Source organism: Pantherophis guttatus, chromosome 1 (genome assembly GCF_059756535.1).
Source record: "Pantherophis guttatus breed Tessera chromosome 1, ASM5975653v1, whole genome shotgun sequence".
In the NCBI taxonomy this organism is placed as follows: Eukaryota; Metazoa; Chordata; class Lepidosauria; order Squamata; family Colubridae; genus Pantherophis; species Pantherophis guttatus.
In genome coordinates this window covers 45,037,741-45,148,821 of record NC_142063.1, presented here as the reverse complement: position 1 = coordinate 45,148,821, position 111,081 = coordinate 45,037,741, and the positions used below count along the sequence as shown (strand labels likewise).

Below are 111,081 nucleotides of genomic sequence, written 5' to 3'. Positions count from 1 at the left end.
ACCGGACCGAAACGGGAGCAATCCACCACTGTTCCTTGGGTAGAAAAAGAAGGCTTTCTTTGACATCTGAATAAAGGAGTAGCTTTAGACAGATAATTGTGGGAAGCATATTTTTTGTTGCCGAATTTATTGTCATTTGACTGCTTGGGATGGGACAAATTGCTCATCGGACCAGGTGAATTTGAGGAGAAGGTACCTTGGAGCAGTGAACTCTTTGCTACTTTACTTTGGCAGCAGATTAGCCTGGATTTGCTCTCAGCTGGCTCAGCCAGAAAATAGTTCACTCAGCTGCCAAGTCCTAAAGAGTGAGGTCCTAATAAGAATTACACGTTTCAGATGGCAGAAGGAGGAGCTTTCTGGATCAAAAGAAGTAAAAACCCATGTAAAGTTACTGGGCACAACAAAACAAGAACAGCTGTATATAGATACTGGGCACACCCTAGATTGGCAGTTTCTGAAACTTTGGATATGATCTGTGGGGTACTTGCCAAAGTTTTTTTTTCTTGTTCTCTTTTTTTAGTATTCTGAAAAGATACTTTGTGATCTTCATCTCTGTTGCATTTCTGTAATAATGAAAACACTGGGAGCCTTTAACAGAGCTTCCAAGAAAGCAAATAGAAATCTTCTGTTCTTCAAGTATTACCACAGTCATACTCATTAGGAACATAGAAGCAAAGAAGTTGGAGAAAATGAAAACAAACTGAATTTTTAGCCAGCAGAGTAATGAGCAAAGACAATTGCCTTGTGAGAATGGGAACTAAGATTATGTAAATCACATTTATTTCATAGTATATATACTAACAAATAATGACTCACAGTTTTATGTTATTTGTTCTGCATATATTAAGCATACGGACTCGAAAATAAATCCCAATATATTAATGGGATTTGATCTTTACAATCTGTGTAAGAATGCAGCATCAGTCAAATAATCTCAAATTTAAAACTGATATCAGATTGCTTTGGCTTCCCAGAACTATCTGGCAGGCTAAATCCAGAAGGAATTTATAAGGTTGATAATTTAAATCAGCTTTCTTTAACATGGCGCCTTCTATCTGAATTGAAATTACATTACAATCCCAGTAGATCTGGATTGCAGTAAATTATGAAATATAAGGTGTTTGCAAATTCTATTAGATTTTGTTAGGGCCTATTTTGGGAAAATAGAATATATGATTATGGAATTTATTCCATCAGATACTTATTTCACTAATTTAACAAAAATTGGATTCCTCAATATTCTGGTCAAAGAATTAGAATAATTGTTTATTTCTTCTTTGTTCCAGGGCCACAATAGATAATACATAGAAAAATGCTCTCCAGATCAGATCCATAGTACCTGATGTTTACACTGACTTTTAGGTTTTCCACTCCAACTATAGTGCAATCTGTACTGGTGTAAATTCATTTACTAGTATCAGGTTTGATTTTGGCATGTGGGTGGTGGTGATGAAATTATGTATTATATTATGAATGAATGTGATAATGAGAAAAGAGTGTCTCTGATAGGCGTTAATGAATGGATGGTGGGAATAAGATGAGAGGGTAAAGAAAAAGTGATATTTGAAGCAAGAATGAATGAGCATTCAAATTCTTTGGGGATCATCTGCTTTTTAAAAAATCTATTTTGAATCCATGGGTTAAGCATACATCTATATATTTGATTTATTTGATTATGTGTAATGAAAGCTTGAGAGATGTAGTGAACGATACAAGGTTGATGAGAGGTGTACAGCTTTTAGTAGTGTAAAAGTGGATTTTGGAAAAAGACATGGAAGAAAAATAGTGAAATAAATGAAAATAAAAGAATAACTGCAAGGAGGGAAATATGAGTTCTATATGAAACAATATTAAACATAATTTCAAATAAAATGAATTGAAAATTAATATATGGAACGATGATATAAAAGATGTTTGTTATAATTAAAAGAACATTACAAAATGCCACAGAAGTTATGGATTTATATTCATGGGAAGTATGAAGGATCCTTGATGTAATGGGATTGATTGTGGATGAGAAAAGATACATGAAGGAATATGATTGGTGCAAAAGTATGAAAGGCTATTGTGTAATGTGTATATAGAGAAGAAGAATATAGTCAAAAAGAGCAAAGACTTGTAAAATTAAAAGTAGAAGAGAAAATCAGTATGACTCTTGATAGGAATAAAATAAGTGTTTTCAAAGTGTTTTCTAAACAAGGAACACCCTATCGAGTAAATTCATTACCATAAAGATAATGAAATAAAATTGGGATGAAACTGAAGTGTGAGAATGCTGGATTAACCTAGTGTCATAGGGGTGTGTGTTTGTGTGTGCATGTGTGTATGTGTGCTTGTGTGCGTATTTCAAAACAGGCAAGATAGCAGTCACAATATCATTAACCCTTTTGTACATACTGTTTGTATTGTTCTACACATGAGCAAAGGGACGAGGCTTTGATCACGATGCTGTGACCACCATCTCACCTGTTTTACTCTCTTATGAATTCCCCTGGCTACCATAAATTAGATAATATGCTGACTTCAGAAGAAGTCATTGCCGGCATGGAAATAGTTAATTAATTGCTGAATGCACTGTAAGCCGCCCTGAGTCTCCGGAGAAGGGCGGCATATAAATCAAATTAAAAAAAAAAAAAAAAAAAAATTGAAATTAATATGGAGCTCAAATCAATTTCATTGTATACATGATGTACAATGACAATAAAGGCTATACTAATTTCTAAATAGAGTAAAAGCAATGTATGATGAAAGTAAAGCATGTTTGATAGTAAAAGGAACATTTAATAAGCAGTTCAGCTCTAAAGATACAATGTGATATCCCCTTGATTAACTAATTTATGGATAAATGAATATGAAATTCAAATATGTTTGTGAAATAAGACAAAATAGGCATAGTAGTGACAAACACAATACTACTGAAATAATATCTCTCCTCACTCTATCTCTCCCTCAAATTTATTCTTTAATGCAGAATAGATAATATCTGACTTAGTTATACTTTTTCTGATCCAGAGACAGAAACTGCAAGTTTTCTGGTGATTTTCTAAAGGTATTTCTGTATTTGATCAAGGCATATAATACATTGTATTATCTATGTGCAATATTCTTGGCAGTATAAGAAACACAGCTTTACATAGCACACATCAAAAATTACAGCATTGGTTTTTCTCATTTTTCTCCCATCATTTATAGGACTTTAGAGCACAAATCTCTGAATTCTTCAGAGATGCAAGGTTCATTGAACTGCTAAGTAAGTGGAGGTAAAATAGAAACCTCTGTGTCAAAGAGCTATGAGTCATCCTGCCTGTAGCAGTTATCTAGATCATGTTAGATTTTATTATTAAGCATTTGAGAACAACATCAAGGAACTAAAGAGATAGCACCTATATTCAGAAAATCAGCCAGCACAACTATATTAGAAGGATGAAACTTGAAAAATGGGATCTGCTTTATACTTGTCAAGACTATTAACTATAATTCCTCTACACTTAAAAACGGGGGGAGGGGGGGATATAATCTATATGGTAGGAATCAAATGGCTTAACCCCACCCCCCACCTCCCCATGTTATAACAATTTTGAAAATATCTAAGATGTTGCTGGGGAAAAGTGATTTCCTTCCCATTCAACCATCTCACGGAAAATTGACTTTTACCATTTGAATGTGGTAGCTTTATGACAGAAATTTCTTTTAGCTATGAGCTCAGATCCCAACAAATTTCATGTCAATACATTTTGTGCCTTGAACACAGAGGTACTGGAACTTAAATTTGATTTAATATTGATTTATTTAACAAATTTATATGGTCGCCCAACTCACACATAGGTGACTCTAGGCAGCTTGCATTAAAAATAACAATATAAATATAAACACCCCCACCCATCCCCATGGCAACAGCCAATCAAATTTACCACTTGATCGACTCCATTTTCATTTCTCTAGGCCTGCTGACAAAGCCATGTTTTAGGGCTTTTGGAAAAGCAACAGGGTAGGAGCCAATCACACCTCAGTGGGGAATGATGTTTCATCGACAAGGGGCCACCATCAAGAAGGCCCTTTTTATGGTCCTACCAGATGTACATTCCTAATTGATGGGACCTTTAGTATAGTCAAGATAGCCATCTTTTGTCACGCTTGTTTCAATATACAGCAAGTCATAACCTCTAACCCTAACACATTAATTCAGCAACTGTTTGAAATTATGATAGCCCTGAAAGAAGAGACTTGATAAATACTGAGGTGGGTAGGCATAAACGAGGCCAATTCAATTAACCATAACCATTCCTTTAATTAGAACAAGTTAACAGCAACGGCTGGATCTCTACAACAACAACTAACTGAGGAACTAAGCGATTCTGTCAGGCTTTGACAGCTCTTAAAATACCCAAGCTGTCAGCGTCTTATCCAATGAGCGCTCTGCTCATTCCCGCCAGAAGAGCGCCCTCGCCTGGCGGTGGCTGACATGCATGCTCCAATCTGTCAGTACATAACAAGACTTATCTCTTGTACCTGAATTTAACATCTGTTGCAGAGCCTCCGCAGTCATGTGAACCAATTCAGCCACTTGACAATTCACCTGCCCTTATGAATGACCTAGGGATGCTACAGAAGCCCCCCCCCCCAAACTTATCTTTTCCACCATCCTGTCCTGCTGAGTCCCTTGGATCTACCTTCCACACAACTGGATTATCTGCAGGCCTTGGTCTTGTTCCTCATCCTATTATCCCAGTTTGTCCTCCCCCATTACATCTTGCTTCCTTTTTCTAAAGATTGCCTTTGGGAAGGATAAACGGCTGATCTGCTCTGTGATCTTCCTATGCAGAGGCTGTGTGGTTCTGCCCTGGAAGTGGGCATCATTTTGGAAGTGGTCACAATTCTTGGAAACCAAGAATTGCAGCTACTCAATTCTCCCTGCTTCATCTTCCAAAATAACGCCCATTCCAGGACAGCACTACATAGCTATTGTATAGGAAGGCCACAAGGAAGATTGATTGGTTCTCTTTCCCAAACTTCAAACAAAATAAGTGAAGTGAGGCATGATGTGGGGAGGAGGAGGGTGTGGGATCATCACAATTTATGACCGCAATGAGCAGGGTCCATTACAGTCACAAATCGAAGACTACCTGCAAGTGTCCACAATAAAAATGTGTGTTCTAAATGTTTATATAGATGCTTTCAGAAATGTGTCTCATTAGTCACAATTTATATATTATAGCAAAAGTGCATAATAATATTGCTGTAAAATAGTAAACCATTGCTGTTTTGGTAATATCATGTGTATTTTGTAATACACATCTTCTCAGAAATAATTTTCACTGAATTAAAAAAAAGACTCTCTAGTAAACACAGGATTGCAGCTACAATCAGAATATATCATTGAACATTGTGACAAGTTCACAATAGCAACCTTATTTCACATAGTAAAAGTTGATCAGAATTAGAAGTGATTTTCAGTTTTAGTGCAGATTATTGTTCAAGAAAATACTTTCCATAAAAGATTGCACAATATGCTTTGATTTGTCCAAGACGCTGTGCAATATTTTACGCAGGGTCTTGGAAAACATGGTGTTCTCACTGCACAATGTCTCAAGATATGTGCCAACAGAAAATGTCATAAATTCTCTTGCACCAAATCTTCAAGCATTGGAATATTTTTCATTAACACATCTCTAGAACCAGTGCAAGTCTTATAAAATTTAGTCACACGTTTTATAAGAATATTTCCAAATGGAACTAAAGCAGGGAGAATTCAGGATGAAACCTGTTCCATTTAAAAATAGAACCTGCAGTACCATTTTTATATTGCTGATTGGTGTAATTCTATCTGTTACGCTAACCAGGCTAGGCACTCATTAATATCAAGGAAAGCGTAAGGGAGATCACTTATGTCCACTCTGGGAACGTTACAGAATAGATGCATACTTAGGATATTTAATTAGTTAGTTACATTTTAGTTCTCTTATTTGGTTTAATTGGCTTATAGCATTAATAAACTTGGCATTTTATTTATGTCATTGTAAATTTCTTATCCCACATTTTCAGTAGTAAAAATATTTCCAAACAGAATATTGGAGTAAACATTCTTACTTCAATATAATTACCAAAATATGTCAACCCAATTCACAATCTAGTTAAGACAAATAGATTTAAGTAAATTGGTTTCTTTGCAGATGAAATATGCTACTGACATTGCTTTTTCTAAATAGATTGTAAAAAAGAAAATTTACTGACTTACGGAGAGACTAATAGATTTCTCTTATGAAAATCGATACTTGATTAGGGATTACAATAGTGTGATCTCCCCACATCTGGGTAGGACTTCTGATAAAAATATTAAAATCACCCAAGGCAAATTATCAAAACTTTTCTTTCATTTGATGGACAATTTAGACAGAAAAATGACAATACAAGAGAATACACCTACTTTTCTGAAAGACATAGATCCTTTGAAATTCCTTGGATTTTCAAGAATTTTTTCACTATGGTTTCTAAAGTAGAGACACTACCAATGCTACCAAAATGAATTACTGTACGTAGAACAACTTTTTGAGTTTTCTGGCATCTACATCATGAAAAGAAAAAGAAAAGAAATGCTATTGAAATTATAGCAGGGAGATACTGTATTAATGGACATACAAAAAGCATTTCAGCAATATTATTCCAGCTTGTTTAAAGGAAGTAATATCTCTCTGGAGAAAATAAATGAATATCTAAAGGCACAAAATTTACTGAGGATTACAAAGGGACAGAAATGGATTATGAATGGACCTATAACAAAGCAAAGTTTTGAATAAAAAGTATTATTATAGCTATAAAAAGTATTAATTAAGAAAGGTACCTAGACTAGATGGATTATCAAGTTTTTATTACAAATGGTTTGAGGATGAACTGTTACAGTCTGTAGAAAACACTATGAATTCTATCTTCTAGAGAGGAAATATGCCAGAGACTTGGAAAGAGGCCAATGTAGCACTAACAATAACATCTAAAGAGGGACAAGATTTCACTTTAAACAAGAAACTATAGGCTGATACCATTATTGAATACTGACAACAAGTTGTTTACAATGATTTTAGCCGATAGCCTGAAAATAATTTTGCAATAATTTATTCATGAAGATCAATGTGAGTTTTTATCTAAAAGTCAGTTCAAGGACAACCTTACAAATGTGTTGGACATTTTGGAATATTTGCAGTAATATGAAAATGAAAAACAAGCCACATTTATTTTCTTAGATGTAGAGAAGGTCTTTGACAATTTGAACTGGCCTTTCTTACTCAAAGACTTGAAAGATATGAACTTTGGGTAGAAGTTTATAGATCAATTTAGATTTCACAGAAAAAGCACAAAGATTGTTAATGGAGCTCTAACAAAGCCATGTTGAGAGTACAAACCCAAGTTTTCCCCCAAAACACTTGGGGCTCACAGCACAAGAAGCATTTAATAGATGAGAAATTGACTAGAAGATGCAATATAAAGGCACTTCAAATTTATGCTGTAAATGTAAACAACAAGAAGTTTTCATGCCTGGTAGATGGGTAAAAAGTTAGCACATTTTGGATTCAAATACATGTATTTATTCTGAGGATTTTAAGGATTATTGCACAGTTGAGACCAGAGGTTTTCTCTTTAGGATAAATGGACAAATAGTTGAGGAAAAGTCATGGACATTTTTGAATAAAACAGAAAAATGAAATTATGATTTATAGTTCTTGATGATTAGACAGGATATATTATAGAAGAAGAAAGTAATGTTGCAAAGTTAGAGTAAGAAGTAAATTTATAATTGTCCTGTGAAGTCCTGATGAGCAATGGCATAGAGACTTAGCATTTCACTATAATCATTGTTGCTATTATAGTAAGCCTTTCTGTTTTACTTAGAAAATATATGACTGTTCTATCTGTTGCCCAGAAAGAAGACCCATCTGTTTTCAAATTGTTAATAATGCTTCCAGAAGGTATTATTTATCTAAAATTGCTGGGTGATATATGCTTAAAGATACCAGTTCTGACACAACAACAGTATATTGCAATTTGATTGGCCATGGTCACCATTTCAAGGGTATATTTTCTCAGAGCCTTTGTGCTTGTATTTAAAATTAAGAAAAGAAAATACTAGGAGAGGTAGCCCTTTTATCTAACGTGCACCAAACTGTACACACTCCTTGTCTTGAGTGTATTATTGTGATTATTTATTAGAATTTTGAAGAGCAAGGCTCACATTTCTACTCAGAGATAAGTAACTTTAGACAAACAACTCTTACTGTCTTTGTACAATGAATTTTGGAGGGTCATTGTAAGGATAAATGGGGGTTGAGAATGAGTGGAAAAATCATATGCATTCTGCTGAGCTGTTTTGAAGACAGGTAGGCTATAAACTCAAATAAAAAATAATAATAAAATACATCTGACTCTAAAAACTTCATGTTCCTCACGACAGTTCTGAAATCCCCCAAACCTTTGATGGATTTCATGAATGTTTTAAGTTGACAAGGCATATTTCTCAACCATTCCAGCCACTGTGAAATAGGATGTTTGGCTATATTTCAGAAAGTCAACTCAACATTGATATTGGGCAAGGTCTTCAGCACTTCAGTAGGCATTCTACCCATTAATACCACTTGGAGGGGGGCGAAAGCCCTACTAAGCCGTACTAAGCAGGTATATACAAAAGTATGAAGGCTATTGCTTAACACATTGTAAGCCGCCCTGAGTCTACGGAAAAGGGCGGCATATAAATCGAACCAATAACTAACTAAATAAATAAACAGCAGACCCTCATGCCACTTGTTCATATAATGGTAAAATATGGACTATATAATACTGTTAAACTGGCTCATAGCTGGCTGAATTGCCACTTGATTGCCACGCCCATTAATGGTTCCACTTCAGCTTGGAGGAGTATTTATTGGAATGCTACAAGGCTTGAATGAGGGAGTTGAAATGGGTGTAATAGTTGTGAATTTGGGAAATTTAAAATAGTTGATTGGCTAGTTGTTTTGTTTCAAACAAAAAAGGGAGTAAAGAATTGTAATGGCCAACAATTGAACATTTTACAGAATAAATGGATTGTTCCCCTCAAAAGATCACTTTATTTGACCGTCCAGTATGACAGGGCATCACTGAAACACTAAATTATTTAAAGTATCCCATACAGGTAGTCCTCGACTCACAACTACAATCGAGCTCAAAACTTCTGTTGCTAAGCAAGACAGTTGTTAAGTGAGTTTTGCCCCATTTTACAATTACAATTTCTTACCAAGTTGTTAAGGGAACTGTAGCTGTTAAATTAGTAACATGGTTGTTAAGTGAATCTGACTTTGCTTGTCAGAAGGTCGCAAAAGGTGATCATAGGTGACCCGGGACACTGCAACCATTATAAATATAAACAGATACCAAGCATCCAAATTTTGATCATATGACCATGGGGATGCTACAGTAGTCATAAGTGCTAAAAACAGTACATAAGTCACTTTTTTCAGTGCCATTGTAACTTTGAACAGTAATTAAATGAATGGTTGTAAGTCGAGGACTACCTATATAAAAAAACCCAAATTAGACAAAAGCTTGGGTGAATTGCCAAGTCTACTTAATCATTCCGTTGATGGGGTACCACAGAATAGTTATCTTATCCTCCAATGCTTTGAAATATGAGATAAAAAGCAGCCTCCTCAGCAGATTTCAATATAGAGAAAACTTCTTAGATTACTAGAGTTTCAAATCAATAACAAATAATAAAAATTATCACAAATTCCTTGTGCTTCAGCGAAAAGTGAATTAGTAATCAGAGCATTCAAGACTAGTAAACTATGTTATCTATTGTGTACTTGACCGTTTGCTGTATGTGTGGTTTCTATGTCACTTTCAAGGACAATAGGAAGTTTTTTCTTTTTTTTTTTTAATAGACTTTATTGAGATTTTTTACAGAACAAAAAGGAAAAAAAAAAAGAGAAAAACAAACAGACAAACAAACAATCATTCAAACAATAACATAAAACACATAAATATAATAAACATTTTTCAATTTGTATCGGATATGCAGTGTTTTAACTATTTACATAAATAATACTTGTTGATATTTTGACTCACTTTTAACCAATATTTAACACACCTTTGATCTTTCTTCCATTTTATCATGCAACCACTTGTACCACCTTTCCCACACCATATAGTATACTGACTTTTCATCATTTAATTCATAAGTTAATTTAGTCATCTCTGCGCACTCGAGTATTTTCTTAATTGTAAGCTCTTCTGGTGGTTGAATTTTCTCTTTCCAAAACTGTGCATATGCCAATCTAGCGGCTGTAATTATATGGATCATTAAATGTGTCATTTCCTTTCTATATGGCTTCTTTATTATTCCCAGGAGGAAAATCTCTGGTGTTAGTTCAATATCTTCCCCAATTATTTCGTGTAACCATCTCCTGATCTTACTCCAATATCCTTTCGCTTCCGGGCATGTCCACCACATGTGAAAGAAGGTGCCTTGGCCATGGCCGCATTTCCAACAATTGGGATGTATATTAGGATATATCTTCGCTAGTCTGGCCGGGGCTAGGTACCACCTATGAAGCATTTTGTAATGATTTTCCTTATATGCCACCGCTCTAGTCAATTTAAGATTTCTATTCCATGCCTCCTCCCATTCCCCGAAATTTATATTGCACCCTATATTTTTCTCCCATGCAATTATTTGATTCTTTGTAACCTCTTCAAACTTCTCATCGCTTAGCAGATAATTGTATAATTTTGCCAGAATCTTTTTATTTGTTCCCATCAGAACTTTGTCCAATCCATTTGGTCCCGGTTCTATACCATATTGTTCTTTGTCCCTCTGATATCTGGATTTTACTTGTGAGTAGGTCCACCAATCTAAGGTTATTCCTTGCTCTCGTAAGGTATCATTTGGTTTAAGCCTCCCTCCTTCATCTAGAATATCTTTATATCTGGCCATTTTCTCCCTCTCCCACCTATTTGGGTGAGTCAGGGCCTCCATCGTTGAGAGCCAATTTGGGATTTTCTTGTAATGTTTTTGTCTGATCTGGGTCCATGTTTGTATCAAGGAATCTCTAATTTTATGTCTATGGAAATGTGTCTTCTTTTTCCTCTCCATTTCCCAGATGTGGGCGTGCCAGCCTTTTTGCAAGTCATGGCCTTCTAGAGTAAGAATTCTCGCATTTTCCAGGGTGATCCAATCTCTTATCCAAACTAGCTTGGCTGACCTATAGTATGTTTCCCAATCCGGGAGTCCAAATCCACCTATATCTCTTTTACCTCTTAAAATTTTAATGGAAAATCTCGGTTTTTTCCCCTCCCATATAAATTCTCTAATGATTTTGTCTAATTCTAGAAAGAATTTTTTATCTAAATTTATTGGTATATTTTGGAATAGAAATAATATTCTGGGGAGGATGTTCATCTTAATTGTGGCTATCTTGCCCAAAAGTGATAATCTTATTTTTTTCCAGTTATCTAGGTCTTGTTTTATTTTTCTAATTAGGGGAATATAATTATCATCTTTCAGAGTCGAACATCTTGATGTAATCCAAATTCCTAAGTATTTAATTTTTTTGGCAACCTGTAGTCCTAATACTTCTTCTATCTCGTTTTGCTGACTCTCAGTTGTGTTCTTAATCAATACTTTAGTTTTAGTTTTGTTCAATATGAAGCCTGCCACCTCTCCATAATTACTTAATTCCTCCAGTACTTTAGGTCCCGACTCTATAGGGTCTTCAAGGATTAGGGCAACGTCATCTGCAAATGCTTGTATCTTATAAGTCTCCTTCCTGATCTTCAATCCTTTTATTTCATTGTTAGCTCTAATTTTCCGTAGAAGGACTTCTAGGGCCAGGATGAACAATAGAGGGGATAGGGGACAGCCTTGCCTTACTCCCTTACTAATTTGGAATGTTTTAGTCCTATCCCCATTCACCAGGATACTCGCCTTTTGGTTGTTATAGATGGATTTGATCATCATTTCAAAATTTGTTCCGAATTTCATAATCTCAATTTGTTTTATCATAAATTTCCAATTTAGGTTGTCAAATGCCTTTTGAGCATCGACAAAGATCAGAGCCATCTGTTTTCCGGGGTGTTCCTCATAGTACTCTAGCGTATCTAGCACAATTCTCATGTTATCCCTAATTTGTCTCCCCGGTAAAAATCCATTCTGGTCTTTATATATCCAATTATTTAAAATCTTTTTCATTCTTTCCGCAATTATGCCCATGAATAATTTGTAGTCTGTATTTAGAAGCGAAATTGGTCTGTAGTTTTGAATTTGTTTTGGGTCGGCACCTTCTTTCGGCACGAGTGTGACATGCGCCTCTTTCCATGACTCTGGAATTTTATGGTCCAACAGTGCATCATTAAAAATTTCTACTAATTTCGGTTGGAGTATTTCTTCTAATTTTTTATATATTTCCCCTGGGAATCCGTCAGGTCCTGGGGCTTTATTGTTTTTCAATTTGGAGAGGGCTATTTTTAATTCTTCAATTGTAATCTTTCTATTAAGCATTTCTTTCTCTTCATCAGTTATTTGTGGGAGTTCTGCTTCTATCAAATACTTTTCTATTTTGTCATCTGATGTCTCCCCTTCTTTATATAGAGATTCGTAATATTCTCTCACCCTATCTCGTTTTTCTTCCTCGTTAGTCAATAATTTGCCCTTAGAGTCCTCTAAAGTATGGATTATTCCCCTTTCATTTTCCTTTTTTAATTTATAGGCCAGCCACCTCCCCGATTTGTTAGTGTTCTCGAAAAGATATTGTTTCGTTCTTTTCATTCTTTGTGCTAACTCTTCTTGCTCCATGATATTTACTTTATGCTTCCACATCATCCAATTTTCTTTGGCTGCTTCATCTTCTGGATCATCTTGGAGTTTTCTTTCTGCTTCTCCTATATGATTTAAATAGTCTTCCAGGGTCTTCCTTTCTTGTTTATTTTTATGGGCGGTGTATGAAATCACAACTCCTCTCAGGTAGGCCTTCATTGTATCCCAAACTATTGCACGGGATGTGCCTTTATTTTCATTTTCCTTGAAAAAGAAATTAATTTCTTCTTTGAATTTTTGTATACAGTCCTTGTCGCCCAGTAATTTAGCATTGAGCCTCCACCTCCGTTGATATTTTCTCTGAACAGGCTTCCATCTAATCTCCAATGGATTATGGTCTGCCCAATCATTTGGGTTAATTACAGCTGTTCCAATTTCTAACCCCAAACTCCTACTGACCCATGCCATGTCAATTCTAGACCACGACTTTTGTGGGTTTGAAAAGAAGGTATATTGTCTGTCATTTGGGTGCAAGGTACGCCAGATATCAATTAGATCCAATTCATCAACTAACTCAAAAAAAGCTCTCGGTAAATTTGTCCTTTTATTTTTTTTTACTTTATTGCTCTTGTGGTCCTTCTCCGGATCCACGATGCCATTAAAATCCCCTATCATACAGATTTCATTATATGCCATTTTCACTAATTGTTCGTGAAGTTTCTTAAAAAATTCTCCCTGTTTTTTATTCGGGGCATAAATGCCCACTAATAATACTTTGGAATTCCCTCTCTTAATTTCAACCATAAGGATTCTACCCTTTGTATCTTTGAATTTCAATTCTGCTTCAATTCCTTTTTTAACGTAAATAGCCACCCCCCTCTTCTTTTTCTCTGCCAGCGAATCAAATGTTTGACCAAATTTTTTATATTCTAGACATTTACTTTCTTCTTTTTTTATGTGTACCTCTTGTAAACACATTATATCAACATTTTGTTTACCTAGTTTTGTTAATATTCTTTTCCTCTTTTTATATTCATTTAGTCCATTAACATTTACAGATATTAGCTTCAAGTCATTCATCTCTATACCCCTATCTGATTATTGGTTCTTGTTTGTTTCTTACGGCCCTTACTGGTCTTGCTTTCTTCTCTTTGGCTTCTTCTTCTTCTTCTTCTGTCTTCTCCTCTACAGTTGCTTCGTTTGTATTCTGTTGGTGTAGGGCTTCCTCCCCCACTACTGCTGTTTCTAGTTCTTCCTTGCTCCCCTGCTCTTCTTCCACACCTCTTAACTGGTCAAGGAAGTCTTGTGCTGTACTCAGGCTTTCTATTTTTATTTTTCTTCCTTGCCAGGTTATTAGCATCCCTTCTGGGAGAAGCCACCTAAATAGTATCTTTCTTTTATTCAACTGTATGGCCAAAAATCTATATCCCTTCCTCATCTCCCGGACTCTTCTTGGTATCTGTTTTAAAATTATTATTTCTTTTCCTCGGTATGTAATCTGTTCATCCCTTGCCATGTTGTAAAGAGTATCTCTAACTTTTTTCCGTGCGAAGCGGATATGTACTTCTCTAGGAAGCTTGTTCCTTCTTGCATAGTTAGTCTGGACTCTATATACGTCGTCCAGCTCCCTGATTATCGCCTGTTTGTCTTGGTGAAGTGCCTCAGCTATCAGCTCCGCCATCTTTTCACCTAAGTCTTCCTCTTTATCCTCGACAACATTCTGAAATCGTAAATAGAAGGATGCCCGGTCCATCTCCAATTGAATTATTGTATCTCCAATCTCTTTATTTTGGCTCGTTAATGTTTGGTCCACAATATCTAATTTCTTTTCAGTTTGGTCAATTCTTGTTTCGGCTTTTTGAATTCGCACTTCATTATTAACTATTGATGTTTGGATATCATTCATTTTCTGGTCCAATGCATGTATGTCTGATTTTAATTCAACATGGTTATTTAACAGTTTTTCTTGCATAGCCATCATCGTTTCTTGAATCAAAGTTAATGATGCTTGCAGAGTTTGCATTGCCAGGCTTTCTGTTGATTTTTGTGTCGCCGGAGAGGTTGTCGCTATAGTGGGGTTAGAGGGGGTCTTTTTTCCAGTTTTCCCCACTGTGGATGCCATGCTTGTCATTTCTTTCAAAATTTTCTTTTGCTCTCTAATTATCCTATCAATATTACACCAAATTTTCATTCGCCAGTTAGCGCCTCTATTATCTTTTTTTTTAATTATTATTATTATTTTATATAGATGTATATTTGTATATATATATATATTACTGTATCTACTTTTTCCTTCTAAATTTATAAACAAGTATAACTAGTTTTCCAGTGGGCAATCAATATCAATATCTATACTGTAATTCTAAACTCCTCCTCACAGTGTATTATTTAAGTGTATTAATTATTAAATTGGCTTAATAAATATAGGTTAAATAGTTCAATACTATATAAATCAAAATATCAGTTAATCAACAGTTTACAATCAATATATCGAATGTAACAATATAGCAATTAATTTGGCTAATTGTACTTTTAAATACTTAAATACTTAAAATACTATAAATACTATAAATAGAGACTTTTGAATATTTAATTTTAAATGCAAATATGATTTTAGATACTATAAAAATACTGGTAGATACTATAAATGCTAAGCAGCTAAATAAATTTATAGAAAGATTTAAAATATCAAAGCTTGAGAGTATATAATTTTATCTAGTCCAAGAAAAAATCAATTTATCAAGATATGTTCAATTTTAACAGTCAGGATACTGAAGACAGAATATCTGGAAGTTCAAGTGCTATTATTAATTAATTTTATATATATATATATAATTTTTCCTCCTTCTTGGGATATACTCAATTTATTTATTTTTTTGCTCAGTCTCTGGTCTTCTGTAAGCTCAGGACGTTCCTCCAAGTTCAGCACTCTATGGTATTTCTTGCTGCCAAACTGTCCACCGCTAGGCAGATTATTCCTCCGTCCTGTCACACTAATGGCTGAGCTTCCTGTTCATTGCAAAAAAGAAAGCCAGACTCGATCCACCCAATTTCAACCTCCACTGGGTCTGCTTGTATTCACAGTAAAAAAGGAAAGAGGAAATAAATGCTGGTGTTAGATTTTCTCACCGATCCTCTCTTGGCACGCCCACTGTCAATACAAATTTCCTTTCTTATTTCGATGCCGGCTCGTCGGGCTCTCTCTCTGCCAGGATACTCAGAAAACTTTCAATCGCCGCCTCTCTCGTTTGTGAGACGCTCCTGCCCGACTTCACCGGCCCCTTTCTTGATGTCTTCTCTCCTCGATGCAGGGAAGGTGTGTGTCAATCCTCACTGCAGCATCCGATCTCTCTTGCTTCCATCTGGCTGCTGGTTACCACGGCTTCGCGTCGGCCATTAATTTGGCCGACTCACGCGTGCTGGATTAGACAGAGCCGCCCGGTCTTGCGATCAGCGTTTTGCGCCCGCTTTCACGCTCGCCCGGCTCGCTCTCTCGTCCGTGGGGCTCTCCGGGCTCCACGCCCCTCAGGGGTCCCCAAAACACGGTGACCCGCGGCGATATGGCGTTGAGAGAGTGACCGCTGCTCCTCAATAGGAAGTTTTTTCAATATACTTCTTAATATTTATTAACTAACATTAGCATAAATCAATGCTTTCTTTATGATATTTTTTGGAACACATTTATGTTGTGAGTTGTCTGACTTTATGCAACATTAAAATAAATTCAATGATGAGCACGCCAAAATGCTAGGAGTCAATCTTTTTTTAAAAACAATCTCATCCTCGCCCTCTCAAAATCATACAAACCATTTGATAAAACTAAAAACTTGCCCTATTTTGCGTTTCTTTTTTTAGTATTGAATGATGTTAGCATTACAGCTTGATTTGTAATTTACTGAAAATATTCCATCAATCTGCAAAGATCATTCACCTTTATGGGTATCATGAAGATGTTCCTGGTTAAGACTACCGTATTCCCTAGGACTACAAAATTTGTGGGAACAATAGATTCAACCATTTTCTATCCCTTTGCAGCTCGATAAATCTTGGAATATCTCTGAATGTCTTGTGCTTACAACCATACAATAGTATGCCACTTTTATTCAGCGCAGCCCTTGCACCCTTTAACGTCTGGCCCTTAACTCATCCTATAACAAGATGAAAAGATTTAAAAGGCTTCCCATGTGGTTTATGGTGCAGGAGGATTATAAAAGTCAGCAGTTAATCATATCATTAATTGAAGCATAATCTCAGAAAAAAATTTAAGAAAATAAGAGTTTATTTCACAGAATGTGTTTGTCCTCAAATCACTGAGATAGGTTCACACATTTTAATTAAAATGGCATTTTCCTCAGTACATATCTATTGCAAATGTTTAGCTAGGAGGAAGGACCTAACCAGCCTTGGATGATTTTGAAAAGCTCAACAGATTATATGCATGGAAAATATTTGGATGGAAGGCTCCCAGGAAATTCCATGGTCTTAGGCTAGATTGAGAAATGGGAAAAACTTCCTGCCCTTTTCTGGACTCTTGCTAAAAAAAACCCTACATGGATGATTCTATGAAGTCAATAGCTCAACTCAAAGAAGATTATCATGTCTTCCTAGGCAGGGGTGGATTCTACTTACCTTTACCATCGGTTCGTAACGGGAGCACGCGCATGCACTTCTGCACATGCATAGAAACTTCTGTGCATGCTCAGATTGTTATTTATGACATCCGGGTGGGTGGGCGGAGCCTCCTGCTGCCTTTAGTACAGGTTCTAAAGAACCGGACAGAACCAGGAGCAACCCACCACTGCTTCCTAGGAGGATTGTAAATCTTTTAAAACTGTTGTCTGTGATTTCATTATACCATTTCCTGACATATGGCTTCTGCTACTACAGTCCTAATTCCCAGACAGCATAATACCTGATTTAGTATTATAGGAGTTGTAATCCTAATACATCAGAGGAATTACAGGTCTAGGAAGATTGCATTTAGGGTTCTCTTTTCAGAAATAAATTGCAGAGGTTCCAAAAATAGACTTCATAAAGTTCATTACATATTTTATTTAAAAAGAGCATTTAAAAAAAACATGACTCTGAATGACAATTATTCCTTGATGTCAACACACATTCAGATAGTACCTATCTATCCCCAAATTCATCATTTTTAAGCTGCATGTTTAAAATTGAGTGTGAAATACTTGTAAATTGAAGTTAATAGCAAAAGATCTCTACCTTAGAACTGCAACACTTTATGTCGTGTTGGCATTTGTGTCAGGATTTCCTACACATTTTATAGGTTTCTGAAGATAAGTATTTTGTACTTGGAAAGTACCATTACATGAAAATAATTGCAAACAATGAAGTTTAAAATTTCGGTAGGCGCTTTTTTGGTGTAGCTCTTAATAATAATCATGCAATATTTCTTCTCAGTGTCCTCAATTAAAAATGTAAATCTTTTACCATAACTAACCTTCTTGAGATGACAATTTGTCAAGCTTGCTAATATCAGCCCCTCTGAGGCAACTGGAGAAAATGGAGAAATATTTCTCTGCATTTGTGTATCAAACATTTGCCATTTATAAGCAAAAATGGTTTCAGATATTACCATTAATTTGTGGCAACAGTTGAATGTGTCCAACTGCTTTATTTATATCTATGGCATATTTGTTTGTCCTTCAGTTTTGATGCTCTAGGAGGCAAATATAGAATTCATGCATAGGAATTGCAATGAAAACTTTGCTTACTTGAGACAATAGACTGAGACTGACAGTCTTTTCAGATATCACATAAGATCATGCTAAATTTCTCAGGGGCATAGGAACCTCTACCTTCCCCAATTTTTTTTCAAATTTTTTTTTTTTTTTAATTTGATTTATATGCCGCCCTTCTCCGGAGACTCAGGGCGTCTTACAATGCGCTAAGCAATAGCCTTCATTCTTTTGTATGTTTTATACAAAGTCAGCTTATTGCCCCCACAAACTGGGTCCTCATTTCACCTACCTTAGAAAGGATGGAAGGCTGAGTCAACCTTGAGCCTTGGAGAGATTCGAACCAGCAGAAATTGCAGGCAGCTGTGTTAATTACAGGGTGCACTAAACCCCTGTACTACCTTTCATTTTACACATTTTCATTTCATTTCATTTTATTAGATTTCTATACCGCCCTACTCCCGAAGGACTCAGGGCGGTGCACAGCCAAACAATAAAAACACATACAATACAAAATTTAAAAAATAGAATAAAATCAAATTAAATAATTTTGGCCCCGACAAATTTAAAACCCCAAACTTTTAAAACCAATTTAAAATTGAATATATAAAATACTAAAAGATATTTAAAATTTTAAAAATCTTTTATAAAAGAGGGGGAAAATTAGGCCAGGCCGGCCTGGTGAAATAGTAAGGTCTTTAAGGCGCGGTGGAAGGTGCGCAGATCCGGGATCCTCCGTATCTCTGGGGGGAGCTCATTCCAGATAGTAGGTGCCCCCACAGAGAAGGCTCTCCCCCTGGGGGCTGCCAGTCAGCATTGTTTGGCTGACGGCACCCAGAGGAGCCCCTCTCTATGGGAGCGTACCGGCCGGTGGGAGGCTATTGGTGGTAGTAGGCAAGTACCCGGGTCCTAAGCCATGGAGCACTTTAAAGGTGGTAACCAGAACCTTGAAGCGCACCCGGAAGACCACCGGGAGCCAGTGCAGCTCACGCAGGAGGGGTGTTACATGGGAACGCCATGTCGCTCCCAATACCACCCGCGCGGCCGCACTCTGCGCCAGTTGGAGCCTCCGGGTGCTCCTCAAGGGGAGCCCCATGTAGAGAGCGTTGCAATAGTCCAGGCGGGAGGTGACAAGGGCATGAGTGACAGTGCGTAATGAGTCCTGATCCAGAAAGGGACGCAACTGGCGAATCAGGCGAACCTGATGAAAAATCCTCCCGGTCACGGCCATCAAGTGCTCTTCTAAAGACAGCTGTGAATCCAGGAGGACGCCCAAGTTGCGAGCCCCCTCCGTGGGGGCCAATGATTCGCCCCCAATAGTCAGTGATGGCATCAACTGACTATATCGGGACATTGGAAATCACAGCCACTCAGTCTTGGATGGGTTGAGCCTGAGCCTGTTCCTCCCCGTCCAGATCCGTACGGCCTCCAGGCACCAGGACATCACTTCAATTTACAAAACCTTGGAAGATTTTACAAGTTACAAGAACCATGGTGGCACAGTGGTTAGAGTGCAATATTGCACCCTAATTCTGCCAACTGCCAGCAGTTCAATCCTGACCGGTTCAAGGTTGACTCAGCCTTCCATCCTTCCGAAGTCAATAAAATGAGGACTTAGATTGCTGGGGGCAATCTGCTGACTCTGTAGAGAAGACTTTAAAGCACTATGAAGCGGTATATCAGTCTAAGTGCTATTGCTATTGCAGTGTCTACAAAAATCCAAAGGAAAATGCCAAGATACTTGTAATATGTCGCTATCCTTGTATGAACATATGAAAGTGAACACAAAATTCATGTGATATAGGAATGTTGAGATTTCAGCTGTTAAAAAAAATTACATGAGGGTGTGTGATATTTTACACTTTTGAAATTTGTAAGTTTCATGATAATAAACTTCATGACAAGAATTATTCAGTAATATCTGACTGATTTCTGGATAGAGGTGCCCATAGGTGGAAACCCAAAAAATCAAGATGGTGGCTATGACCATGCAATCAAATCCCTGCCCTTTTACATGTAATACATGAATACTGCTTATTAGAAAGAAGTGGGGCTTTGACTGTGTGATTGCAGTTGCCATATAGACTTTTTTGACCACTCCTGCTGACACTTCCAAAAGCTATAATGTAGAAGGGGTCTTATATATTTGTGAGAGGGCACATCATTTACTTTGTAGTTCTTAGCCCCAGAAAAATATTATATAGCTCTTTCAAGAGGCTGTTTAACTCAAATACTGGGAAAAGAACATTCCCATCTGTATAGGATTACTGAATAGGTGGGTAATTGGTTATCATTCACTGTCAGACTTCCTATGTTGAAAAAAAGTATGCAAATTATTAGACAGTATTAAAGATGAATGGCATCAAACCCGTTATAAAACATCAAACTAGTTTTTAAACTATCAAAGTTACTTTGGTTATACTATATGTGAGAAGCTTAATTCTTTTGAAACTCTGGATTTCCCCTCCTTCTTTGCATCCCTAATGAGGCAAATACTATTGTTAGGTGGGGCTTTACAGTGGCGAACCCTGCTTTTCCCTAGCCAAACTTTCCCACTTTTGAAAATATTCCTATATGCAGAAACAATAATCACGAATAACCATTTCTTAATGCAGAAAAATGCTAGTGGAGAAATTAAGGGGTAGGAAAACAAATGTGCTTTCAGCTAATAGTACTGCTTTATATGACACTTATTTATTTTATTTTATTTATTTTAAATTTATATACCGCCCTTCTCCCTGAGGACTCAGGGCGGTGTACAGCCAGAATTAAAAAACATAAAATACAAATATTAAAAAACAATTAAAATATATATAAATTTGGCCCAAAATTAAAAATACAAACCAATTAAAACATTTAAAATTTCTTCTTAAGCCAGCCCGGCTTGCTGGAAAAAGTGGGTTTTAAGGGCACGGCGGAAGGCACTAAGGTCTTGGATTCTCCTTATCTCTGGGGGAACTGATTCCAGAGGGTAGGTGCCCCCACAGAGAAGGCCCTCCCCCTGGGGGTCACCAGCCTACATTGATTGGCTGATGGCACCCTGAGGAGGCCCTCTCTGTGGGAGCGCACGGGACGATGGGAGGTCGTCGGTAGCAGCAGGCGGTCTCGAAGATAGCTAGGCCCTTGTTTATATTAAAGCTAATTAGGATGTGTCTAGAGTACTCATCTGGCAGTAATAATATAGGAAGCCTTTGAAAGACAAAATACTTAATTGAGAGATACTTCCTCTTGGATAAACTTGAGTTTTCACTGCTCCTTAGGCAGGCAAAAAATTAAGGGAGGGCTATAAAATTAAATCCAGGCTGCAATTTAGATGACCAAAAGTTGGGGGTGGGGAGGAAGGTAACTGAATCTTTGGTGGTATCAAGTAGTCATGAAGATTGTTGCAATCCAGATCTGCTAGTCATAATAAAATATTAGATAAATAAATAAGATAAATACCAATACTGTATTAATAAATATTTCAAAAATGTCACTTCTTCAATATTGCTATATTTATAAGACAGACTTGCTTTCTATCCCTTCTTCTTTTGCATAAAGTTTTGGCTTTACAGGTTTTTGAATTAAATTATTGTGGTTATTTCAGGATCGCAGAACTAAAAACAAAAACCCAGATTTAAATTTAGTCCAATGTTGTTCCTTTATATTGCTGATTATAAAAGCTAAGTTGAAAATTCTGCTTGACAAAAACATTATTGACTTCTTACCCAACAAAAGGAATTTAGTGTTGGTTATTTATAGAAGACTTAAATAATGTAATTCTCCCAAAGGCTGACTTCACAAAGATAAAGCAAGCATAACTCAGATACATTAATCTTATATGGACCTATGACTCATGCGCATCAAAGTAAGTAAGTGGATTCATTGGGGTTTAGTGACCTGTCAGGACCTCTAGCTATCTTTTGTTAAAATTTAAAGCCACTGCTCCATTTTCCTTGTCTCACTCATCTTCCTGAAATGTCTTATTTTTTACTTCAGATGACAAAAGAAGCTTATCGTTCACTACAAATCCCAAAGAAAATGATATTAATAAAATTAAACTATAAAAACACTAATTTATATTCTTCACTTAATCAAACATTGGTGCAGAATTATGCTTCACAAGTCAAATAAGATGCTAAAACACAGTCCTTTGAGCCTTGTCTCTGTTATTGTGAGTTTTGACCAGGCACATGTAATCAGTGAAAAACTTGTTGTAACTTGGATTTGATTTTCAATAGACTTGTACATATACAATTTGTTATTTTTATTTTTATGCATGAATAAAAAGTTCTCAGAGACATCCAATCTCATATGCTCTAATATTATTTCCACCTTTTCCAAGTATAATACCCAATTTTAGTTATCCATTAAACTTGCATTAACACTATAAAATTTTATTGTTAATCAATGCTTTAAATTATTTAATCCAGACATTATTTTTTTAAGTGTAACTCATAAAGATATATTATGATTCCAAAGATTTTGGACACAACATCCTGCTTAACCTGTCACCAGTATGGGTCATCCTACTTTTCTAGAGTGCAGGAACAGACCTCATACCTCTTCCAATCCTAGCTCATCAGAAAACCCAAGCTGTGATTCAAAATTCTGCCCAAGTCCATTTAACCCTTTCCAAATGAATCATTTCAAGTGCTCTGTTCTGATTTAGTTAAGAGCCACAGCTATGATTGACTGCAAGGCTTGCCATGACCCCCTCCCCTTAATCAAGCATGTATTTTGTATTTTACACATATATAATCCATAAGTGCCATTTTAGTGTAGTGTTAAGGCACCAGGTTAGAAACCAAAGACTGAAAGATTTGGTTCCCCCCCTCCCTGCCCCCCGGAAGAAAGTAAGGGTATATCACTTCTGAAATCTTGCCAAGGAAACTGCAGAAACATGACAAGGGAGTCACCAGTGACACACAGAAATACCAATCCTTACTGTCCATAAGAATGTATCAATACAAAGTAGTTGATTGTCCAAGGCCAGTGAGAAAGTATAAATGATTCTCATACCCAGAGTGGTTAATACCTCTATATTTTTCTTTTCACTGTTTCCACAAAGCAATAGCCTATTGACTTGGCATTTGGTGGCAAGTTGAAAGAGAAGTTTAAATTCCTACCCCAAGGAGGTCTGTGGAGATTCTCAGTCATCCAAGTCATGGTTGTCCCAAAGGGGCTTTTTCAGGAGGCAACTGGACATTCTTGTTTTTTCTTTTGAAGACGTTTTGCTTCTCATCCAAGAGGCTTCTTCAGCTCTGATAGGATAGTGAGGAATGGAAGGATTTATATTCCTTGCAGACAGCTGGTAATTTGTATCCTTTTAGAGGGTCACTGAAGCATTTGAGGATTTATCTGTGTCCTCCAGGTCACCTAAGTAGTGCTCCTAGTTTTTGTAGTCTGCAATTTTTCCTTTGGAAAGCCTTTCCTATTCCCACATCATTCAAAGAGTGTACATCCCAAATTGTATAGCTAAATTTCTGTAGAGATTCTCAGTCATCCAGGTCAGGCCAAGGAGGAGAATAATTTGATTTTACCAATCATATAGCTAAAATATAATTAGTTTAGATTGGTTTACTATTGCTACAAGTAAATATGATAATACTGTGAAATGTGATGGATTTATATAGTATAGTAGTCAGTTATTTTCAGCGTAAAAAATATAAAAGCATGGCAAAGGTATCATTTGAAAGTTAGATCTGGAGAATACATCATGCAGGAGCTAAATTGATAAATGATAGATATCATTATTTTGTGAATGTATCAAATCAATCTCTCCAAACATTTTAAGCTTTTTTTTAAAATTTAGCAGCTCAACAGGATCTTCATTTCTGTTACTGTGTCTATTGTTTGGAACAACAGTTCCCCAAGATTAGATTGGTCCTAAAGCTGACACCAACCAGAGCATAGAAAAACTCAAAGAAGTAGTGCAAAATCAGAAAATGGGGAGAGACATGGCCCATAGAATCGCCAAGAGTTGGATATGACTAAATGGATAACTTTGTCATCATAATCATCATATTAGCCCTGACCTTGCTGATCTTTTGGAAGGCCCTTAAAATTTGTCTGTTCTTCCAATCATGGGGACTAGAAAGTTAGCTGAGCCTATTTCTACTTGGGCCTGGGAAAGTCCTCCCTCAGGGCTTAAAAAGTCACAGTTAATGAAGGACATGGTCAGCCACTGGAGAAGATGGTGTGCTGAGCCAATGTAGTTTTCTGATTTTTGCACTAATTTATGGTTAGTTAATTAATAACTAACCGATCAGCATGATAAATAATAAAAAATGTCTAAAGACAATTCCCAAAATGTCAGAGGATGAGTAAAGAATGGCTGGACAGCAACGTACTTCAAGAGAGAACAAGTGGTGAAAGAGGAAAATGCCCCATCAGGTGAAGGCCCCTTGAAAAAAGCTTGACTCAATAGGAAATCTGATGAAGCAATTTAAATATGCATTGGAATGGAATTAGAATCTGCAGAAGTATAGAGATAAAAAGTACATTTTCAAATACAGTGGTGAAAAGCAAAGCTTTCAAATGTCACCAAATACATTAACAATTTTAATAACAATTTTATTCCAATATGGAGAAAAAAAATAAAAAGAAGCAAAAATCTGGAATAAGAAATATTTAAGTATTCTGAATTGAATTGTAGCACTTAAAATGATGGCTGTTTCAAAATTCTAAGTTTTATTTCAAAGACTTTCAATAGAAGTGCCAGATAAAATATTAACATTATGAATGAGAAAAATTGAACGTTAGTTTCAATACTAAAAAAATAGGTATTAATAGAATTACCATATATAGACCTTAGAAACAAGTAGCATGAGGAGTTTCATTTGAGACATATCACATTTCATATTCTAAGAACCAGCAAACAACAGATATAGCTAGAAAATATACAATAGGTAAATAAATCCATAGGCCAGATCCTTCCTTCACATAGACTTTATAAAAATATGTAATATAAATAATATGCTAATGAAAGCTACGTCTCATCTTGGGGGAGAAAAAGGCAGTTTTGATAGAGGGCATCTTCCCTTTTTACTGGTATTCTCAGAATTCTATACTGTACAGTAATTAAGATGGGTCAACACATTTAAAGCCTTGCAGAGATTTACATGCAAAGTGTAAATACATGCAAAGACATTGAGTGGTGGTTTTATTCCAATGGGTTTTTTTTAATAGAAAGGATATAAAGAAGTCAGCATCTTGTTTTGAAAATTAATTACTTTTCCCTACCCAAAGGCATCCCTAGTGCCGCGTAACGGGATGAGCTCCTGTTACTTGTCCCAGCTTCTGCCAATTTAGCAGTTCGAAAGCATGTAAAAAATGCAAGTAGAAAAATAGGGACCACCTCAGAGTTCTGAGGGAAATTCTAGGTGTGCTTGCTGGACCATTAACTGATCTGTTTAACCAGTCTCTTCTAATAGGTGAAGTTCTCCGGGACTGGCAAACAGCTAATATTGTACCCATCCACAGGAAAGGGGCTGGGAAAGAAGCTGGAAACTATAGACCAGTGAGCTTAACTTCTGTAGTAGTGACATTAATGGAATCACTCCTGAAAAAAAATAGAACAACAAACATTTGAAAGTGCACAACTTGATGGACCCATGGCTTTACTGAGGGTAGATCATGTCAAACTAATCTGACTGACTTTCTTAAATATGTCACAAATATTTTGGATGAAGGTGGTGCTGTGGACATAGCCTTTCTGAATTTTAGTAAAGCATTTGATAAAGTTCTTCATAAAAAGTTCATAAAAAGTTGTATAGGCTAGGGTTTAACCACTGGGTGGTTCAGTGGATAGGAAGCTGGTTCAGGGATAGACCTCAGTGCGTTATTATTAATGGGGCACTGAACAGAGATCAGTTACAAACGGTGTACTACAAGATTCAGGCTTCAGTCCTAGATCTGTTCAATGTGCTTGTAGAAGATGACTGCAAAATGAGTAAACAATGTGGCCAAGGTCTCCTTAATGAATTGCAGCATCCAAATAGTTAACTTTTTGTATAATATTCCTGATAGGAATTGCCTCTATTCCGAAGATGTTTTCCATACAGGATGAGTAATAGCAGTTGGGGTAGGAACTGGATTGGAAGAAAGCATAAGAACAATTTTCTACTGTCCCTTGAGACTCATGTAAAAGGCTCATTTAATATTTAACAGCATTCGCACATCTGTACAATTTAAGCATGGATATCCCACCATCTTTATAGTTGAAATAGCTGTATATATTCAGGCTATTGAAGAGAAGATTAAAAGAAGGCATTACTGTGATTATTGTTGTTATATTTTTATCCTGCTTTTTAATTTATTTTTAGGTTGTTGTTTTCTATTCAACTGTAAAAGTTCATTGATTTTAACTTATATTGTGGGGTCCTTGGTGCCTTCTAAGCTTGTTTGTTTTCTTGCAGACATTTCATTACCAAACTAGGTAACATCAGCAGTACCAGTAGGGAGTGACAGCCATTCATTTTACTAATGGCTGTCAGTATTGGTGGGAGTTCTTTAATTGGAGTATTGTTTACTTCTTGACTATTGGTATGGTGTAAATCTTGGTATTAAGCTCTGCTCATCTGAGGGTTTGATTGCTGGTGAAAAGGTGTTTTGGTCTTTTTGTTTCCTTTTTGGCTTTTTTATTCCTTTTGGCTTTTTGATTGTTTTTTTTAATGATATGTAGATGCCATTTATCTCTATGTGCCTGTTGATGGCTGATTTATCAATGTGCCAGGATTCCAGTAATTCTCTAGCATTTTTGGACCTGGCTTGGTCTAGAATGCTCACAGCTTCCCAACTGAAACTATGGTTAAGTCTGTCCATGTGTTCTTAAATTAAGGAGTTTTCATCATGTCTTCTGACTGCTAGTTGCTATTCATGGATGGATGTCCTCTGCTAGTTGTCTGCCTGAGTATTTACTTCCCTCTGTGAGGTCTTCAAGCTTTTTTGTCAGGTTTTTTTTTTTTTTTAGCAATGTTGTAGGTAAGGGTGTCCGGTAACAATACAATTGGATGGGGAGATATGTGTGGTTTGTGTGTTTTGGGTTGTCCACAGGAGCATGGGAGGATATGTCCACTGCTTTTCATCCACTAGAGTTCTTCTGAAGTGATTTGACCTTTCTTGGTAAGGTTGCTGAGAGTTCTCTTGATCTGATTGTCTGTTTTCTGTATTGGATTTGTGTTCACTAGGATGTAAGTTTCTTTGACTTCCAGTAATTTGGCTATCTGTATATATTGTGGCCTGTCTATGATAGCCATGGTTTGGCTTTTGCCTGCTGGTAGGATGATGATAGTTTGGTCCTTCTTTAGGTTTTTGTGGTCTGCTCTGTCCTCTGTTTTGAGCTGGTTCTGTGATATTATTGTTTGTCATGCTTTCTTGGATTTCTATGGGAAGTTCTATGGTGTCAAATGCTCCTTCTAAGGCTGCAAAGAATTCTAGTTGATAAGCATTGTCTATGTTATAGTTGAGGCCTTTCTGTAGAATATTGTGATCTATGGTAGAGCACAGGTGGCTAGACCATCCATCTGGACTCCAGTGCCTCTTTGAATCTGGGATTTCAGTTTGAATAGTTTGGTTTTCCTTTTCCTGACAGATCTCTGGAAAGTAGTCTTGGTGGCCTATAAACCTTTGGACAAGTACATTCTGGAAGCAGCACTTTTGAAACTTCCAATTTTGATTGATAAGCACTTCTCTTGTAATTACAAGAAGTAGCAAGAAAACAAAACAAAATGTCAGTTTGTACATGGAAGCTTGCATGCAAACATTCATCTCTATCCTAAACCATTGCAGTTGTCCAGAGTGGAAAGAGAAAAGAGAAGGTATAGGAAAATGTCTAGCAAACTGCCACAAATTGTGGCCACTACTACTAACCGTTCTTAGTAGGATAGAGTTACTTAAGGAATTGTAATTCCTCAGCTGTTTCTACCCATCTCACCTAGTAAGGCAGGACTGGCATGTTTGGGTTGTTGTTTCTCAGCTGTTAACTTTCGCAATGTTTGGATATTTTTTTAAAATCTTAATTCTGTTCACCTCCCTCCCCCCAAAGTAACTTGTTGAGATGGATGGCCATATTGGTTGGATAAATAAATAAACAAATAAACAAATAATCCCCTTGGGCTACTTTGGAGAACACTAGACTAGATAGAATCTCTTATAATCTTACACCATCCATTATTAAATAATGGGAGACAGAGAGAATCTTTGAGTGGATTTGACTTAGTTCTGAGTAGATATGGTCGAACATGGAGAGTGGTATTCTTCACCTACCATCCATTTGCTATTTTCTCTGCTTATAGGGAATTGCTAACAGGAGATGTCAGAACGTTAACCTGAGTCCATCTGCAAAAGCTATGGTTCTCTCAATACCATGTCTGTAATTATTGGAATAATACTTCTCTTTCTACCTTTATCGGTTTTTATTTTTGGTAATATAATAATAAGTATTTGGGGGGATGTAAGGAAATTTTAAATTTAAACTCAAGAGTCAGATGCTTACAATTATCTAGTTTCAATATGTCATTGCAAAACTTTAAAGAATGTCTAGGACAGTGATGGCTAACTTTTTTGCCGTCACATGCCAAAAGTGGGAGGAGCACGGGGGGGGGGGTCGTGCATGCCCACACCCATAATTCAATGTGTCCCACCTCCCCCCAACGCCACCACCCCCCGTGCTCCTTCTGATTTTGGCATGTGATGGCATGGTGGGCCTGTAGGCCCATTTTTCACCCTCCCCAGGCTCCAGAGGCTTTCTTGGAGCCTGGGGAGGTCGAAAACGGTCTTCCCCACCCCCAGAGGCCCTCTGGAGGCCGGAAACAGCCCGTTTACCGACTTCCAGTGGGTCCAGAGGGCCCAAAAATCAGCTGGTCAGTACGTGCATGCGTGCTGGAACTGAGCTAGGGCAACACTCGCGTGCCCACAGATAGGGCTCCGCGTGCAACCTGTGGCACACATGCCATAGGTTCACCATCATGGGTCTAGGATATTCCTATTTGCACATTAAAGACTTGACAACCCTTAATGGCACAAAGTATTTTTTTTCTCTGAGTCTCTTAAGTTTCCTCATTTGTATTAAATCTGCAAATGTATGTGTTGTCAAAGTCAAAAGTGCCTCACAGCAGCTTACTTTTGCCTGACTCTTACTTACTCAGCACAACTGAATTCAATTAGTCTTTGTGACCATAGCAATGCTACCAGAAATGGATGAACAGCCTTAGAACAATTTATTGTCCAATAAAAAAAACAGGCAACCACTTTTGATATGATGCATGAACTCCCTGCTTTCCCCTGCTCTCCATATAGGCTCTAATTATGAAGCTCAAGGAATCTGCAAAAGCCTTAATTAGAAAATAAGATAGATTCAACATCATGAATAAACTTGCCAATGCATCACGATCTGGATGCTGCAAAATGAGATAGAACAGTAAGTAGGGCGGATAGGCTAGATGAGATTGGTACTGTTGGTGTTACTCAATTGGGTACTGAAATATCTATAAGCAAACAACCAAGCTCAGAGAGCACCAAGGATTCCACAATTCAATCCTAAAATACATATTCTAACCTTACATATTAACTTCTTCTATTGGAGGAGGCTGAATATTTGGAAAGATACTATTTGGAACCAAGGGTAAGATACCATATCTCTGAATGTTTCCTTAAAAAGTCTCTTCAAGTAAAAAGTTAGCAGACTAAGAAGTAAACTCTATATAACCTTCTTGATATACTAGTTTTCACTTAGTAGTTTTTTTTTAAAATGCATCAAAACTTTTGAAAATGCAATGTGAATTTGAATTGTCCATGTTAATTAGGATTCTATCACATTGTTTAACTACAGATTTCAGCCAGTTCTCTGATTGATGACCTAGCCAGGAAGAACTGAGCAAAAATTATAACTTTTTTCAAAAGTTCTCTTTCATGGATAAATAAATGAATGGAAACCAAGGAGGTCATTCTTCCTGGTCTCTACATCGTATGTCGCACGATGACAGCACCAGACAGTCAAAAGTCCAGATTGTGAGGAATGTCTGTACTGTACTTACATTTTGTGGATGCAAGACATGGTATGCAGTATTAGGATGCTGTCAATGCCAGGTCTAGTAAGTATGGCCTTTTCCCCTTTCAGCCCTACGTTTGGAGGCTCATTTCTGAATTCTCCATGTGTTACTTAGATCGAAAATAGTTTGTTCTAAGTTTCGAATAATCACATTATTTTCTATAAAGTGCATTTTTTTCATTTCTAAGTTGCTGCTGAAGTTGCCCATCAACAATTAGCACATGAACAGCAGATTGAGCTGGTACTAATTGGCCATTGTCTCTTCCCTCATTACTTCTATTCAGGCTAGCAAAGGCTCTGCAGATTAAGATCTAACTGAAAAATGGATTTGTTTTTAAGAAATGAAATGTAACTAATACTCCAAGTCTGCTCATTTAATAGAGAAGCTTAACATAATTTATATTAATTAGCCAACCATTAGCAAGATATATTCATTCATGGCCTCTCTTTGCTTCTAGCTTGTTTCTCCCCCTTAGCAAATAGATTTTGTTTGGGCCCATCTTCCATTCAGCTAATTCCATTAATAGCATAAACAAATGAGTGGAGGTTCCTACTTTCACTTCTTATAAATGATTCCACAAACTGTAAAATATTGTAATGCTATATGCTGCTATATGGGGAACAATGAACAGAAGTTGAAAGGGACCTTAGAGAAATGTCCAAGCTGAGATTATATAAACAATAAACAACCTTACTTAGCAGTCACTGCTTGGAGCCCCTAGGCCAGTGATGGCTAACCTTTTTGCAGTCGCATGCCAAAAGCGGGGGGAGCGTGGGGGGTCACGGGTGCCCACATCCATAATTCAATGCGCCCCACCCTCCTGCGCATGCGCACGTGATCCCCCCACACTTCCCCCTGCTTTTGGCACATGATGGCACGGTGAACCCAGTAGGCCCGTTATTCCACCTCCCCAGGCTCCAGAGGCTTTCTAGGAGCCTGGGGAGGGCAAAAACAGCCTTCCCCATCCCCCGGGAGGCCGGAAACAGCCAGTTTCCCGACTTCTGGTGGGACCGGAAGGCCTGAAAGTCAGTTGGCCGGTGAGCACATGCGCGCTGGAGCTGAGCTAGGGCAACACTCGCGTGCCCATCAATATGGCTCCGCGTGCCACCTCTGGCACCCATGCCATAGGTTCGCCATCACGGCCCTAGGCTGTGCTTGTGCTAACTGGGAATTACAAGAACTGCAATATAACACTTATAAAGCCATGGAGGTGGCTGATTCAGCAATCTTTATCTGTAATAACACATAAAGAGGAGGCTTGTAGAAATCTTTAGAGAATCTGCTACAATTACTTATGCAAGGTTTCTTATTAGAAAACAATACTTTTCATCTTATATTCTAGGACAGCACGCCTTCTTCATATAGAACTTGGAAATTAATAGGTCTTTGCAAGGCACATGAAGTACGTGTTTCACATGTGGCGCAAGTGAAGCGCTCTTCTTGAAGCATTAAAACAACAATGTGCTTTTTGGAAGATGTACATTGTTGCTTACTACTTCAAAAACGGTGCTTGGTTGTATGCATGCGCATGTGCATACACAACACTTTCATGTTTAACAGTATTTTAATGCTTAACTCATGCTAACAGGCCTTGCAGTTTTTTTTCCAGGTGGACATGTTTTTAAATTGTCTTCCTTTTGGGGACCCAATGTGCCAGGAACCTTTGTAACACGCTGATTATAGATACGAATAAAGCCTCTCTCTCTCCCCCTCTCCCTCCCTCTCCCTCTCTCTTTTCCCCACCCTATCCAACAATACATGATTCTGCCTATAAGATAACTATTATAATTAGGCCAAGGACATATGTATTCATTTATTTATTAAACAAGTCGATATAGTTGCCCAACTCACACACAGTGACTCCATTGTGACATGTAATATAATGGCTGGAGGTTTCTCACCCCCGTTTTGCCAGATGATTTATTCCATTTTTTATAGTTCAGGGTATGGTTGGGTTTCTATATTTTGTGCAGCCTTAATTTATGAATCAAGACAAATATAAGTGTCCCAGGATAATGTTGCAGGATCCAATCTGTTTGTCACTGGGAGAATAAATAATGTCAAGCTGCATGGACAAAGATAATGAAACTGTATGGCAGTTTTCTGTAAGATGAAAGATGTCATAGCTAGGTAAGTTTTGTGTTGAATAGGCTTAGGGCTGAATGACATTACTTGTCCATATTCCTTCAGCTGAACACTTAAAAGTTTTATGAAATGAGCAAGCTTCACAAGTGCACCAAACAGGATAATCACACAGACTAAAATCATACCCAGTTACTATATTTAGCAGGCATAAACTATAAACTGGTATAAATAGATATGACTTTAAAGATTTGAGTGGAATCTTGCTAATCTAAACCAATGTTCCCTTTTGCAGCAGACAGACTGAGCTAAAATAAATCAGAAATCAATGAAAGTCGCTAAAAGGACGGAGTTCACTATATTTAACATAAACATGTGCAGCAAAATCATGTTTTATTTCTTCATATAAATGACACAATATGATTACTATATTTCCTGTACAAACCTGGGAAGAAATGATTGCGCAAATGTACTTCATTTATAAAATAATAATCAAGCTGAAATTAGTAAACAAATAGTCTGATAATCAGAATAGCATTTTTTCAACTGTCTTGTAAACTCTGGAAAAGTATTATTGTTCATCACACAGTCAGCTAGATGTTCAGACTGGATTTGGTATTTTTGTCTATCTATCAAGTCCTTTCCAAGCATAGGCAGATGTGAATGTTTGATGGTGTTATAGGTGTCATGGCAGGATGTAAACTGTTCTAAGTAAAGCTGCCTTTTGCAATTGACTAATGGTGAACTGTCAATGCTGATGGTGTTCAAGTGGTGCTCCAGGCTGTCTATTTCTATTGGTACTACCTTTGCTTGCTTTTGCCACAGTCGTTCTATTCCTGTTTGCAGATCTTTGTATTTTGTTATTTTCTCTAGTTCTTTCTCTTCTATTCTGCTGTCTCTAGGTTCTGCCATGTCCACTAGCCAGACTTCTTTTGTCTTTCTCATCGACAGTTGTTAAGTCTGGGGTGTTATGTGGCCGGTGCTTATCTGTTTGAATTCTAAAATCTCAGAGCAATTTAGTTCCTTCATTTTCTATGACTTTCCCTATTTTATAGTTCCACCAGTTCTTGCTTGCAGGCAAATGATATTTCTTGCAGATCTTCAATGCACCATTGTTGCTACTTTGTCATGCCGTTGCTTGTAGTCAGTCTGTGTGATCTTGTAGCAGCTAACCAGGTGGCCAGGAGGTGGCAATAGAGGAATTATTTCAGCTTTTTCCATTTTGACTTTTTTAATCAGTGGAAAGGCACAACAGGATATGAGAGCTCTTATACACTTTGTTTAAGAGGTGAACGCAATTTTAAAATACATTAAACACCTAAATTAGATATTGTCAGTATCTATTTATTAGTACATGTCTTTTGTTCACTTAAACATCTTCCTCTACATTTAAGAAAAGATTGTCATACCACAAGAATATTTTCAACATCCCTGTTTGAAAAGATCCAATTGCAGAAAGAGATGGTTTTTAAAGCCTTGGAGCTTACACTGATGCAGAAAGATCCTTGATAGTCTGTGAGTTATTGGTGTATATAAAGCTGTAATTAAAAAAAATAAGCACATTTAGGGCCAGTGTCATTGCTAAGTAACTGCTAAGAAAATGTCCACGGGAGAAGAGATGAACAGTTCTTCTTATGGACAATCTTCAGTCCCCTTTCCCAAGTTTTTTTTTAGTATAATTATTTGTATTGCCCCTTTTTATTGTATTGATTAGGAACTGGACATGATTAAATAGAAGGAAAAATGAATTATTTTCATCGACAACCATTTCACTTTCATAACTCCACCAAATTAAGAATTAAGGGGTTGGGACACATTTAAAACTAGTTTGCACCTTAATTTATGTACTCATTAGGTATCTGAAAAACTACAGACAAAGTTAACGTGTATAGCTGCTTAACTACAAAATTTCTTAAAATTTCTGTTATTTTAGTTGTCCATTGTACATACATACTGTATTTGTTTGGAAAACTGAATGAGGTAGGGGGAATTCTGTGACTGGATTGCATCCAAAATCCTACATTTCTGTCTGTGTTTGTATCTGATAGTCCTCATAGGGTAGAGGAAACTTTTACCGTGGGAGTGAATCATTTTGAATCTAGCTCCCTGTTGTGTGACCTCAGATTCAAAAGGGAGATTGCATAGAGCAATCAGTAACAATCTGAGATATATTTCAACTATTTCAATCAACTGCCAACATCAACAGATCTTAAGTCCAACTTTTAACAAAGCAATTAATCCTCTTTTCCTCAGCATGTAAGTACTTGGATACTGAATCTTTTGATTTCTGAAGAATTACACAGAGTTTAATTGTCTCAAGATGAAAGATTTTAAAAACTGCTTTTGGAGTGCCATTTTGCAATAGTAAACATTTAAAAAGATGTTATTTGCTAGCTAATCAATTCTTTGCTTTTTAAAAATTTATTAAATTTACTGTATAAAGTAAACTCATTAAATCACACTGTATAAATTATGGGGGTGGAGTGTTCTGTAGCAATTTGATAGAGAAGCAACATTTATATAATTAACTCATTGAGATTTAAGATTTGGGAGAACTAAAGCCGAATCTGGATTATACTATCTAAATAAAGAAACCTTTAAAAGTAAAAAAGTACATTTAAATAAATAAATAATCTTATATTTAATCCAATTAATTAATATATATTTGAAACAGTTTTTTTTTCTAAGCAGGTACACTATTCTCATTCATTCTTACATCTCCATGTGCTTTTCTATAGTCTCATTTTATTTTCATCCATCCATTCATATTCCCCAACAGAATATTTCCCATCCCCAGATCCTATTCATTCTGAATATTATATACTTTAAAGCCCAATTTTTTCATTATTTTCACTCATTGGAACATAACTATCACTGACCTCAGAATTTCTAATTTTATATTCATCAACTATAAGCTATATCAGCTCAATTTATACTTTATGATACACAGTGTACCATTTAAATTCATAATTAAATTTATATCTTAGTTTCTATGCCTGTACTCATCAATTCTACTCCATAAAATCAGACTACTTTCATTCAAATATATCCTTCCTTTTTATTCTTTCACAAACTTGCACCATATCTCTTTTCTTTGATTTCCTTCATTAATGTATGCTTTTTACCAGTTGTTCATTTTATATCCAGTGTACCATCTTCTATATGCCATGATTTCACCAGATCAGCCCATGACCCATTATCAACATTGTAAAGTGAAGCTTTCATATTGCACTTTTTTATTAACATGTAAACTAGATTCTTAATTTTAATCATATTCATGTCATGCAGCATTCTCTGCTAATAGTAAAAAATGATACTGATAAATTTACACAGGTGCCACAAGTGCAACACAATCTGAGTCCTTCTCCAAGCATACTCACACTTCTCTGTATGAATTTGGATCTCTAGTTACTACCTTGTAAGCTAATATACTATTGTCTGCCTCCAGTTCACTTAACTAGGAGGTGCATGTCTTGTAATGCTAGGATTCAGAGTACATACCCAACCTAAACATAATAAATATTGACAAAAAACCTCTGGTAATCTGACTAAACAAAGTGCTGGTGTAGAATCCTACTTTGCTCTTTGAGTTGGTGGTCCTGTTAAATCAGCTAAATCAGATTATGTACGATTAGTCAACTGGGTAATGATCTACTGTACAGTAGGTTTGAGCAAGTTTGCAGGGGGAAAAAGGGGGAAATTTAATTTTTTTTGCCATCCCATCCCTATTTCTCATAAAATTGTTGTTTTTTTTTATTTCATTATTGATTGAGCTTACTGATCAATAGAGCAGATATTATTTTCATTCTATTTTCCATATGAATAAGATGCAATTAGAGCCAAGTAAATATTTATAAAATAGGACACAATGAAAAGTATTTATGGGCATCCTTTTAATTATAGGGTAATACATCTATATTGTACTTAAGATATCTTTATTTAAGGACAAACTAATTTTAAGAAAAGTATACCCCACCTCATTCCAAAAGTTTCCATTCATTGTTCCTTTGAATTTGAAGTGAATGTAAATTAGGTTTCTTTATTATCCATGGATTTAGAATTAAGCATAATTTTGGAATCTTCAAATATTTTCTATATCCTTACAAGATGGTGCTGAAAAAATAAAAATAAAGGAAAAAGCTCCTCCTGGTGGCTGGAGATGTTATATTTGTTTTCTTATATTTTACATGCTGCTTTTCTGGCATATCAATCCCAGCTTCAGAACTAGGTTTAATGGCATTCTGTTCCATAGAATGGAGCTCTTTGAAAACTCTAAGACTAGAGAAAATAAAAGAATCCACACGAAATTACTATTTCCAGAATTCTTGGGGAAACATGGTATCATAATGGTAAGAAAACATCATAGGATTTCAATGCAGATTACATACCCAAAGTTATAATGTAAACTGTGTATGTTCATGTGTGTGTGTTCATCTCTGTGTCTCTATGTGAGAGATTAAGAGAGAAAGAGGTTATATAAGAGAGAAAGAGTAAAAAATCCAAAGTAGTGGGGGAATTCAGAATCAAAAATGAATAGTTAAAGAATGGGTTTTACTACTGCAGGTTATACCAATAACAGCCAATGCAGACTACATCAAAACAGTTGCCATTAGAGAAAAGGAAGCCTGTAAGGCAGGAAGCACCACGTAATAGAGGAGATTTGCAGCTTTGTTAGTAGTGAGACAAACAGCCTGGAAGTAGAGATAATTCCTTCCAACTCTTACATTTTTAGTTTTATATATAATGTATTCTTGCAGATAATTGGCTTAGATCACAGGTATCAAACTCACCGCATCACATTGCTGTCACGTGGAATTTCACGGTTTTCCCATTCATGGAACTGGGGTGGGCATGGCCTGTATGTGACGCATCTGGCCCACAGGCCACCAGTTTAACACCCCTGGCTTAGATGATCTCCAAGATCCCTACCAATCCCCCAAATCAATGATTCCAAATTCTGTCAAAATTGATAACCATTCAGTTAAAAACAATGGGATGTTTACCATACTGGCTACTGAAATAAGGTCAAAACACAGTTTTAAGTGGTTTAAATTTATAGTTGTTATAAATTAAAAATAAAAATAACTTGGTTTTGAATGTTAATAAAACAAAGGAGATCATTGTTGATTTTAGAAAGAGCTGGCATAGTCATACTCCACTTTGTATCAAGGTTGCAGCTGTGGAGGTGGTCAATAGCATTAAGTATGTGGGGATGCAGATAACTAACAATCTGACTTGGTCTCTTCATATATTATCTTTAGTGAAGCATGCAAACCAGCGTTTGCACTTCCTGTGTCAGATGAGGAGAGCACATCTTTCTCCTTCTGTCCTGGCCAATTGAGAGTGTTTTAACAAACTGTATCACAGTTTGGTTTAGTGGTAGCAGTGCCTCTCCATACAGAGAGTGGTAAGGACAGCTGAGAAAATCATAGGAAACTCACTTCCCATTATTCAGGATACTATTTATAAACACTATGTGCTTAGAGCTCGAAACATTGTTAGAGACCCCACACATCCACTTCATGGTCTGTTTCTGTTGCTCCCCTCTGGGGGGCTACTAGGTTCTGTAACAGCTTTGACCTTATGCCATCCATCTTGTAAATTTGTAGGATTTTTTTCCTGCCATCTATATGTATAGATTTGAACTAGATTGTGATGTTTCTGTGTAATATATGTGTGTATATGTAGGTATATGCATAATGATTATCTTTTGAGAGCTGAATGCAATGTAATTTTATTTTAATGTATTTTAATGTATGCTGATTAGTGTACATTTAAAGTGACAATTAAGTTCTATTCTATTCTATTCTATTTTATTCTCACATATTTAATATATTCACTTTTTATCATTTATATTATAATTTGGCTACAACCTTTGCTGAAGAGATCTTCAGGCTCATCTAAAATTTCCAGGTCATAAGTGACCCTGGACTCAAAAGAAGTTTGATTGCTAGTGACACCAATGAGCCATGAGGTGAGTACTGGTATATTTAGAAAATAACACTAAAATGATTTATTATGGTTGTCACCCAGCCAAATGTTTAGACTGGATTTGGCATTTTTGTCCACCTATTGAGTCCTTCCCAAGGACCTGGAATAAATAGATATTGTTTAACATTAAAGGTGTCATCACAGGATGTAAACTGTTCAAAGTAAAGCTGCCTTTTGCAATTGATTGATGGTGATCTTGACAATGCCTACAGAGTTCAAGTGGTGCTCCAGATGTTTTGGAATTGAACCCAAAGTGCCTATTACTATAAGTACTATTTTTGCTTTCTTTTACCACACCCATTTTTATTATTATTATTATTATTATTATTATTATTATTATTATTATTATTATTTAAATTTGTATGTCGTCCAACTCTCAACTCTGGGAAACAACAATAAAAAAAATAAAAATCAAATCAAAAGTTATATATAAAAGATGGCAAACATGATGAAATGGGGGATCTCACTCTTTCCTCATCTTCATGACTCTTCAAAACAACAGCAGAATTAGAATCATTCAGATCTCAGGGAAACCTGTTCCAGACAACAGGTACTTCTACAGAAAAGGTGTCTTCTCTGACATTGTTTAACTGAAGGAACCTGAAGCATGTCAACCCTGCAAGATCAAACTGGCCAGGCAGATATTATGAGAGACAGACCTCAAGCAATCTGGCCCTAAGCCGTGTAGAGCTTTACAGGTAATAACCAGCACCTTGAATTGAACATGGAAGCAAACAGGCGACCATGTAACCAGTGTAGCCCAGAAAGCAGAAATGTTACATGGGCATACTGAAGCATTACCCATACTGCTTGTGCCATCTCATTCAAAATCAGCTGAAGCTTGTGTGTCAAGATCAGCTGCATGTAGAATCCATTGCAGTAGTCAGGACTAAGCATGAATGACTTTTGTCTGAATAAGAATAGCAAGAACTGAAAAACAACAATAGTAGTAAATAACTGTTAAAACAACAGTAATTCAGAATAACTGGAAAAGAACATTAAGTACTTTATTTTCTGATTGATCAGGGATAATTGGAGAAAAGTCAGTTTTCCAACTTTTGCAGAACAGGAATTTAAAATAAAGATTCTTAAATAGATTTTTCCTTAGTCTCTAGCTAAAGGTAAAAAGGGAAAATGTTTCCCTGTCAGTCGTGTCTGACTCTAGGGTTCGGTGCTCATCTCTGTTTCTTGGCCGAGGGATGGTCTTTGACTATAACAAAAAAATAATAATAATTAAATTTAAAATTTAAAAAATGGAAAGAAGTAAATAGCCTTGAGGAAAGTATTCAAATAAAATAGGTTAAGTAAAGAATTTTCAAAGGGTTAAATACTGTAATAAAATAACAGACTCGGACTTTGCCAGTTTCCATAAATGGAGGAAGATGAACATGTATCATTTGAAGACAAGATCTTGCTCTTGTGCCTTCTGCTACTAGATAATTCTTTCCAATTTGATTTTCTATTGGCTTTTTAGAAAATGTAGTGCATCACCTACAACTGATCTTCAGTTTGCTTTTTATAAAAATTAGCTATGTGACTGTCTCAAAATGGCAAGAGACCTGTGACAGAACTGAATCAGGGGTGGATTCTACTTATCTTTACTACCGGTTCGCAATGGTATCTGACTGGAAACCAATTTTTCTTTCTTTCTTTCTCTTTTACTTTTTAGATATTTTAGCTTTTGTTAAATTTCCTTGGTCTAGTGATTAAGGCACCAGATAAGAAATCAGGAGACTTTGAGTTCTAGTCCTATTTTAGGCATGAAAAACTAGCTCCATGCTTTGAGCCAGTCACACTCTCCCACTCCAATTATTTGTAAAAATAATAAAGTGAAAAGTAAATAAAGTAACAGATTTTATTATTAAGTGATTAGATTGAAATTATGATTAAACAATATTGTGATATAAGTTATAATAGTTTTTTAATGTTATATTTAACTTCTGGTGAAAATATTGACATTCTAAATGGTAATTAATACTGAGGGTTTTTTATTTTTAATACAGCATAAATATACATATTATACACACACACACCAGTGGTGGGTTGCTCCTGGTTCTGTCCAGTTCTTGCGAACCGGTAGTAAAAGCGGCGGGAGGCTCTGCCCACCTGCCCAGATGTCATCATGGATGATCTGCTCATGCTTTCTGTTGCACTCCCATTGCGAACCGGTAAGTAGAACCCACCCCTGACACACACATATATGTACACACAAAACTATGATTTTTAATATAAGGTAAATATATGAATCTATTTCTTGCAGATTGCTAAACGTAATGAATAATTTAATTATTTTAAAAGTTATTCATTAATATTAAAGTCCAGAACTTATTCTTTTGATGTAAATGAATGATTGAAAGAAATGAAAAATGCCATTTTTAAAAATGTTAAATGAGTTTAGTCCTGTAATAGATAGATAGATAGATAGATAGATAGATAGATAGATAGATAGTATAGATTAGATATATATATATATATATATATCATATATATATATATATATATATATATATATATATATATATATATTATATTTCGCTGATAAAGAAATAAAGGGAGACTAGTATAGATCTATATATATATTTCATTTTCCAATCTTTGCATACCAAAATGCCCAGGGGGCAGTTTTTAGAGGAATGACATGTCAGATATGAAATGACTCTACAGCTGGTCCCTGTCTGCATGCTGGGAAGGCATGTGGAGACATTTTTTCAACTGCTGTATGACTTTGACAGTCTCACAGTTAAAATGATGTATCATTCTTATGGCTTTCCTCAGTGGATGCTTCAAAGTGCATCAGACACTCCAAGTGGAGTGCCCTATTGTTAATTGTTTCTTTCAAATGTACATTGAGATGAACATGGCCAAAGCAGAGAGGAACAAAGGGGTTCCAGTGGCCTCTTTGGGAAGACCCTGTGCAGCTCAACCTGAGTCTGACCTTGAAAGAGTTTCCTTTATTCAGAATATAGTGCTCTTGACTTCAGTGCCTTATTATCAATCAGCTACAGGGAACTGGAACTCTAAAGGAAGAAATGTTGGGAAAAAAGATCCAAAATGGGTCTCTGCAGCATTATGGCATACTTTAATGGACTAGGCTGAGAGGGGGCCTTATAATTATAAGTAAATTAAATCCTAAATTTAAAAAAACACATTAGGATTAGAATATGTTTAGTTTGTTTTCATTAATCTTCTCCTAATGCTCGCTCAAGAATTTAATACAGAAAAATCATTTGTAATTACCAGTTTAGGGTAGTAGCTAAATGGCAGCAAGACAATTTAACTAAATGAGTTGTTCTCCCTTTTATTTATTGCAGAATATGTGGGAAATTTTTTTGCTACTAAGGCCAATTTTAATGGATCCCCCCCCCATTTGAAATGACTAGCTAAGCCTCCACTGAATGTAAAAGCAGAGCAGTCATGAATTAGAAATAAATGGAAAAACATGCATTCTAATGTCCTGGTACTATGTCTTCTATCGGCCCAAGTGTAACTCATCCTCACTGTCAACCATAAAATAGCACTAGGAATTATCCTTGCATATTTTCTTACTGCTTTGCATTCCCCCTTATATAATTACCAATTATTTTATTTAGTTGAAATTTGTGGAGGAGTTGAATTTGGGGTTAACTTTAAGTCAGAATTGTTAGACAATCCTCACAATGGCATGTTTCCTAGCAATGCTAAGAGCTGTAGTTCAGCAATATTTGGAATATCACAAGTCTGTACCTAGTTGATATTTATTTTATTCCTCAACTCTCATGCATGCACTCATATTGTACATGACCCTTAATATATATTAAAATTGAGATAATCAGTTATCAACTTTCTAATTAAGATAACTTGGAAATTCATAACATTTGGAATTACTCTAAATCTTAAATTGGTCTAATAAAGGTATTGCATCGATGGGTTTTTTAAATCATAGCCTGATTACTATTGGTTTTTTTAAAATCATAAATTTAGTAACTGAGTTATTCTTTCAAGACAATTTCTGCTCTTCAGATATTGCAAGTTTGCATTTTTTTATTTCTATAAGATCCCTTAGGAAATATGAATTACTGTGTATACGCCAAGTACACCCAAATGAATTCAGTTCAGAAATAGAGAAACAAGATCTTAAAATGCAAATTAAACTCTGAAATAATGAGAATACAAAAGCATAGCCAAGAGATGTTGGACACAGCAATACTGAGTACTATGTACTAATGTATTGAGTACTAATACTGAGTACTATGACACTATGCTCCTTCATGGTTTCCAAGTTTCAGGTTTTCCAAAGGAAGCTATAAAGGCAATAATGAAGGCTGATTTAAATATTTATTTCATTGAACATGAGTATTTCTATGATGCTTCAATCAGCTGACTCTAGGTGGCTTATTATTTGTCTTCCATGCTCTGTGAAGTTGTTTTCTGCTTTCCCATGGCTTCTGAATTTGTATAAATATTTTGTATTTTTTTCAAGCTATTTTTTTAAAATAAACCATTGAGGGTCAGATTGAAATAATATAGAAATTAAAGGTAAAAAAAATAAATAACCAAGCAAACAAAATTTTCTATATCCTTTTTAGTTATTCATTTTACTATGTTTATGTTTCCATTTTCTTTGTTCTGGGTATATTTCAATCATTGCTATATTTTAAGATTTTTTATTGCATAATTATTTACTTTTATATGTATAATACTTAGAATTTTTATAGGCTTCTTATATTTGTAAATAGTAAATAACTTAATATAACAAAGTTTAACTAACACATAGGAGGGAAAGCTTATACAATCTAAGGGTGGAAAACTAGAGATCTGAGACTAACTAGCCTCAAAGAAATTAACGAAGTTCCTAGTAATTTATTGTTTCTACACACATGTACACAAGGTTATGTATTTTTCAGTCACTTTTTCCAAAGGGCTTGTTGTTTTTGTTTGCAATATAAACAGTAAAAGAGGCTCTCCCATATTAAAAGGTTTCCTGCACCTGCCAAGGGAAAAGTGAGTAACCGAGACATGTCTATTGATGTTCTCACTGGGAGAGAGAGGACAATAAATCTATTGCTTACATTTTTTCAGCAGCTAGATGAGCTTCTAGGCAAATTTGAGAAAAACTGTTTTGAAGCAAATCTGCAATAATCAACATCTGTTTGACTGAATTACATCTTCTCTTTGGCAGTCACTGGTATTGGAAAAATGCTGAAAAGATTGCAGAAAATTTGATTTGAAGAATGGATCTTTTCTTAATTAAAGTCCTTTAAAACCTATTAGTCTTCTTCTACCACATTTAGATTAACAAAAACCACCAATGTCTGGCTTAATTTGCAGAAAGAAGTAGAGAAGTTCTTGCAATGCAATGAATGAATCAAGTGGCAACTTATTTCCAACAGTTTAGTGCAATTTGTATTCACTCAAGTTACCATAACTTCCAAAATTTATTCCACCAGCTGCTACGTAGGCAGCTGCCTGATTGCAAACATGTTCCAGTCACATAGCTTTTACACAACTTTTAATCAGCACTAAAGAAATTATCCATTATTTTTGTGTAATTTTCCTGAGAATTTTATAGAAAACAGAGTTTTATTATTACAGAGATTCTAGTGCAAAGAATTTATACCCAGTAATCACTAAATCCTATATCATCACTAGTATTATTTCAATTATCTGCAAAGGAGACTAGAAATAAATTTAAGGATTTTTTTTCTTATAAAACAACTGATTGAAGCAGCATTTGCAAAAATTTTATGTAACTTTTTTATTATTTTGCTATATGTTTTTACACAAAGGAATCTGACATAAAATTTAAAATATTCAAATAAGAGCTGAAGTTGTTTGAAATTATTCAGGTTGTCCTCTTGATAAGCAGAGAAATAAAACGTATTTTAGTGCCAATCTTGGATCAGCCTGTTAGCACACAATTTGCTGGCATTTCAACATTATTTGTTGAATTATTTCAACATTATTTTGAGTGTTGATTCTTTACTTACTTTAGACTATTGAAATTGTGAGCTTTTTTATAGTAAGACAATGTTATAAGGAGAAAAATATAAATGAGTGAAATAGTTGTACCTATAGGATTACAAGATTTTAAATATCAAAAATTATACTTACCTAAGAGTTGCTTTATTTGCTTAGTCATTTACAAAATCTAACCTTGCAATTCAGTGTCTGATTCTTTAGAAATTAATCCCATATATATCAGTGATATTCAGCAAATAAGAACAGGATCTTACTGCTATTATTGTTGTGGTTGTACCAGTGTTCTTCTAAAGTATCATTTCAATATTCAGTAATTTGGTTTTTTCCTATAGAAATATGAACTGACAAGTGATTGCCTGAAAACCCTTTCAACAACTAGAATTTAACTATATTTATGCTGTGTTTGTGCTAAAATTGGCAACCATTGGATTTGTGTCTGCTCCAGCATTGGTTGTGGATATACTGCATTGCTAGCTGGCTGTATTCCTGAATGTCTAGCATTTCTGAAATTCACTCAGGGCAACTCTCTCTCTCTCCTTTCCTATTCTTAAAGACCTCTGTAGGGATAACCCACAGTGTGGGACTCAATGCTTTAGCATGCTATTAAGTTATTGCCACCCCTAAGGACAACTCTGCAAGGAGGATGAGGACTCACATAACTCTGAATCAATAAAGGAAGCAGCTCAATTAGCATTTCACATGCTTTTCTTCCCTCTCTTCTTACCTTCCCTGCAGTGGGCATGCTTTCCCCTTAAAGGATTGTCCTGTTTCTGCTCATTGCCAGCGTTGGCAGGGTGACAGTAGTCGAGTGTGCAAACTTGTGCTATTGTCCCCAGGCCAGGGGGAGTCATGGAGACCCACTAATATGACACAGGAAAATGTTTGCTGATGGCAATTCTATGGGCTTTGTCTAACTCTTTCTCCATCATGACGACTCGATTTAAGCCTCTAACTGTTTGACTACAGATGCAAGAGTACTATCCAACTCCATCCTTTTGTCCGGGTAGTTTGAATGGGTAATTCAGCTTTTGTGTGGCTCAATTGAGGGGGCAAACATAAAGACAAGATTCTTGAGCGCTCAAGCTTCTTTTCCATGGATATCTGCACATCTCTTTAGAGATTTGTTCTTTTCTTACCTTTTTCTGACATCACCCTCCCTTTAAGTGGGGAAAAAGGCCTGATCAAGAACAGTTTAAAAAGTAGCCTAGCCAGGTCTTCCAAACTAGCATTGTCCAGTGTTACTCAAGCATGGTTACTGCCAGTCTTCAGACAGCTTTGGAGTAGTTTAGAGAAAAGAGCCTCAACAAGCTTTCTTTACTCATCCTCAGCATATCATGTTTGATTGTGTTTAAAAAAGGGGGAGGACGGGGTTGGAACAGAAAGAATGGTAGGAATCACAGGGAAATGATCGTATTTATTAGCTGTCTTTCTGTGGCTGTCCCCATGGTGACTATTTGTGATGGCAAAGAATGTGAGAACAGGGAGCCTAATGCCTGATTGGGATGCTTTGTATTTGGCAAAGTGGCTTCTGATTGGCCTGAGAAAGCCTCCTAACTAGAAGGGCTTGATATTCATTCAGCTTACTCAAGTGCTGCAAAACACTCACAGGGTCCGGCTGCTTCTCTAAAGGTTGGTAGTATCTAACCTATGTAACAAGATTAGCTGGTGAGCTGCTTCTTCTCTACCACAGAGTTACAGTAACACTCAATGTTTAAGAGAGAATCTTGCTGGGAAGGATATAATTTAACTTGGAAAGCCATGAAAATGGTGCATAGATATCTACTCAAAGGTTAAATGCTACCTGTCTAGTAAGATTAACTAGTAGGGCCACAGTCACAGCAAGTATAAGACTGGAATAAGGGAAACAGAATATATTGAGGTATATAATAATGATTGTACATATGATATAATTGTATTATTAAGCTGTAAATTTGTAGAATAATTATAAACAAATATGTATACAATACTGCAAGATCTTTGTGGAGTTCATGATCTTGCAGGAGAGAAAAGCATTTGAAACAATATTGAATGGATTAATTATTTGAAACAAATGTCTATCTCACTTCTGCAGGTCTGCCTTTGTGCCCAGCATATTTTACTGTTTGAGTATCTATATATGTTATGTGGGGGAGAGAATGAGACAGTAAGAAAGAAAGAATATTCAGGCATTTAAAGACTGAAATCCTAAACATGTTTATCTGGATCCACTGAATACAGTGGATCCAGATAAATTAATCTGGAAGTTAATACAATTGCATTATTAAGCTAAAAGAGTTTTGGGGGTATATGTGAAGCTGTAATTAATAGTGTTAAAACTGGGGGTTTTTTGTGCAGAGCTGAGTATAGTATGAATATGATCATTACAGATATGTGAAAAGGAACGTGAGTTATTTCTTCAGGAATTGTCACGTGCGGAAGTAAAAATGCATTTTAGTCTTTGTTACCCTATTTGTGCAGACATGTGGAATGTCAATGAGAGGACAAAAGGCAGAGGGGGCTTCTTTTTTTTTTTTTTTTTTTAATTTGATTTATATGCCGCCCTTCTCCGGAGACTCAGGGCGGCTTACAGTGCGTTAAGCAATAGCCTTCATACTTTTGTATATTTATACAAAGTCAGCTTATTGCCCCCACAAACTGGGTCCTCATTTAACCTACCTTAGAAAGGATGGAAGGCTGAGTCAACCTTGAGCCTTGGAGAGATTCGAACCAGCAGTAAATTGCAGGCAGCTGTGTTAATAACAGGGTGCTTTAAACCACTGTAGTACCAAGGCTTCTATGTTTAAACTGAATGCAAGCAGGTAGGCAATGGAAAAAAAACTTTTTGAGGACTTTACAATATACAATGTAACTTTTATAAGTGAAAAATATAATTAGCCACTTCAGTATTGTGGGAGTCGACACACATCACTGAAAGCATTCAAAAATCCATTTGCATCCCTAACAATAGATACTTCTAGATGAAGTTTTTAATCAGGCATTCACTCTGCCTCATCCTTGAGTTCCACGAGAGGTCCACCCATCCCTATTTTTAATGTGTATCTTCCCACTGATTTTTCCTCTTTTTTTTTTTTCGTTACCAGAGGGGGAAAAAATCAAAGAAGCTGGGGAAGGCGCAGCGCATTTTGGTTAATTAACACTTGGAGCGGTCTTTTTGGAAGCCTCGGGCATGGTGTGAAAGCACAATCTGGGGAGAAATGCACGCGGGTGGCTACCTACCTGCGTTACCCATCTTCCATCTGGCAAAAGCGGCCCGATGTTCCTGCCAAGGATAAACATTCCCCGCCATCCCATTTAGCCTAAGCGAACCGACCGTCGCCTCGGGTTAGGCGCTCCCTGTCTCTGAGGGAGCCAACCCTTTCATGGACGGGCCTTCCTTCTTCCTCGCCTCTTCGTATCCGCGGCCGGGCTGAGCGATGGCTTCGGCAGACAGCGAGGTGAAAACCCTCCTCAACTTCGTCAACTTGGCCTCAAGCGACATCAAGGCCGCCCTGGACAAGTCGGCCCCCTGCCGCCGCTCCGTAGACCACAGGAAATACCTGCAAAAGCAGCTCAAGCGCTTTTCCCAGAAATATTCCCGCTTGCCCCGCTGCCACCACCACCACCACCACCACCACCTGCAGCCGCAGTTGCCTCCCGCTCGGGAGCGGAGACCGCCTGAAGGGAGGGCGCGAGGCCTGAGCCCCGAGAGTTCGCTAGGCCGACGCCACGCGGCCTCCGGGGAGGCCAAGGGCGACAAGGCCTCCAAGGCCCCAGAGCGCCTCGGCGGTGAGGAGCAGCAGCAGCAGCAGCAGCAGGCAGGGACTTCGGAGGCAGGCGCCAGGCCCGACCAAGTACCCATGAGGAAAAGACAACTCCCCGCTTCTTTTTGGGAAGAACCCCGGCCTCCTCCGGGCTCTCCCGGTGTTGTCAGTGGCGTGGTCTTTCCAATGGGAGTTTGCTCGTCGCCCTCTTCTTCCTCGTCATCCTCCAAAGATCTGCCGCCTTATGAGGGAAAGAAAAATAAAATAGGCCTCGACGACGATGGCACCGGCACGGTTCTCGAGAGCCCCCCGCGCAGGCCAGAGCCAGAGGCCGCCCTCAAGGGATTGAGGACCTGGGGCTGCTGTCCATTTCAGTACCACGGGCCACAGGCCACCCCCGGCGTCTACCCGCCCCCGCTGCCTGCCGCCCTGCCCCCCGCGGCCCCCTTCTCGGCTTTGGGTTTGTGGCGGAAAGATGCGCCTTCCCCGACGGAGGGCGAGGCCTTCTGCCAGCCAGGACAGAAAGTGTATCGGCCTGTAGTGTGGAAGCCCATCCCCACCAAGCCGGCCGCGCCGCCCCTCATCTTTAGCGTCTTTAGTTATCTTTAGCTGTAGCGGCTCCCTTCAGTTTGCAAGGACCTCACTTCTCAATCATCAGGTTGCTCACAATGCTGATTTTGAAACAGTGCCTTAGGCTACTTCCAGAGCTTGAAAAAAAACAGCTGATCTGCTCTTTAATCTCAGGTCCCCCTGCTCTGGAGGTTCATCAGGGAATACAAAAAGCCATGAAAGTGTCAAAGGGTGTTGAAATCAATCCAGTGTTGATGTATCAGGTCTCCTGCTAAAATATGTTCTCTTGGTGACCTTGGGCCAATTATCTCCGAACTTGATCTACCTGGCAAAGATGTTGTGAAGGCAAAGTATGCATGTGTGGAATTTAAAATATATACCCTTTGAGTTGTTTGAAAGAAGGGCAAGATAAAAATAAACCACACTTTAGTTTGGTGGTAGACTGTCCCTGCCTGAATTAGCAAGAAAGAATTAATAACAAATTGTTGAATAATGAAATTATTCAAGAGGCAGGGGTTTGTCTTGTCTGCACTGCCAAAAAAAGTAAGAAAATGTTAATACACACTTCTGTAAATAAGGATGCTGTTTTTTTCCTGACATGTAAATACCAAGACTGTTGCAACAAACAAAAATAAATCCCATACAATTTTTCCTTTGAGTCTCCACTGTTAAAATGTGTTTAGGTGGAAAAGTGTTATCTTTTTAGGAAGAAAGAAGAGAATTGTTTTACTCTTGTGCAAATGCATCAATTGCTTTTAATCTATAGCCCATCTGTTGTTAATTCTGGATAGGAAGCTTTGTTAGCAAAAATGTCCTTTGTTGTTTTTAGCTGAATGATTCTATGAAATTTGGTCATTTAAAAGCAAAAAGCCTTGCACTACTCTCATCCCATGTATGCGAAGCAATCATTTATAGTAAGTCTGAAAATAATGTCTTTATTATTTATATATTTTAGTGGTACAGAATAAACAATACAGGATTTTTTTTTCTATGATAAGGATACTCCTGTCAATATGAAAAAGATTTGTATGTAAAAAAAACCCTTAGGTTCATTTCCTTAATTTCTAAATCAAATTGCACTAGGTAGCAGGTATTAGAAATGTACTGACCAAACTCTTAGACCAGTTACAGTAAGCAGTTTTAGATGAACCAATAAAACTGCCATACAATTAACCTTTGAGAAGTAGGGAAGCAGCAGAATAAATGCTATTATGAAAGCTACTTTACACTTCAGATATTTCACTTGTGATTCAGTTGCTATTACAATTCTCTTTCTTTTGAAAATAGCATTTGCATGAACTGGCAAGAGACCAATAAACTAAGCTACTAATAAATGAATTTCCAACTATATGTTACAGCTTTGTTTGAGCTGCAAATCCAATGATATGAAACAAATCTTAACCAAAAGTGGATTGGACTTGGAAATATTGGAAGTAGATGAAATACAGGTATCTTACAAAAGTGAGCTTTTGTTCTTTTCAAAAGATATTTTTAAAGGAATCTATATAACTTTGTTTAAAGAAAAGCTACGTTTGTATACTAAGTTTTCATAGGCTTTAGCACAATGTCTTGTGGTCTTCCCTTCAGTATAAAAAGGACATGTCCTATGGTTTGATCTAGCACTTTTTAAATATAATTTTAATAGCCCTATTGCACAAGAGTTACAGGTGTCTAATAAATTGACCTGTATTCTGTTAATTTCCCCATTGAGTTGTTCATTTCATTAAATTGGAATAACATTTAGGGAAAATGGCTACCATTTATACACTATCCCTATTTTTCATATTTATTTTTCAGCATAAATTTTCAATGTTTCTGATTATTATAATACCTTTCAAATTTCTCTTTTTTAGCAACTTGATTATATCAGGATTAATTTCTTTAATGCTTGTTGTGTATATTCTCCACACTCCAGAGTTTTGCCATTGGAACAATGCCATATAATATTGCAATTGAAAAGGTTAGATTTATCTGTAAGAAATTTTTCTTACTCTTTCAAGGAACTATTTAAGAATAACTACTCTTTACTTTATTACCTTTTGGAGATTGTGGCAAACCAAATATAAATCAGAACATATGCAGGTAGCAATAGCCCTTAGACTTATATACTACTTCACAGTGTTTTACAGCCTCTCTAAATCAGGGATCCCCAACCCTCCCTCGTCTGTGGACTGGCACCGGTCCATGACATGCCAGAAACTGGGTCGTGCAAACTAGGGAAGCCCCATTCACAGGATGCAGGCAGCACATGAAACCACACCTCTTCTGATACCCAAAAGGTTTGGAGCCCTTATCTAAGTGGTTCACAGAGTCAGCATACTACCCCCAACAATCTGGGTCCTCATTTTACTGACCTCAGAAGGATGGAAGGCCTTGATCTGGTGAGAATTGAATTGCCGAATTGCTGACAGTTGGCACTCAGCAGAATTAGCCTGCAGTACTGCATTATAACCACTGTGTCGCCACCACTAATCATTGTTTAGCAAGTACAATAGGGACTAGAAATGTAGCTGTATGCAGAGATTGCTAACTGAAATTGTGACTGTCCTTAATATCTTCAGCTTCCTTTGTTTTATAGACCTAGGAAGCTCATAAACATGAGCAAAATAATAGCAAAATTATTTTTGTATCACTGTTGTGACCGCAATCAGTGTATGAGGTCACTAAGTGAGGAGTGCTGTAGTGTGCATGTGTATTTCATGAGCCCAAACCTAAAGTATAAAGAAATTAACAAGAATTTCATATACTGCACTTACTATATAAAACATAACAGCTACTGTGTGGTTTTAACAAGTAATTTCATCATTAGAAGTTCTATTTGCAAGAAATTCTCCCCTACATAGATTTGTACTGTCCTATTTGCAAAGAATTATACCTTCAATGGTCTCCCTGTATGACTGCACATGTATCAAATAATATGCGTTCAAAAATTTAAAATGAAAACAATGGTAAAGATACTAAACTCTTAAATTTTTCTTTGTACCCTTTTTATGCAAATAAGTGTATGGTTTAAACAGCCTCTCTTGGTCATTTGTGATAAGTGAAAATAACTCTATGGGACTAGACAATGACATTTTAATTAACGGGGGAAAAGAGCACTTTCTTTCAGATTTCGATGTGTGCCTATATACTGGTAAAAACAGAACTTATGAGGGCTTACATTTCAGTGCCATGTTCTGTGTTTGGTGTGGGAAATGGAAGACATATCTCAGGAGACATGTTCCATACTATGCCATTGATTGGGATTCTGGCATCTGATGTCTGTTCAAATTTACTACATCATCTGAAATATTATTTGGTACATCAAGCAGAAGAAAGTATACACATAAACCCAGTAGTGAAATCCAATTTTTTTTACTACTGTTTCTGTGGGCGTGGCTCGGTGGGCATGGTGTGACTTGGTGGGCGCAGCTTGGTGGGCATGGCAGGGGAAGGATACTGCAAAATCTCTATTCCCACCCCACTCCAGGGGATAGATACTGCAAAATCTCCATTCCCACCCCACTCCAGGGGAGGGATATTGCAAAATCCCCATTCTCACCCCACTCAGGGGCCAGCCAGAGGTGGTATTTGCTGGTTTCTCCAAACTACTCAAAATTTCCACTACCAGTTCTCCGAATGGCTCAAAATTTCCGCTACCGGTTCTCCAGAACTTGTCAGAACCTGCTGGATTTCACCCCTGCATAAACATCTTTTTATTTCAACATCCCTATTTACTCTAGGAACTTTCCTACTCACAGTAATAGTAGAAGAATCAGCGAGTACAATGTTTTATAAAATCACTAGAGAAAACAACTCATGTAGCACTCTATGAATGCATAACATTTACACAATATCAGATAAATATTTAATTGAGGAAAATGTATCTGGAAATGCAGTTTCCACTGATAAATTGCAGGCCAAATTTATCTAGACCCTCCCTCTCCTAAGTATATTTCGTTTAACATATAAGTAGTGTGTCTACTCCTTTCAGAAATGTCTTAAAAGTAAAAATGGAGTGCAATTAATTTTACTCAAATTTAATGCAAACAACGCCACCTAAAAACACAGTGCTTTTAAAATATTGGTTCACTGATCCCTCCCACATTAATCTCCAGTTGTTTAAAAAAAAACTATTGTTAACATAACAAAAATTTCAAAAATACATTGCAATCTTGTTTAGGCACACATTTATAAAATAATAGATCAAACAGATAATGTTAATACGACAATCTGCAAAAATCCTAAAATGTTCTTTGTATATGATATAGAGCACAATAACAGGTTCTTTCTGTCTTCAACACTATCAGGTAAAGCATGGAACTATGAAGCTTATTTTTAAGTCCTAAATATTCTTAACTTTAAGATTTACAATAATATTTTGTACTTGTATAAAACAACAGAATTTGTACAGATTTGATAAAACTGGTGAATTTAAAAAAATCACAAAATCACTGGAGCAGTAGAAAGCTACATATCCACCATTATACTTGTAATTTCTCTGGAGCAGGCTAGTATATAGAAAACTGAGTAGATATTTCTTATTATTTTACATATGTTAAACCAGTATTAAGGTATTACTCAGCTAATAGATCTATGTAAACCCAGCCAAGCAGATTTCTTGAAAATCTTTCTGTAAATGGCAAGAAATAATGAAGTCAAAGGGCAATTCTCAAAGGGACATTTAATGGATAATTTCCTCCTCATTCTATGGCATCCATTGGAGTTAATCCTGGTTATGTGAGTGAGGAATTCAAATTGACAATTTATTTCTGTATGTCTAATGAGAAAAATTAGGAAGCCTTTTAATGCTTTTTTTCCTCCAATATACTGGATTTATAAACTTTTCCCTAAAAAGAGTGAATCAATTAGATTTCTCAGTTTGTAGAAAATATAGAAATGTATATTTTTTTGAATTGGTGTTATTCTCAACTATGTCATATTAAAACAATTCAAAGTTTTTTTAAAAAACTTTTTTTAAAAAAAAGTTATTCATGGAACTGCAATATTATGAATATTAAGCCAGTTATATATATCTCCAAAGTGTCCTACAGTTTATTTCAGACATTTCTGCAAAGTACTCTTGAAATGCATATAATGAACTCTGCTTAAATCTCTTTGAATTAACGTTAAGCTTCTTTGTTATCACACTTATAAAGCAAACATGAATTATATCAATTGAAGCACTTTTTATATATACTTCAGAGACCCATAAAGATGATCTGAATTAGAAAGATGAATACTTTCTTATGGAAGTATTAAGTGTTAAGAGGATGTCAATTTAAGTTATCTACAATACAACATCCATGAGGATAAATTTTTCTTCTAATAACTTAATGACACTAAATTATTTCTCTAAAAGTATGCAATGCCACCAAACAAGAGTTTTATTTAAAAACTATAGTGCTGCTAAGTAATTGCTTACGTATAGATTATTGGCCATTAAGACTATTCTAATGAAAGCCTAAATTGTTATACATAATCTAATTAAGCAATAAGATTTTCAGTTCATAACCCTGTTAAACTAAATTACTTATTCTGAAATTAACCTAGTGGCTTTGCAATGATACAACTCACTATTATTGTTTTTCATCAATAGCAGATCAAGAATTTTCTCCTGAAGTCTTTCTGAAGCAACACAGGATTTGAATCTACTCTCTCCTTCAATGCTGCTAAAATAATGTTAAATACTATGGGTTTCAGTCACATTAATCCTCATAACTAATGTATGTACATATATTTATATAATATGATACAGATCTATACATCTGAGTTAAATGTTGTGTTCTTATTTCCTGTAAATTAAATTCTTCAATATCTTTCATTTCTTGAAGTGCAGTATTTGCAAAATTACTTAACCAGGAACAAGAAAATAATATTAAATGTTTTTTTTAAATAAGAATAAATGGCTAATACATGTTAAATTAGATGGGAAAACATGAAACTATGATGACGTAGAATAGAACAGCCAAACATTAGCAAGTTCAGCAAACTGAAGTAAAATAAAATACAATCCCAAAACTGAAATGTTATGCTGATTTAACCATTATTGGACTTCTTTTCACCTTTGCATTGCATCAAGATGGTTTTGTTACATGACTATTGACAAAATATATTTGTTATCCATATGAATGAGTAAACTTGCTAATGCCTATTAACAAAATCATCAGTTAGGTCAACAGACACAAAATCCAGCATACTATACAGTTGGCAGCAATATTTATAATTGCATCAACCGAAAAAGAATTGATTGATGTGACTATGAATGATTACAGTGTGATCATCTGCATAATTCATTGCATTTACCTATATGGAGAGATACAATTTTTGCTACCTCTTCCTTATATCTGGTTATGAATAATTTAGGCTTACAATATGCATATTTATTTTTCACTAGAATTGTGAGGTCCGTCAACCAGAATCAAGTACAAAATAACAGCTTAAGAAGGCAGATTTAGAACTACTGGACACATGCCCAGATCAGGAATTTCTTTTTGGTAGTAGAACTGGAGTTTGTGCTTATGTTCTTTCACATCATAAAAACCTCCTATTTTCTTTCAAGCTTTTAAACATTTATTTTAGCAGTTTAATTAAGGAGGAAAAAGGTTTTCTGTCGCCACCGTTAAACCAGGGAGAATTGGAAGTTCTTGGTGACATGCAGATCACCTGGAGATTTATTGGTAGATTATAATCTACATTTTACCCTGCCTGCATTTTGTACTAAATGTTGAGCTACTGAGAGTGTAAAATAGCATAATATCCCTTTCACTATTTGCAGAGTGCTTTATTCTCATTTTTTCAGCTCTTTCCCATACTCTAAATGCTGTTGCATTTGTTCGGAGATTTAACTTGCAGAAATCCTTATTTTTTTCTTCTTACATATCAAAACAAGTTTTCTGTTCCATCATATCAGTCTGTTTCCATCATGGCAGCTCGCTCTATAATACATATGATTATCACTCCATGTAATGGTTGACTGTCAGGCTCACTTGAGATCACTGGGAATAATCATATTGTAAATAGTGAATTAGTCTTCTTGGCAAAGGTAAAGTCTCAATAAGTGAAAGACGGTTTTTTCCTATCACAATTCGAATTTTGATTCGACAAAGATGTGCAAGTGGCCTTGGTGGCTCTGGAAATGAAAAAATATTGTCAAGTATATAAGTAAATAAGCAAGCAAGCAAGTAGCATGTTATGCTGATACTACTTTTGGCCTAAAATGAGCTAATATTTTTTCATAAAAACTTGAGTGTATATTTCAAGGGTACTGTACCACAAACATACTTTAAAAACTAAGGACTTTTAAAATAAAATAACTAAATATGAATGGTTAAAATGTATGCATATCTCAACTTAGTAAGATAATATTCAGGTCTTAACAGAACAACAGATTAACAGAATAACAGAGTTGGAAAGAACCTTGGAGGTCTTCTAGTCCAATCCCCTGCTCAAGAGGAGACCCTGTACCATTTCAGACAAATGATCGTCCAATCTTTTCTTAAAGACCTCCAAAACACCTATATCCATATTTTAGTAAAATAATTTGAACAAATAATCATTAGGTGGTATCTCCTGACAATCAGACTATATATTATATAATGATATTCTTGTGAGCTAACATTCAACATATCTTAGAGGCTTGAATGTTTTTGTCCTATATAGTAACTTTTATAAGTTGGCTGTTATTCACATGTAAGAGTGCCACTGCATTTAGTAGTAACAGTTGCATTACAAAGTAATACTGGTGTATTCTATTATTCTTGAATAATAGAAGTTCAAGCCCACATCATAACTAACCTGCTTTTACTTTAATGTTGGACCAATCTTCATAACTGTCAATGTGTTCCTTCAACCGGGAACAAAGCTGCACGTTGCCCACATAATCCAAAAGAACATCTATAATAGGTCCTGCCCAACGACTCATCTCTGGGGTTGAAACCATTTCACAAAACTGGGGTGGGTGGGGAAGAATAAATTATATATAATCAACACTGTAAATGATTAAAAGGCATAAGAAAGTACAAGACATAACAGTACAGAATAGTTTCAAGTATAATTATTTGCAATAATTATTTCACAGAAACAAAATTTATTTTCTCAATATATGTGTTAGTAGCTACAATGAATTATATGTCATATCTCCTAGAACAGGGGTCTGCAACCTTAAATGCTCGAAGAGCCATTTGGACCTGTTTCCCACAGAAAAGAAAACACCAGGAGCCACAAAACCCTTCTGGTGCCTGACTATTTCTTGAGCGGCCACAAAACCAGCATATGTAGTTGAATTAAACGTTGTGTTTTCTTCTGAAACTTTTCTTTTCTTGGATTTATCCATGGTTGGCCTACCAGGGATTGAAAAGCTCAATAAATTGCATGTCGGTGGGTGTCGCACATTGGCGGTTGTGATACATATTTTGAGTGACGGAGCCACAGCAGAGGGGTGAAAGAGCCACATGCGGCTCCAGAGCTGCAGGTTGTTGACCCCTGTTCTAGAAGAAGGGCTTAAAGGGGGAACTAGAGAAGATGTGGAAAGTAAAGGCCAAAGTGATTCCAGTGGTTGTTGGCCCATTCAGGGCTGTGCCTCCTAAACTGGGAGAGTGGCTCCAACAGATCCCAGAAACATCAGAACTCTCTATCCAGAAGAATGAAATGCTAGGAACAGTTATGATGCTGCAGAGAACCCTCAAACTTGTTTTTTGGATTGACAGTCCAAATAAAAAAAAATTCAGGTTACTATATTCCTTAATATAGTTATACCTTCTTTTGTTTAGAAAATACTGGAATGTAATATACTTGTAACTAAATCGAGGTGAATCAAAGGAGCATTTATCTTTATTAAGAATATGTGTCTGAATTCATATTTATAGCCTGTTAATTGTTCTTGAAGGTCATTTCTTTATTATTACTTTGGAAAAAAATAGCATTAATCACTGATTTCTTTCATCGCAGCAGAAAGGTGGGAGATTTTCAAAAAACTCAGACGAGGCAATGCTACAACATAGATGACCATTCTGCAGGAAAAGCTGAAATCTACTGATTTGTATATAAATCAACATAGGGACAGCAAGGTAGATGCACAAAAGGAAATGGAGAGAACAGAATATTTAATGTTACCATTTGGGATTGGAAAGATGTGTTTTGGATTCTTTTCTGCATAAAAATCCATCTATTGTTTATTATATATGGGAAGAAAAGTTTATACTCGGCATTCAAAAATAAGATTCTGCCTGCAGTCTGGAAGCTATTCAGTACAGAATTCTGTGGGACTAGGCCAATTTTCCATGACCATCTTGCCATAGCCAACTTACCATGGGAGAATCCATATGGGATAACTTAGTGCGATAAATGTTATCCACCACTGTTTCTTCTATGTTATTTCTATTTTTATCAATGGACAAATATCGAAGAAACAGTGGCAGTTACTATTTATCGCATTGAGTTATCACATGTGGAATTGTTCTGTGGCGAGCTGTCCTAGGACGAAGTGTCCCATGGTAAGCTGGTGCAACGAGTTGTCCCATTCCAGAATTCTGCTATCTTGTTCTGGAGCACTATAGATCATAATTAAGACATAGTCCTTGGGCTCTTGCAGATGATTACAGTTCTTTTTCTACTCACCATAAAGTAATAGTAAGTAGTATTTATTTTTTTACTGAATTGTACATTATTTAAGCTATATATCATATGTGTGCATATAATGCAAGACTATAACAGATCAATTTTTGTTCAGTATGACTGTTTATATCCCAATATGATATGCTTTCCAACATGCCAGCATCACTCAGAGAAAGAAATTTTTGTTTCCATATTAACAAAAACTTCATCCAACCAATTTGCACTGAAAGGAAAATATATATTTTGTAGATGTGTCAAATATTACTAGCTTAAAGGACAACAATAATGCAAGAATATGCTGTTGAAAAAATTGGTTACTTTCCATAAAATAATTGAAATGCCCTCTAGTGGCAAATAAAATACCAGTAAAAGACACATCCTATTTATTAAATATAGCATGCAAACATATTCATTCTTTTTGTACCCAAATTTCTACCAAAATTAGACATTAGGTATCATAAGACTTAGAGGAACCCCAAAGTTCACAGAAAAACAAAAGAAACAAGACTTGAAGATGAAAAACCATAAAATAACTACATGTCAATACAAAAATACCTATTTCTAAACTAACAAAATGTTATTAATATGCTGGGTACCTAGCAGTAATAATTGACTGGGGATTTTTTACTAATTTTGCTTCATGTGAAATACAGACAGATTTTACTAAGTTAAATTGATAATTTTTATTATGGAGACTATACTAAGTTAATTCACCTGCCAAATGAAAATGGAGAGCAACTCTCTAATTTTTTTCTATCATAATCTTCTGGACCATAGTATCTGGGATGATAGCAACTGCTATTTTCTCTGCTAAACAAAACCTTGTTTGTAGGAAGTAGGATGTGTATAAAGTGAAGTTTGAAAACACAAAATATAGAAGACCTCAAACCTTCATTACACAAATGATATCCTTCCCGCTGTCCTCACTCTATATGTCTGTCTGTCTGCCTGCCTGCCTGCCTGTATCTATGTATGTATATAGTTACCCATCTCACACAAAGTAACTCTTAATATTAATGTTGCAATTAATTCAGCTATCCAGCAGCTAATAAGAAATTTGATTTCTGGAGGCTGGATGACATTGCCAAAGGCAAAGTACCCTAAATTTCTAGGGGCTAGATAATAAGATGGGTTGATGTTGTTTAAACTGGAGAAACCAGAATTTAAACTTGTAGCTATTCTAAGAAAAAACTATGTTGCTTACCTCTGAGCTATTTTTCCCATGTATTCCTCTAAATGTCATAGAAAAGATGAGATAATAAAAATAAATTTACCTGTACAATTTTGTTCTCATTATTCACTGCAGGTTCATTATACCTTTCCCTCCTAATATCAATAGGAGGATGTGGGCCACACCCATAACAACACGTAAAGCAAGAGTTGGCATCGCAGCCCATGTCCATCAAAAATTTCAGCAGGGCAAGATACTTCATTGAAAACATTACAGTAGCAGGAAAAGTTGTAGGGTGAGAGGCAACGTAGGCATTAATGTTAGCTCCATAATCAAGAAGCAGTTTCATTGTCTTCAAACATCCATGGCGGATGGAGATGAGCAATGGATTGATCAGGTCAACATTGGGATCAGCGCCAGCCTCGAGCAGCAGCTCAGTGGCATATACATTGTTGTTGAAGACTGAAAAATAGAGAACACTGGTGCGCCTATCCTCATAGAGTCGGGAACGCTCGAAAGAAAGGGTGGCATTTACATCAAAGCCAGCATCAATCAGCTCTTCCATGACATCATCATGGTTGCGCTCAGCTGCCAAATGTAGAGGGCTGATGCCACTACGCTTGATGCGAGTACGACTTGTTACTGGGAGTAGCATTTTCACAATCCTGGCAAAAATGAAATTGAAAGACAAATATAATCAAAGTTATTGATTATAAATAGGTATGGTAGATAAGTTTTAAGTAAGAGACCCTCATGCTCCAGTGGACTGATTTTGGCATTGTACATTCTCTCTCTCTCTCTCTCTCTCTCACACACACACACACACACACACTCACACATCATATTTTCATACACAAGTTATTGACAAAACATCCTGGGGTTCATTCGGTGTTTATAATTATATAGTAACCTGCAAAGAATTGTACAAGATTTTAGTTGCTTTAAATAGTAACATCATTTTGTTGAATAAAAGCACAGAACAGAGTTCCAGCCTCATTTCCAACTCCCTGCTCTTTAGTTTCCCAGCCCTTGTGTCCTGTACTTCCTTTTCTTAAAGAGACAGAACAGGATTTTTAAACAATTCTTTGCTGGCAGGGGTACATTACCTTTGGATATGAACTCCTGTCATCATTATGCAGCATGGTCAGTACTTAGGAATGATGGGAGAAGTAGTTTGTTGAAATGTGAAAAGTGCAAGTACCTCCCAGCCAGTTATGTAGGGTATTAGGGAAGAAATAGATAATAACTTCTCCCTGTTCTTTCTCCTTGGATTGCATGAACAGTAGGCGTTTTCAGTATGTGAATTGCTAAAATCAACGTTGTTCTATATCTGATTTACAGATATGCAGAGCTCATTAATGGAAAAGATAGGAAGATATTATGAATAAGTTTACCTGAAACTTGGATCATTTTGATACAAGTCAGTTCCTTCATAGAATAGTATTCTGTAAATGGAAGTCTACCATAACAGGAAGAACATTCTAGTTCACCTGTTTAGATTAATAACTGGAGCTAGAGTTTTTAATTGAGTAAACATATCAAAATATACATCTTACTGACACACATATTACTAGAGTTGCACTGAGATTCAGATTTGTTCACCAAAAGACTCAATCTTAAATTCTTTCTGAAAACCATTTATTATATAACCCTAGCAATTACTATGAGCAATTAACACTTTCCTGTGCAATGAATCTCACTTGTAACTTGTAACTTACTTGAAAGTAAGAATGACTGAAAATAAATTAAAAATATTGACCCTATGATGCGGATCTGTCCAAGACCATTCTGGTTAGAGATGCTGACTCATTAATATGACCTGAAATGGGTTTCGAATCATCACTTTACATTGTGTATGAATTTGCAAAATACTGCTAAAGCAGTATAATCACTAGGATTTTAAAAAATTAAATAATTAACTTGGAAGGAGCCAAACTGTATAACCATCTGTATAACCTGGTTACCAAACTATAACTTTGTGGCCCACAGAACCCATTTTTCCCGTGATTCAAATCTAACCAACTAATTGGTTCATCTTTTGTTAGTCTTACTTCTTTCTGTTCCTTGTCTTGTACCTTCACAAAGAAACTTTAGCTTTTAAGAATCTTGGAGACAGAAGATTTTCTTGACTTTATTTTTTTATATATATTACTAAGTCACAATAAATAAGCATAATAACTCTGCAGCCACAATTTCATGCATAAAAGTGGATATATGGGATAGAGAAAGATATATCACATATATCCACAGTATAAACTTGAATATTTCTCTTTCTCTCTTGCTCTTTTGGGTATTCTAAATTGTATATATATATTTTTTTTAAAAAATTTTGACTTATATGCCGCCCTTCTCCAGAGACTCAGGGCGGCTTACAATGCGTTAAGCAATAGCCTTCATACTTTTGTATATTTATACAAAGTCAGTTTATTGCCCCCACAAACTGGGTCCTCATTTTACCTACCTTAAAAAGGATGGAAGACTGAGTCAACCTTGAGCCTGGTGAGATTCGAACTTACAGTAATTGCAGACAGCTGGTATTAATCACAATGCTTTTAGTCTGCTGAGCCACCAGGCCCTATATGATCTATCACATCCTGATTATTTTTTATTTAGATGATAACTGAATTTTTGATATCAACTGCTGAGGTGAAAATAATTGATTTTTTTATTTTAACCTACATTTTATGCACAGTTAATCTTCATTTGTTTAAACTGACCAAATACTGAAAATTAAAGAAGCAACTTACTCATAATAGCCTTTTTTGGAGGCCATATGAATTGGTAAGAACCCATCCTTATTGGTTTTGTTAGCATCAGCACCTTGAGACAAGAGAAATTCCACAATCTTCTCATGTCCATTTTTAGAAGCTTCATAGAGAGCTGAAGCTTTGTCACTAGCTTGGGTATTGATATCAGCACCTGGGAATGAAAGATGTGTAAAGCAGAATCTCAAAAGATCTGGAATTATTAAGAACACATAGTTCTTTACCAGAAATTTCTAGTCCAAAGAAAACATAAATATTTTCAACAACTGCTTTATGCTTGTGAAGTGCTGTAAATCAAACAATAATTTGATTCAATGCATGCAGAATAAATAAATTTACACCGTAAAATGTAATCTCCTTGTATTTTCCAGCTGTTTATCTTCCTTTTTCAGCTTAGCAGAAAAGTCAGTTATGATAAAAGAGTTGATTTGTTTGAATGATCTCTTTTGATTAGAGTTTCAAGAAGTCCTTTTTCTAGGAGCATCCCCATGAGGTCAGTGGGATGGCTGGACCAAGCGAGTGGGAGATAGAGATGCAGACAAAAAAAATGACTGAGACACCTTTGTTCTTTGCAGATAAAGTTACTTGATTGAGACTTAATTTGGTCAACATTAGATTAGATAAAGAGAATGTAGTCATGAAAATGGTCCAGTTTGGGTTCATTTTAGCTTGTAGATTGAAAGAAAATCTTAGGGGTGAATGCTACTCCTTTTAATTAAGCCCTAATTTTTAATCCCACAGTTAAAGAAATAATGAATGCTTCATTGAAATTAGGATATTACTATTTCTGACTAAAAAGGGGGTAATAAGATTTTTATTGAAAAACATGCCCTTTGACTTCGAATACTTAAGAACAATTGACATGTTTTAAACTCTATTCTTAAAAGTGGTATGGTGGTTTAGATATTATTTTAATGGATTTCACTATTTTGATGTTTTATCTCACAAATTATTATTTAGAATAGAATAGAATAGAATAGAATAGAATAAAATAGAATAGAATAGAATAGAATAGAATAGAATAGAATAGAATAGAATAGAATAGAATAGAATAGAATAGAATAGAATAGAATAGAATAGAATAGAATTCTTTTATTGGCCAAGTTGATTGGACACACAAGAAATTTGTCTTTGGTGCATATGCTCTCAGTGTACATAAGAAATAATAAAATATATTCATCAACAATCATAAGATACAACACTTATTAGGATACTAATAAGCAATCAAATCATATTAGGAAACAATAAAAACAATATAAGTTGTAAAGATACAAGCAACATGGATATAGCCATAAGTGGGAAGAGATTTTTGAAAGCTTCTGTACCAACTTAATCATGTTTGCAAAGGTGACAACGAAATACCCTAAAGAAATGGATATGTCAGTCTTCTGCTTGATCTCAATGCCCTGAAATCTTTCACACACACACACACACACACACACACACTCTTTGAGAACAAACCTCTTTCAATAGGGTGGTGATTTCATTTAAATAAACATGCCTAACATTCAGCTGCACAAATCTTTGCCAAGCAGAATTTGTTTCCCTTGCAAACAACAGAAAACTCTTGTTATATTTGGCAGACTTAACAAAACTGTAACTATAAACACAATTACAAAGCCCAACACTAGACTTCTTTTCAATAAGAAAAAAAATGAATATTCAATTTATGGAAATATTGTGCATTTACAAGAGGAATAAAATTATTTTAGGATTCTCAGAATGGCTTTAAAGCTTGGAATAATGCACAGGTGTGTTGATGTTTCTTGATCTTTCTATTGTTGTTTCTGTTTTATTTATAAATAAAATAATAGTAAATATAAATATTTGAATGTACTTGAAACGAAACCAATAACAAATCATAGGCTGATTAAAGAAAAGCACATACAAAAAATGAATGAATGATGTGCAGTCCACAACCAATCCATCAATGATTCGGTTGTGGCTTCCTGTGTATTTGGTACTTACCACATTTCGCCAGGTATCTCAAGGCTTCTAAGTGGCCACTCTCAGCTGCTACAAATAAAGAGCTAATTCCATAACAGTTTGCAGATTCAACCTTGGCACCTCCTTGAACTAAAAGTTCTATTATTTCTAAATCATTTCGAGCAACAGCTTCATGAAGCGCTGTCCATCCACGATTGCAGCGATGGTTCACATCAGCATTGTACTGCAATAACATCTGCACAGCTTCAGAATTTTTGCGTTCACAGGCTGTCATGTCAAAAGAAAGAAAATCTGCATGTTGAGAGCATTTATTTCATTAATTATGACACTAGCTACAGCACGGGGCCGTGCATACAAATATACCTTCTATTTTATTTCTCTGGGGAGATTTGGGGGAAAAGATCATTTGAAATCCATGATTATTTTTTTTTAATGGAACAAATGTATTTCTTGGGCCCAAAATAATTTTATACCCAGAAAGGTAAGAACCACAAATGGAAATTCCAAGGGCATATTGGGGGAATATTGGAGGGGAAAAAGGATGGGAACGTCTTTATTTCTCTGGCATATCCTGCTTTCAAGACAAGTATGAACATTCAACACTCATTACAGGTGTGAAGGTTCCAGGGTAGAAAGCATTTCCAAATATAAAGACACCAGTACATTCTAGCTCAAGCCTCAACATGAATGAAGTTACATACCCTTATAAAGTGGGGTCTCCCTGGCTTTGTTTGCAATATCAGGTTCTGCTCCAGCCTGGAGCAATGAACGCATGCAATCAATATTCCCTCTGTTTGTTGCTAAATAGAGTGCTGTTTCTTCCTGAAGTGTACGTTGATCAATTGTCCCAGGGAAAGCTATTGAGAAAACATTGAACTACATTAAGCAAGGCATACAGCGCGTCTAGATAATATTAATAGTGAGTATTATTTAGCCTTCTCCAAAATGATGTACCCCAGCTGTATCAAACCACAATTCTGTTCTTGGCAGCACAGTCAAGCAGATAAATAAAGTTGTAATCTAATACACCTGAATGATCAAGGCTAAAAGCTTGCCCATGGCAATTACTATTAGAACTTATATGAGATAGTAAACTACTTTAGTAAATAGCATATATTGACAGTTTAACGTCTTTGGGACTTAATTGGTATGTGTTGTATTGATTTGCTTTTGTAGGAAGGTATGATCATTGTAGAAAAGCTTTGGAAAGTCCCACTGCCTGAGTTTACCATCATCACCACCACCACCACCACCACCACACTGCCTTATATCAGTATAACAGTATAAACACACAAGATTTTCATATGGTCTTCCGGATGCACTTCAAGGTATTGATTCTCATCTTTAAAGCGCTCCATGGCTTAGGGCCTGGATATCTACGAGATCACCTTCTGCCACCGATAACCTCCCACCGGCCAATACGCTCCCACAGAGAGGGTCTCCTCAGGGTGCCGTTGGTCAAACAATGTCGACTGGTGGCCTCCAGGGGGAGAGCCTTCTCTGTGGGGGTACCCGCCCTCTGGAACGAGCTACCCCCAGGGATACGACTGATCCTGGACCTCCGTACTTTCTGCCGGGCCTTGAAGACTTTTGTATTTCAGCAAGCCAGGTTGCCTTAAAATTTTTAACTGGTTAATTTTATGGGTAAGGGGTTTTAAATTGGGGTAGCCAAATTGATTTAATTATGTTTTAAATTATTTTAATTTTCATATTGTATGTATTTTAATCTTGGCTGTTCACCGCCCTGAGTCCTTCAGGAGGAGGGCGGCATAAAAATTTAATTAATTAATTAATTAATTAAATAATAATAATAATAATAATAATAATAATAATAATAATAATAATAATAATATACTAAGTGCACAGCATTACATTTTTTAAAATTATGAACTAAGCTGGATTTGAATCAAAGGTGCCTGCATAAAAAACCTTCAATAAATGCCATGAAAACTTGGAAGAAATTATACACACACACACACACACACATATACATACATATACACATACATACATACATGTGTGTGTGTGTGTGTGTGTTTATTTGTTCTGTTTTTATTTAACATTATTGTGAACTATTCAGGATTATGTTGTATAAAATAAGTAACCATATAAGTTTCTAAGTAAAATAAATAAATAATGAAACTATAAAAACTTGCTTTCATGATTATTTGCAGATAACAAACTCATTATGTTCAAATTTAGGGGAACCATTTAAATAAAATTTGCATGTATAGAAACAGGTTGCATATGCAAGCTACTTTGTACCATGTACTATGTTATAATACAACCTAACAGGTTACTTTGTATCATAAAATGATTTTGTCTTCCTCTCTGCAATCAGCCTCTTTCCTGATACTTGCATCTATGCAGCAGTTTCAAGCAGCTCTCTTGTCCATAATAAGCAGCTTCATGGAGTGGCAACCATCCATCTTTGTTAGGCTGTCCAAGGTTTTTTCCTGCCTGTATCATGTTTTGCAATGCTGTTTCATCTCCTTCCTTGATCACCTGGATCACAGGATCCAGCACTCTTTAAAACAAAAGGGAGAACCGATCACTTTCTCTAGAATTATTTCTGATACAGGATTTGCAATGCCTGTTTGCATATTTATTTATCAAGTACCATCTGATGTCACCACACTCCACAAGGATTCACAAAGCTGCACAATAAATGTAAAAGGGAAAGCAATTCAGGAAGCAAACATATATATATATATATATATATATATATATATATATATATATATATAATAAATTTGTATAAATATAAAATATAAAATATAAATATAAATATAAATATAAATAATATAAATATAAAAGGAAATGTTAACTAGTGCCAAACATATATCTAAAAGTAAAATCACCTTCAACTCAAATTCAGTTCATAGTTTTCTTGGCAACAGTACAAAATGGGTTGCCATTACATTCTTTTGGGATTATTTTGTCTTCCCAGTCTAGTCTGCATCTCTGACATTCTCTGATGGTCTCCCATCCCACTAACTAGGCCAGATCTGACAAAACTGCAGCTGTCAAAACTGTTTTGTAAATACAGATAGTCCTCAACTTACAACAGTTCATTTAGTGACCATTCGAAGTTACAATAGCACTGAAAAAAGTGATTTATGACAGTTTTTCACACTTTATGACTGTTGTAGCATCCCCATGGTCATGTGATTTACCTTTGGATGCTTGGCAACTGGTTCATATTTATGACAGTTGCAATGTTATGCGGTCATGTGATCCCCTTTTGCAACTTTCTGATAAGCAAAGTCAATGGGGAAGCCAGATTTCCTTAACAACCATGTTACTAACTTAACAACTGAAGTGATTCAGTTAACAAACGTGGCAAGAAAAGTTGTAAAATGGGACAAAACTCATTTAATGAATTTCTCATTTAGCAGCATAAATTTTAGGCTCAATTGTAGTCATAGGTCAAGGACTACCTGTATACTAATCATACTAAGGCACTGTAGTTAATTTAACTACTAGACAACATGTATTTATTATGGCCATAGTAGGGCTCTATTCAGAGAGTTGACATCTTGTGCAACATGCAGTAATATATACATTACACTTCCTTCAAGGACTATGAAAAATTGATCACTACTAATTATTCTATATTGGAGTAAAATGTATTGTGGCAATGCAGCTAAGAAAAAACATTGGCTAAATGGCAGTCAAAATTAATCACCAGAGAAGCCACTCAGTCTTACTTTTTCTGATTCTGCTCAGTGCACCAGAAAATCCTACAAGTGACACCAAAACCAAATGGAGTTAACAATTAGACTTTCAAGAAAGAGAGGCTCAAGTAAAGGTAGAAACAGAAGAGGGGGGCAAACAGTCCAAGGGAGCAAAGTTTCCTTCAGTTAGTTTTGTAAATTCTTCATGAACCACTTAATATGTCATTCCAGCTGCCTAAACAAGCCTACCTCATAAAAACATTTTTAAACAGGAAAGGGAGAGGAAGAACTTACTCAGCCTGGGGTAAAATGAAGAAGCTGCCATCATACCTCTGTCTGACTCCTGAACCGGATGCTGAAGTCTGGCCTCCGGACTGTGCAGCACGCCTGAAGTGATGACAGCATGAATAAAATAGCGAAAAATACTCCGAATAAGAAAAGCAAATCATATCTGGTCTTGTAAAGAAGTCAGAAAATGAGACAGAAGAAGAGAGACAAAGAGAACCTGTAGACTTTCTGAGGCTTAAACAAAAGCAGATGGTCTCAGCTTTTTTAGGCCTTGGTCTCAGCTGCTCTTTCACTCCTAGATTATTTTTGGCCCTCAGAGGAAGTGTCATGGGATTTAAATGACCATATATGACTGCAGTGAGATTAATCCCACTACCACACAGCAGGCCGAGAAAGGACTTGAAGGCATTTTCACTTCAGGGGGAAGAAAGGCCTGAGAGCGTTGTTCAGAAATGAAAAGAAGCACGCTCCAAGGTTGGTTCTGAGTGACAAGGTTGTGCAAAACATCTGAAAGAACTGTTTCAAAACTTGTCTCTTCAAGCCTGAAACAGCCACATCTTTGGCAATGCTTGTGCAACCACTCTGGATGTTGCTTCTGCTATCTGCATGTGTGTATGCAGGATTTCAGATCTGAAGACAGAAAGTGCTTCACGGCCCAAGACTCATAAAGTGGCTTGCAAACTCTATAAACCCAACACAGCTTTTCCCAAGATCGTCTGACAGGTATGGAAGGCAGCCACACAATCCCAGGAAAATGTGCAGCTTCTTTAAAAAAAGAACGTGTATTAGGTTTGTCTTCTACACATCCAAAGCAGCTTCTCCTTTTCCAGTTTAAACACCATCCAGTCCTTGAACGTAAGCAGAACTATTTTGTGTCAGTGCCAGGGACAGAATGAGGTGTGGGCAGAGATGGGCTGCTGCCGGTTCAGACTGGTTCAGGCGAACCTGTAGTTGTGATCTGCAGGTGGGCCCACCCTCCCACCCGCAATCCCGTCCTATATCGTTGTGTTTTTGATGCTGCACGCATGTGCGGAAGGCGTATGTGAGTGAATTGCTGTGTTTTTTGATGCCGCACGCATGCGCGGATGGCACACGCTCACATTTCTGGTTGCTGGGCAAACCGGTTGTTACAGTATGTGACGCCCACCTCTGGGTGTGGGTGCACATGGATAGAGATCTAGAGAAGCTTTAGAAGTAGCTGTGTGTGTCTTGCAAAAGATGTGGTTGCTTTAATGCTTTGAAGAAGAATGCTGTGTCAGAGAACTTTACACAACTAACTAAACCAGACCAGGAGGAGATTGCTAGGTTGGGCCTAAATTTCATAAGCTTCCAATATCTTTTCAAGTTGCCCTGAAGATGCATCTTTTCCGGTCATCAGAGGTTTCCAATGATGGGCCAAAGCATACATGGAAGCAATCTTTACGTACGTGCTTTAGCAAGTATTTTAATTGATTATTTTGAAAAAATATTTTGAAAGGTAAATGCAATCAATACAGATGCGCAAGATTTTGTCGCCTCTCCCTATGACACAAAGATTTCCATTTTCTCTTAAAAGCCTTTTTAAAGGGGGAACCAAAAGATCAATGCAACTGAATTGTGAAAGGTCATCAATTTAGGCAAGTCAGAGAAGGGGGACTCATTGATCTACACCAAGGATGCCTGGCTCACCGGCACATTAAGTGGATGCAGCTTCATTTTTTAAAGCCTTTCTTGCCCCTCTTTCTTCACATCCTTCAGCATGGAGGCATACAATTTATCTAGGGCTGAGTAACCCAACTGGCCTTTGGGTGTCATCCTGCAGCACAAAAAGTGAGGTGGGGGACAGGAAAAGAAGCTTTCTCTGTTGTGACGTCCAAACCTTGGAATACATCTATGTACATCTGACTTTGGGGATATTTCTTCATAACTAAACAAAAGTGTATTTTCTGTGCAGTTCACAATCCTTACTCACTGGATCAGGGGTGGGTTCTAAATTTTTTTACTACCGGTTCTGAGGGCATGGCTTATTTTGTGGGTGTGGCTTGGAGGTCATGTGACTAGGTGGGCATGGCTAGCTGGTCAGTCATTTCTGGAAGGTCCTCACACTTATGACCAGTCTTCGCACTTACAACCCGACTCATTTGTTTGCTTTTAACACTGATCAGCTGTTGGACGGCCCTTTGAAGCCCTGCGGCAAGAGTTTAAACAGTTTTTTTCCCTCTAGTCATCAGCTGGGACTCAGGAGGCAGCAATAGATTGGGGGTGGGACCAAATAAAAGGTAAGAATAACTTGGGGGGGTGGGGAGGGTGGGAGGGTGGGGGGGGAGAACCGGTTCAGTGACGTCATATCGTCACCGCTACCACTGCACTGGATCTAGATGTCATAAAGCAAAGCCCACATTTTGAATTAACCCTCGCACCCCATTTTGGCTGGCAAGAGTGCTGAAGGAGGCTGAGTGCTGTCATGCCCCCTGCCCTTGCCCACCCAGCCATACCCACCCAGCCAGTCATTAGGGCAGAGAACCGGTTGTTAAATTATTTGAATTCCATCACTGCCTTAAGGTGCTGCTCACTTAACTGTATATGTTTCTTAACTAATCTATTCTTCATGTGTTTTAATTTAACTTGTTTTATGATGTGGCCTATGGAAAGTACTCCTCAAGGAATTATGTTTGACTCTGTTCTCCTAATATTTTAGAAAGTGGCAAACTGCAACCTTTGCCAAAAATTAATTTAATTAAACAATTTTAATTGTAGTTTGTTTTTATTTATTAATATCCTAATATTAAGCAAAAATCAAGAACACAGGGGCATAATTTCGAACTGACAGGAGAGAAGTTCAAAAGTACAGTATTACTTCTCAGAAGGAATTTAAAGACGCTTGGGATAAACACTTGTCCATCATCCGACAAAATTTAAAAAAATAAAATAAAAACTAAAAGTAATAATTAAAAATAATAATTAAATTAAAATGAAAACCAAAAACTCAAAGGGCAGACTCGATGGACCACTAGGTCTTTTTCTGCCATGTTTCTAAATCCTGCATTTATTATTTTTATAAATCACTGAAGGCAGCAAACATATCTAATACACCTTCCCACTCCTATTTTCCACTAATGACAACTCCATCAGGTGAGTTGGGCTGAGACAGTGTGACCCACTCAAAGTCACCCAGCCAGCTTTCAGCCTAAAGCAGGAATAGAATTCAGTCTCCTGGTTTCTAGTCTGATGCCTTACTGTTGACTATCTTCATTGCTTGTACAAATAGAAAGACAGGATATAAATATTTTTAAAATAAGGTTAAAAATACAGGTATCTTTATGGCAAATTGTAGTTTCTAAAATATGCCTTTCAGGACCACTAAAGTAGAGATTTTGTCTGGGGTGGACCTATTTTACTCATGATAGAGTTTTTACTTCAGGTGTGGAATATTTGTCTTCTCATCTGCAAAAATATCCCTCTGGGCAAGGGATTAGGGACAATTTATATCCCTTTCCTATAGTACAGGATACGTAAACCTAATTTTCTTATTGAGAAGCAGACAAGAAAAACGTAAAGATTAATAGTGCTGTATTGGCCTGATTGTTATGATGATCCAAGACAGCTGGATAAAGGCTGCTAGAGTTGAGTCAAATATAAATTCTGTCAGAGTAAACAACTTGTGAGTGGAGTCAATATTACCTCTGGATCACCTTGGGAAACCCAACAATTCCCTTTATTTAAAGACAGAACTCTCTAGGCCACACACTTTGCTCTCAGTCTATAAACTAGCCTACTGCTTCAGGTGTGCTGAATCATATTTTACAATCAATAGTCCTGCATTCATCTAATCCAGGGGTGTCAAACTAGTGGACCAGGGGCCGGATGCATCACATGTTGGCCCCGCCCACGTCTGCTTTAGCGAAGGGGAGTAAGTCATGTGATGACGTGTCCCTGCGAGTTTGACACCTTGATCTAATCCAACTTGGATGAGATGAGATAACCTTCTCTGCCAGCAACAGAAGCTCATAAATTAGGTCTACATGCGTTTACCATTTTAAATGATATCGGTCCTTAAAACTTAGTTGGTCCCAAATGCTGAGAGATCAGATTATAGACCAGGACAATTACGAGGAGCGACTATATGTGTATATATGTGACTATATCTCAGAACAGGCAATTTGGGAAATTATATTATCTTTGCATATTCAGATTCTCTCTCTGTCCCTCAGCTTGAGAAGCATCTTTGCTGTGAATATGAAAGACTTCTTGATAGCTGCTCTCTAAACTTCAGAACAGTTTGTCAGGAGATGTTCCTCCATCAACTAATAGGAAAAATGCTACTCATTTGCTGTTGAATTAGATTTAAACTGATAGCTTAGGGTTTTTTTTAAAGTTGTGTTTTAGTTGTATTTGAATGCAACAACATACTTTTTTATTTCCAGAAATCTATAGTATGATGTTTGGGGGAAAGACAAGATATGGAAGAATTATACTGAAAATGGATGATTTAAGATTAATTAAGAATGCAAAGTTGGCAAGTAAAGATTTTAGAGATAATAAAAGTGTGACCCACCATATGCTGCTGATTTACACCTATTGGTGCTCCAGTCAGTATGACCAATAGGGCAGTAGTGGGATTCAAATCCTGGCTCTACTGGCTCGCTATTGGAAGCGTGTGGCGCTTCTGCGCATGTGCAGAAGGTTCTGCGCATGCGCAGAGCGTTTTTGATGACGTCTGGGCGGGGGGAGGGGAAGCCTCCTACCGCCGCTGCTACCGGTTCGCCCACCCACCCCTGCAATAGGGGATATATTGGGTGTTATAATTCAACAGAATCTGGAAGGTTGTAAGCCCTCATACCTGAGTGAGAAGAAAAATTTAATTTTTCTTATTACAAAGGAAATCTAGATTCAGATAGAGTGGTTATGGAAGAATCCCCAGATTCTAATTAGGGGAGTGAGGGAGAATACTTGTATGAGAAACAGCCATGTCTTTTAAGCTGTCTTCTGGAACCTAACCCATGGCCAAGTTACACATTATACTGGAAATCCTTGGAACATCTCTGAAAATGTTCCAGTCAGTACAGGTAGTCCTCAATTTAGCACAACAATTGAGCTTAAAATTTCTGCTGCAAGGTGAAACGTTTGTAAGTGGGTTTTGCCCCATTTTGCAACCTTTCTTGCCACAATTGTGAAGTGAATCGCTGCAGTTGTTAAGTTAGTAACATGGTTGTTAAGTGAAGCTGGCTTCCCTATTGACTTTGCTTATCAGAAGGTTGCAAAAGGGGATCATATGACCCGGGATACTGCAACCATCATAAATATCAATCAGTTGCCAAGTGTCTGTATTTTGTTCACGTGACCATGGGGATGCTACAAGGGTCATAAAGTGTGAAAAACAGATGTAAGTCATTTTTTTCAGTGCCATTGTAACTTTGAACGGTCTCTAAATGAACTGTGGTAAGCGGAGGACTACCTGTACAGAACTGGCTGGAGAAAATATCATATTTGAAATCAAAGGTGGCCCAGGAAGACATGCCTTAAAGCAGAATGAGTAAGTGTCATGCTGGCAAAGGACCAGTGGCCTCCACACCATATCAGAAAATGGCCACTTTAGAAGGAGCATGGCACGTGAGTCTTTCCTCTGCCCCTTGCTGCCATCTCCTCCATAACTGCTGCCTGAAGCAATCGCTTTATTCTGCTTAATATTTATTGGGGAAGTTCCACAAAGATTCAAGAAAACCGTATCAGAAAAAGATGTAACATTGAGGTGTAGATGTGTGCAGAAGTCTGGTCTGAGTTCTCTCTCATTTGAGCCTTCTCCTTGGCATGCTTACCTTTCCCAAGGATAAAGGTAGAAGTTCTGACAGTAGGGTTCACGGGGAGGTGGTGCAGCGGTAACTGTCTTCTGTGCAGCTATTTGCTCAGCAGGGTCCTCTGTCAAGCTCTGCTCAATGGCCATCGCAATAAGTTCCTCCTCACTCATGCTGCTGTACAGGCTGTATTCCTCATGTCCAATTGTACCTGCTCTTGCTACGGTCACTTGCGTTGTCATTTTCCACTTTCTTGTAAGTCAGAAGGGATGGTTAAAAATAACCCTGGAATGCATATAAATACAGGTCACATACCTTATCATGGGTAGATCACATGGACTCTGCTGTCACTCAAGTAATACTTCACTCCCCAGTTTCCAGACACTGAAAATGCGATAACAGATGAAGGCTGGCTTCACGCCTGATTTTGAACCTAAAACTTATATGGGCATCTCGGGGAGAACATCAGCTGTGACCCCCACAAGTTACAATTATGGTAACTTTTGACATAAAGAAGGGGAGAAGTTATTACGTGATTTAAAACTTTATCTCATCATAGAAATTATATTTAATTAGTTTAAAGACAAATTAATGTAATTTAAATGCATTTAATTTCAATCGTCTTCCCATCTTTCATCGTGACCAAACGTTTTTACTTGTGGAAATGGTTTCTTGACATATCATTTAAAAAACAAGTGACACGGGATTTTTCTATATGCTCTTCATGGATCATCTTAAATTCATAGTCATCTTCTTTGGAATAAATATATTTTCCTCTTTTATTCTTTTAATTCTTAAATTAAACTTATACCACTTATAAAGTAGTTAAAATGATTGTCTGATTGCTTCATGTTTTTTATTGTTACTACTGTTGATAATTTTCTTATTCATTTGATTTATATTCTATTTTTCTTCCAGCTCAATGCAATATACTGTATATTACTGCCTCTAATTTCAAGTCTAAAGCAGAGTGTTATTGGGATAATCACATGACTAACCTCAAAGCGTTTCATTAGTCTGATCTAATAGATAGAATGTTTGATTATATTTAGGGAAACCCTGTTTCAACTCTATATTTGACCATAAAAATGCATTAAACGACCGAGTCCAATTTGTGATACCTACTTTTGTCAAAACATTTCTTGGAATAATTAAAAAGTAACAGGAATAAATATATTTGCAAAGTTGGACTATTATTTAGTTTTTTCTCCCAGCGCCTTCATATGTCAGGTTTGTTATTGCCCAACTTGTTGTTCAGGCATTCAGTTCATGTGATGGTTCCTGTAAAACGTTAACCCCCACTGACATCACTCAAATGGTATCTTTCTTTGGCAGATCTTTTTGCACTCTCAAGCTCTTGTGTTTTGAATGCCTGAACTGAAGCTGAGGAAAAACAGAACGAGTGTAGAGGGAAATCATTGGGTGAGACCAAATAGATGACAGTGTTGCATAGATGACTCATATAGTAAGTGCCAATTCTACTCTACATTTCTAGTACAGAAGTACCCCAGTATGTCTTGGGGGAATATGGAAGTATACTTAATGGAAACAATGTATTCAGAACAGTTTCTTTTTCTTTCATGCATATGTTCTGGCTGACAACAACTAAAAACAATAGAACAGAACAGAACAGAATAGAATTAAATTGAATTGGATTGAATTCTTTATTGGCCAAATGTGATTGAACACACAAGGAATTTGTCTTGGTGCATATGCTCTCAGTGTACATGAAAGAAAAGATACGTTCATCAAGAATCATAAGGTACAACACTTAATGATAGTCATAGGGAACAAACAAGTAATCAAATCATATTAGGAAACAGTCAATATGAATCTTAAAGATACCAGCAACAAGGTTACAGTCATACAGTCATAAGTGGGAGGAGATGGGTGATAGGAATGCTGGGTAGGTACTCAGTCTTAAATCAAATAGGTTGTCCTTCTATTCATAATGACTGTGCCTATTGATTGTATTGGTCTGGATTCCCAGAAGGGAGAGGGTACTTTCCAGAGGAGTAAGAGACAGATCAGTGTGTTAGACAAAGAGGATGAAGACAGCCCCTCCCTTATTTATTTATTTATTTATTTATTTATTTATTCATTCATTCATTCATTCATTCATTCATTCATTCATTCATTCAATTTATATGCCGCCCCTCTCCAAAGACCCAGGGTGGCTCACAATACACTCACTGACAGTTCTTAGAGTATAGGCTTGTGTAAATAGAGTACTTTAATTTGGTAAGATTCTGGCTATGGAATAATAAAGAAATCTGCTTGGAAGAATCACTATATCTCTTTCTTGGATTTGGGGGCCTGATCAATATGTTCTTGATAAAGAAGAAATTAGCTTTTGAGATTTAGAGCAAGTTCATTCTTGACTGAGGGCTTTCCCCATTTGCATTTAACCCCAGGACAACTACGTCCTGGAAACCTCATTTATCTATGACTTCCCAGGAGGTTACCTTCATCCCCAGCCTATATCTGGTACACTTCTGAATTGTCCTTAACTGTTCCAGTGCTAAAGCAATGTTTTCCTCCCATGGCAATTTTATTGTGGGTATAATCAGATATGCATACCATTCTCCCTACTTCTGATACCGCAACATTGTCCTTCAGGACATTTCTGGTTTGGGCAAAGGGAAATCCAGGTGTTTTCAAACCAGGTTCTTCTTAACCGATACCACTCCGAACTCATGAGTCAGCAGATCTCTGAATTAAAAACTGACTCTCCCCATTTACTTGCCTTCTCCCCCAACTCAGGCAACTGATTCTCATGCTGGAAGAAGTGGAAGGTAAAGGAGGAAAGCCAGATCTTGAAAGCTCCCAGGTTTCCATAGGTTTGAAGCCCAGACAATAGAAGCTGGTTCCCTTTCTTCAACTGCCTCCTTTCTCAACACTGGCAGCTACCCCTTCGCTTGCCCAGGGAAAAGGGGCAAGTGAAGGGATAGTCAGGCCAAGGTGACTGGTACTACACCAGTCAACTGTTAGATGAGTTTATTTTGAATGTGGGTTTAGCTGTCTTGCGTCATCATTCCAATTCAGAGTGGCATAGCCACTCTGTTTTCAGCCAGCTGTTAGCCAGGGTGGGTTTGGATTTATATTTTTTTTTATCCATACAAACTAGGAACACATTTTGCTAGTCTAGCTAAGTATCAGAACCTGTCTTGTGACCAGCCCTCCCCCCATTTCACATTATGGAAGTGGCTGGTGGAAGTTTTTCAGCTGGTAGCATTTGAGGGAAGAAAAGCAAAATAAAATCAGAAGGATCTACCTCAAATTTCTCTGAACAATGTATATGAAGATGCCAGTAGTGGCTGCAGAAGCAAGACAAAGATTGACAATGGAAGTAGCAAATATTATGCTGATATGGTTTTCTGAAATTCCTCAGACTGGTGGATAGTATTTTGAAAGATGGGCATCCATCAAAGATAAATTTGTTAAATAAATAAATCATCAGGGTTAAAGGAAAAGGTACCAAATTAGAAGCAACATGATAGCCATATGTATTTTATGCACTCATTGTCCCAGTTACATACAACGCAGAGACAGTTTTCCTATTCAGAGTGTTTGTGTGTATTACTAGGAAGAATAATCCCCATCTCCCTTACACGGGCCTCTGATGCATTGCATTATTTTCTGCATTACCATCCCAGTTTCAGTATCCAAAAAATAAATCAGGGAAGGGATTTATCTGCTTTCGCCATTCACTCCATTTTAAATAAATAGTAATTCCCTCCTGCTTTTTATGAGAAGGGGACAAGGCATATGGTCAATTTTACCACCATAAACATTTTATTATAAACTTTGTAAATTAGATGGCTGTTTCTCTAAAATGTTGAAAAGGTTCTGGGGACCTGAAAGGAAACTTCTTGAAGGATGCCATCACACAAGCTTTCTTCCCAAGGAGAGGAAAATAGAGAGGAAAAACAACTACTGTAAACCTAGAAAAATGCACTTTGATGAAGAAATAAGTATTAAAAAATTGGCAGAGTTAAAAAATATATCTAAAAGATTATTCTCATTAGTTGATATTTTCAGAGGATTGTATGTTTTCTACAGAATCAGAAGGGGCCTCTTATTAGTGCTATCACAAATCAACTTTCCCTCTTTCCTTCCCACTCATCGTCTCTAGGGTTGTATCGTTTTTAAAAATATTCTGCTTGGGTCAGGTTGCAACTGGCATTTGCCAAGTATTTCATATGACACTTAAAACAAAATAAACAGCTTGCAGCAGGTCACTGTGTGAAAAGCATTGCAAAGCAAAACTTCCCTTTTAGTAGGTACAGTGTTGCTTGCTGTTTTGTAACAGCAATAAAACTATTATCTGGATACCCTGGAAAAGTTGCGCATTAAACAGCATAGTGGCTTTAAATGTATTCCAATCCAAACAAAATGACTTGGAGACAAAGCTGAATCGGTAATAAAAACTAAACTTCAGAGGAGTAGCATAGCCCCTAGATGCCACTGAACTAAAATTCCCAGCATTCAACAGCTGATTTTGGTGGTAAAAAAGGATAATGGAAGCTGCAATTGGTTATTGTTCTGTCATATCACTATGTTAGATTTTTGGCTCATCCCTTTGTGTTATGCTCCATCAACTCATTAACTGCTTGTTTATGCTTTGGCCAAATATGTCTATGGGGTTTAGACTTGAATTTTGATAAGGTCCTTCAAAAATCTGGAATTCTTTCTTCTTCCTCTATTCTCTTGTAGATTTGCTTGTATATTGACTTGCTGCTTGGCCCACTTAATACTTTAGCTTCAACTAACAGAAATGGGCTGACACTGTTCTGTAGAATTCTTTGATACAAAGCAAAATCCATGCTTTCTTCAATAATGGTGAAGTCATCACCATCATTGAAGATGGTGATGACTTCATCATATTTTGCTGTCTTGAGACAGCAAAATATCACAGAATAAAGAATAACAGAATAATACCTTGGAGGTCTTCTAGTCCTTAGTTCTACGTCAGTTCTTTCCTTGATTAGTTTCCATTCATTGCTTCTTGTCCTGCCTTCAGGACAACAATGATATTACAACCTCAGAATTTCACAGTTAGTATGAAGTTCTAATTGTGGAATGTGGTAAATATTTGGTTTCTACCACATATAACATCACTCACATAGCCCCCAAAGTACAATTTTTAACTCATCTGTTCTTAGAGCATTTTTTCAGAAGTCTGATCAGTCATCCAAATGCTCTTTGCCAAATCTGAGACAAAGAAGATCTCCTTAGTGAGCAAGGGATTCCACTTTTCCATTTCCCCATGAATCTGATTTTTATCCAGTGCTTTTGTGCTGGTGGTGCTATGAATACTGGCTTTAGCTAAGGTAGAGGAAACCGCCAGATCACTATACGTAATTCTGAGGTCCCCTGTGATTTCCTGGATTATTATAATTGATGTGAACTAAAAGGTCAACTGATTTTTTTTTACATTAACCCATTGCATGAAAAATAACATTTTTTGAAAAAAATAAAAGGAGCAAGTTTCAACTCTGGAGTTATTTGCTTTCCCATACTCAATTTACTTATCAGTACGATCCATGTAAAGTTCTAATAATATCCAGTGGCAAATATTCTGTGATTGTGAAATCAAAGATTTTAGTGGAAGCATTTTTTTTTCATGGAACTTTGTAACTTTACAGTTCCCCATAAGATTAGGATCCTAAACTACTGTATCTGTGATAAACCATTTTCTCTTTTTAAAATCAAAAGCAGTATTAAAACACTGGAAATAAACACATACTTGGAGTTTAACTACAAATCAAAAGTTCTATCTTATTTCCTTCTTTGGGGGGCTCGATTGGACCAAAACACTACTTTATAGCACTTTCTATTTCATAACAGACATAAAACCTTGAAAGAAGGCAATTGGCTGTGGTATCTGGCAACCTGCTGGGAATCTATCCTATATTTCAACAGTGTGGGCGATTAACTGAGATGCTGCAGTTCAATGTGTACAATGTTTTTGTTCCAGGAAACATATTCCACAAGTACTGTAGGTACAGCAGTTCATTAAAATATACCTTAGTGGCAATGTTTTAAAGGATTCTGGGCCATAGCCAGTGATGGGTTTCAAATTTTTTTACTACTGGTTCTGTGGGCATGGCATGATGGGCGTGGCAGGGGAAGGATACTGTAAAATCTCCATTCCCTCCCCAATCCAGGGGAAGGTTACTGCAAAATCCCCATTTCTTCCAGATCAGCTGGGACTCGGGAGGCAGAGAATAGATGGTGGTAGGGCCAATCAGAATTTTTACTACCGGTTCTCTGAACTACTCAAAATTTCCGCTGCCAGTTCTCCAGAACTGGTCAGAACCTGCTGAAACCCATCTCTGGCCATAGCCAATGTTTTCAGGAGCCTTGGGTTGTATACCCCTGATAAGACAAGCGCCTTCAAATATTACCAGATTTATGTAAATGACCTGTCCCTTGTTTTCCTTTTAGGTTAAGAATGAAATTACTTACTGTGTAATTTCAGTAAAACAAGAAATTGTTACTGTGAAATAGAGGTAAGCAATCTGGGGTTCTCCAGAAGTTTTATTAAATTGTAATTTTGACAATTTCTTGCCATTAGCTAATGTGTATCATTGGGTTGACTGTTTTCATGTATTTGCCCTATATACAAGTTTCAAACAGGAATCACCTAAAGTATGAATGATGCATTGTTTGCCACATTTGTCTGGTCCCTTTGAAATCTCATTCTCTGTAGAATTTCTGCTGTTGCAGGGGAAAAAAATCAGTTGTGTAATTTTGCCTTATTTTTGACTGAGTGCTGTTACCCTTTCCAGAACTCAGAAAGTCTCCTCATTTTCAGGTTGCTTCACTAAATTTTTCTAAGACTTTCTGATATCCATAAGAAAATATTAATTAGCAATCGTTTATTTGATTTGATTTGAAAAGATAACAGAAATGTGGTCTCCTGGCTCTTAAATAGTTTTATTCATATGAAGCCAGGGTTTTGACGAAGTCTGGATTGACTTTGAGATCAGGGCCCTTGACACTCTTGATTCAAAGGCCTAATCATTGCTATGAATATATACTACTACTATATAAACCTAGATTATCCATATGTTCAGACTCTTTTATTCTGTCAAATCAAGGATTTTGACAAATTGTAGATTGACTTTAACATATAGCAATAGCACTTATATACCGCTTCACAGTGCTTTACAGCCATCTCTAAGTGGTTTACAGAGTCAGCATATTTCCCCAAACAATTTTGAGTCCTCATTTTACCCATCTGGCAAGGATGGAAGACTGAGTCAACTTTGAGCCTGGTGAGATTTGAACTGCCAAATTGCAGGCAGCCAGCAGTCAGTAGAAGTAGCCTGCAGTACTGCACTCTAACCACTGCACCACTGCGACTCATGAGATATGAGATCATAGCCCTTGGTGCTATGGATTCGATGGCCTTTCATTGCTATGAATATACACTGTGAACCTAGTTAATCCCTATACTTAGACTGTTAATTACATAGAATTCATAGTGATAATACTCTGTAATGTAAAAAAATGAATGTCGTGCAATTTGTCTTGCTTTTCATATTCCTACATGTCATAGCAAACATAATGAAAGCAAAAACAAAGCTTGCATTAAATATTGTCCTTGACAGAAATGTAGTTAGGTAGTTTTAGCTTTTGGATTTAATTGTTTTACAGGAAGCTCCTTCCTTAGATAATAAGTAGACATTAGTCTACTTTAAAATGTGGTAAGCCAGTCCTCCTATTCATTTAGCTGGTTAGATCAGTGCCTCTTAATCTTGGCTACTTTAAGATGTGTGGACTTCAACACCTAGAATTTTCCAGCCAGCATGCTGGGAATTGTTAGAGGCCATCATCCCATGCATTTAATATCCTTTCCCTTTTCTCTTTTTCTGCAAAAGCTTAACTTGCAATCCTGTTTTCTATGAAATAGTCACATCTCTCTTTAATAACAAAGGAGCCTCTCCCCCTTACCTGAATATAGGATTCCACTTTGATATACATTGAGCAATTTCTTTATGTTGTGGGAACTGTAATGGACCCAAAGAGCTACTACCATGTGTTTATTTCACTGTGCCTGCAGGTACACCAGAATGAAATGCATTGCTTTTTTACTGCAAATTGGACAAGGGACAAGGATTGGAGATTATTCTATAAACACAAGATTTGTGCATTCCTATCTCACTCATTTCTTTACTTAGATGTAATTTATTTTATTGCTTTAAAATCAGCATAATAAAATTGGCCCTCAATTCTATTTTCCTCTCTTTTCTTACATTCTTCCTGAGCCAGCTTATTGTTGTTGCTGTTATAGCTTTGCTTTATACATTGCATAAAGCCATACACTGCTTCACTCTAAATTATAATTGGGTGGGTTTTTCATAATACATAAAAACACAGCAGAGGTTTCAAAGCACAATGTTTGGGCTTACATATACTAAATCAAACCAAATAAACCACAATTCGATTTAGTGTACTATATGAATCAGGCTAGTGTGCAAGCTGTTGTTTATTGTCTAAGACTGCCCACTGCATGAGCCATAATTTTCCAAGCATTTGATTTCCAAACACAGACATTACTTTGCAGATTTCTCAATCCAATATCTTTAGATGAACTGAATAACTTGTAGATTGAGAACTGCCAAATATATTTACAAGCTGGTTCAGCACAAAGCAGGGCAGTTCCTGATGATGAAACATTTCTGAGCAAATAAATCCCATCCATCCTCAGCTGCCTAAACAGCTGTTTATGAAGTAAAGTTGGCACATCACTTGGTGCAACAAGTATTTTACTCTATTTTACTGCTTATCACTTGCATCCATTCATCCACACCACTGATATAAAGAGCTAAAACTATCTGAATAAAATAAATTGTAACTTCAAATGACTTTTCCTCTTGTCTGCAAAATGGATTTAGTAACTGGAAGACGTTCATATTCCCATAGTATATTTCAGAAGTAGTTCCTAGAGAAATGCATATAGATATGTACCTTGTAGAAAGTAATTTAAATTCAAAATAACATATATTTTAAAAGTATGACATTTGTCCTGCTACTGCATGTGTAAATTCTTTCTCATAGCCAATTCATTACAATTCAGCATTTGGAGAGAAGAAAAATTATGCATATTACATGCAAGATTAATCCTGGACCAAAATAATACACTTAAACCATGCATGATTACCTTGTAATTTGTAGAAAGTTGTTTACTGCAGAAGTATTTTTTCATGGACTATTAAATCAGAATATTCCCTTTTAGATGCATTGCTCTCCTGTCTCTCTGTGTTGATAAAATGCAGAGCAGCTTTGAACTTTCTCCTGCTTTGAAGTCTGGAGTTTATTTCTGGATCACCCCATGATCAACATTTACAAGCCAAAATGTAAGTTGTTCTGCATATCAAATTTCCTGTCTGAAGTTTGAAACAAAATGACTTGTTCCTTCCCTTTAGACTTCTTTCTGTAGCATTATAATTTGTAGAACTTCACTTTGCCCAACTTCCTTTCACTAAATGACACAAAGCCAGCCCTTTTATTATATCACCATTTATTTGCTGTCCTGGACAAGTAGACCATATATGGCCATTCTGCTGATGGTGAAAGGAGGAAAAATTGCCTGTGATTCTCTTTAGCACATCTACTTCATTTATAGCCCTGGCTTTCTCTAAGATTGTTTCTCTTATGGTATTTTTAAGACTCCAAGTTCCATCAATGAGAACAAAGAGGTCAGGGATAATGGGAGGATTAAAAATTGGCTGAAAGGTTTTAAAGAGTGGAAAAGTGCTGTCTTAGTTCACTGAAGAAGATGTAGGACAGATCTCTACATCTGAATTAACAAACTGTAAATTCTATAACAACAGGTATTACTCACCATTTTTCATCATAGGGGCAAAGTACCTAGAAAATTAGAAATTTTGTATTGGAACTTTTGAACTTTTAAAAAATATTTAAGTGTCTGCTTTTTAGATAAGACTTTTAATGCAATTGGATATAAAAATTGGATAGGGTTGAAGTCTCAGTTCGCATGTTGGGCTAAGCAAGATGTATTAGTTATCCACAATTAGTTAATACATGATTAAGGCACAACCATGGTCTATAATTCACAATGTCCCAAGTAAAAGATAAACAAAATACAGCTTAGTTTGATGTGTAAACCAACTTTTTTTTTAAATCAAAGACTTAAAATGAAAATAGAAAGAGATTGTAGGTAAAGACTATCTTCTACCCAATTTCCAGGAACTCAATTGTAACAATCCTTTATAGCAGGGCTGTCAAACTCACGGCCCGTGGGCCGGATACATCACGCACTGGCTACACCCATGCCTGGTTTAGCAAAAGGGGGAAAAAGTCACAATACAACACGTGACTCCACCAAAATGACACGAGTTTGACATCCTGCTCTATAGGATTATTTTAATGAAGAGAGGGCTTTACTTCAATAAATAAATAAAATAAATCTTTAGAGGGATAATCGTGTTGTTTTGATGCAACAAAACTGACACCACTGTATTCCAGCTTAAAAACTACTACTACTACTATTCTGGGTGTCTCAGAATAAGCAACAAAAAATATAATAAAATTAATAGAAAGTAAAGAAAAAAGATGGCAAGTATCATGATGAAATGAGAGATGTTATATGTAATATGTTCTTTTCCTGGGGCCACAAGATTTTGTCATTGCTTTTTCAAAATAAGCCTGATCAAACAGTGTGACTTTCCTTTAATTAGTCTAATTCAGTTTGATAAAAAGTTCTACAAAGTTATTCTGTTTTGTTAACAGAATTCAATAACATTTGGAATACATAAATGGTGGAAAAATAGACGCTATTAATATTCTTTGAATTAATATCCCTTCCTGTTTGTTTTCTGAAAGCCTTGTGCAATGCAATGTCTTAGATGTTATGTTTCATACTGTTACTAGAGCAAAATGTAGGCCATCATTTCTGAATTCAAGGCATGCATCTATCAAGGAATGCATCTGTTTGTGCTATTCTTTGAACTCTGCTGGCTACACAGACATCATTGGTTGTATGAAGGAACTCAGAGGCATTATTTTCCTTAGATATATCAAATCCAGCTGACCATCAGTGGTGAAACTTCAGACTATGGGAAATATTTATTTGTGCTAAGGCAAGACCTTCCAAAAATGATAAAGGACATTCTTAAAATTGTACTAGACCACTGAGCATTAGAAAAATCTGGCCTCAGTTCCTGCCCATCAAGGCTGCACAACAGACAACCATCTGAGGTGAGCCAAAAGCAAAGCAGAAGTTGAAAACAAAAGGCAAAGCAGGAAGCGACATCCAGAAACAAGTCAAAAGTTCAAATGGATCAGAATTAGGGATGCAGAAACACAAGCCCTCTTATACACTTTTTCTGGCCATGAATGGTCAGTGACCAGTTTGAGTGGTCATTAAGATATTCTACTGAGGAGGTGAGTCCCTTCTCACCGTGATGGTAGTATATGTGCTTGTACTTATACACACTTCTAGACCAAGCATGAAGATGGCATTCCATTTATTTCTATGACCAAACAGTTTAAACATTGTCCATTTTATAACTCCAGAGTGGAGGCAATTTTCCCCTTGATCTCAAAGACTTCATCCCTTGGTCTCTGCTGCTTGAGTTTACAACTTGACTAGATGCAAGTCAAGAAACCAAAGTAATGAGAAGGAAAATATTAAATATGTCTTTCTTTTCCAGTAGTTGAATAACTTTTGTTTTTTAAATAATGAAGTAGTTCTTTCATCTTTCCTGAAAATTATTGGAGTTTTAGCAATAAGCAAAGATAAGGAATTAGTAAATAAATTATAAACTTAATTATTAATCAGCTAAAATTCACCAATCAGTTGACAAATTTACTTTTAAGGTAAATGTGTTAATCTATTTATATCTATTTACAATATCCCATTATGTTTGACCCTCACTCTCATGTAATTATAGGACTGCATGTTTATTTCATAACATGAAGTTTAGCATCATTTCATACTTGTGTGTGGGGGGAGATGTTTGTGCGTTTGGTTATTTTTGTATATATATAATACATACACATAAACATATATTAAAATATCATTCTCATTTCTATTGAGTAGAAATAGATTTTTAATTTATTTATTTATTTAGTGAGTTTATGGTTAGATTAAAGACAATCTTTAATCTTAAAGAAAAAAAATAAAAATTTGAAAAATACAAACTAAAAAAAAAAGAAGAAAAAAATCTATTCTATGGTCAACAGTCACTGACTTATTAACAAATTCAATTATAATACAATATGATATTATTATACAATATCCTAAAATGTCTACCATACTAACACATATTGTTGCATTCTTTTATCTTTTATACTGTCTATTTCAAAACAGATAAATCACACATTTCCAACAACCATTCCTTGTCACCTAAAATAATATCACACTTCCCATTTCTCCGTATAATTAGTTTAGCCTATGCCTATGTTCAGCACAACCATAATATCTGATAAACAGTCATATTCAAAAGCTTGCATAGAAATAGCTTTGCCTTTTGCCTGGTGAATTTGAATGGATGCCAGAGAGCAACTCAGAGTTTTACCTAAGCAGATTAAGAATGCCAAATAAAAACGATTAGTCTTCATTAGCATTGTGGATCCTGCAGGAGAAATTCCTCCAGCATGTCCATTTAATGCTCATATTTTAATATTTAACTGCATAGCATTTGTAAAAGTTCATTATATATCACCTGCAGAGCTAAATCCTTGTCTTTGGAGAATATGGTATTTATTGTTTCTCTAAATTGGGGATGGGCAACTAGGGCTCCTTTATGACCCGTGGACTTCAACTCCCAGAATTCCTGAGCCAGTCATGCTCAGGGGCCATAGTTGCCCACCCCTGCTCTAAATAGAACTGTGATAACATCATCAAACCAAGAACTGCCAAGAGAAAGGAATGGCCAAGAGGAAGACAGGCTTGCAAAAAAAATAAATAAATAAAATCAGAAGACAAAGGGGAACTGAAAGCAGCAAAATTAAGTGAGAAATGCAGTTTTCAGGAAAGGTTTCTGCTTCTGGCGTGAGAAAGCCCGGTTTGGTTTCTAAAACTAAAATTAACCTTCTTTTCAACTCTGCACTAATATGGAAGCCTGCTCTGAATAAATTGAGCAATTACATCCATTAAGATCTGATATATATTTAAATATGAGATCTCATCCTACAATTTTAGATAGCTTATAATAAACAACAACATACACAAAATATCTTGGCAAACATACACACAAGGAAACATATATGGCCCCCAAATGACTTACTGTAATTTCTACAGTAATTCTTCGCCTGTTATACCTGTTTCCAAAGGACCATTGGAAAAACATACCTTAACTGCGGTTTGCAACAGCAGGAGAGGGACCATCCCATAAGACTCAGAGAATTGTGCTTTTGGAATTGGAGATAGCTTAGCTCTATCTGTATGGAAAATACAGAGGTCTAACGACCTAATGAAGAATTAATGTGCATAATTAGGGTTCAGTTTTAAGAAAAGGTGTGATAAATAGGTTTAGAATTGGTCCTAATCTCTCTTAACCAGACAGCCAGTCACTCTGAATGATATATACACTTTCTACTACACTCTCATAGCAAAGACATACAGTTATTATATTGCATCATGCTTTCATGTATGGAGTTTTATTGCTTTGTATTGTGGTTACTGTAGCTGAAACCCCCCTCCTCTCATTTGCAGGATGTGAACAGGCCTTCCTCCACCATCTCCTCCTCCCCACTTCTTTCTCCTTCTATATCTATCTAATGTCACACAGCCTATTGGGTATTATGTTGTCTAACCCTGTTTGAATATACTTCAAAAACACCAATATGGGAAAACTGGTATACAGAAACAGTATAATTATCTGAGCCTCTCAATGCCATTTTAGCTGTCTGCTGTCTTAGGCTGAGAAGTCAAACCTGAAGAAGAACTGACTGTTATTACAATCTTAGATTCACTTTGTGTAAATATCAAGAGAAGGTCAGGCATACAGCTTCAGAACTGAAGTAAAGTTAAAGTGGAACATAGAGTTATAAATAGAACTGGATTTTAAACTAAAATAAAGGGGAGTGTATACAAATATACAGTCCCTTAGTGAATAAACATGGCTGTCTATCTGGTCTTTGCTTAGCAAATATCATGTGTTTTCAGATGTTGTTAAGAGGAATTTTTAATTAAAGCTTTGTTGCTAAATTTTAAGAAATATATAGAAAGCTTGTCTAGTTAGCAGTAGTCAAAGCAGAGCAAGGAAAGCCACAAACATAATTATGCGACAAACACTATTACTAAAAGTGTGTGATTGAAGTTCTACTCATTAAAAAAGGATTACGGTACCAAACTGGTTTTAAGAGCTAAGATTCAGTCCTGACATGATTTTGACCTGTAAAAATAGCCAGTATCTTGACATTGTCCACATTTGACCTAAATGAAGAGAAATGTTTAAAGGACATTTACTACAAACTGATCATTTTTCATTCATAAAGATTAAGGAATAGTGCAGAGAAAACAGAGATGTAAAACAACTGCAGGGACTATCATCATCATCATCATCGTCATCATCCATTATCATCAATTTATAACTCACCTCAGTCACTATTATGTATCATACAGCAAGATTTCAGGAGATAGCATAAAAAAAAACCATAAAAAATTAAAACTGATAAAAATGTCATAAGAAAATAATGTTAGATTAAAAACACATAAAGGGGCCTGGTAACAAAAATAAGAGTTGATTTGGTAAAATAAAATCAAATAAGATATTGGGTCAATTTCTGAGGATTTAAGAGAAATATTGATGAGAAATGTATAAAAGAAGGAATTCCACAAGTGTGGGGCCTCCAATAAAATGGCCCTCCCTAATGCTCACCAATCTGACCACTTACCAATCTGATAGCATCAACCTGACTTGAATCTCTTAGTCCTTTGTCATGTTTTTGAAGGGCTAAACCTTTATGTGAAGTAAATCTGGTCCAACTCTGGTTTGAAGGAAAATAACTATAAGAAAATATATCAGATCATACTAGATAAGGACTAATTGTGATTACTAAAAACCAATACCGACTCAATGGCAGGTAATCAGTCAATGCACTAGCTAGCAAAACTGAAGATCAAAATAAAGAACATAAGTAATTTTAATCAGAAAAATTGTTTGTGGAATAGGGGGCTTATCTATCTCCAATGGCTGATTTAAATTCTGTAAACTAACATGTCTTACATTATTGTAATGTATGTCTCCACATGATTAACTCTAGTCCTTAAATTTGCTAACTGCCTATAGAATTGTAAGCCCAGGCCTAAAACCAGCCCAAATATGTGTAAAAATTTTCCCAATAAACAAAACAGAATGGAAATCTTTTAGTGGCCAAAGTCTTTAAAAAATATGGTAGGTATTTGATTTTTTTATGTTTTGGTATTCAGGTAGTCCTCAACTTATGACCACAATTGAGTAAAACATTTATGTTGCCACTTCAGACATTTGTTAAATGAGTTTTGCCCCATTTTATGACCTTTCTTGCCACAGTCATTAAGTGAATCATTGCAGTTGTTAAATTAATAACACAGTTGTTACATGAATCCAGTTTCGCCATTGACTTTGCTTGTTAGAAGATCACAAAAACTAATCGCATCACCCTGGGATGCTGTAACCTTCATAAATATGAGTCAAGCATCTGAATTTTGATCATGTGACCTTGGGGATGCTGGAATGGTCGTAAGTGTGAAAAAATGGTCATAAGCCCCTTTTTTCAGTGCCATTGTAACTTTGAATGGTCATTAAATGAACTGTTGTTAAGTAGAAGAATATGTGTATTAATTAAAATATTATACGTTTCAATTTTTTCCCATGGAAAATCAGAAAGAGAATGTATTACCTTAGTAGCTTTCTAAAAATATTGGACCCTGCAATTTCTAAGCCACAAAATAGAGGTTCAGCATATGCCTGTAGGCCATGGTTCAACCAGTACAGAAAAAGTAAATGTGAATATCTGTAACTTTTTCTCCTGTTTTCTACAACTCTTGCTGCACTGTAGGATGTTGTTGTTAGTTGCGAAGTTGTGTCTGATCCATCACAACCCCATGGACAACATTCCTCCAGGCCTTCCTGTCCTCTGTCCCCCAGAGTCCATTTAAACTCACGCCAATTGCTTCAGTGACTCCATCCAGCCACCTCATTCTCTGTCGTCCCCTTCTTCTTTTGCCCTTAATCTTTCCCAGCATTAGGTTCTTCTCCAGTGAGTCCTTCCTTCTCATTAGGTGGCCAAAGTATTTGAGTTTCATCTTCAGGACTTGGCCTTCTAAAGAGCAGTCAGGGTTGATCTCCTCTAGGACTGACCGGTTTGATCGCCTTGCAGTCCAACAACTGTTTGATTGCAGGAGTCTTCTCCAGCACCATAGTTCAAAGGCCTCAATTCTTTGGCGCTCAGCCTTTCTTATGGTCCAACTCTCACAGCCATATATTGCAACTGGGAAAACCATAGCCTCGATTATACGCACTTTTGTTGGAGGGTGATGTTAAGATGTTAGGAATGCCTTATTGGAAAAAGTTCAGAGAAACTTATCTTCACCCTTTAAATTGTCTTTTATCTTGGTCTACAACAACCCAACATTTAGCATGAACATCTGCAGATATAAACTTATATCTGCAACCCACAGTGGCTTTATACATGTTTGAGATTTCTGATTCCCCAGGTTTAAGTACATAGGCTCTTCCCATAGATATTCATACACAACATTTTGGCTTTGGGGACGGGCCTAGAAGTGAGGCAGTCTCGGGAGTAAAATAGAATCATAGCCTTTCCATGGGTATTATCTTTTCCATTCCAAAATTCCAGTTTTTAACACTGCATTTCATAAACATTTTTATAAGCAATTATAAAATTTGACTTAAGTACAATCTTAATTGCCTCAATCACTTGCTATTAAAATCATTTCGAAGGAATCAGATTTTCCTATCACCAACTTGTTTTGAAAAACTGACATTTATTTGTTTGCCCTATATCTACACGGTGAAGTTAAAATTAGCACAAGTGTCTGGACGAAATGTCAGATGACGCTAAAAAATATCTGTTGCACAACATACCATCAAATGTGTAGCATTTAAATCAGTTAAAAATAACACCACACTTAACAAACATGGCAGGCTCCTGAATTATATCTAATGATGTGATAAACAAACTGTACACAGCAATAACAGAAATCAACCTAAACTGGAAAGATGGATCATGCAAATCAACAACAAACAACATATTAGAAGCATAGAAATGTAGAAAACTGACGGCAGAAGAAAACATGATGGTCCATCAAGTCTGCCCTTTAAGTTATTAGGGTATTTTTTGTTTTCTTTTTAATTAATTAATTATTTTTAAGTTATTATTTTTAAATTCATTTTTGTTTTGTTTTATTTTGCAAAGCGCGTGCATGAAGCGAACCGGTGATAACACCGGTTGAAACCCACCACTTGTCATTATATTTCACATTCAAAACGTTATGCCTCCTAACTAATATCCCTTTAGGCAAATCTTATTTTAACACCGTTGGCCGGATGAAGTACTTTACAAATGCTGTAGAAAATGTTACAGAATCTCCAGGGTTCAGTGAATGACATTCTATAACCTTTGGCTGATGTTATCTGTGCTTTATCTCCTGAAGAAGCTTTTTCATTCTGTTTAATGATAGGGCTCAACCTGGGAAACAGGGGGTACAATTTCTCAAGTTATTTCCCAAGTTACTTTAAGACAACACTGTAAGAAACTGCCTAAGATGACAGCAAACTATGTGTTTTGCCAAGTGCTGCATGTGCAGATTGAAAACAATTTCTATTTTTTTATATTATTATTCATTAAATGTGATTGCCATCCATCTTGCCACAAGGCTGTGGCCCTTTGAAATACTAGTGGTGAATCTGGAACCTTCTGAAAACAACACATACACTTTAACTATTGAGCTGTGATATTTAGAATAACAGAGTTGGAAGGGTCCTTGGAGGTCTTCTAGTTCAACCCCCTGCTTAGGCAGGAAACCCTACACCACTTCAGACAAATGATTATCCAACATCTTAAAAACTTCCAGTGTTGGAGCATTCACGACTTCTGGAGGCAAGTTGTTCCACTGATTAATTGTTCTAATCGTCAGGAAATTTCTCCTTAGTTCTAAGTTCCTCCTCTCCTTGATTAGTTTCCACCCATTGCTTCTTGTCCTACCCTCAGATGCTTTTGAGAATAGCTTGGCTCCCTTTTCTTTGTGGCAGCCCCTGAGATATTGTAGGAGATGACCAGGCTGAGCCAGAGGGAGTGGTCAAATGTGTCATCAGTCATGAGTCCCTTTGCACCCTCCAGAGATCTAAGTCCAGCCCACCTTGAATTCCTTATGTACAGCCAAATTGCTTTGACCATTAGTAGTCCAGATTCTTGTAGGGAGCTTATGTTTGCAATAAATCTTGTTAGCCATTTGAACTGCCTGGATCTCATGATTTCCCTGGCACTTGACAGATATTTTCCCTAATTCTATCTAAAGATTAAGCACAAATTGGCCTGGAAGAAAGATCTTTTGGATGATCACTTGAGTGATTTAATAGTTGGCTGTTATGATATCTACTTAAATTGTGTCCAGATTTTTTCCCCCAGAGAACAGAGAATATATTGTCCCCTGGCATTTCAGGACTTCATCCACAAGGTGTGTTGGGGTTGTTAGGTGAACATGGAAGCCACTGAATGCATGTAGGATTATCAGATCTAGGCTACTAAAATGATTACTAGATGGTGGCAAATGATGGATATGGAAAACTATCCAGAGGTTGCTGGGATTTTTCCAAGTCATATCCAGTATTGCCGGAACTCAGAATATACCCCCCTACTACATTTATAAATTTTGCAACATGAGTTTGTTCTTCATGCTTACAACTCTTAAAAATCTTTATTTTAAAGGAAAAACTATTCTAATGATAACAAAAGATAATGTTCACACATATATTCTGCAAATAGAAAGGAACTCAAGGAGAAAGGGTGAGTTAGGGTTTTTTTGGGAGGGGTTGTGCCTAGTTAGGGAAATACAAGTAAAAATTGATTATTTATGTGATTTACTTGCAGCATCAATCCAAGCAGACTCTAATCATCTATGGTGTATCCTTTAGAGAATGCTGAATGCCAAAAAGAAGAAATAAGGTGGAAAACCTCTGTCTGTGAAATATCTAGTCGTCATCCTCACAAATATTGATGGATAGTAGCTTGTATAGCAAGATTATACACTTTCTTAGAGGACGATTCTGTTGGCTGATGTCATTAAAGTGGCATGCTGATGCAGAATCATTTCCCAAAGAAGCTTGTCTGATACTAATTTTAGCACTAGCTAAAGACTTTTTTAAAAAAGGCATCAAGGCATTTAAATCACCACTGATTTATGCATATAGAATTTGATTCTGAGTCCATAAGCTATGCTTTATTTTCACAACAGAGCCTTTGTCAAGTAACCTTTCTGATGCTAAATGTTAATGGTTTTGATTTTTAAAGTTATGACTCCATCTTGACTTTGAATGTTGTATTTCATTTCTTGTATTGTAAGCTGTCCCAGAAATGTGTTGATGGATGGCATATTATATATTAGCAGGAGTAATGGCATAGCTGTGACAGCTAAATGGATTTTCCCCCATGTTTTGAGATATTGCAATGTTGAAGACAAAGAATAGCCTGATCTAAGTCAAGTTGTGAATTTCTAGGGACATCTAGTTGACCACTGTGAGAAACAGAGTGCTTTATTAGGTACAACACAATTAAATTTAACATAAACCCAATGACAAAGAAATGTCTGAGTAAATAGAGTGTGGATGTATATATGTTTACTGTATATGATAGGTCATTAAAGATGCTTCTCAAGCAATAGACTGGTGTATGTGTATACTTATACATATTAACAAAATTAATAGAATAAATTACATATACATTTAATTAACAGCCCTAAAACTGTGATAAAATAGAATAATACCTTCCTCTACTGGCCCTTATTCTGCATCTCTTCCTACTGTATTGATCACCAACTAATAATAATGGATAGGTGGTGGGATTGTTCCCTTAGCTCCTGCTACCTCAGGAGTTATAAAGATGCAGCTTAGTTCTTTGCTTGCATTCTTGCAGCACCATGCTATCCTTAGTACAGCTATTCAGAAAGGAATTATACAACTATATTGCTTAATGGTGATTGAGTTTAAACAAGGAGAGTCTGCTGTAAACTTGTGAATTGATTTTCCCCTGTAGTTAAGGTGGCTTAAGAATGAAGCAAAGAGATGTCATGGAGATGGAGGTGCCATTGTGATGCTTCGTGCTATTTCTACACACTGCTGGAGTATGTCATGATCATTGCTGTCAGTGACCCAAACCTTCTTCAGAGGTTTCAAATTTGGGATGCTAAGAAACATGTGGTAATGATGCTTCCCCCTCCCCTCCCGTTCCCTCCCCTCCCTTCAAATAACAGTGTGAGATATTACTTGTAAAGTTTAGATAACTTAGATAGTTGGCCAACTGGATGAAAATTATAGAAACTGAATACCACCTATGGAGAGCACTAAACTAAACTAGAGATGATTGAGTTAAATCCTCTATGACAGGGGTCCCCAAACCCTAGTCTGTGGACCAGCACCAGGCTGTGGCATGCAGACATCGGGCTGCACAAACAAGCGAAACCTCATTTGTGGGATGCAGGCAGCATGCAGACCCATGCCCACTCTGGTCCGCAGAAAAAAACTCTCTCCACGGAACTGGTTCCCGGGTGCCAAAAAGGTTGGGGGCTTCTGCTCTATGATCTTTTATATTATGTTCTTTGTTCTTGTAAAGCAGGGGTGTCACGGACTATGGCCCAGATGCGTCACACGCTGACCATGCTCATGCCCGATTTAACGAATGGGAAAAAAGTCACGATACGTCATGTGACAATGCCATGACAATGCGAGTTTGACACCCCTGTGTAAAGTATACCAAACAAAGATTGGATCTTAGAACAAAGGAAGTTTTGGTTAGCAAAGCCATTCATTGTCACCACTGTGCTAGAGTTCTTCAGTTCATGGCCAGTGTAGTAGCTAGGATGCCCTGCATGTTCAGTAGCAAAGCTGAGAAGACAACAACAGTGCTTAAAAAGGCAGCAAATACGGTCAACCAGGAATGTTGCTGACACTAAAATTAGCAAATGGAAGACTTTTCACATTCTTTCTCTTACACAGAGCTATCAGGCACAAAGTGAAGACTTTGGTGATATGGTTTCTACACCAAACAACATTGTCCAAATCTCTCCCATTACACAAAATGTTAATCTAGGCATTTTCTGGATGTGTGGATTTTACTTTCCCAAATCCTTAGCACTAACTATTATAGCTAGGAAATCCTGGGAATCAAAGTCCATACTTCTGGAAGGCTGACCTAGGGCTACAGCAAGGAAGCCTTAGTGCTGTCAGGTAATACACCTTAGAAAGAAAAGCAAATGGCTCACCCAGGAGATGGGTAGATGACAGGACCTGGGTTGCATAGCCACACTTGGATTCCATTTCTAGGTCACACAAGAATGACAGAATGTTGAGAGCTGCCTTTTACATAGAGATAACTGCTTCTAGAAGTTAATAAGAGTTGTGACAATAATTTTACTTTTACATTTTACAGGGAAGAAGACGGTGAACGTGTCACTCATGTTCCCATTCCGGTTTGTTGCTATTTTTTAAATTCTATATTACCTTCAATAAGATTCCCAGATTAAATACAGAGTGGGACTTCTGTACCTGTCAGTCCTTCAAGATAATCCAGACATGAAACACAAACTATGAGTACTAACAATATCTTTATTGTAAGGCATAGCAACAATCTTGCAAGTCTCCTTTAATTTTCATGTTCCAGAAAACTAGAGAGAGTCCCATCTGAAATGCTTCCCCTGTCCCTTTTCTTGTCCTGTGGGTTGATATAATTCCTGCACGACAGTTGTCTAATCTGCAGTTCTTCCTTCTGTCTTCCAAGGTCATTCCCACATACCATTACAGTAGTTCTATTTCTTTTTAGGAATGTGAGAATAGAAGTTTAGTAGAAACTTCATGATGTCGGCTTACTCAGGTGGTCCTCATTTAATGACCCTTCTCTCACAGAATGAGTGGTACTTATGACCAGATCTATTCTTCCTTCCTTCCTTCCTTCCTTCCTTCCTTCCTTCCTTCCTTCCTTCCTTCTTTCCTCCCTTCCTTCCTTCCTCCCTCCCTCCCTCCCTCCCTCCCTCCCTCCCTTCCTTCCTTCCTTTCTTTTATTTTTTGTGAACTGCCCACCTCCTTCATTCTATTTATGGCTCTCACAGTGTTCCCAGGTCACATGATCTTCCCTTTCAGCTTCCCACAAGCAATGTCAATGGGAAAGCCATCGGGAAGTCGGAAGTCATGGTCACTTGTGGTCCTTGCTTAATGATGGCAACCAGAACTTCTGTAACTGCTATCACTAAGATTATATTTATAATCACATTTTATTTTTATTTTATTAGTTGTATTTCTATGCTGCCCACTCTCCGAGGACTCTGGGCGGCTTACACCAAAGACAGTATACTAAATAGCATATTGCCCCCAACAATCTGGGTCCTCATTGTTTAATGCCAGAATTTCTGGTTCCAATTAGCATTGTTAGATGAGGATTATCTGCCCTCCTGATATCTGTGTGTGAATGAAATGGATTAGATAATTCCATAGATTGAATTTTGTTTTATTTTTCAGAGAAACATGCCTCTATGAGATGATGCATGTTATCTAGGAAAATTGTCCATAGTCAACAGTTCCTGATAAAATTCACTTGGGTGCATCTTACTTTTCCAAAGACGAAAAATTCCAGAGCAAATAGTAACCTAGGTTTGGTTTCTTTGGTAATTTTACCATGTATTTACAATGATATATAGGAACAAGGAGTGAACAAATGCAAGTTATATATGAAGAGCCAAATACAAGGACAAGTAGATGAATTTGTATACTTTGATAGACTGCTTACTAAAGATGGGAAGTGGATAGATAAATTTCCAGCTATGCAAATGTTGATAAAGACTGGGTAATACATTGTCTGTTCTAGGAAGGTGTGTTTTGTTTTTACAGAAAATATCTCTTTCTAAAACTATATAGGCAGGGAATGGGTTATATTATCCACCAAATTAGAACATAGAATAACAGAGCTAGAAGGGATCTTGGAGGTCTTCTAGTCAAACCTCCTGCTCGAGCAGGAGACCCTATACAATTTCAGACAATGGTTGTCCCATCTGTTCTTTTAAGCCTCGAGTGATGGAGCATTCACCATTTCTGAAGACAAGCTGTTCCACTGGTTGGCTGTTCTCACCATTAGGAAATCTCTCCTTACAGTTATATTGTGACTTTCCCTTCCTCTCTCTTCCCTTTCCTGTACACTGAACACTCCAAGATTGAAGCCAACCCTTATGCATAGTAAAACTCCAGTGAATTAGAGAGAGTATTAATAACATTTCCTTTGGATATGTATATGCTCTTCATGCAGCAGCAGAAGTTTTCTCCCAGTGTATGATGCATTTTTTCAGACTCAGAGCCTTGCGGTGCCTCCATATCCATAACATCTTTCCTTGGTGTCAGCCACCGGAGCTATTTCTTGGGATGCATCCAGCTGCTATTAACATCATAATTTTCTGTATCATTTTTTTGTTTACAGACAACAAGCCATTTTCCTAGAGAGTTTGATAAAGTGTTATGTCCTTATTATCTTGAGAATAATATCTTTATTGCATTAATGATTTTAGCTCATTCTAGTCACCATTAGGGACACAGAGGCTCAGTGGCTAAGATGCTGAGCTTTCTATCGAAAGGTTGGCAGTTCAATGGTTCGAATCTCTAGTGCCGCGTAACGGGGTGAGCTCCCATTACTTGTCCCAGCTTCTGCCAACCTAGCAGTTTGAAAGCATGTAAAAAATGCAAGTAGAAAAATAGGGACCACCTTTGGTAGGAAGGTAACAGCATTCTGTGTGCCTTTGGATTTAGTCATGCCGGCCACATGACCATGGAGACGACAGCACTGGCTCTTTGGCTTTGAAACGGAAATGAGCACTGCCCCCTAGAGTCAGGAACATATGTGCAAGGGGAACCTTTACCTTTACCTTAGTCACCATTAGAAATGCTTATGGGAATTACTCATTTCTGGACTAAAGCTTGCTCTTCTCCACCTTTCCTTTGTGGCGTGTCCTTTTACCAACATAAACTTATAATTCATTTTCTAGGTTTCCAGTGAGGTTCTACATCCTAGTAGGAAAACATTGCAACAGTTACGTCTCTTGAAGAAAAAGGCTAAAAATGACATTATTACTGCTGACCTGATTGCTAAGAAGCAAGATGTCAAAATGAGGATGGAAAGGGTGGCTGACTGCAGAGAGGAACTTCAAGAAAAAGATCAGAATGCAAGTATTATTTTTCATCTGTGAGGAAGGGTCTATCATCTCTTTTACACAAAATGTAAAACATAAAAGTGTAAACTGGGCATGTAAATGAGTATTCCTCTTCTTATCCAACTATGCGGAGGAGAATCAAAACACCTGCTTCTGTTTTTAAGCTGGGATATGAAATTGGAATAACTTTAATGAATGGCCTACACTGCGAATTTTTGTGGATGCTAGTTTTCTTGGCTTTTTGTACAGTAACATGTTTTTCCTTCTGTGCTTTCTCCTGACTAGAGTCTTCCTCTCTCTTTCCTTTCTGATGTTTTTCTTATAAATATTGATCTTAGGCATTATGTCCTGTTTTCCCATACATTTTAAAAAGTATTTTTATATTTTATATTCTGTGAGATTGATATTCCTATGGAAAATCTTCTAAAAAGAGTGAAGGAAAAATGACCATAGTAGACCATATTCTGCAGAAGCCTGTTTCTCCTCCCACCCAAACACTCTTTACCAGGTAATTTGATGAGAGAGATTGAATGACCAAAAGTCAACTTTTAGAAAGTTAAGCCTTCAAGAAGAACCTCAACCACCAAAGTCAAGCTGCTGATTCACAAATAGCTGCTGCTGGTCAGAATGGGGAAGATATTCAGGAAATAGATGGAGAATATGAGACAGTGAGGAGATCACCAGTGCCTCTCATCCAGGCGTGAAATTCAAACTTTTTCCCTATCAGTTCTGTGGGCGTGGCTTGGTGGGCGTGGCAGGAGAAGGATACTGCAAAATCTCCATTCCCTCTCCACTCCTGGGGGAAGGATATTGCAAGATCTCCATTCCCATCCCACTCTGGGGGCAGCCACAGGTGGTATTTGTCAATTCTCCAAACTACTCAAAATTTCCACTACCGGTTCTCCAGAACCTGTTAGAACCTGCTGAATTTCACCCCTGCTCTCACCTTTGCAAGGTTTCCTCCCCTTCCTTTGGGGAAGAAAGAGAAACAAAACCAACAGCATTGCTTGTCTTGGGCATGTTGGCTTTGGGGACATGCCATACTTCTTCTAAGCCCAAAGTCACTGGACTTCCTTTGTTCACTAGCACCATGGCAAGGCTCCTCTTGGGAGTATCTCACAGCATGGTTTCTCCTGATGAAAAGCTGGTGCATATAGTCATTGGGAGGTCAGAAGGCAGAATTAGTGCTCACCAAATCTCTAGAGAATAGATCTTGGCTATTTATTTTGGTCTTTCTGCATATTCAATTTCAAATCTTTATTGTCAGTGCACAACATATGTACAATGAGATTGGCTGAGCTCCCTCAGTGCATATCACAAAAGTTTGGATTAGATGATCTATATGGTCCCTTCTAATTCTATACATCTATGATTCCTTGAAATCACTATCTCAGTTTTCCTGCCTTTGGCTATGAAGTTGAAGCATGTTTCTAATACTTGATAGCATCTTCAAAAACCAGGAGAGCTGTTACACAATTTAAGGATCTTCAAATGCAGGATGATTTTTTTCTAACTTTTAGGAGATACACTAAGAGGAATGTGATTAATAGTCCTGTGTCAAACAAAACAAGAATATACTCCAGCTGACAGATCTATACTGTGTATGCCAGATGTCCAATCTCCTTTCTAGCCCAAACCAAAATGCATGTAGTGGGTCCTGCTGAGTTACCAAATGGAGAGTGGTGTGCCACAATAGATGGAATAGATCAGTAGGAGCTGGGCATGTCTCTGCTCCATCTGTCCTCACTGGCACTATCACTGAAGCAACATAAAGTGTTTATATGCCAACATTTATGAAGAGGAATGATATTACTTTGCCACTTCTTGTCCTGGCCTCTGTTTCATCAGAGAACAAATCTGCCATCTTTTACACATGCAGCCTCTAACATATTTGTAAATGAGTCTCAGATCTACTCTCAGTCTACTCTCCCCCCCCCCACTTCAACAGAATTTGAAAATAAATTATATAAAGGTCAGGACTTTGTTTATCTGTCTGTCTATTTGCCAGCACAACAACTTTCCAAGAACTGAACAAAACGGGGCCAGATTTGATGCAGGGAAAACAGATCTTCTGAGCAGTAAAATCAATGCAAAATTCAGTAAACATTTTCTTTCCTTTCTTAATCAGAACAGGGCTCAGGCTCATGGATTCCAAATTTATCTCCGAGAATGTGATCATAAAAAGAAACGTGCACTTGCAAAATACAAGATTGAACAAACAAACAATGCACTGAAGAGGAAAGAAATACATACCTTGAAAAGAGAGCTTCAAAAACTGAAAGTAAGGTACGTGACAGACTGAGGAGACACTATGAATTTGAGCCTGAGATTATATAGTCAATGTGTATGGTTGGAGTTCCAAATCGGATGGTAATTTGCCATAGCAAGATAAGATTATTTTGGGATCACCAGAAACATGGCCTGTGTAATTATCTTTACAAATTAAAACATAAAATACAATCTAACAAGTATTTCGATTCAGTTAAAAATAAAGCAAGCCTAAAATATTCCCAGAGTAGTTCTGCATTTGGAATGAATAGATTCATGGTTTCAAGCTTGACCTTCTAGAGCAGGGGTGGGAGCCCTTTTATGATTTATGGACTTCAACTCCCAGAATTCCTGACCCACCCTACCCCAAAGGCAACAGCTGCTTCCCTTCCCCACCATCGCTTTATTGAGAAGGGCGTCAGGTTGGGTGGGGAGAAACGAGACGCATGGAGTGAGACATAGCTCCCTTTGCTGTCTCTTTTCCCCCCTCGCCGGGCATGACAGGGCTCCTGCCCCTCGCTTAGCCACAGGTGGCACGCATAGTCATATCAGTGGGCATGCGATGCAATTTGGAGGTGGCAGGTGAGGCGGGTGAGAAGAGGGACACTCCAGCTCCGTCGCGTTCCTCGCCATTGTGTCCAGGGGAACACGCTGTAAAAGATTTAGATTTAGATTTTATTGAACTTCTATACCTCGTGAGTTCAAAGTTCTTGAACTCGTGAGAAGGTTTTCTTTTACAGGGTGTTTCCCTGGACACAACAGTGAGGAAAGTGACAGAGCTGGAAAGGTAAGATGCACCTCTTTTGGCTCAACATGTCCCACCCCACCACACCCCAATGGCAACAGCAGCCGGCTGCTTCCCTTCACCGCCATCTCTTTATCGAGAGGAATGGCAGATATGGCGGGCGAGAAGTGGGATGCGCGTCTTAACTTTCCAGCTCTGTCACTTTCCTCACTGTTGTGTCCAGGGAAATATGTTGTAAAAGAAAACCTTCTCGCAAGGTCGAGTTGTTTGATTGAACTCGTGAGAATGTTTTCTTTTACAGCGTATTTCCCTGGACACAATGGCGAGGAAAGTGACAGAGGTGGAAAGATAAGATGTGTGTCCCGCTTCTCACCCGCCCTACCTGCTACTCCCAAATTGCATCCCTAAAGGGGGCGGGTGGCTAAGCAAGGGGCAGGAGCTCTGCCATGCCTGGTGAGGTGGGGGAGAAGTCCTGTCCCCAGTCAATATTCTGTGGGAGTCTTTTCTAATCCGTTTACCTGGTCTATCTGGAGTGTTAGTGTTCTTTGTGAACAATTTTAGCACTCTTTTTACTTTGTTACAGTTGCATGTTAGCCTTTCCACTATATCAGTGGGCCCCAACCTTTTGGGCACCAAGGACCGGTTCCATGGAGAGAGGTTTTTCCACTGTCCAGAATGGGCATGGTTTCATGTGCTGCCTGCGATCAGTGGATGGGGCTTCGCTTGTTTGCTTGTTTGTTTCAGTTTCTGGCATGCTGCAGACCGGTGCCAATTCATGGACGGGGGTAAAGAACCCTTGCACTATATGAATGATAATATATAGCTATCTCCTAGCAAGATATTTTTGATAAAAAATCAATAAGTATCTTTGATCTGCTTCTAAAGACAACAGGAACTACAGAAGAAGATAGCCAAATATAAAAGTTACGAACATTTTTTGAAAAAAATTGTCAACCTGTTGCCACCAGGTGAGTACCATCATTGAAACATTCCTTGAGAATGATTTGCTTGAAATTGTACCATTCCCTTAAAAAGCCACATAACAGTTTGCAAAACTGTTTTAATTCCCATTTATCATTATTTTAAATAATTATCTTCATCTCATTAATCATCCCTTAAATAATAAAGTAACAAATCAAATGATAAACCAAATGACATATATATTCAAAGAGGCTGCAAATAAGATTCTGAGGCCTAAAGCAGCAATTATTGACAATATCAATCAGCCCCTCCCTGCTTCACTGACACATAAATTTTGAAATAATGAATGAAACTGATGTAAGACAATGTACTGTAGAGATTTATTTGACTGGGTAGTTTAGATGAAAAGGTGGGCAAAGGAAAGGCTTGGCTCTTTCCTTCAGATCCCAAACTTTCCCTTGACAGCTCGTCCATTCGCATCACATATAATCCTTTGCAACATACAATGTTGAGTATTTATATATTCTTACCTGGCAGTGAGGCACAGTGAACTGAATGTCTTATTTTTCAGAGGCATGCACACTATACAGTAGGACTACGGTGCTATTTTATTCTTTCTTCATTTCTAAAAGGCAGAACAAAACATTCCTCTTATTTATGATCAGTTTTGGCCTTTTTTATGTTCTTCAAGGACAGAAGGGCATTTCTGAAAAATAGGCTATTTTGGCCATGGAGAAATTGAATCCTCTCTAATGCATGTGAATGATTTTTATGGGCATATTCTCATATAAGCAGTCTCCCAGACTGATGCTGCACTAGTGTGCACATGTGCACATGCGAGTACAGGAATGTAGAGGACTGGCCTTTCTGCTTCACTCAGGTGGGGGTCCTAAGCTCTTCTGTAACCATTGACTAATGTGTGTTGTCCATGAATGATATGACCTCCCCTCTTTCCTATTTCAGACTTTTGGGGGTATCAGGAAGATTCTGCAGTTAAAACCCTCACACAAAGGCATAAGACCCTGTTCTCTATCAATCAGAACTTGAAGAATCATTTGCTCAGCCAAGAAAAAAACATTGAGATAATTCATCATAAAAGTGCTGCCACACAAGAAGAACATAACACCATGAGATATGTAATGTTACCAATACTTGACCATGTGGTTTTATGATTCTTAATTACGACTGTCCGTTTACTTCAGAGGCCTGGTTAGCCATGCTACAGAGTCTGTTAGTTCTCTACTGATTTCTTAATATGGAGTCAGTTCTGCTTTCTGAAAAGGATAAAGCCTTAAAAACTATTATTAGTGCAAAGCACACTCACCCTGTGATTCTTGTGCTTCATTCTCTAACTATTGGTACACCTATTCTCTGAGCAGGGTCTAACTATGGTCATGCCACAAAGACAAAATCTTTTTTTTAAATTTATTTATTTATTTTTTAAATTTGATTTATATGCCGCCCTTCTACGGAGACTCAGGGCGGCTTACAATGTGCTAAGCAATATTTTATAAATGGGATATAAATGGATAATCTATCAGGAGACAAAAAAGGCTACAACCTTCCTTTTCAGGGTTTACCATTTTATATATTTCAGAATGGCTTTATTAAAGTAAGCAGGCTATTTATTAGTTGAATATACTAATCAAAACCTGACTTTTCCTCCAAGCACTGGGATAGGGCGAGGTGGATGAGGGGATTTAAAGATGGACTGCATACACAACTTAATTTTGTAGCCAGGTTTTTAATGTTTATGGTTTTAATATATTAGTTTAATAGTTATAACTATTTAAAACCATAACTATTAAAAATCTGGCACCAAAGTTAAGCTTTCAAATGCAGTCTATTGTTAAACTCCCTCATCCACCTCACCCTCTTATTTTTATTATTGATGTTGTTTTAATGTTGGTTGGGAGCCACTCAGAGTTTGATAAAAGACAGATGGTTATATAAATGTTAAATAAAATAATAAAATAAGTAATCATTATAGCCAATGGATGGGCTTGTTTCTCTTAACAGCACAAAGGTAGGAAGACAATATTTCTTCAGATGTAGCTACATCTAGTAGCAGTCCTAGCTAGCATGATTAATAGTAAGAGATGCTGGGAATTTTAGTTAGTTTAGTATATCAGCAATTTGTTGAATCAGACTTATTTTGCAATTTGCTGCAAGTCAGTGAGAAAACTCTTAGAAGAATCTGATCTGTGTTCTGCAATTCTCTTAGGGAGAGAGATTTTTTCACCTGCTATATGAACATTGTTATAGAAGGTATCAAGGATTGTACTGGGATGTTGACAAGCAAAGCAGGTGTCCTGCTCCTGGACCTTGTCCAGCCCAGATGTATATTTTATTGGGGAAAAGAAAAACACTCTCAAAATCTTATTGACCCAGATCTTAGTTCACCACCAGACATGGAAACTCAATAGATGACTTTTACCCACTGTCCTTAACCCAATCTACATCACAGGATTGTGATGGGCCCATGTTCCAAGGACTGAAACTATTGTAGTGCAGTCTAGCTATCTATTGATCAAATTTTATTACTGTAAAACCACCAAAGTGACATATTTGTAACTGGGTAGGTGAGAGGAATCAGATGCACATATATTTTTTTTCTTTTTGCAAAAGCACATCCTTTGTTTTTCAATTATATGCTTCAACCTAGGTGTTGATTAGCAAAGTTTCTGAGCTCCAATCAAAGTACAATGCACTGAAGGAAAGAAACATGGGGCTGATTAATTATATTGATAATAAAGAAGCCATCACAAGTCAACGTGTAAGTATTACACACTTCTTTTTCTCAAAATCCCCCTCCCCCACTTTTTTTTCCAGCATTCAGGCTAGAATGGGAATGGAGAAATATTGTTTTCATTTAAAATGCAACGTTGCAGTTCAACAGAACAACATCCCTCACACAGAAGGATGGGTAGGGCATACTGGTAGTTCTATCGTTCTTTTTTTTTTTGTTACTATCATTGATTGTTGGGAAGGAAACAATGAAAAAATCGAGGTCTACTGAAGGAGTAGTAGATAGGATGTTCAGTTGTTACCATTAGTTTACAGAAACAGATATAATAAGTAATAAATCAAGGCTAGGATCCCTAAGAAGAGAAGCAGAAGAATCAGAATAAAATGGAAAAAGAAAATCTTCCAATCATTTGTTGAAGGGTGGGATTATAAACAAATCAAGTGTAAGTGAAAACTATTGCTAGCTCCAATGATATTGATCTCAGGAACAACTACACAGTTCCTGGAAAAAAGGCAGGATATAAATTTAACAAACAAATAGCTTTTTAGGACAGTAAACAGATAGGAGAAACAGATCAGGCTAAGTGAAAATTTGTGGGGACCAGATGGGGAATTTCAGGGGGTATGAGAAAAAGTAGCTCAGCCCAGAGGTAAGGACTATGAGAAGGAGAAAAAAGAGAAACTGCCTTAATTTATTTACTATAATATGACTGGGAATTTCTTTTTAGAAATTTCAGCTTTATGTTTCAGCTGACTAGCATTAAAAATGTTCTCCTGGAATCTGTGTGATTCTTGCTTCTTGAGTTTGCCACCTGTGTTGGGCTTAAAAAGCTGCTAGCATTTCCAAGAACTAAGCAAAAGTGACAGTCAGCTACAGCTGTTCTTAAGATGTAGCTTAATTTAGGGCAAATCCAGGCAGCTTCCTTGGTCCTTTGTGAGGTGGGCCCTCTCTTTCCAGAAAGCATGTCCACCAGAAATCCACCCACAGCTGAAGCAGCTCTAGGATGGCTAAAGATTGCTTTGCTCTAGAAGTGGTGTTTTCTCTCTTATCCTACCTCCAGACACTAAATTTACTTCTTTGTTTAGAAGGTTTATATAGCCATCCACCTCACAAAATGTGATTCGGGGCAGCATGCAATATATAATAACAATAAAGACCATAAAACACTCAAATATAGGCAAAAAAGAAAACAGAAAAACAGAAATATAGGGGCACCACGTTGCTGACAGGAGGCAGTGTTGAATGACACATTGTAATGGTACATGGGAATGATTTTGGAGGACAGAAGGAGAGCCACTGTCAGGACTAGAGTTGAATAAGAGGCATCTTAGCACACAGCAGGAATGTGGGTATGACAAACATGTCAGAAGGGATTTTCCCCAGTTTCATAGCTGTAAAGGCCACAGGGAGAAATCTATTTCAGACTTTCAAGATTTTGTTATTGTAATCTTACAGTAAAAATAGTACTAGCTTATCTAGGTGCGCTGCTCCTCTAGACTACCTTGTAAGACAAATATATGTCAGAAAATCTGTATCTCCAGTTGGTTCTGCCAATTTTCTCTTGGGACAACCACTTCCATCCAGTCCCTGACCTATTTTTCTGCCCCTCAACCTTGTTTTGGCTGTGAGGGAGACCAGAGGGCTCCCCTTGAAGAGCACTCGGAGGCTCCAGCTGGTCCAGAATGCGGCCGCGTGGGTGGTTATGGGCACAACCCATTGTGCCCATGTGACACCCCTCCTGCGCGAGCTGCACTGGCTCCCAGTGGTCTTCCGGGTGCGATTCAATGTGTTGGTTACCACTTTTAAAGCGCTTCATGGCATAGGACCCGGGTACCTTCGAGACCGACTTCTGCCACCAATAGCCTCCCACCGGCCAGTTCGCTCCCACAGAGAGGGTCTCCTCAGGGTGCCATCAGCCAAGTTATGTCGGCTGGCGACACCCAGGGGGAGGGCCTTATCTGTGGGAGCCCCTGCCCTGTGGAATGAACTGCCCCTGGAAATGCATAAGATCTCCAACCTCCGTGTATTTCGCTGTGCCCTCAAGACCCTGCTGTTCCGCCAGGCCGGGCTAGCAATGTAATGATTTTAAATTGGGTGTTTTAAATTTTTGGGGTTTTAAATCTGAGCCGAAATTATTTAATAATTTTAATTATTTTTAACTGATGTCTGTCTTTGTGCTTTTAATAGGCTGTACACCGCCCTGAGTCCTTTGGGAGAAGGGCAGTATAGAAATAAAATTATTTATTTATTTATTTATTTTAGAATCCTGACTTTTTTAGCTCCCCTTTTTTCTTTCTTTCTTGGAATGAGCTGGTTCCTGGTTGATGTGTCAGTTGGTCTATCTAGAGAGTGATTTCTTTGAATATAAATAGCATGTCCTGGCTTCATGCCATTAATGGGAAGTGTAACTGAAAGGTCTGTCTTTTGTCTTTCTGTACCCTACCTGGCAGGGAACTCCCTTCCCAATGGTTGCTGTTCCCAAGAGTCCTGCCTCCATACTTCCTCTCCTTGCATAATGTCCTTAAGGTAGTTTACAGCTCCAACACTAATCAACACACCTAAACCTTTTTCTCAAGCTACTTATCCAGAGACAGGATTAATCTGGATCATCAACAGTATGGTAACCAAGAAATACAAAAATTCTATGTGCCTCCATCTACTAGTTGATAATCAGATGGGTTGACCCATAGTTTTAAAAAATACATTTAAAAGGCTTCACTCAGTCAATGAAAAAGAAAACTGTGCCAATTGGAGGAGGCCCTTTCATGTGGGGGAAAGGGAAAGGGAAAGGGAAAGGGCTGGAATTTCAGTAAAAATTGTAAAGGCCAGCAAAGGCCAATTGTAGCCTTTAAATTGCTGTGCATTAAAGCTTTATGGACAGTAGCCCAGCCCAGAATTAGTGGATGGAAACTAATCAAGGAGAAAGGCAACGTAGAACTAAGGAGAAATTTCTTGACAGTTAGAACAATTAATCAGGGGAATAACTTGCCTCCAGAAGTTGTGAATGCTCCAACACTGGAAGTTTTTAAGAAGAGATTGGACAACCATTTGTCTGAAATGGTATAGGGTTTCCTGCCTGAGCAGCGGATTGGACTACGGTCTTTTCCAACTCTGTTATTCTAATGCCCTGTTGGCATGAGGATAAATTACCACAGTGAAGCTGTTCTGTGAAAGCACATGTAATTTATGAAGTTATAGGCATTAACAGGTGTAGTTGTTTGGAAAGCAGGCTAATAGAAAAAGAAACACACAGCTGGGGTAAAAAGAGAAAGAATTAAAATAAGAAGAGAAAACTAAGCAGTATTGTCATGTATTTGTGAAAGGAATTATAATTGACATTATCTTGCAATATTTGTATTAGAGTAAAACTGGCTCAGAAATTCCAAATGTATCTTTTTCCATCTTTTTCCATTCCAGGATTTAAATTCTGGGTGAGGATGGTGAGATGATTTTGCATGTTGACAGCAAATGTGAATTATATTTATTGATCAGAGCCTGTATTATTAGAAAGATTTTTTTATTTGTGGCAAGAAACAATTAAATCATAAGGTGCTTTGAAAAAGATCTTGATCAGACAGGAAGGCTACTTGAGCTATAGCAGAAGAATAATGTCTGATTGATTGGAATATTCTTCTACTATGCTCATTATAGAATGAGAAAATTGAGGCCCATAATGTTAATGAAGATGGTGCTGTATTTAACTTTCATTTTAGCTTTGATAAATGGACAACTGTGACTCCTTCAATGCAATTGAATACATTGAATTCAAGGCAACTCATTTTTTTCTTACATCTCCTTAAATTTGCCTGTCTACTTCTTTATATTTCCTGAAGACTCGAGAATTAAGCCGGATGCTGGCAGGAATCTCCAACATGGCAGAGCGATGCTATATGAAGCATTATGGTCCTTTGGGAGAAATGACTTTCCAGTCCAAGCTGGATATGATCCAAGTAGGTAAATCTGTTTGTGCTTCTAAAATCAAACTTGCACAGAACAGAAATCATATCTATTGAATGAAGTGTAAATCTAAAGGGAAGGAACATTTATTCATACACAGTAATTACTGATGTCATTCTGTTACCTCAAAACTTCTGTTGTTTTTCCATTCTTGAGCTGATCCCACATTCAATGCTTTGATCCCTCTGCATAAGCTGTTTCCCAGGCCATTTCACAATTCATGTTGGGTTCATAAAGGGTTGTTCATGCTTCCAAATTTCCATGCCTAAACAGCAACTGCTGTCCTGGACATTTCTCAGTAGAGTAATACTTACATCATTTGCCTGAAATGCAGAACATATTCATATCTGAACACATGAGAGATATTTTTAAATTAAATATCCACTTCAGTCTTTAAGGAAAAGTCTCTGGTGCGTAGTTCATAGTTTTTCCTGTTATATGAGTAGCAGGGTTTCATTCCTGCTGCTAAATGCCCCCAAATCAGGGGTGAAATTCAGCAGGTTCTGACAGGTTCTGGAGAACCGGTAGCGGAAATTTTGAGTAGTTCAGAGAACCGGCAAATACCACCTCTGGCTGGCCCCAGAGTGGGGTGGGAATGGAGATTTTGCAATAGCCTTCCCCCAGGAGTGGGGTGGGAATGGAGATTTTGCAATAGCCTTCCCCCAGGAGTGGGGAGGGAATGGAGATTTTGCAATATCCTTTCCCTGCCACACCCACCAAGCCATGCCCACAGACCTGGTAGGGAAAAATGTTGAATTTCACCTCTGCCCCAAATGTATAATACTTGATTTGGGTTATTTGGAAGTTGGGTAAAAAAAAAAAACCCTCCAGTGTTTCAAGGATGCATCAGTGGGCTTATTCAACAGAAACCAAACTAACAAATTAAAAAATGCACCAGAAAAATGAACGGATAACTCAGGGAAAGAATTATCTGCAGTATTGTGTTTTGAATTGAAGTTCTGCGAGACAGTGAATGTTATAACCACAGTGCAACTGGGAACATCTTTGGTAACAGCAGGTGCAGAAGAAATTAGAGAGCTGCTGGGTAGTGACCACTGACCCAGGGGAGGGTACATGTTGCCATTGCATGTGTTACTAAATGCAGGAGTTTGCCTAGAAGAGGGTAACAAGTGGTAAGGAAAGTGAAACACTTGAGCCAGCACAAGTTCAAAAATATTATTTTCAACCTTGAGCAAGAAAACACAAGTGGAGGCTAATTCACAATCTATAGAGATATCAGATTTTCCACAAGCATCTCCAATCGATATGCCACAAAGTCTTGCATATGTACACAATATTCAATTTGCATATACAGTATGTGTAAGGCTCATGCATTTAAGTAAATGAATATACTTAGTAATGTGTTATCTATAATTATACTCAATTCATTTTCTCTCTCTTAATGTGACCAGGAATTCATTTATGAGAAAACGGAGATGAAAAAAAAAATGTTGAAGCCAGAATATAAAAGTTCATCCAGACTTTTTAAGATCTGACTTCAAAACCAAAGAAATGGTAACAAATGAGGGCAATATATAAAGCCCGTCCTGCAAAGAGACATGAAATAAAAGATTGCATTGCATGGGCACTTAGAATGCTTTATATTGTACCTAAGTCAGCACATGGGTGCTGTCACTGGAGGCACATGCACATGGGTTCAGGATCAGACTCCTACAGGCAATGACACTTTTAGTCTTGTTTATTAAGGAACAAAGACAAAAATTAGCAGTTTAGACATCAGCCAAGCCATATTACAAGTTGACAAGTACTTTTGCTTTTCAATGTCAACTTTGCTGATTCTTTTGGATTCATTTGTGCGTCAATCTCCTCCGCCTTTCTCTAGGCAAGAAAGCATAGCATAGCCTTACATTTTTCTATCCTTTTGTCTTTTCTCAACAACATGCCAATAACACACATCTTTACAGCATATAATATCTGCTTAATAAATGGGTGTTCCCAACTGACGCATAGCTCCTTCCAGCCCCTAATTAAC

General features: G+C 37.0%; 3 protein-coding genes and 2 long non-coding RNA genes across 9 annotated transcripts; 2 read left to right on the top strand and 3 right to left on the bottom strand.

Moving 5' to 3' along the window:
• Window positions 1-33,911: 33,911 nt before the first annotated feature.
• LOC117665941 (uncharacterized) lies at window positions 33,912-37,687 on the bottom strand. Its single transcript, XR_004591526.2, has 2 exons — window positions 36,565-37,687; window positions 33,912-34,126 (listed from the first exon to the last, which is right to left on the bottom strand). It is a non-coding gene; the product is annotated as an uncharacterized LOC117665941 (long non-coding RNA).
• Window positions 37,688-39,554: 1,867 nt separating this feature from the next.
• LOC117665940 (uncharacterized) lies at window positions 39,555-47,835 on the bottom strand. 2 transcript variants are annotated; one of them, XR_004591525.2, is made up of 3 exons: window positions 47,754-47,835; window positions 43,628-43,757; window positions 39,555-39,789 (listed from the first exon to the last, which is right to left on the bottom strand). It is a non-coding gene; the product is annotated as an uncharacterized LOC117665940 (long non-coding RNA). The 2 variants fall into 2 exon arrangements; XR_009621365.2 differs by lacking the exon at window positions 47,754-47,835 and adding an exon at window positions 45,262-45,660.
• Window positions 47,836-47,950: 115 nt separating this feature from the next.
• On the top strand, window positions 47,951-49,499 carry FAM181A (family with sequence similarity 181 member A). Its single transcript, XM_034418386.3, has one exon. The coding sequence runs from the start codon at window positions 47,951-47,953 to the stop codon at window positions 48,884-48,886; it is 936 nt and encodes a 311-aa protein (XP_034274277.2). The 3' UTR covers window positions 48,887-49,499.
• A 3,351-nt stretch (window positions 49,500-52,850) lies between these two features.
• On the bottom strand, window positions 52,851-83,652 carry ASB2 (ankyrin repeat and SOCS box containing 2). Of its 3 annotated transcripts, XM_060687337.2 has the most exons (11): window positions 83,233-83,652; window positions 79,002-79,077; window positions 74,085-74,345; window positions 68,296-68,388; window positions 66,685-66,851; window positions 65,026-65,181; window positions 64,346-64,591; window positions 62,360-62,531; window positions 59,716-60,277; window positions 56,624-56,777; window positions 52,851-55,958 (listed from the first exon to the last, which is right to left on the bottom strand). In XM_060687337.2, the coding sequence occupies exons 3-11, from the start codon at window positions 74,300-74,302 to the stop codon at window positions 55,822-55,824; spliced, it is 1,905 nt and encodes a 634-aa protein (XP_060543320.1). In that variant the 5' UTR covers window positions 74,303-74,345; window positions 79,002-79,077; window positions 83,233-83,652; the 3' UTR covers window positions 52,851-55,821. The 3 variants fall into 3 exon arrangements, with proteins under 3 accessions (XP_060543320.1, XP_034274278.1, XP_034274280.1); XM_034418387.3 differs by lacking the exon at window positions 79,002-79,077; XM_034418389.3 differs by lacking the exon at window positions 79,002-79,077 and having other exon boundaries at window positions 68,332-68,388.
• Window positions 83,653-94,382: 10,730 nt separating this feature from the next.
• Window positions 94,383-110,683, top strand: CCDC197 (coiled-coil domain containing 197). 2 transcript variants are annotated; one of them, XM_034418390.3, is made up of 9 exons: window positions 94,383-94,462; window positions 95,691-95,730; window positions 98,284-98,460; window positions 100,577-100,734; window positions 102,347-102,429; window positions 103,346-103,518; window positions 105,048-105,158; window positions 108,965-109,081; window positions 110,501-110,683. In XM_034418390.3, the coding sequence occupies exons 1-9, from the start codon at window positions 94,446-94,448 to the stop codon at window positions 110,582-110,584; spliced, it is 960 nt and encodes a 319-aa protein (XP_034274281.1). In that variant the 5' UTR covers window positions 94,383-94,445; the 3' UTR covers window positions 110,585-110,683. The 2 variants fall into 2 exon arrangements, with proteins under 2 accessions (XP_034274281.1, XP_034274282.1); XM_034418391.3 differs by having other exon boundaries at window positions 108,965-109,085.
• Window positions 110,684-111,081: the final 398 nt, after the last annotated feature.

Bases quoted from the DNA above. Each gene is read 5' to 3' on its own strand.
- CCDC197 (XM_034418390.3), top strand. The intron at 103,519-105,047 runs GTAATGTTACCA...GCTTCAACCTAG, and splicing joins AACATAACACCATGAGATAT to GTGTTGATTAGCAAAGTTTC. The intron at 109,082-110,500 runs GTAGGTAAATCT...TAATGTGACCAG, and splicing joins CCAAGCTGGATATGATCCAA to GAATTCATTTATGAGAAAAC.
- FAM181A (XM_034418386.3), top strand. From the start codon at position 47,951: ATGGCTTCGGCAGACAGCGAGGTGAAAACCCTCCTCAACTTCGTCAAC.
- ASB2 (XM_060687337.2), bottom strand. From the start codon at position 74,302: ATGACAACGCAAGTGACCGTAGCAAGAGCAGGTACAATTGGACATGAG. The intron at 65,182-66,684 runs GCAAGTATCAGG...TTTTCTCAATAG, and splicing joins CTTGAAACTGCTGCATAGAT to CTTTCCCTGGGACAATTGAT. The intron at 56,778-59,715 runs GTAAATTTATTT...CACCCACCCCAG, and splicing joins ATGAGAACAAAATTGTACAG to TTTTGTGAAATGGTTTCAAC.